General features: G+C 39.9%; 11 protein-coding genes across 43 annotated transcripts in view; 5 read left to right on the forward strand and 6 right to left on the reverse strand.

Annotated features, from left to right (window-relative positions):
• Window positions 1–1358: 1358 nt before the first annotated feature.
• Window positions 1359–4626, forward strand: LOC116058572 (transcription factor Spi-B). Its single transcript, XM_031311461.2, has 6 exons — window positions 1359–2021; window positions 2200–2234; window positions 2909–3122; window positions 3274–3392; window positions 3562–3715; window positions 3913–4626. The coding sequence occupies exons 2-6, from the start codon at window positions 2214–2216 to the stop codon at window positions 4218–4220; spliced, it is 816 nt and encodes a 271-aa protein (XP_031167321.1). The 5' UTR covers window positions 1359–2021; window positions 2200–2213; the 3' UTR covers window positions 4221–4626.
• Window positions 4627–6562: 1936 nt separating this feature from the next.
• Window positions 6563–8309, forward strand: LOC116058552 (adenosine receptor A1-like). The gene is made up of 3 exons (XM_031311419.2): window positions 6563–7070; window positions 7181–7647; window positions 7822–8309. Exons 1-3 carry the CDS (start codon window positions 6733–6735, stop codon window positions 8070–8072), a joined length of 1056 nt encoding a protein of 351 aa, XP_031167279.1. The 5' UTR covers window positions 6563–6732; the 3' UTR covers window positions 8073–8309.
• A 13374-nt stretch (window positions 8310–21683) lies between these two features.
• tead3a (TEA domain family member 3 a) lies at window positions 21684–38330 on the forward strand. 4 transcript variants are annotated; one of them, XM_031311398.2, is made up of 13 exons: window positions 21684–21942; window positions 26417–26659; window positions 31536–31600; window positions 31825–31887; window positions 33214–33225; window positions 33632–33742; window positions 33842–33885; window positions 33998–34059; window positions 34149–34282; window positions 34377–34547; window positions 36061–36201; window positions 36316–36468; window positions 36695–38330. In XM_031311398.2, the coding sequence occupies exons 2-13, from the start codon at window positions 26653–26655 to the stop codon at window positions 36806–36808; spliced, it is 1077 nt and encodes a 358-aa protein (XP_031167258.1). In that variant the 5' UTR covers window positions 21684–21942; window positions 26417–26652; the 3' UTR covers window positions 36809–38330. The 4 variants fall into 4 exon arrangements, with proteins under 4 accessions (XP_031167258.1, XP_031167259.1, XP_031167260.1 ...); XM_031311399.2 differs by lacking the exon at window positions 31825–31887 and adding an exon at window positions 32000–32062; XM_031311397.2 differs by lacking the exon at window positions 21684–21942 and adding an exon at window positions 21993–22558.
• A 7714-nt stretch (window positions 38331–46044) lies between these two features.
• Window positions 46045–63814, forward strand: LOC116058539 (plakophilin-1). 2 transcript variants are annotated; one of them, XM_036008049.1, is made up of 15 exons: window positions 46045–46426; window positions 49199–49317; window positions 52582–52755; window positions 53354–53547; window positions 53965–54097; window positions 54360–54567; window positions 55604–55772; window positions 56458–56575; window positions 59194–59361; window positions 59458–59634; window positions 60001–60154; window positions 60269–60455; window positions 60962–61046; window positions 61671–61785; window positions 61933–63814. In XM_036008049.1, the coding sequence occupies exons 1-14, from the start codon at window positions 46243–46245 to the stop codon at window positions 61743–61745; spliced, it is 2145 nt and encodes a 714-aa protein (XP_035863942.1). In that variant the 5' UTR covers window positions 46045–46242; the 3' UTR covers window positions 61746–61785; window positions 61933–63814. The 2 variants fall into 2 exon arrangements, with proteins under 2 accessions (XP_035863942.1, XP_031167238.1); XM_031311378.2 differs by having other exon boundaries at window positions 46046–46426; window positions 53956–54097.
• A 1387-nt stretch (window positions 63815–65201) lies between these two features.
• tnnt2a (troponin T type 2a (cardiac)) lies at window positions 65202–80312 on the reverse strand. 16 transcript variants are annotated; one of them, XM_031311385.1, is made up of 16 exons: window positions 80152–80312; window positions 79964–80033; window positions 79713–79723; window positions 79132–79146; window positions 78090–78155; window positions 76281–76328; window positions 74588–74611; window positions 74270–74294; window positions 69510–69573; window positions 69276–69392; window positions 69097–69174; window positions 68877–68987; window positions 68673–68782; window positions 68442–68532; window positions 68311–68351; window positions 65202–65665 (listed from the first exon to the last, which is right to left on the reverse strand). In XM_031311385.1, exons 2-16 carry the CDS (start codon window positions 79999–80001, stop codon window positions 65632–65634), a joined length of 873 nt encoding a protein of 290 aa, XP_031167245.1. In that variant the 5' UTR covers window positions 80002–80033; window positions 80152–80312; the 3' UTR covers window positions 65202–65631. The 16 variants fall into 16 exon arrangements, with proteins under 16 accessions (XP_031167245.1, XP_031167243.1, XP_031167242.1 ...); XM_031311383.1 differs by having other exon boundaries at window positions 78090–78158; XM_031311382.1 differs by having other exon boundaries at window positions 79132–79149.
• A 315-nt stretch (window positions 80313–80627) lies between these two features.
• Window positions 80628–87903, reverse strand: lad1 (ladinin). Of its 2 annotated transcripts, XM_031311445.2 has the most exons (14): window positions 87715–87902; window positions 86933–87118; window positions 86112–86385; window positions 84764–84837; window positions 84068–84239; window positions 83640–83732; window positions 83208–83251; window positions 83076–83118; window positions 82808–82851; window positions 82617–82683; window positions 82362–82499; window positions 82161–82247; window positions 81270–81395; window positions 80628–81162 (listed from the first exon to the last, which is right to left on the reverse strand). In XM_031311445.2, exons 1-13 carry the CDS (start codon window positions 87750–87752, stop codon window positions 81297–81299), a joined length of 1359 nt encoding a protein of 452 aa, XP_031167305.1. In that variant the 5' UTR covers window positions 87753–87902; the 3' UTR covers window positions 80628–81162; window positions 81270–81296. The 2 variants fall into 2 exon arrangements, with proteins under 2 accessions (XP_031167305.1, XP_031167306.1); XM_031311446.2 differs by lacking the exon at window positions 83640–83732 and having other exon boundaries at window positions 87715–87903.
• A 1815-nt stretch (window positions 87904–89718) lies between these two features.
• On the reverse strand, window positions 89719–94728 carry tnni1a (troponin I type 1a (skeletal, slow)). 2 transcript variants are annotated; one of them, XM_031311448.2, is made up of 8 exons: window positions 94558–94728; window positions 92684–92715; window positions 92530–92536; window positions 92348–92389; window positions 91967–92098; window positions 91497–91586; window positions 91160–91336; window positions 89719–90461 (listed from the first exon to the last, which is right to left on the reverse strand). In XM_031311448.2, exons 2-8 carry the CDS (start codon window positions 92695–92697, stop codon window positions 90357–90359), a joined length of 567 nt encoding a protein of 188 aa, XP_031167308.1. In that variant the 5' UTR covers window positions 92698–92715; window positions 94558–94728; the 3' UTR covers window positions 89719–90356. The 2 variants fall into 2 exon arrangements, with proteins under 2 accessions (XP_031167308.1, XP_031167307.1); XM_031311447.2 differs by having other exon boundaries at window positions 92684–92716; window positions 94562–94647.
• A 3127-nt stretch (window positions 94729–97855) lies between these two features.
• Window positions 97856–100081, reverse strand: phlda3 (pleckstrin homology-like domain, family A, member 3). Its single transcript, XM_031311459.1, has 2 exons — window positions 99335–100081; window positions 97856–98464 (listed from the first exon to the last, which is right to left on the reverse strand). Exon 1 carries the CDS (start codon window positions 99738–99740, stop codon window positions 99345–99347), a length of 396 nt encoding a protein of 131 aa, XP_031167319.1. The 5' UTR covers window positions 99741–100081; the 3' UTR covers window positions 97856–98464; window positions 99335–99344.
• A 941-nt stretch (window positions 100082–101022) lies between these two features.
• Window positions 101023–107845, reverse strand: csrp1a (cysteine and glycine-rich protein 1a). Its single transcript, XM_031311420.2, has 6 exons — window positions 107517–107845; window positions 104623–104732; window positions 103613–103781; window positions 103404–103533; window positions 103225–103321; window positions 101023–101538 (listed from the first exon to the last, which is right to left on the reverse strand). Exons 2-6 carry the CDS (start codon window positions 104729–104731, stop codon window positions 101462–101464), a joined length of 582 nt encoding a protein of 193 aa, XP_031167280.1. The 5' UTR covers window position 104732; window positions 107517–107845; the 3' UTR covers window positions 101023–101461.
• Window positions 107846–120888: 13043 nt separating this feature from the next.
• LOC116058544 lies at window positions 120889–125286 on the reverse strand. Its single transcript, XM_031311405.1, has 9 exons — window positions 125261–125286; window positions 124278–124361; window positions 123971–124168; window positions 123807–123893; window positions 122926–123179; window positions 122614–122736; window positions 121642–121782; window positions 121292–121427; window positions 120889–121188 (listed from the first exon to the last, which is right to left on the reverse strand). Exons 2-9 carry the CDS (start codon window positions 124336–124338, stop codon window positions 120971–120973), a joined length of 1218 nt encoding a protein of 405 aa, XP_031167265.1. The 5' UTR covers window positions 124339–124361; window positions 125261–125286; the 3' UTR covers window positions 120889–120970.
• Window positions 125287–127514: 2228 nt separating this feature from the next.
• LOC116058557 (neuron navigator 1-like) overlaps window positions 127515–141873 on the forward strand; it is a 90128-nt gene continuing 75769 nt past the window's right edge. For 7 of the 12 annotated variants that reach the window (XM_031311428.2, XM_036008308.1, XM_031311431.2 and 4 more), the window contains exons 1-4: window positions 127515–127628; window positions 130503–130687; window positions 134316–135217; window positions 136054–136145. In XM_031311428.2, the coding sequence (XP_031167288.1) occupies window positions 134322–135217; window positions 136054–136145 (988 nt within the window). In that variant the 5' untranslated portion in view covers window positions 127515–127628; window positions 130503–130687; window positions 134316–134321. Of the gene's footprint in view, window positions 127629–129271; window positions 129367–130502; window positions 130688–133738; window positions 133758–134315; window positions 135218–136053; window positions 136146–141873 lie in introns of those variants that run through there. The other 5 variants (XM_036008309.1, XM_036008311.1, XM_036008303.1 and 2 more) reach the window with 5 other exon arrangements.

A 141873-nucleotide genomic window follows, 5' to 3' on the forward strand; every position in this document is an offset into this window, starting at 1 on the left:
ACTGAACAATTAGAGTGTGCAGTTGACCTGATTTGATGTCTTTGGACTGTTTGAGGAAACTCACATGAACACAGGTTAATATGCATTATAATCTGGAGAGATAGGAGCGGCAGTTGAATGGAAAGTACATTCTGCCACTGACAAAGCTTCACCTCCAGGCTTTGATTCCAATTCAGTTGTCTCATTTATTTCCAGACCATAAGCCAAATACATATGTTGGGCTGTTATACATGATATACATGTTTGTACAGCAAGCTATTTAGGTTTATCAGGTGGACAAGTTTGTTCTGTTACAGTCAGTGTGTGTCTAAGACTTAGAAAGGTTTGGGGAAATCCCTCAGCTGCACACACCCTGGGAGAAAAATATGCATGTTTCATTGCCAGTACTGGAATCTTTGCTGAAATATTTATACACGTAACAACAACAAAAAGGAACATGCTCACTTGTAGCATATATCAAAAGTGAACAATGAATTAGATCATGTGTTCCTAACGTGGGTGTGATGCAATACCTGTGGCTGTTTGCTTCCCCACAGTGGTTCATGAAGAGCAAGGAAGCTAATTAAAAAAAATACTCCATCAGAGTTACAATGATGTTCACAGATTTAAGTGACCGTATTCGACTTATACTTATTAATTATTATTAAATAGTCAGGTAGTTAAACAATTCTCAAAAGCAATATTCTAGAAATATTGTTTGGAGAATGGTTTAGATTTATTTATGAGTCAGATGTATATGTCCATGATGTGCTGAGCGTAGTTGATGATGAATAAGCATGCGATAATAGCCAGAAAATAAAAAATAAAAATATTACCACTTACTGACGCAGGAGGCTTAAGGGTTACACTTTATTTTAACCCTCCTATTTAGCAGTTAAAAGGAGCATTAAGTGTTTCATAAATGGATTACAACCCACGATAATGTAGCTGTAGAAGATATCAGGTCTTTTTAAGGGTTTAAGTGATAACAATGTAGTTGTCAACAGCTTCACCGCCTTCTGTGAGGCGTCCATAACTGGAAGCTGTTATATAAAATATAGAATTAATGACCATTTAAATGTCCTTATAGCTGTGTATTGTAATGTGATATAAACAATTGATTATATGTTTATATTGTGCTTATTTACTCCGCAGCGCTGTGGGGATAGGTCTGGCAAAGCGAGACTAAGTGCTTATAGATGATAAATAAAGGGGGTTAAAGTAAATTGTTACTGCCTGAAAGCCAAAGGTCACAAACATTGTCCTATTTGGGTCTTGTGGACATTTCCTTATTGAATAGTGTTCAGCCAACATAAACACATTTCTCACTGAGTCATTTTTTGCAGGTGTTACAAAAACATTTCCCAAGTGTGGAGAAAGGTTTGTGAACTGCACCACATTTAATGAGCACCAAAACAAAAAGTGTATGCATGGGTAAATAAGTACATGACATACTGTACATTACAATGGATTGTGATGCAAATATGTGAGCATAGAGTGGTGTGTGTAGAGTGTGTGGAGTTTTTCAATATACATTCCAGATGATACATCCATCGTTTAAAACATATAGGTAGCAATACACATTTATCTCATAATCCTATTACCTTCTGTCTATGCTCTATCTTCCCCACTCCCTATATTCCATTATCATGCCAAAAATATAAAGCCACATCATTATCTTCCATGGTACCTCTGCTGTGAATAAAATGATTTAAAAAAAACACAGCTATTAACCGACAGTTTGATTCCATGAAATAAAGCTTCACAAGCTAAAAACACTCCCTGAATCTCTAGCTGTTATATGAAATAGACAAACAATCTTCATTAAAAAAATTTAAAAAAAACTTGTGTTGTAAACCACTCCCACTCTAGCACACTCTTGGAGGCTTGGCCAAAAGCGTGCAAAGACTATAAGAGAGGTAACGTCCAGGTGGAGCATGACACAGGTGAGGCATTCAGATTTTCATGTCTCCACCCGCTACTACCTGAGGATACTACTTTGCTGTACCAGACACAGGAGCATACACCTCTGACTTCACAAAGTAATCCTCGTTGTTGTTGCTCATTTATTCAGGTTCTGAGATGGTCTATTTGTCTTTTGCTGTCATATGACTGTCTATCAGATAAGTTAGAGAAGTATGTGTGACAGCTTCTTTCACTTCTCTGTTCATTTTGTGAATTTTGATTCTGGTGTCTCACAAGTGTGTTTTCTCTTTCCAGAATATCCTTTAAGTATGCTGGCAGAAATGGAGACGGTGAGTCTGATATTATTTTATTTTACTTAGTGTGAATGTTTTTTTTAATTTTTAGTTAGCCCATTTATGACAAATGTTCATACAACTAGATGTTTCAGTAACAGTGTGCTCTATAGGGTAAAAGGTTATAGCCACACGTCACTGTTACCTGTGCTGGTAAAAGCACAAACACTTGCATAAATTTGCCAGTCAAACTAAAATACACAGTCACAGTGTTGTTACCTGGCTCATTTTCAAGACAACAAACACATCGACACACAGCTCAGATCAGGTCAGATATAGTTCACTGCTGCATGTGGATGTAATTAGCATGTGTCATTTTTCTATGCTAGATGGAAAAATGTTCATATTACAACACTGATCACTGCTGTTTATTATTATGTAGAAAAAGGATGATTCATAGTCACAGCTCATTTAAAATTGATGAATGAGTGCATCCCTTATCTTCAGATCTCAGAACACTGTATGATCCACCACAGCACAAAAAGTGCACCACAACAAAATAACAATGGGTTTTCATGAGAAAAAAAATAGTTATAATATAACACCTCTGGCTGTGACACGAGATAAATGCCCCACTTCATCCAAAGTGTTTTCTCTCTGTCAGCATCACACAACAGACAACAAAGTGTGTATGATTTCTGAACGCTTCTGTCCTGCTCTTTGTCTGTCAGATGGCTTATGTGACTGAGATCAGGCTGAGTGGAGGTCGGGGGGCCTGGAGCGGAGTGGCTCCCTCCTCCTGCCCTGAGGTGGATCTGGAGGTCATCGAGGAGTACCTGCAGGAGCACTCACTGGAGGTCCAGCCTGCACACACACCGTCATCACCTCCGACCACCATGGGGCAACAAACTCACACACACTCCCACCAAGGCACCAGGATCATAGGTTAGTGTTGGTGGGTCAGTGATGAAGATGAGAATGGGATGATGATGATGATGATGATGATGATGATAATGATAATGATGATAATGATGATGTTGGTGCTTGCATATTTCTACATCTTTTATCTGATTATCTTTTGCCTGTTTGTCGGTAGAGAACAGCTGGTCAGGCCAGCATCCGTATGAGTGGCACTGTGGCTCTCACACTCCTAACGAGGAATATGAAGAGCAAGCCCTGCCTTCAGCCTGGCCTAGTCCCCATGACAACCAATGGGTGAGTTCAAGGACCTCAGTCTCTTAGTAAATTAAACCTCTTACATAGCTAATTCTGACAACACATCCCTGTGTGACACATGACACTTTTTGATTGACTCTATTCAATCATTTATGAGAATGGTTACATTTGTGAATTATTAATATGTTTTTATACATGTTTGCTTCAGAACCGCATTGCGTATTACGAGGCACCTGCATACATTGACTCAGACTCGCTGTCCAGTAGCTCCCAGTACCAGGAATACCAAGATTCCCCATCACCGTCATCTGACAGGGGATGCAGGAAGGACAGAGACTCCCTGCCTCTTGTCCCACTTTCAGGTATGCGCACACACACACACACACACATTTCCACAGATGCACCTGAGCACCAAAACTCTCAACAATACAACACTTTAACATATCAACACACCTAACAGTGTTAAGCCCTCTGTTAGATTGTTTTTTCACACATACACACACATGTATGAGTCACAGTCACCTCCTATTTGTATTTACAACCGGTTCCTTCATGGCAGGAAAGAGGAAGGAGCGGTTGTTCCAGTTCCTGTTCGAGATGCTCCAGACTCCATCGATGCGGAGCTGCATCTGGTGGGTCCAATCCTCCTCTGGCACGTTCCAGTTCTCCTCCCAAAACAAGGAGCGCCTGGCGCAGCTGTGGGGCCGGCGAAAAGGTAATCGCAAGACCATGACCTACCAGAAGATGGCACGGGCGCTGAGGAACTATAACCGCAGCGGCGAGATTCAGAAGGTGAAGCGGAAGCTCACCTACCGGTTCGATGAGAAGACGCTGAGAGGCTTACAAGGAGACTCTAATACAGTGTAGAAAGCATGATGAAGAGTGTACATCAGCAAAGAAACAGACTAAGCACAATGGATATTTAGATGTTTTTCCCATTAATGTGCTATCTGTTGATTCTAATACCATGGCATGTAGAAAACAAATGAATACTGAGTATTTGAAAAGCCAGAAGATAAAAACACTGTAGGTCAGACTGGCATTCAAAATTATGTAAATCTAAAAGGTTATCACATAATATCTACTTTATAAGTAGAATCTATATTGTTCTTAAAATAACAGGTGTGGTTTTCTTTTTTTGTGATTCTGTATTGCAGATATGAAGCAGATACAAGACCATTTTAAAGACTTAATTAGGTTGTGTGAACAAGCTCTGTTTGTGTAAAAATATCTTTTTTTAAGATGAAATTAAAAATATATATATTTTCGGAATACCTGATATTTTTGTCTATCTATATATCTATTATCTATCTATCTATGAGAACAAAGATGTATTGTGTCGTGCATATCAGCCAAGCAAACACAGATGTGCTTATATACTTAAGCAAACACACACACACAAATACACCCATAGCCAAAATTCTAGCCAAAAACAAAACAGAACTGTTAATCAGTAACATCTACAAAGTCCCCTGACACACAGAGTAGCAGGATACACACACACACACACACACACACACACACACACTGAACACAGTTACTTTCTTTGAAGTTGAAAAAGTAATTGTACCTTTGACTTCACTACTTTAACAGTATTTGACAGTCTTGGTTACTAATCATTTTGCAGATTTAGATTTAACACATAAAACATATGATCAACTTATAAAACGTGATACCGTATGATCGATCAAACTACCCAACACCATATAGAGTTCAGTCAGACAACTCACGTTTGAAATGTTTATTATAACAGCAGAACATACAATACATTGACATCTGCCTAATGTTTAAAATCCTGAATGGCAAAGCTCCTCCACCGCTCAATAATTTTATAAAACAAAAAAATTCTAACAATAGAACTACTCGGTCTGTTCTGAGAGGGGACTGTGTAACCCCTTACAGGTCCAGCTCCTTCAGTCAATCGTGTTTTTCTGTTAGAGCCTCTAATAGATGGAACACTTTACCAAATGAAATAAGAAACTGCACCACCTACCATAATTTTACACAAAGTCTCAAGGCCTGGCTCTTGCGTAGTCAGAGTTGTGAACATTTTTAAACCAGTATCTTTTATATTATTGTTGTTATTACTGATAAACTGCTGCTAACATGTTTGATGTGTTGATATCATGCCTGGTATCAAGTTTAACTCGCCCTGTATTTTAGATGTGTAGCTGTGCTGGGGTTTTTGATGCTTCCTGTGGCTCTGCATGGCAAGCTGAGAAAGCTTTTCTGTTGTTTTAGCTGTCTGTATGGTGTATGGTTGACTCTTGCTTGTGTAGTTTAATCTGTACTAATGTCTCGTTGATTTTCTGTCTGTGTAGTTTAACCTGCACTAAAATCTTGCTGCTTCTTGCTGCTCTGGTCTAAAATCATCTGGCCGAAGGACTATAGTTGAAAATTAGCCGGCTGGCTAACACTGGCACATTTACAGAAATGTTGATTAATGTGTGTTGTCCTTTATAAATAAATAAATACAAAAAATACAAAAAACATTGTGTTTGGCGGCCAGACTCCGACCTCATCACTCCCAGCAGTATGGGTTTACATGAGATATTGGAGTGATGATAAAGTAGCTTCCCCCTGGCCGGAGCCTGCAGGTGGATGCTGGGGTGGTGGTGGGGCTGTGATACAGGTGCAGGGCAGCAGCAGAATTGACAAGACAGATATGGGGAAATTGTGGAGTTTAAATAGACCAAATTGAGGGTGTGTGTTTGGTAAATGTTACAGGGAGTGAGGCATGTCACGTGTGTACGCAGTGCAGCTCGAGATGGCTGCCTGAACTAGCTCGCAGGCGTCGCATTAGTTCAAATTAGTTCAAAAAGTTACATAATTAAACTGCTGCTTAGAAATAATAAAATGTGTATCAAAATATGACACTCTAAAAGAGGACATTTTGATATTTAAAGTACATTTTGCTTTAGTTGTAATTCAGTATTTCTACATTATAATAATACTACTTTTACATTGTAAAATATCAAACTGGCAATATCAAACACATCTGTTGTGTGAAAAATGTGACAGCTCATTCAGAAGTCCTCTCCTCTCAGGCTACTGAGACACATTTATCAGAGTGAGAAAGAATTTTCACTCACTGATGAAATACAGATGGCGTCTCAATGGAGTGCATGCCTGTTGTTGTTGTGTGTGCACACAGAAGCGCATGCATGTTTGCATATAAAAAGCATCTGTTCAATGCAATTCTGGTCATTTGAAACCAAGAGCTGAGCCAGAAAGGGATACACTATCTGAACACCAACCACAGGAATATGTTTGACTTAACTTCCCTGTGGAATTCATCCCACCTGCCCACAGCCTTCAAGAAAATCTGCTCAATCAAACTTCACAGGTTCTCTGTTTTCCCTGGTTTCCATCTTCAGTGATGGCTGAATGGAGTTGGGTGGCCTACACAGTACTAGAAGTGTTTATTGCTGTGGCCTGTTGCCTTGGCAATTTGTTGGTGGTGTGTGCGGTGTGTATTGGTATCCGGGATTCCCTCCGGGAGCCCACCTTCTGCTTCCTCGTTTCCCTGGCAGTGGCTGACTTCCTAGTTGGTGTGGCGGCTGTGCCCCTGGCTGTACTGTTGGATGGCTGGGTGAGTGTGACCCCTGATCTGTGCCTACTCCTCAGCTGTGTCGTGCTCGTGCTGACTCAGGCCTCTGTGCTGTCACTGCTTGCTATCGCCGTGGACCGTTACCTCCGGTTACATACACCGCTTAGGTGAGGAACACACTCTGACACACTGGTTTACAAGTAGAAAACCTATATGGATATATGGATATAATCCTCTCTCTTTTATTCATTCTTTCCGTTTCATCCCTCATCCTCAGATACAAAGCCCTGGCCACACAGAGGCGTACATGGATGGCCTTGTCTGCGTGCTGGACACTTTCCTGTCTACTCGGGTTCACCCCTCTATTTGGCTGGCACAACTACTCCTCTCTTGCATCTGATTCCACCAATACATCCTCCTCCTCTTCTGTCATATCTCCACCCTGCACCTTCCTCTCAGTTATCTCCCTCCCCTTCATGGTTTACTTCAACTTTTTGGGATGTGTCATGGCGCCCCTGCTGGTCATGACCCTCCTCTACACTCGAATCTTCTGGAGCCTGCAGGGCCGTCTAAAAGAGAGCTGTCCCCAAGCCCAGGCTTCTCTGCTCAGGGAAAAGAGGCTGGCCTGCTCCCTGGCTCTGGTTCTCATTTTGTTTGCCGGCTGCTGGATTCCTCTGCACCTGATGAACTGTCTGCTGCTGTTTCAGGGTCCTCAAGCTGTCACACGGGGGACACTCTATACAGGCAGGTAACTTTTCTAGTGATTACACAGTCTGAAGTTGGTCATTCCTTTATTTTTATGTCGAGAGATTTGTTCGAAAAGTTCCCCCAGAGGCTTTAAATATCACGTATTTACAGATAAGACTACTTACCAGCAGTTACAGTGAAGTCTGACAGTAACAAATGCATTTTTTTCAGGTATTCTCCTGTCTCATGCCAACTCAGCAGTCAATCCTGTGGTCTACGCTTGTCGCATCCCAAAGATCCAACAGGCCTACAGCCAAATATGGAGGCGCTTCATTGTGAGGCTGAACTGTTGCCATGGGGACAAGCAAGTTTGCCGATCAACAACAGGCAGCCGAGCCAATCACACAGAGATGTGTGGATCAGGAGGGAAGACCCTAACAAAGGACCACAGTCATTTTAGGTCCAGTATGTTTGAGGTTTGAGTTCATGGGACTTTGTCAGGAGGTTTTAACCCACACAAGAACATCTGACAATCACTGCATCCAACAATCATTTAAGGCTTTATTATACATAACCAACTGAGGAAATATAGGCAGCCAGGAAGTGTTTTAATTTGTGTGTAGGATTTGGTTTGAATGAAACCCTGCATTTGGTCGCCTACCCCTCGTCCGCAAACTTTAAGTCAAAGCTATCTCCTGAGTTTCCATTAGAGGGTGCTGTAGACTAACAAACTCACTAGCTGATGTTGTACACAAACCATGAAACCATCAGAGTTGCAGTAGTTGACAAATAAACAATACCAAGATCTCATTCACTGATTTTAGGACAACTGATTTGAGGCAAGTATGACTTTATTGAGATGTACATATTTTTGTAATTTGACAGCTTCAATTAATTTATCACTAACCTTTTGCTGCACATATCTACTTGCTCTTTTCTAAATAATCTATGAATAAATGTGATACTATTACGAGTGTGTTGAGCATTCATGAGTGTTCAGTGAGCTCCTCAGGGAAGGCAATAGACTGTATAGTTATCACCTGAGCAGGGTGCAATCCCACCCACCAAACTATACAACCTACTACCTCACCCTGACAGAGCTCAAATCAAACACACCACACGTTCATGTCCTGTTAGGGAAGATTAAACCTAATTTACCTGCTCTAGCTAAACAACGGTTGACACGGTGCATTATGTTGATTGTTGCAAGCGGACATTTTTATTGGACGACATGATTTTCCATCTGGAAATGACAGTCGGCGAGTGGCTGACTCAGCTGTCTCCTTGGGAAAGACAGTAGATTGTATAGTTATCTCAAAAAGAGGTTACATAACCCCACAACTATTCAATCTACTACCTCAGCCCCAAGGACAGCATCCACGTTGGTTCTGCTTCAAAGATCCACAAAGGTAACTGTCCTGCAATGGTACAAAGAAAAAGAGACAGAGAGGGTTATCTTAATTAACTATTGTTTCCGTAAAGTACATGCAAGATAAAACCGCATTTTTGAAGTGTATATGCGCGTTACATTTTCGACTGATGTGTTCAAATTCAGTCCCAGCACAAAGGAGTGTAATCGTATCTTTAGATTTATCTCTGTGTCTGAATCTTTGTTTTTGTTACTAGAATTGATTCAAAAATCATGACTTATGGCTAAAATCTGCTTCATGAGAAACGTCTATCACTTCTTAAAAAAAGAAAAATTTACATATTGGCACATCCTCACCGATCAACCCAGCTTCTTTTTCTTTTTCTTTTTTTGATGCGGAGCCAAATGTCTTTAGGAAATCCGTTACATTAAAATGAATCAAGGACAAATAATTTAATGGTAAGCAGACATCGGAAAGTGAGAGCACTAATGTGTGAAAGCCTAACAAACAACTCACTGGCTTCCTGAGACTCTGGCATGTGATCGACAAGAGAAAAAGAAAAAAAAGAGCTGCTCGACTCTGTGCCAGGAATTCGTTTCCGTTTTTGCCAAAAACTGAGCTCATTCCAGTGGGCTATCCCTGTGTAGGCTGGCTGCTGCTTCTCAGATGGAGGTACACACACAGATGCCTGCAAATATGGCTTCCACCAGCTGCCTCTGATTGAATACAAGGCTGGGATTCTGCCCCCCAAAACACAACAAGGAAACACAAAATGGCGTCGTGCACATCGGCCATTTTAGGTCTGCTTAAAAACACTATAAGCTCTACCTTTTGAGGGGTTTTCGAGCTGTGCTGATGAAGAAAGAGCGGCTGTTCTATCGACGGTGATAGAGAATGAATCTTGTGCCAAGCACTGAGACGAAGTTAACAACCGATGACATATTTACAGTCACAATTACAAAGTAAGATTGCAACTCAAACAACACTTATCAGACAGCCGGAAAGTTCACAGAGAAAAGGCATCAGATACGGAATGTTACTGGTACCATTAACAGTTAAGCTTCGGTTCGATCAAAAATTAGGCCCTGAATAAGCAGATTGTATTTTTGAATTCCTAAACTTATATTAATCTCACTAAGAAAGACTTGGCTCATCCTCAGGCAGCTGACTGCTAAACTCTTCAGGGATTAAGGTAGGGATGGGCCAGCAGGTTAACATGGCAGCGACTGAAGGGTTAATGAGTGCCAGACTAAATGCCAGAACTGGGCCTCAGATAGACAGAGAAGGGGTTAGGAGGTGCACTGCTTGCATAAATTAGCATACAGCCACAACCCCTGAGACTTGGTCCAGACCAGCCAATAGTTAGCATGCAGTAGACCCTGCTAGTCTGATTACAGAACACCAGACAGACAGAAGGGGGTGGGGGTGTGTTGGCATGATGCCCAACTCTGCCACCGTGCCAGTGACAGATCTACGAGCTCTGTTTGGTCGCCAAGAAACGTCCCCTGACTGGAGTTGTATTTGGAAGACAGACTATTAGTGTTATGACACAATGTACTGGGGGGAAATGGGTCTTATGAATGAAGTTTAACAGTAGAGTAAAGAGATGTTAACATTAAGTGCTCATGGGGAATTCTGTTCTTCTGGGTTTATTGCGAAAATTGGCGTCCCATTCCCTGCACAACTCCCGACTGTTTTGGAAGCACTGAGGCCCAACTCAGTCAGTCATGTGAGCTCTGTCGGGCGCTGTTGTCTGTGATCGTGGACTTTGTCAATGGCACATAAAAGGGACACACATGGCTCAGCTGGGGCAAATCATTTTCTCTGTCAACAGCTCCAAAATAAATGAGCCTCCAGCCAGTGGGACATCTGAGAGGATTTTGAAAGAAAGATGAGGAAAGGAAGAAATGTGGCCTATTGAGTTAATCTCATCCGCCTATCAGACAGTCTGTCTGTGCATCTGTCTCAGCAGAATTATGGCTAAATGATAGTACATTTATATTAGCAGTATTCTGTGTAAGCCAAGAAACACTGAGCTTGTTCTCTCTTTCCCTCTGACAACGCTGCTCTGCTGTGACCAACCAGGATATGTTTTTCTGGAGACAATTTCCTGCTAAGTATGTTAATCTTTCTTTGGGTGACAGTTACACATGTTTCTTTTGGGTTTTCCAAAAAACCCATGTCAGTTGTAGCACAGGGAGTTTCTTTTTTAATGACAGACAGATGTACAGAGACAGTATGTATTAAGCCAATACCTGATTCTGTTTCAGACATGCAACATCTAATATTTGTTTTAAATACATTAATTTTTATGATACCACCACAACTATGAAATAGGTGGGCCTATTAAAAGAACAAAATCAGAATTGCTGCTAAACTGTATTACCAGTGTTTATTTACAGCTTTCACAAACTTCTAACATCAACCTGCTGTGCTATTAAAGCACACAGAAGACCACCACTACTGCACTATCTTTAACAAATCCAAACCCATGCGAAAATTAAGATGAAAATTATCATGGAAACAATAGGCAGTTTCGTCAGATTCATTCCTCACCCAGTACAAACGACGTAAACACACAAATGAATCAGCGAATCCCCAAACACACGCAGCATACTCAGTTGCCAACAAAACTCCTCCGAATTGGAGCAGATTTTCGCAGGAAGCAGAGGCAGGGAAATACCTATTGGTTTGCCTGGTCCCTTGGTCCGCAAGATGGGATGAATGCTTGGCAGACACAACGGAGGGGGCACCACACGATTGGTACAGGTTCTTGTGTGTTTCTCTCTCTCTGAGCTTTGTGCCAAGAATGGGCAGTGTCTGTGCGCCAGGCAGAATTTCAATGAGGGAGGAAGGAGGTGGTGATGGTGGGCAAAGAGAAGGAGGAGCGGTGCGGAAGCTGGAGTTGACACAGAAAGTATGCCATACAATAAATGGCAGGTCGAAGAATTTCCATAGTTAAAAAGATGCGAACGGATGTCTTGTCTTACCTGTGTCCAGTCTTACTCTAGAGAAAAATTGTGTCCAGGCATCTGGCAGATATAAGTGGGCTGATCCTCAACAGAGCGCTATGGTGATTTTATCATACCTGCTTTTTCACCTTCCCCACTCCCTAAGGAATGCCTGATTCCTACATTAAATGAACGAAGGACGAGAGCACTAAGCCTCTTCCGTGCCCACTTGGCATTGTGCCCGCACTGATGTTCTGTATACCCTCATTAGCCAAGCGCATACACACAAGGCTCATGCTCACGAGTATTCATGTATACAGAAATACGCTGCCATATACGTACATATATATGTACTCACACAACCACACACTGGTAAACACAGCACAGTTGCTTGACCTGTGCACATGAAAGAAGGTCATCCTATCTGATCCTGATTTTACGAAATGTTAATGAAATGAAAATGCTTCTAGTCCTTTGCCAGCAACTTCTCTGTTTTGCAAGATGGAGGGCTACACACACAAATGTCAGGCTTACAGGCATAAGAGCTAGGTAAACAGGCAATGTGTTTGATGAAAAGATAGCATGACCCAGATAAGGCAGGAGTATAAGGGGGCCATTGTGTTGACTATCACAGTGTCCAACAATCATTTTAACCAGATACACACACAGAAGTGAAGCCAAGTTGAATAATGATGTGATATAATAAGGTGAATAAAAAGGTGGCAGGGCATACACACACATTACACTTTTGTAAATCTCCACTTTTAAGAGCTATACTTCTCAGGTTAGTTTGTCACAACAGTAGAAAACAACAGAATGAGTCAGTTTCTTCAAGAGAATGAGAGTTATTAGCTGATAAACAAAAAATAGGACAATTTCTGAGTTACTGGTGTATTAGCTAAAGTATACCCTGCAATTACCCAGATGACCAGATGTGTTTCTAAAACCTCTGAATGAAGAAAATGCAGATCCAATGTTTCTTTCCTCCCCTTCATTTTCTCTCTCTATCCCCTCTGCTCTTTTCCACTTGTCTATGCTTTTGCTAATATGCTGATAAGATGTGTGGTTACCATGGTTTCAAATGTTTCTGATGGCTCAGATGCATGGCCTGGCTGGCATGTTGCTACACGCCCACGTTAGAGCATTCACTAATGCCACACAGAGCAGGCCATACACACACACACGCATGCATACATATGTGCAGGGTGTGCTAGAATATTTGTGTGCATGTATATAAAGAGTATGCGTGCAAGAGTGCAAAGTGGTATATGTCAGGACGAAAACAGCTGCAGCTTCCTGCATGAGAAGAGAAACTTCCTGTTGCCTCGCTGCAAACTGCGACTGGTCAGCCAAGATATCAACCAATCAGCTATGTTGAGGCTGAATGCAGGAAGTTAGCCTGACTGCCTCTAGGAGAAAAACTCAGAATCACTATGAGGCAACACGATAAGTTCATCTGAGGATAAGAGAGGGGCGGGGAAAGAGCTCTCCCACTCCTACCTCTCTTTCTGTCTCTGTAACCCTTGTTCGCTCTCTTTTTCTACAGCTTATTTCTTAACATTTTCCTCTCGTCACTGTCACACGTCGAAGACTTGTAGACAGGTTCTTTTGGTTATTTTTTATGAATTTAATTTGCTGCTGAATGCAAAAGCTGATTGACTTTAAATGACAGAGGCTGATGTAGGGGAATTAGGAGTAGTATATCAACAACAAATTGTGAGGGGCATGTTGAAAGGGTCTGCCCATATTCTCTGTTTCATAAACACGTGGCACTAAGGCGCCATCTTAACACCAACACGTATTTAGATCAAGATACGGTACTAACAATAAGCAGTCCAGTTACAGTCCTAATTGTACATACAATATGCAGATATTTTAGTTCAATCTGTATTAAATTTCCTGTCTAGAAGTAGGTTAAAAGATCAAATCGTTTGTTGATTAATTTACATATACTGTATTATCTAATTCAGAGAGTGCAACATTGATATTATGCGTTTGTTTCATGGCATTCTGGCCTCTGACATGAGACTGTAATCAAAATATGCAGTGTAATATGAATAATGTGCTGAGTAAGATACATATTAATCAGACAAATGCTACTATTTAAGTTTTCTGTTTTTTCAACAGGCAGGTTACACTGGCGAAATTAAATTAACAGCCTTACTGACAATGAGAAAGAACTAACATTAAACATTTCTTTACAGCGTCGTCTGTTTGTTTGACCTAACTCAGTTTCATTTCTGCCTCAGTTTCGTCTGAAGTGCAAAGTATCATAAACAGTAGTCTATGAGGCAGTATGTCAAGGGAAACATTACAGATGCCACCTTTTAACAAACTGTCACAACTCTAGATCAAAGAAAGATAATCCTACGCACAAACAGGCATGTTCCTGTGAAGCAACTGCCACATATCTGAGTTTTAACAGTGGCAGAAAGTGCAAACAGTGTGTGTATGGGAAACAAAGTCAATATTGTCCTCATATTAGCTGTCATAATGGCTCTGGATGATAAGAGACCTGCCAAGTGTCTCACTTGGCCTGTGGGACAAGCTACATTGACCTGAACACAACAACAGCTTGGTCGACCCTCTGAGGTCAAAAAGTAACCAAGAAGACCTGTCCTTACTCCTGCTAGTCCACAAAGAGACACCTGTTCAGTATGGAAAGCCACAGAAAGACTGTTTACCACCCTGTCAGAGCCTGCTGTCCTAGAGCAGAGGGGAGAGGAAGTGGGGGACAAGGACAGAGATAAAAGAGATAATGGAAGCAGGAGAAAGAAGATGGTCAGCAGGGAGTCAAGAAGTCCCTCTGAGCTCTAGAAAAGTTTCTCCTGTTATGTCCATTGAGTGAAAATGGCGGCCAGCGGAGTGCAGCGTGGCAACTGACGACGATAAGACATCTACAGGAAAAATATCATGATGAAGGACAGAGAAAAGGGCGAGAGGAACTGGAGGAGAAAGATTATAGGGCTGTGAAAAAGATGGGAAGAGGTGTCGCAGGATAAAAAAGAAAAATACCTGGAGCCTGTACGTGAGCGGCGGGCTGGGCCGGAGGACTGGAGGAGAAGAGGGCCGTGATGGCGGGAAGAAGGGAAAAGAGAGGAGTAGAGCACACCCTCTGAGAGCTACACCCCCTTCCCACAATCCCCTCCTACTGGCGTGAGTGCGTCTGTCCGTACACTGGGTGACAGAGGGACGTCTGCTCTCACACAGCCCTATAACACATACACAGAAAATGCACACAAGCCACAGTATCAAACGCACTGAACACAACACAAAAAGACTCACAATAGACTCACGTTACTTGCAGTTGTGTATGACCAAAACGGTGACAAACACAGACGGAGGACACTTCAAAACACAGACATAACACATAATCAATTCGCCAGCCTTTGGTTCGCCCTCTGCTCTGCCCTGTGCTGTGTTTGCCTCAGTCCGCCTGCCCACTTTGGCATTGCTGCCAAGAGCGAAGGGGAGAAAAGGGAGGGCAGGAGGGTGGGTGTAGAGACAGAAAGAGGAAGGGAGGGACATGCTGTAGTCAGAGAGAGAGAGAGAGAGAGAGAGAGAGAGAGAGAGAGAAGGAACAGAAAGAGGAGGAGTCAGAGAAAAAGAGTTAAGAAAGAGAGTAAGACAGACAATAAAAAAGAAAGAGAAGAAACTGTCGTGAGCAGACGAGGTGACACAAAACAGCGGGACAGCAGCTGGAGCATTCTGAGAATTTGTACGTTAATCATCTAACATCCAAATCACACCTCTCACCTTGTGCTGTACTTATTCTATCCTGCAGCAACAGACAGATGGCGAGCGAGCAGGCACTTCTACCATATTGTTCCATATCACCATATTTTACAATCAATTGATCAAAAAGTTCTCTTGCCTCAAAGAGGAGTCTCTTTTTTCGACATCTTTATTCTGTCGGCTTTTCTCCGTGCTTCCCTCCATCCTTCTGCAAATTTGTCCTCTCCCTCCATCTGGGATAATATCTGCCCTCCTCGGTGGGAGGGGTTTGAGGGAGTTTAGCTAAATGAATCAATGAGCGAGGAGGGTGGATATTTCAGAGAATGTCACTTTTTTTCTCTCGCTAGCCGTTGGCATCTTTCCCAGGTCTCCCTTTGCTTTCTCACACCAGCAAGAGAGTTGAACACCAATGCAGATCTTGGATCAGCAAGCTGTCGCCTCTAGATGACCCCAATCATTAGGAGAGAAAACATAAATCCATCTGTTCATAAATGGCCGACCTTCTCTATAACCTGCTTGCGAACCAATCACTAACGTTTGAGTGGGTATCCCAAGCCGAGCCAACCAATCAGAGCTCACTTCAGAGCTGATGTCATTTTCAAAATGCAGACTGTACTTCTAAAAAAAAAAAAAACAGGAATACTTTTTAAATTGGAAATGTTCTCTTCTTTTAAAACTTAAATCAACCACTTGAAGACAAAAAGCAAGCTTTTTTGTCTTTGGTATTTTAAATAGTTAATTCCTTGTTGCAGCTGCTGTAATACCTGAGTTATTGAGTCCTCAAACTGACCAAACACACACACACACACACACACACACACACACACACACACACACACACACACACACACATTATTGGAGGGTTCTCCCAGTCCTTAAACACTCACCGCGGAGACAAAACAGACCACAATAGTCCAGCTTCTCTGCTTAAACTCCACATGAGTCTCTTCTCGAAGATAGGACAATGGACACACACATCCACACACACACACATTCATACTGTACACAGGCGCGCACACGCACACACATGTGGTGCGAACAATCCGGTTCTTCCATGGAGGCTCAGATTCAGCCAGCAGGTTGGACAGCCCCTCAACCTGACGTCACGTCTCCTTTGTTGTTTATGCATTTATTTCTCTCCTCAGCTGAACTCTCTGAACCCATGTCCCCCCCCCTCATGTCCTCCAGCCCTACACTTACACCCTGCCAATTAAGGCGGGCAAATACAGTATGGCTTTAACAAGGAATGAGAAGAAAACAGAGAGACAGACAGACAGACAGACACAGAGAGGAGAGAGACAGGGAGGAAAGAAAGGAGCTCAGATGTCTCTCTTACATTTTCTTTTCCTCCTTTTCTTCTTCGATCACTCCCTGTGTCTCTCTTCCTGCTTGGCTTGTAAAAGTTTCAGCTGCATGGCAGGCCGGCCTCTTTTGGCAACCGTCCAACTCTTGACTCTCCTGTCCCCTTGCAAGAGAGAGAAGGCAGGGAGGACAAATATAGTCACAGCTAGACTGTAGGCCTACTGTACAGTTGCAAATGAAGAATGCAAAGCGACCATTTTTATTTCATACAGGAAGAGAGAGGTTTGTGACATTCCTTCAGCATTTATAATCAGCAACAGTGACACCGTAGAGCTCATGTAAAATACAAGCTAACCATGGCTCGAGACATCAAGCAGAGTTTCAAACGGCTGTGCCACAGTTTTGATGTTAGTCTGCCTTTAACTGAGTTTGACAGCTGAGTCTGATAACAGTGTGTTTTGGTGCTCACACCCAGTTCACACAGGGACACTTTGTTATCTCTCCTGGTATCAATAACATGAGCAGCTCAGTTTCTTGTGTATAGACAGATTTGCACATGCACACGAGAACGTTAGAAACGCCAAATATTTACATTACTTTAAAAGATAAAGCTAAGTGGGCCCTCTGTTGCATTGCATAAGTACAGGCAGGCACACACACATGAACATAGTTACTGATTTACTCCCCTTAACTTGGTGCACAGGGGTTTAGATACTGTAATATTGAGGTAGTTTATCAGTAAAAGTGGCCTAATCATTTAATAATTATTTTCTCTAAGCTTGAATTTACTTATAATGCTCTCTTAATTTGCCTAAACAGAGGACTAATTAAGCCATTCATTTTTTGATAAATCAATAATGAAATAGGTTTTAATAAACGGTTTCTAACTCTTCCATGAAATACCCTTAAAATAATGGCCATCCTGTTTCCACAGCTCTTCCAAACCTTTCCAAACGATATTCTGCCATAATTGTTACAGGCAATCAGCTAATATGCCCAGATGTTATCCTATTAGCTAATACTACAGTATAAAATACTGTAAATGTATGGATATTTATAATATCCAATAATTAAAATACAGCCATATAAGTACATATACATTAAGTTATTGATTAACTGAATAAAAAAGAACAACAATTTTCTGAAGTAATTATTTCTGGGGGAAATAAAGACAAGGGCAGCACAAATGCTGTTGTCTTGCCTGCAATGACGGTTTGTTTAGGTACAGTATGTGTGAAGCATTTAACAAAGACGAAATAAGAAGATATTTTAATTAAAAATGTGCTCTTTTTCCGTTATTACAGTATATCATAAAATGTGAAGTCACCATGTGAGAGGCAAGAATATCCTCCTGATCATTTTTGCTAAAAATGCTCAAATTACCCAAAGGCTGGCGAATGAAATGCCCCTTGAGGAAAATTTGTGATTATAAATGAAATTTGACTTGATGTAATGAAAGGGATATGGCTTGTTCATTGAATGATTTTATAGTCCTGATTATAGACTGTATAAAACAGGTCCTGACACACATATCTTCTCTAAATGATGTGGACACATTCTCTTAGTAGCTACTAGCTAAAAGCTTCAAGCTGTTTGCTAAAAGCTACTAGCTTGCACGTTTTGAAGAATTTAACCAGATGTTTACCATATTTGGGTAAAAAGTCTGGACTTTTGATCATGCAAAATTGACAATTCCTACATTAGAGCTAAACTGCTGCTCACCTGGCTGAGACGCTTTGCTAGCTGCTGGAGGGACAAAACAAGGCTCTATATACTAACTGTGGGGTAATATCTACGTGCGTAATATATAGCGTAAGTGTACACTGTAGCTGTTCAAAAGGTGGATTTATGCCGTTTTTCCTTTGCTCTGATTGGCTCATGAATAAAAAACAGTAGTCAATGGTAATTAGGTGTGAGACCAAACGTGGCACTTGAGTGGCTGGGCCTCCCTGAAAATGTTGTTTATTGTCGCATTTAAAGGCTTGGCATATATTAACTGAGCAAAATACATTTATCTGCTGTGATACGTGCTATGAATTTGTTTTGTTTTTTTGGCTTGGTACAAATGCTACACCTTGCTGACTAACAGGTCAGTAATAATCAGATTAAAGGCTTAAAGTAAACACTTTAACAATGTAACAGAACATCTGCTCATGAAAAAAAAATCCATTCTAGATTATTCCACTGTGGTTCCACTGGTTAAACTATATTGAGCAGATTTCACTCTAAAAAGATGAGGCGCCCCATCTAGTGGCAAAACTGTAACAATGCATGTATAGCAGTATTTGCCATTCTCTCAACATAAATAAGAGAGAAAAAAAGAAAACCGGTAGACTGCAGATAGACTGTATGGTAGTTCCATTGTATTTGATTTATTGTATTTTAAAGCAACACTAGGTAACTTTTCCCGCTACTATCTGGCAAACTTGCATATGTAATGTAATGGACAATTCAGCTTCCAACCTGTAGCAAAGCGGGAAAAGTTACCTAGTGTTGCTTTAAACATGATCAATTAAGTAGAGAAGATAAAAGAAGATTAGGTGGAAAAGTAAAAGAAAACGAAAAAAATACATCTTAGTAAGTTATCAGGAAGTACTACTACATAGTTAGATTTTCTCCTGCCCCATAAACGACGAGCAGTGTGTGTGTGTGTGTGTGTGTGTGTGTGTGTGTGTGTGTGTGTGTGTGTGTGTGTGTGTGTGCGTGTGTGCGTGCGTGCGTGCATGTAGTGTTTTGGACAATCATGATTCAATTGCATTAGATCAATGTTATCAAAGTGTCAAATATCAATATAAAGTCAGGCAAAGGTGATGACAACAACACAGAAGTGAAGTGGGAAAGAAAAAGAATGAAGAATGGTGGGAGAACTGGAATAACCATTACATTTCTTGTTCTTACTTTCCAGTATAAAGAGAAGAGTAACCACTCTAGAGACTGAAAGTAATAATCTTAAAGGAGTTTGCCCTGCAGCCGGCTCCTGAGTGAGACAGAGGTGGAAAGTATTGAAGGTGGATAAGGTAGATAGATTGAGGCTTACTTTCCATGTACTTTCTAAATTTCAACAGCACAATAATAAAAAAGAGGGAGTTGACCTCTGACAGGTTTTGAATTTCAAAATTCTTTTTTTTCTCACTCCTTTACACTTTTTAGAAGCCTGGAGAGAAAACGAGCTACCTCTAAATACCTGATCTCCACTAATGCTGAAGACCTCACGGGAGAAAACTGTGTAGGCAGGTTTAGATATAGACATGTATGCACATGTCAAAAGGAAATCAGGGAAATCCAACTGATGTTAGGCAATCTGTCATCTACTGTATATTTCACTCTGAGGCACTCTATCCATCATCACCAGTCCATACTTATGAGTAAGTCAGAGTCAACATTATCAGTGTAATTATCTTGATCTGTTTTGTTTGTTCCAATATATGTATAGTTTTTTATATTAAAGTTTTGGCTAGGTTTCATCTCAGTCCAACTAAAAGATAAAATGGCCCTTTGTGCTGAGCATCTTTCATAAACTCAAAGGAACAGTAAAATCAAAACACCTAGGCCTACAAAAGAGCTTACTTAATGGCTGTAAATGTCATACACTTTTTTATCAATCAGTACCATGTCAACTATGGCCTATGAATTAGCCATGAATATGGCAATACTGCCCCCCAGTGGCATTATAGGAACAACATCAGTCCAATAGGATGTCAAATCGATGACAAGGGCATTTTAGGTAGGTGCAGATTGGGCAAACAAGCCTTAAAATGTTGGGGTGATAATGTTGAGAGTTCTGCATCGAAGCATCCTGACCAGTACTGATGTGACTCCAACTGTTGAAAATAGGTGTAACTCCTGCAGGATTCCTGCTCAGATGTCAGCCTTTAATCTGTAAACGGGAGCTTATTGTCAGCAGTTGAGGGGGCATGTTGAGAACAAGAGGGTTTAAGTCTCTTTGTCAGTCTCGTGACATTTCGCTCAGAGGCCATTGCATCTCCTTTTACAATAGAATCACTGTTGCGTGTAAGCTGCATAAGCAGGGATTTTTCCTCTAATTACCCTCACCTTGTCAGTATCGGAGAGTAATACTGTAGGTGATGCAAATTATTAACCAGGGCTGACCCCAGCCTATTTGAGCCTATTATTTCCTATATTTTTAAGTTAACAGCACAGAGTAGTTGACACAGTGTAAGACTGGAGCTCTCGGGCACAATTGGTTAAGCAGCTGGTTTCCGCAACATTTTATTTTATTATTTGATTGTAGGGGTTCAAATGGTTCTTAACCTTTTTGTCTTATGACCCCTTAAAACAAAGCATACCCTACATAAAATTGGCTACATATCACAACATTAAGTAGCCTAATAATAACATCCAATATCATTAATTAACACTCTGAAAGGAGCGTTTCTGCATAATCTACTTGATAGCCTACCTTAGGTGCATTTTCTGAATAGGCTACTTCTGTAGGCCTACTATTACCTAGGCTAAGTAACATTTTCAATGCATAAGTTTAACTTCTAATAAAGTATTTTTAGAGTAGCCTAAAGGATCTGAATAGCCTACTTTTTCCTCCACTTAATTTCTGAGAGACTATCAGCGCAGGGTAGGCCTATACAGTAAAAGCTGGATATCATGGCATGTTCCAGGAGCAGAACTCACCATAAAGACACATCTAGCCTATATATATAAAGAACAAAGAATAAAGAACAATAAAATCAACACTACCACCATCGCCCTTTCTCTAGCTAGTCCACTCTGGTGTTATGGGAGGAGTCTGCGTTGGGACCCACAAAACTTTTGCGTGTGCGCGTGTTTCGACGCCACGCCTCTGTGCGTTTTTCTCCGATTTTATTTCAAACTCATACTTGGCATTCCGCCTTTTTCTGTCAAACACGATTGTTTTTACCGAGGATATACTTGCGATACATAAAGAAAAGTGCTTAGAAACAAAAGTATACGGGGAGGAGTGTGTGCCTGTAACAGCAGGGCAGGGAAGCCATTGTAAGGTGAGTGCGCTCTCAGATAGTTCTTTGTTGTGTGCTGCAACTTTCATGCTGCGGCAGCTGCTCTGCTTCGTGTGTGCTTGAAGTTTTGGGATATTTGACATATTTCGCATTTCCCGCTGCCGCGTTGCTGAATCAGAGCCTCTTGTGTTTAAAAAGGAGTTCCTCTTTTATTTTCCCAGCCTCCCGTTGCTATAATTGCAGTGACTTTGTAGTCGTCTCTCGGACTTACTTTGGAGTTTGTTTAGGTATTATTAGCCCGCAAGCTAACAAACTAGCATGCCCGCTCGAGTGTGTCATCAGTGGATTGTGTGTGAAATATCCACCGAAATGTAGAAAATAACACTTCCTCTTACACGTTAAAGTGTTTGCACGGTGTTTAAACAACTGCCAGGCCCAGTTAAATGTACGTTTTTTCACACTTTGGATCAAAGGCAGATTTTGCCAACTCACAGTTGGCTAAACGGCTTCCAACCGTTGAGTGTGATTTCGTTTTTTCCCTAACGCTACATGCTAACGTTAGCTGATTGGATTCATTTCTTGCTATTGTGAAAGTGTCACCAACATGTGAGACTGGTCTTACAGGTTCAACAGTAGTCAGAGGAGGAAAACCACCTTTGTAAGTCTCCAGCAGAACTATCCTGACTGAATTGAGCTCCATAAGTGATTATAGTCTAATAGAGTTGCTGTCTAAAACCTAAAGCACTGTTGTAGCTAGTAACGTTAGGTAGCTAAGTAGTAGTAGTCAGCTGAGGTGGCCATGTAAATCTGAAAGTACTGTGATGAGAGATCTAGCCTGGTGAATCAGAATCTGCTTTAATGGCTAGCTAAGTAAGTGTGAACACATACAGGGAATTTGACTAAAGCTTTTTGTTGCTCTCAAAGTAACGTTACTCAAACGTTACACAGAAATAGACATACGGGTAAAAACAAGGACAACCAAGCTGAACAAGGTAAACTTAAACATTTGACTACAATGAGCAGATATAAATTCAGCAAAAAGGTGTATACACATACATCCATACACATAAGTACATACACACATGTAAACAAACAGCTCTATGAGTATATGAGGACATCATAATGTCACTGTTCCAATTGGAGCAGAAGGCAGCCCATAATGTTCATGTGTTTTGTCGGTGTTTGCTGAGCTCATAGCTGTATTTAGCTCAATGGTCTACTGGATCCCCACTGCACTAAACATCTGACCTTTTTGGACACTGGGAGCTATATTGAAACTGGCAGGGCCGCATATGCATTCAGTGTATGTCCTAACTTTGCATCACCACTACTCTGGTAAATGACAAGCTCTGGCTGTGATGCTTCAGTTGTATGATTTCCCAAATCTTAGCAAAGTCTTGATATATAAACACACACACTTTAATAGGTACTCCTAAAATCAATACAATAAATATGCCACACATTCTACATTTATGAATATGATAATGTTCAGCATTGTTTTTACCACAATTAAGGTTGTATCTATTGTTGCACTAACACATTTATATTCAATTCTTTTTATTTTATTCCTATATAGCAGCGGTTCCCAAAGTTTTTAGCTTGTGATCCCCTGGAATTGAACTGTTGTAATGTAGGCCTATTCCTCAGCACAGGTCTTTAGTGTGGACACTTTGAGTAGTTAAGTGGGATGTTTCCATCTCATTGTTTCATTTGAAGGCATTTATAGGCTTGAATATGTGAAAGTATACCAGGATTTCACAAGAAAAAAGAGCAAAGATTTAACAAAAGTCAGAAAAGCATAATTTAATCATCTTGTGACCCCTCAGATTTACCCCCAGGTTGGGAACCTCTGTTGATGTTACTTATGTATAGGGTCAGTTATACCCCTGAAAGGTCTAACTCAAACTTTTATAATACCCCTTATAAGCAATTGTAATATAATTCAGAAAAGTAATGAAGTGTCCAGTTGGTAATACAATAATTAGTATGCTTTTTGAGCTGTTAAAAAGGCTCCAGCACCTCAAACAGAAAAAATAAGGTTTAATCAGATCTGACTTCTCACACAGGAAAACTTTCAGGCTCTTTCTTAACCATCTCACCAGGGCCTGTCTGATCGTTACGGCTACAGCACAGTCCCGTCAGCAGTGATTGAAACTGGGAAGGCCCTGGCAGTGCAGAGTGTGTCCAATAAGCCCACCACAGCAGGGGAAGCTCTTGCTACCACACTGATCCTCTGTGGTTATCCGTGGCAGGGACCATGTTAGCCGCACTCTGGAAAACATTACACACCAGGCAGCATTCATGTTGCATATGTGTGCCTGTGTTTGGAGCATCCTCAACAATACCAAAAGAATGTGTAATTTCCTCATGTGGCCTAAAGTTGCAGGCTTCAGGGAAGTTTATATGGCTCAAGTGCTGCCTTTAAACCTACATTGTGTAATTTTTTTGAGTTGATTCTTAGCAAAAAAAAAAACCTTTGTTCTTTCACAAATATGTACTCATTCATGTGTAATTACTTCCACCAACTAATCAAAGTATTCTCATAAGCGTAGAATCATTCAGAATACATACGAGCGACTCGCTCGAATGACGGCAGCCATGTAGCGCCTCCATCTTTAAAATACATTAGCCAAAGAGGGACATACCTCAGTATTTCGCCCTCTTACACCTATTGACGCCGTGACGAATGCAAGGGGGGGATTACTCGCCAGGGAAGCGAAAAAGAGAATTAAAATGACAACGCGACAGGCAAAGCAACAAGACCAAAGTTAATATTGGAGTGGCTAGAACAGCTGCGTGTAAACGATGGAGAGAGCTAATTTCGGGTTCGGCCACCGTAGGAGGAAGGGCTAGAAAGTAATATTCAGTTGGTTGTTATATACAATTTCACCATTAGATGGGAGAAATTCTTACACAATGTAGCTTTAAAGTAGTTTCTCCATGGCGGTTAGATAAAGGAAAATTACTATCGGGTCTTGCCATCACTAACTGGTGTAACCATAATAGCTCGACCAACTGGTAGTGTCTTCATTGATCTTGGCCACTGTCTTTTGTAAATGATTAATGTTTAGCCATTTTACTTGTTGGGTCTTTAACCCTGAATGCCAGAGCTATTAATACACCCTGTGCCAATGGAGGCTGTAAACAACTTCAGATGAATCTGATCTCGCTCCTGGTGAAGTGTGGAGACATTTGAAGTCCAAGAAATCTGTCCGCCAGTTAATCCTGGTCCTGTCCAGCCATCACAATGTGTTTGATGTAAATTAGCAAAACAAAGTGTGGGACCACACTTTTGTTTTCCTTCACCTGCCTGTCAATGGGCCCCATTCATAAAACTCACAGGTTTGATTTAGATTTTTGTGAGCATGTACAAATTAAGAACTTCAGTGGGATTCAATTATTCTCTTGTTCATGAATAATTTGGTCAGCCCCACTAAAAGTGATAATAGTCCCTCTTCAACATAATGTCCATGAAATGAAAAAAAGAAAAGTTAAATTTGTTTAATTGTATTTAATTTTCATTATCCAATTAATCTGTTATTTTCTCAATTCATTGTTTGATCCATAAAACAAAACCAAAACAACATGTGAGAAGAGACTTATGACGTATGCTACTTATAAAATGCTTGAAACTGCCATTTAATTTAAGATCAAGGTATTTTCATGTGGATAACAAAAACTTTTTTTAAGAAACAAAATAGATATTCAGCCTACTATTGTTTGGGCTGCAGTATATGCTAATGAGTTATTCCAGCTCTTTGGTGGGCTAAAGATACAGAAAATTAAATTTTTGTAACCACAAAAATGCATTTGGTTTATTATTACTTGTACACAGACTATACACTTTAGGGATTGTATATAATAGATGATTTAAAGCTGCACTGTGTTTTCAAAACATCCAGGAGACAGCTGCATTGATTTCTTTAAACCTTGCTGATTGCGATGCCTTTTTGTCTAAATTCATCAGCTATCAAAACAAATACTGCTCTCACATTGAGCAAGATATTTTGGTCTAATGCTTTTTTAATGTGGAAAAAACCCATCTTGAAACCTGGATTCAGGGCAAGCACAGAAATAGTTATCCTACTAAAGATAGTGTTACATTTAACAAACTAAGCAGCCAGTCAGGGTTGTATTAGAACGAAATAACAGTCTGACTCTATAGTTCTAGGACTCGGCTTTTTGTCATACGTCATGGATGTAGCCGTCACGTGCACATATAAGACCCTTTTTACAGGGTTCTTGTTTCAAAAAGAGTCAACTGGAAACAATAAAACGTCAGTTTTAGTCAAATTAATACGTTTTTAACTTATTCATAGAGCTAAAGCTTAATTAGGCAAACTACATCTAAAATCTGCCAGCTAGGCCACGTTGTCATTTCAGCTGTCAAAATCCAACGGTCACAGGCTAAATGAGAAGGCTGCTTTTGTCTAGAAGAACCGAAAGTTTGACAGGCGTAGCAACAGTCTCTGAGAGGATGTGAAATCATCGAAATGCCTTGTCCTGTGTGTTCTAGGTGTGTTGTGGCCAGGAGCCGTCATCATTGCTTCGGAGTGGAGTTGCCGTAGCAGCCCTGACGGGGCGCAGGAGGAGGGTGGCGATGGGGAAGGAGCGGGAGACGGGCCTGACCGTGGATTGGACGGCGACCCTGAGGGAGTGTGGAGTCCAGACATTGAGCAGAGCTTTCATGAAGCTCTGGCCATCTACCCTCCCTGCGGCAGGAGGAAGATCATACTTTCAGACGAGGGGAAGATGTATGGTAAGGACCAGGAAATTTCTGTCCTAATTGCCATCTGATCCACCTTTTGTTTATAGTGATGTCTGGCTGACTTTTAAATCATTTTTATATATATATATATATATATATATATATATATATATATATATATATATATATATATATATATATATATATATATATATATATATATATATATATATATATATATAATCAGCAGTGTCATTAGGGAATGAGACATGCAATGTTATCTACAGAATGTGAAGCCACTTGTATACAAAACATTGTTTACACGCGAGTACAGCATATTTTAAATTTGGAAGTAGAACTGCCATGTAATGGATGATTGAAATTGAGATTTTTCTTTTAATTCTAAATAATTGATTTGGATAACTATTTTTTACTTGTTTAAACTTTTAGAGTCCCTGTCCAAGCTGTACAGTGACACTGATTAGTAAACATAACCATTAAGTATAATGGCCAAAATTACCCACACACACACCTAATCAGCCTTAACTTTTACAGAATGAAATAAAACTGAAACTTTATTCCTGATATGGTTTGGCTTTCCAAGGAAGCGCTGCAAAGGCCAGTAGTGATCGACTGTGAACGCTTTGGAACCCAGAGGGTTATTGAGCATTCTTGTAAATACCTCTTAAGGCCCTGACACACCAACCCGATTATCGGCCGTCGGACAGTCTGGCGAGGTCGGTGACTCGAGTCTGTTTGGTGTGTCCAATGCCGTTGTCAGTCGGAGGACCCGTCGGCTTTAATTTGGGCCGATTTGACTTGTTGAATCGGCCAGTGGGCAGTCGGATTCAATGACCAATCTGATTGGTCGAGTGCTAGCCCTTCACTAGCGAATCAGTGCACTTATGTTAAAACACTTATCGGAAATGACGAGCAGGATGAGCGTGACGAACGCCTCTCAAAATCTGACGAAAATCTTTTAAACTGACCTTTGTCGATCTGAAATGAAGACAGATTCAGCAACTGCATGGCCTATTTCTCGCTTAAAATGTTTTCAGAAACACGTTTCGGTGAACTATTTTCGTAAAATACGAGATTGTATTCCCAACGAGCCGCCATTATGGTCGGCTTTGAAATTTGGGAGCAGCCAGACCCACGTGACGCGTTCGCCGTTTCCGGTTTTCATTTTTTTTGGCCGACAATACAGGTTAGCACCGCCTGCTGTAATGGAGACGTATTACGTCTTGCGCACGCGCAGAAGGTACGCTAGGGTCGGCGTCGCTTCGGTGTGTTCATGGCCAATTCTGGTTGGTTTAACTGAAAAGTGAACGCCTCGAAACAGCTGAGCAGTTTTAGGAAGAGAGAGAGGTGGATGAAGTTTAGAAGTCTTCCTGAAAGAATTTACGCTGAGCTTCATTAACTTTGAGGTCAAAGGGCATCCAGCACTGACAGGGTCAAAGGTTAGAGCAGGTTGAAATTTCAGGTCAGGTTAGAGTTAACATATGTACAGTAGAAGTTGCTTTAAGACTGTTTGGTATTGGTCTACAGTATGGGTGTTTGTTTTTATTAGTATCTGTTTAGGACGCTGTCTGCGAGTAGAGCTCAGATGTATTTTGACCGTTTCTTCCTTTCCTACCTTATTGAAGGCCTTGGCGAGCACCCAACATTCCTAGCATTTTTGTCTTCTTTTTTTTTTTTTTGGCTGAGGGTTAGCATTCCCGCCTGGAGCAGCCTGTGTCATGCATTTGTGTGAGTGTGTGCTGTGAGGGGAAACAAGATATGTGATACCATGCGACAGAAAGGGTTGTTCCAACGTTGCAGCATTTTGTCCTTTTGTGGAAGTGTGGGCTCGCTGTGTTGACCACCCCCACTTCCTTTTGAATAAACAAGGATAGTCCCACTAGTACACACATTCACACATTGGAAAGCTACACTGACACTGAACATAATCCCCACGCTCACATTACCCCACTTGTCTCTCTCAACTGCCTTTTAATACAATCCTGTGAGAAACTTTGAAAATCCCCTTTTGTTTTAAAATGTTTGCATAATTGGTTGTCATTTGTGAAATTCTATAACTAAATACAAGAAATCTCAGTTTATTTAAAAAATAAATTAAAAAAACAGGATGAAGAAAGGAAACTACTTCACTTCCTTTATGGTTTAATATTTTCTAAGAATTTTAGTCTGCTTCACCACCCATATCATACTCTATGATCCTATTTCCTTCAATTATTCCCATCCTACATCATAAAAGCGGTCAAGGGGGACTCCAAAGCATAGCTATTTTTTAATTACTGCATGCTATAAATGTATTCATTTTGTATGTGTCCACTGGTAGTGTGACTGCTTTTTTGTCATTTTATGTTACTCTGTCCTAAAATGGGCAGATTACCAGTGTGTCTTTTACAGTCAAGTTCTTTTCAAACACAAAGTCAACTGGTAAAGAGTATTTATGAATTACAGTTCATGTCTGAAAGTATCTTAAGTGGATACATATGGATATTACGCTAAAGCAGTCAGAACCATCATTCAAAATATCAGTTTTACCTCAATGCATGCGACTATGTACCTCCTCTGTAACTACCGTGATGTCACCCTGGATTATGGTGTCACGCATGTATTCCCAGGAGACAGATCACTTGCTCTTGCACTCAAAGGCTAATGAGGATATTTAAGTATCATGTTGGTGGTGTTCTTCATGTTGTGTCCACCTTTTTTAAATAGCATAATATGTATTGGAGACTATTTATCAGACTAAGGACTGTTAAGAGAGCCAATTTGGGAGTAAAAAGGTTCTACCCTAAATGTGAAGAATACGACACATTTATCAAGCAATGCACGGCTACTTGCAGCAAAGAGTGATATCTGCCATTGTGTTAATACTTTTATTTTATCCTTTTACCATTTTACTTAGTTAAAAATATTTAAGTGAAATCCTTAATGTCTTCACCAGCAGTCAAAAGAGTGAAATGGACGACAGCCTAATTTATTTTTTTATAATATTTAAATATACAAATGGGGATAATAACTGGACTTTGGTTGTCATTCTGAATTATTCATATGGCTTTAGCTAAAATATTCGATCGATGATAAATAGTTTCTTTTATTTTTAAGTTTGTGAAAGGAGTAAAGATTCACTCAAGTCCAAATTTGACTTCTAGCAGTTTGATAAATACAGGCCCTGGTTAATAAAGCCCAAGGCTTACTAAATCAAATCAGTTTTAAGATGTGGTTGAATTGCTTTGGTGCAGGTGCCCATTAACAGATGGGACTAACTCAAGTCGGGTCAGAGACAGACTCATTCAGATTGACAAATACATATTTGGCAGTGCCTCTTCACATCCTGCTGTGAGAGGGTCATACTACACTGGTCCAAAGTAAAAATGTGCTTGATATTTTCAAGATGCGTTGCAGATTGTGTAATTTTGTAATTCATTTCCTGCTATTTTTAATTGTGTAACCCTATTGAAATAATGACCGAATTAGTTAAATATAAGTTTTTTTTGTTCTGTTTCTCTCTATCTTTCTTTTTTGATTTAAAAAAAAAAAAAAAAAAATTCTTGATTTTATGTGGCAGATGAGGGGAGAAACGGAGAGATACATCTCCATGAAGTTGAATGATTTTGAACAAGCATAGTTACTTGCAAATGAACTTCATCTTGCAATGTATTACCACGTTTCCCAAATGATCTTCCAATGTGCCTTGTGTCAAGGTGTAAATTACACACATTAAAACAAATGGGACATGAGTTGACTTGGCCTTATGGTAGTGGTAGGCTGCAGGAAAGTGCATGTGTCCTGTTTTGGAAATCCGAGCAGGCTGCTGGGTCTGACTCAGACCCATCTGTTGAATTTGGGGAATTCTGTGTTCTGGTAAATCCACAGAGCTGATGTGACTCAGCCTGTTGTGATCTAAGTCCCTACAGCATCGCACCCTTTCCCAGAAAGAAGGGTGGTAATGTTGACGATGTTAGTGTATGTGTGATTAAATGATTAAAGCTCTGGAATCAGTCTGTAAGGCATTATTTGGTCACCTTTATCCTTAGCCTCTCTCTAATTCTGACATCTGCAGCAGGGTGAATAATGCGCACAAGTTAGGATCAGAGGCCAGCAGATCATCAGGTGTGGGTTGGAGCTGGGGGAGGCAGAGAAAGAAAGAGCTGACCATGCAGTCTGTAGTGACCACGTCTGTTAATTACATGATGATCTCTCCTCCCTCCATTCCCACCACTTCCATCTGCTTTGGAGCTCTGCCATTGAGCACGCAGATCTGACTCTAAATTAACACACGCTGTCCTTAATGAGAATATCATACAGCTACAGAAATCCAAAGCTTGACAGACTCACTATCTCACACTGAGTGCAGTCACATTGAACTTTCATATTATGCTGGCTTCTTTTCAAACTGGATGGAAAAAGTGTCCATGTCGGTCTTCATCTTCTTTTGCGTCATACCAAAGATTGAGTTCAGTACAACCTAAACTTACATTTGACCAGTTCAAATCCTTAATGTCACTGTGACCCAGAGACTGAAAAACATGAAGGACTCATGGTCTTACCAGGTGTGTTCAGGTTATACTTAAGAAGATGAATGCCGTCAGATACAAACTCAAACAAAGACTTCATGGTTTATACTGTGTTGCAGTAGACTTGGGATCAAGTGCTGTGTTAGAGCACTCACTCCGGTCATCATTGCCTTGACTTTCTGGTCAAATTTGAGTAGCAGCCATGTTTTTTTCTACGGTGATCTTTAGGAAAACGTTAAACCCCTATCAACTCACCCAAAGTACAGCATATTTTGTATATCAGCAGGCAGAACATGTTTCTGTGTGTATAATAAAAATGTACACTTTATTAATCCCGCAAGGGAAATTACAATTTACATACACCTTTCTGATTTTATCTGTTACTTTCTCAATTTTAGGTCGAAATGAACTGATAGCTCGCTATATCAAGCTACGAACGGGGAAGACGCGCACACGCAAACAGGTATGCACAGATGTTATTGAAGACTACAAAATGTACGTGTTTTATGTAGTATGATTTGCAGCTTACATGTCTCTTTGTGTTTTTTATTTTTATATTGTTGTTATTGACCCATTGACCTTGTAAAATTGATTATTAATGAACCATGGTTATTTAAAACTGCAAATCATCCTGTGAATGTGTGTTTTTTTTTTTTTTTTTTCATGGGGGTAACCCTGGCTTCTTAGGTGTCTAGTCACATTCAGGTTCTGGCACGTAAGAGGGTACGAGAATACCAGACCAGCATCAAGGTGGGTGCCCACTGAATCAACTCTCCCTTCCCTCTGTAGTCACATCCCCTCTTCTTTTCCTTTCCTTTCCTTTTTCCTCCCTTCCTCTGTCCTTCGTCCTGTCTTTCGTCAGGTCTCTAGTCACCTGCAAGTCTTGGCCAAGAGAAAGTCTCGTGAGATTCAGTCTAAGCTCAAGGTACACACACTCACTGACTCTAACATGCTAGCTGCTTCGCTCTGCATGTGGCCCAAATCCAACCTAACATAAAACCACCATAGAGGTCTTTGTCAGAGCTTATGGCAGATTTATGCTTCTCTTACTGTACGTACGAGCGGAGGCAGAATTTAAATGAAAAAGCATGACATATCCATTTAGTGTTGTGGTGATGCCAGGATTCTTACTAAGGCGGGACCACTGGAACACTTTGATGGAGAAGTATAAATACAGTTTACAAATAGTTGCATGATTTGTAATACCATCATTAGGGCACTGAGATAGTGTTAGTTGTTGGCTGTGGGAACGTGGCGTGGCAGGCTCAAGCTTTGAAAATATGAGTTTTGCAAACATTGCTTACTGTCTGCATTTCATGTTGTCTGGTGTTGCTCTGCAAAAGCCAGATTGTTTTTTTTAATGTATCAGTGTATCATAATATGTGGGACAGAGGTTTTTGTGATGCATGGCAGTAATGTTGATCTGTTTATTTAGTTCAAGAGGCTTGTGGCTGTGGACAGATAATTTCATTAGATTCAGTAGCTGGCTCAGTTGACCTAAGCATGTGCATGGCTGTAGTAATGTACATAAATGCTTTCTTGCATACACACAGACATGCAAGAAGTTTTTTTTTAATGTGCCCCTCATCAGTGTGCACATATGACAAATTTCAGTTTTCTCTTTGAAATCATTTCTGATCTCAATATTCTCACTCTAAGGCACTCCCCTCAGTCCTTTTATATCTTTTCTGTTTTCATGTGGTTTTACCATGCACTGTAATAAAGGTTCTTTGTGACATAATTTTGCACCAAAAGCATTCAACTTGCTGCACTCCAATACACATTTGGAGAACTTGATTTCCAGGCCGTTATATTTCTTGGTATAAACGGCAGCACTCGGCTTTAAGATCGCACAGATTAATAGGATGTACTGTAGCTTGTCCTGTCAATGTAAGATAACTTCTTTTGAGCTAAGTGTGAGTGTGTTTGCCAAGGTAGATTATGGGTGTAGTCATTTCAAAGAGTTATATGTACTGAGGAAGGTGTTTTCCCTGTTGTCTTAATAGTGAATCTGTGACCTGCTGTTGTATGTACTGAAGTTAATAATTAATTAATAACGTGTCTTCTTTGCTATAGGCCATGAACTTGGTAAGTTTTGATTATACAACTACAATCTTTTGCTTCAGGCTTTTTGCTTTGTGGTTGGCATCACATAACTGCTAGTCTACAATGCAGTTATATTGCCAGACTCAAAAATCCTGCTCATTACTCTTTGTTTTTAGTGGCTTTAGTTAAATGCTGGTGATAGCTTCAGTCAGCTCTCCTAGCCTGCTAGCTTGGTGCTCCTCCTGCTTTGGCATCCCCCTATGTCTGCTTTGCACTCTGTCCTGTCTTCCCTCATAGTAACTGCATCATGCTGAATTACTGTATAATATGTTGGCTGGCTTGCTGTCTGAACTAGCCTTGAAGGTTGGCTGACTTTGGAACCTACATTTTACTGGATTTTACAAGATGGAGCGTTGTCATTATGTATTACTTTTTCTTTCTCATTCAGGACCAGGTATCCAAAGACAAGGCACTGCAGACAGTAGCCAACCTCTCATCAGCTCAGATTGTGTCTGCTAGTGTAATGAAACCCCAGACTCAGTTCCCTCCACCAGTCAGAGTGAGACACACACACACACACACACACACCTGTTTTTTCCTGCCTTCTGGGTAAAAGTCTGAGTAATACTGTCTGTTTCCCTTCTTTCTCTTTGTTTAGTTTTGGCCCGGTCCTATGCCTGGACAGCCTGGACATTCTCAGGAGTAAGTATCACTGGCAGATTATTTTGTTTTGTTTGTTTAAAATTGGAGAAAGTGTTATGCTTAAGCTGGTACAGTTGCTCAGTTTTAGGTTCCAACTCTTCCTTTTTTGCAGCATCAAGCCCTTTGCACAGCCCCCATACACTACACTACCAGCCCCTGTCCCTGCACCTATCAGTAAGTGGGATCACAAACTCATGGATTAGGGTAATTAGAAATGATTATTGGTATGTTAATTTTGTTTTCCTGGTTTAAATGTTTGACAGGCTACGATCCCCTGCCTCCACCTCGCCCTGCAGCTATAGCAGCTCCTGTATGGCAAGACAGAGCCATTGCTTCAGCAAAACTACGGCTACTGGAGTACTCTGCTTTTATGGAGATCCAAAGGGACAGGGAAACGGTACAGACAATAAGTAATTTATAATATACAATACAATATCATTTTTTGCCAAAACCAAGTCTTTTTCTCATCACCTCTTCTTCATTCCCTACAGTATAAGCATCTTTTCGTACTCATTGGCCCATCAAACCCGGGCTACAATGATCCCGTATTGGAGTCCATAGATGTGAGGCAGATTTACGACAAGTTCTCTGAGAAGAAAGGAGGCCTGAAGGAGCTGTATGAAAAAGGGCCGCACAACGCATTCTTCCTCGTCAAGTTCTGGGTCAGTACTAAAAAACAATGTTTTCTTTGATTTGATTTTTTTTTAATGACTGAGAATTTTGAGAGGCGTGCTGCAAGAAGTAAGTTGGTGAATTTCAGTCATTGCATTAGATACGTAGTTGGTTTAAGTTGGTGCTATACATTTCACAACAGTTTTAAAGCTGAGGTTATAACCGGCTACACCACAAGAGGGAAGCAATGTCAATGTGATGCTGGAGCAGGGTTTTACACAGGAAGTGACTTCTTCATTGGTACTTGCTTTCTTAAACAGTATTTAACTTAAAGGTGCCTTTACATTCAGGCAAAACGAATGTTGAATATTTTTCCCTCCTGACCCAGATACATGCAAGAATACACACATAATGTGGCTGGGTTGGCTCAGTGGGTAGAGCAGGTGCACATATACTTGAGGTTTATGCCTCGACGCAGACGTCCAGGGTGCTGTCCTGTCAAAATAAAGGCGGAAAAGCCCAAAAAAGAATACACGCATACAGAGCTGTATAGTGACGAAGTAGAACTACTTCACTACTGTACTTAAGTACTAAAAAGCTGTATCTGTACTCTACTGCAGTATTATTTTTTCTCCTACTTCCACTTTTACTTGAGTGCATATTTTTGATAAGTTTAATACTTTTACTCCGATACATTTTTTTATGTGCTGCATTGTTTCTTGTTACTGTTGTGAATTCCTCACGCTACGGAGACTCTGTAGGTACAGTGTGTGTAGTTACGGCTACGTTAGCTACGTACGCTAATAACGTAAGTTGTTTCTTTTCATTACGGTTGCCCGTTCAGAAGTCAGAGACGATGTAAGTTTGTACTCTTTCTGTTTAGCTATTGTTGCAGCAGATTAAGCTGTTCCTGAGTTGTTTCAGTCTGCAATGAGTACTGAATGTTTTCACCCTGTGATGTGAAGCTGCTAGTTTATCTGTGTTTTGCTAGCTTGCTAACTTTCCACTACATCACACATTTTATTTCAGTATTTGTTAATAAGTGATTAATAACCCACTGTTGTATCAGATAATAGTAGTTATAACAGCTGTGCCATTAATGTACCTTTATGGGCTTATTTCAGAAACTTCCTTCATATATCCAGCAATGTACAGCTTGTGTCTGCCTGTAATGCACCATCTTACTACCAAGTAAAAGTTGAACTCCAAAAATATGATATTCAAAATTTGAATGCTTTCTTTAATAACTACATAACACAATACTTGTACTTTTACTTTTAGTACTTGAGTAGTAAATTTTTAAAATAAACTACTTGCAATACTTAAGTACAAAAAATGCTGAATACTTTAGTACTTCCACTTAAGTGTGGTGCTTAAAGAGCACTTCAACTTCTACTCAAGTCACTTTTTTGATAGAGCACTTGTACTTTTACTCAAGTATGGGTCTCTAGTACTTTATACACCTCTGCACGCATAAGAGATGGGTGTATCTTGTCTTTGGCTTCCTCTTATTTTCTCTCTTTTGACACTCACGATTAGTCTATCTTTTTGTGCTGGTTTCAGGCGGACCTGAGCAGTGACATTGAGGAGGGCTCTGGTGTGTTCTACGGTGTGAGCAGCCAGTACAGTGGAACAGAAAACATCACAATCAGTGTCTCAACTAAGGTCTGCTCCTTTGGCAAACAGGTGGTTGAGAAGGTTGAGGTGAGAAGATGAATCCCTTCTCTCTTTTTTTGTGTGCGCATAAAGGATTTCATATTACCAACCATATTAAGGTGGTTTAATTGTGATGTGTATGTGCGGATTCCTCCCATTCAGACAGAATATGCACACATGGAAGGGGGAAAGTATGTGTTCCGCATCCATCGTTCGCCCATGTGTGAATATATGATCAACTTCATCCACAAGCTCAAACTCCTGCCAGAGAAATACATGATGAACAGTGTACTGGAGAACTTCACTATCCTACAGGTCTGTGTGTGTGTGTGTGTGTGTGTGTGTGTGTGTGTGTGTGTGTGTGTGTGTGTCTGTGTCTGTGTCTGTGTCTGTGTCTGTGTCTGTGTCTGTGTCTGTGTGTCTGTGTGTCTGTGTCTGTGTCTGTGTCTGTGTCTGTGTCTGTGTCTGTGTGTGTGTGTGTGTGTGTGTGTGTGTGTGTTAAATCCTGACCTCCACAATGTTTTCCTCTTTCTCTTGCTAGGTGGTGTCCAACAGAGAAACCCAGGAGACTCTGCTGTGCATTGCCTTTGTGTTTGAAGTGTCCACTAGTGAACATGGAGCACAGTACCATGTTTATCGACTAGTTAACGACTAGCAGCACGTTGCGTGCATGCAGAGACTCTTCAGACTTTTTGATACATACAGCATAAACACTATTTTCAGCTCCAACACACAGAATCCCCACTTTTCTACTCTAAACACACACTTGTTTTAACAGACAAACAGTCACACTATAGTCACACTTGTTTCTTTTAATGTGTATGCGTTTTCATTGCTGCAAACTATGCCCACATTTCTTGACAACAGCCCATGACTTAAACACTAAAGTAATGTTAATTTTTGTAGATTTCGACCAAAACGTGGCGTAATTATCAGAAAGTGTTGTGATGTTATTATTCAGTCACATAAACGTCAAAATATCACAGTTGACACAATGATGATAACTTCTACAGTTTGTAGTATCTCTGTAAGGTAGGAACTGAATGAGCCTGTAATGGTGTATCCTCTATCACTGCTTAGTGTGGAACCACAATCTCCACGTTTTAATCAAACTTTTTAGGATCATATGACAGGAAGTATGAGCGTGCCTCTTCCCAGAATACAATGCACTACACGTAAAGACGTAAAAGTCGTATTTATATTTTAAACACATTGTCAAAGTGTAAAGAGAGCCATCTTTTTACAGTAGGTGTATTTGCTGTTTGAAGGTTTCCAGTGAAGCAGCGTGTGGAGGGGGAAGATCTTTTGAGCAGATGTCAAGGAGGAAGTTTGGCTCACTTGTCTTTGAAAACATAATAGTTAACAACCCGTTTTAGATTCAGTTTACACTTTGGTGTCAGCAGCATTTTGAATGAAATAATTAATTTTTACTGTTCATTTACACAATACTGTTTTTACTCTGACTGCGTGGGCTCGCTGCAGTATTTCTACCTCCACGTGAGTTGGGAAAAGAATGTTCTTTGGTTCATAAAGCCTTAACCTGAAGAGCACTGATGTATAGGACATGTACACTACATTTGTAATGGTACTGTTTATAAGCCAAAACAAGCTAATAAGTTTTTGTAAAGATGAACTATCTTTTTTTTTTTTGTATTTTACCAGCACAGCTAGAAGTGTTACTCTAAACATCAACAAATGATGGGTGTTTTGGTTGTATCTTTTTTGATGTATGCAAAATGATGTATGGTACAGACCACACTAAGGTCACCTACAGTGCACTGGGTAGATTTGTGTCTGATAACACTAACAAATTATCCAGCGTACACTTGCTTTTATTTCTTATGTTCTATGTAATGTTTTTGGTTTCTGGTACACGTTGCTACCAGCATTTTTTATAGTACATGTTATTTGACTCTATTATGCCCTTTCATGGCAGGATTATCTTTAACCATGTGGAAGGTGACAATGATTTGTCTTGATTGTGAAAGTAAACGCCAACTGGTTCAATTTTAAATAACCATATTCACTGTGTGGTCAGCCACAGTTCTTATTCTTTTATTTTTCCCATCAGTGTCTGGTTGGCTGTGCCTCATCACTCCTTTGGTCAAGTCTGCTCAGTGAATTATATCTGTGCCTTTATGCTGTACCAATAAAATCACATGGTGTTTGCAGAATCATGTAGCTTTTGTAGTCTTCATAGTAACAAATCATCCTTTTATAACATCTAAATATATTTTACATGTTTAATACTGTCAAGTAATAAAAGTTGGCATGGAATGATTGGTAATGTTCTATAATAAGACATGATGTAACTTTTATTTAGGCAAAGCTTTTGTAACCGGTTCAGTGTTAGTACAAGTAATAACACCTGATTCAATTTCTTTATTTGTTAAAGGGATTATGTAGGATTTTCTTCAAAATAAGTTACTGGAAAAAGTGTTTTCCCCTCTATACAGAAACTTGAATATTGTTTAGACACCACTGTCGAACGTTTTCAGCAATATCCAGTCCTAGTCCTGATGGGCCCTTTCCAAAGAAGACATTTTGACATGTCCTAGTAGAAAAAGCGCAGGTGTAAATGAGAAAATGAATGATGACTGGCGTCCATTCAGTTGCTTCAGTTTCCAAGTCCTAACCTGTTATTTTTGTATAATGACTACGACCATAGACTGTATAGCTACTATTGTATATAACTGACTCACTTTCAGTATTAGTAATTGAGACTCCAGCGGTCATATATTCTAATGTTATAGCCATGAGACAGTTTGAATCACTTTTGTCATCTCAGATTATTTACTCTCACTATCGAACACTCAAAAGTTTCACGCCACATAGGTTGCAATTCTCATTGTGCCCACTAGATGGGGATGTCACCCCAATGAGTGTTCAGAGGGTGAAGAGTCTGGAGCAGGCACTGACAAACTGCTCAGCATTTCCACTGATTTTGTCCAGTGGCTCTTATAATACATCTATGGTCTGGAATGATGTATATCTGTAGCACTGTTATGTGGAGGCTTTACCTTCTTCATACATAATCAGTGTGCTTGTTTGTGTGTGTGAGTGACATTGTCTTCCCTTTACAGTTAGATAATCTCATTGGTATTACGTTTAGACAACACCCATGTGTTTGCACAGACCTTGCTGCATTCTCATAAAACCAAACAATGCTATAAATTATAATTATGATTCCTAAATGTTGAAGGAGAAAAAAGTATACAGATTTATATTTTGCTATAAAAATATTCATATTGGCTGCTTGGTGTTTTGCCACTGGAAAAGCTATACTGTATGCTGCAGTAAGGGAAAAGATACTGATATGAAAAATAAAGGAACGTTCAAATGACTGGTATAGGCTTCTCCACTGCTACATACTGCAGGCCTACTATACGCAACACAATACTGCTTCTATAGGGCAAAGATTTATCAACAAAGCTGCCCATCTGGATCAACTATCTCCAGACATCAATGTAATATCCAGTCACATACCTACTTCTTAAGGCTCCACAGAGTACACTGCAGTGTGTGAGTAGCCTTCCAAGGCATACATGCAAGCAATAAGAATACTTTTTTACAGTCTAAATCCAAGCTGTAAAGTGGCAGTTACAATGCTCTCTCTATGTGCTTCGGATTTGAGTATTTCTTTCTTTTTCTTTCTCTAATATAAATGAACAATTGTCCACACCAACTACTCAAGCATATTGGTGTTCACAACTACAACTGCAGGAAGTGTGGCAAAGCTTTAGAGTGACATTTGGCTTTATGTAGATGTCTTGTAACTGTTACCAGGGGCGTAGCACAAAATTCTGGGCCCTGTAGAAAGGCATTTTCTATGGGCCCCTCCCCGCATCCACAGCTATTCATTCTAGCATGTTTTTGGGCCCTCCTCACATGAGAGCCCTGGGTACTCAGTCCTCCCCAGTCTGACGCCCCTGACTGTAACTGTCAAGGTCATGAACAACCTGTACAACTGTTCATTTCCATTATTCCTCACACTCTTGTGGCTCTTCTGTTGGCAGACATTAGTCAATATTATCTGTCTGGGAAGGCTTGATTTACTAATCCCATGCTGTCAAAACTGCAAGTGGTGAAGCAGTCTGGGTGTGTCAACAATGCAACATGGTTCACCGGTTGCTCGTGGCTATACTGCCCTACAAAGCAAAAAGGCAGTAACTACGCAGAGTGCAGAACTGAGAAAAATGACTTTAAAGTTATCCTGTCATCCAGCTAAGTAGTTGTAGGTAGATTATTGGACATGTGGCTGTTTTTGTTACTTTATATTAGCTTATTCTTTGTACATATCAATCCTCATATTTAATTTGATATTTTACCCCTATTTTGCAGTTACTGTATTCTTGCTTTGTATTACTTACCAAAAACGTGGCACCATACCAAGGAAAAAGGCAGTAACTACAGATTCTTCAAAAACTATTTTGCCACAACTTGGGCTCTGGGTGTGTTAGATACACTGTATTTGAAATAATTGGAACCATTTGTTTTCCTGAACATGGATATACCAAAACCAACACTAATTTGACCATTTTAGGTCAATATTTTCCACCCAGAAGCTGTTCTGGTGCTGAAACGGCTGCTTAAAGTCTCACATTGCTAAGCTAGTTATCAAGTTATCCTGTCATCCAGCTAAGTAGTTGTAGGTAGATTATTGGACATGTGGCTGTTTTTGTTACTTTATATTAGCTTATTCTTTGTACATATCAATCCTCATATTTAATTTGATATTTTACCCCTATTTTGCAGTTACTGTATTCTTGCTTTGTTTCACTAGGGCTTTTTGCAGTTACTGTACAAACGACTACCATTTTTCTCCAAAATGACACACATTTGAGATAAGATGTTTTGTCACATAACAAAGGATCCCTTGAATGTCATGAAAATGATAATAACTCATTTTTGACCAAAAATGCAGTTACTGCCTTTTTGTTTTGTAGGGCAGTATATTTCACTTTAAAATAGTAAATGATTGAGCCATGGAGGAGCACTGATAAGAGGTTAAGTTTCATGCGATAGTCACTTTAAAATCTGATCAATCTGGCTTAAAAACTACATGGGATTTGTCTGTTTTTCATTCAAACAATACTGCCTTGTCCTGAGCCTATAATCTCACCTGCTTGGAGGAATTTACATTCCTCATCAAACTCATGTTCCTTCCTCTCAGATAACAACTCTGGTAGGAATATAGAGTTTATATGCGCCCACATTGACTTACATAATATAAACACGCACGCACTTCAACTTCAACTTTATTTGTGTCCCCGAAGGGTGATTAGGGTTACAGCAAGTATAAACATATACAAGACACATAAATACATACAAGTTCTACACACAGTCCAACTGGAACACAACCGTAATAGTACGAGGACAAATAAATACCAGTACAAGGTGCATGGACAGCAGCGTCAAAGTAACCTACGGTACATAGGGTAGGAAAAAGTGCGTATCAGCCTACAAAGTTGACACAATATAATCAACAATGATCATCGTCAACAACATCAGCATCCATTACATTACATCACCAACCCCTTTTATCAACTTTTCTGACATCCTCAACACATAATGAACAGAATAGAATATATAATCAACCAAGGAATAAAGAAAGAAAGAAAAGAAAGAGGATGAAATGAGGTAGCCAAGAGATCAAAGAGCATGCACGCACGCACACACACACACACACACACACACACACACATCACAGATACATTACACACATTACCTTGGCAGTGTTGATGTGAAGGGTGTGGTGGGAAAATGTCACCTGCAGAAACTTAGCCAAAACAACCCAGTTATGCAAAGAGCATGTGCTCTATTACCTCCTTTTTTCCTCTCTCTGTTCTCCCTGGCTTTCCTTCATCCCATCCATCCCTGCCCTCTCTCCGATTCTTCCTTCTCTTCTCAAGCTGAGAGATGCTTGCTCATGCCCTGTGCTGTCTCACCTCTGTCCTCAACAATGTGCCATCAGATAGGGAAAAAATAGCCCACCCTAATCTAGCCCAGAGGCTGTTGGGGAAAAAACAGCAGTGCAACCTGATCAATTTTAGATGCTTTCCATAACTTCTGGTGTGAAGGAATGAAGAGTGATTTGAAGTTAAAATCACGATGTTCTAGTTCAATGCCTTTTCTGTCTTTACATTTGATTGAAACATATTTTGTACACTTGACTATCTTATTTGTAATCAAAGTCTTTTAAAATTGATATAATTAGATTTTTTCCAAAAAGAATCAGAATCAGAAAAGTGTTTATTGCCACAATAAGTTACACTTGTGGAATTTGCCTTGGTGAATGGTGCATACATAAATAAACAAACAAACAAACAAACAAACATATTAATCATTAATGTGAAATAATCAATAAATACAGAAACAAATATATGCATACAATATAACAACAATATGTTGCATAAGAAAAAAAGAGGCTGAATGGGTTGAATGCAGATAATATATAGAGTATGTGCAATGGGCAGATATATAGTCCAGGATGAAGGTTAATGCAAAGTGTAGTGACTAGGGATGAGGGTGGGGGGGTTAAGAGTCAGTGTCAGTGGAGGCCTGGGACCCTGTTGGTGAGACTGACTGCAGAGGGGAAGAAACTGTTTTTATGGCGTGAGGTTTGGGTAAGGGTTCAAACCGTTTGTGTCCAGGTGAGAAAAGAGCCTTATTACAGCTGATTTATAGAGTGAATCTCAACAGACAGAAGGGGGAATCATGGATGGATTCAAAATCACAAAAGATGAGCATATTGGGTGTTTCTAATGGAATCTGAGGTCAGTAATTATAGATTCAAGGAGAGCCATGCCCTGCTTGTAACATATACAACTATAATTATGCCTATTATAGTATCTCAGATTTCACAGTGGAAGTTAGCACAAATATAAGCTGGATAAACCATCATAAAATTAAAAAAAGGTCCCATGAATTCATCATGCCGAATTTAGCCCTGAAACAATGTAGGGTAATATGTGCAATGGTATTACTTAATTTACTGTATCTAAATGTAATAACGTATAGATTTTTAGAATGTGTAGTTTTATTTCAAGGTGAAAACATCATTTTAGTGTGCAGTAAATATGGTTTTAATAGGCAAAAGAAATACTAGGGATAAATACCTTTTGTATATTTGGCAATATGTGGTGTTTCTTGTAATATTACCACAGAACACATTTAGACGTGTCACAGCAGAAAAACCACAAGTATAAATTATCAAATTAATGATGAATGAAATAAATTGGCCTCGGTTTCAGTATCCTGGTATTGTGCATGCCGACTCACTAAACTGTCATGGCTTACAGGGACAACTGAATGGATCGAACAGTCGTATTATTAGTAACACCCGTGCTTGTGACATGTCAAAATGTCTGCTATAAGAGAGCATATCTGATCTGACCAAATGAAATGACTAACTGAATAATGATTATGAAACAAGAGAACCTTATGTATATGTGTTATATTTTACAATATTCTAAGTTTTGTATCTAAAGTATTTATCTGAAGAGTCAGATAAATTTAAAGGAGTAAAGTGTACAATATTTCCCGCTGTAGTGGAGTAAAGGTCCTGAATTAAAAATGCCACTTAAGTAAAAATATCAAGTATTATTAGAAAAAGGTTTTTAAAATATCAAATATAACTAAAAGTACTCATGATGCAGAAAAAATGACCCAGTGAGTATTATATAGGCTATATTGTTACTACTGCTGTATAGGTAACATTTTACTCTTGTACTTGGTGGAGTTGGAGCACTGCATCATTATAGCAATACAATGTAGTACAAGTACCTCAAATTTGTATCCTTTATGAACTTTGAAAATATATTATTTGTTTCAGCTTGTGCTATTTCATTATATTGTACATTGACTATTGTCATATATCTTGTAGCCTATATGTGTAGTCTATAGTGACAGGTAGGGGCACATACACACTATACCACATCAAATGTTCTTAGGGCTGCAGGAAAAGTAGTAGGCTAGCCTACAATTTTTGCTTATATAAATATATTCCCTTCCTTCAAATAAAAAAAGTATATGCTTATCACCCCTCTTGCACACTGGACTGTGACAGTCTATGGTAAGGTGACCAGATTTCTGAGACAAAATCCGGGGACATTTTCAGCTTAGAAGCGTAAATACCTCCAAAATAGGTAATGTTGTTATCTTTGGAAACTTAAAACGGGGACACTGCCCCAGGGACGTCACTAGACCTAGAGCTGCTTGTGCCCCAACAAGCCCCCCGGGGGGTCCATGGGCCTTTAAATGCATCAATCTGGTGCACTTTGAAAAGAAATTCAGAGGTTAGACTTGATTATTCTTATCTATGGATGGAAATATTTGTGCTGTAGCCTGAACTATTTTGCACTTTAGAATTATAACCATCCACACACAGCTGGAATAGTTTTTTCTTCATATTTTTTGCATTAATTTCCCCCATTTCCCCCAACTGGTGCCGTCAGACACCGCCTACCAAGAGTCTGGGTCTGTCCGAGGTTTCTTCCTAACAAAAAAGGGAGTTTTTCCTTGCCACTGTCGCAATAGCTACTGCTAATGCTTGCTCTTGAGGCAACCACTGTAATAGTTGGGGCTTCGTAAACTACAGAGTTTGGTCTAGACCTACTCTGTAATCTGTAAAGTGTCTCGAGATAACTCTTGTTATGATTTGATACTATAAATAAAATTGAATTGAATTGAATTAATGTCACTAGGAAGCATACCAATAGAAATATATATTCATATTTGTAAGTAGGGTATATATAAGTAAGTGGGATTGTCTGGAATCTGGCAATATAATAACCATTATGGTGGGATACACTGGCTAAGCAATTTACAAAAAATATCTGTGCTGACATAAATAGTTTACATGAGATTAAATTATAAAGTTGGAGACCATGTAGAAATTTTGTTGCAATTTCAAAACCGGATTACTCAGGAACCGCTTGTTGTACCGATGCATGTGTTGAGTGAAGAGTTTGTGAGATATTTCACAGAGAGTAATGGGTGTGCAGATATTTGTGCAGAATGCAAATATGATAACATTTCATGTAAGTTCAATGTTAATTTTCTTGCAAACCATTTGTCACAGCAAGGGGGTTAACACTTTTGCATGCGCTATATCCTGCGCTATATTCTCATTAGGGGCTGAGCCCCCCTAAAGGTCTGATCCTAGAATCGCCCCTGCTGTTACTTCATACTTGTACTCCACTACACCTCAGAGGGAAATGTTGTCATGTTTACTGCACTACATTTATCTGACAGCTTTTGCTTTATGTTGCAACAGCTCATTGAGTATCGGATACAATTAAAACTATTGAAAAAATATTTTCCTTTGACATTGGTCCAGTATTAAACGAGATCGCTGCAGTCGGCAACGGTGAAACAAGCTACAATGTAAGTTAATAGGACGTCAATTGTCCAGCTTGTTTTTACGTTCATAAAAGTGCTCGTTTTGCCACTGACAGGCTCAGATTAATATTCTAAGTGTCTGACAACATTATGGAAAGGATTTCTAAGGAGGTCGGCCTTTCTGTTAAAGAGTAAGATCCTTTTTTAAACATAAAATGTCCGCGAAATTGCGTTCGCTACACCCACCAGACTCCATGTAAATAAACAGCAATTTTAGCATCGTAAAATATGGGCATTCTACATCTCTGAGCTCTGAGCAGCGCTTGCTCTGGCTGTCTTGAGCCTGCGTGTGTAGGGCGCACGACAACGTTTGGTCAATGTTTTCTTTCTTTCATTCCAATTTCGGGTCTATCAGTCACAGTGAAAACCGGGGACAGGTCACCGAAACCGGGGACTGGTCTGGTCTCCCTAGTCTATGGTTTTAATGCATAGGCCTACGTGCATGTCTCTGCCCCTCCCTTTACTTTGCACCTGCATGTGAACTCTCTTCGGCCCCACCTCGACGGGGCGCGGTCCCAAGGGTGGAGTTCACCGCCTCTACTCTGGAAACTTTAGCCTACATACTTGGCACTGTCACCACTGCTCTAATCGCGCTAAGTCGAGCCGCACTTCTCCTCCGGGTCTGCACTTTATTTGGAAACTGGTTTTTAACCGAACCGTTCACGGAAAGGGCACCGTGCTGGGAAGATGATGGCTCCGGAGCCGCTGCGTTCAGCAATGACTAGTAAGAGCAGGGAGGACACGTCGCTCGCGTTGCCCTCCGACAACAAGCTGCACTCGGGACAGCAGCGCGTGCTGCATCAAGTGCACACTATCGAGAGGAGCAAGTCCAAACAGGGGAAGAACGGCTTAATATCACCTTCACCAACAAGTAGGTTACAACATCATAATGTTAAGAATAATATCGGCTAACGTGTAATCTCTTTATATGGACAGTAGCTGTCTCAGGCACCCTAATATATTGCTTTTTTAGGTTACATAATAGTATAGTTTTTTTGTGTTTCCTGGGAAATATGCGTCACACAACTTCCCCGAAAGTTGCATCCTCCAAACAGACTGAACGTGCTGCTTTCCTGTGTTGCGTTTTTGGCCAACTACTGTGAGGAGACCGCTCCAATATGATTTGTTTAAATTGCTGTGAGAGAAACACTTGGGCCATAGGCCATACATGAAAAATGTGATCCTTGAACAGAAAAGTGGGTTTTGTTAGTGTGAGCTCTGAGAAACAGTCAGAGACACATCCTACTCCTCCTGAGCGTGCCACAGCAGTTTCTCTCTGTTAGTTAGGAATGCAGCCCAAGGTTTATGCCTTGACGCAGAAGATCGAGGGTTCGAGACCGTCCTGCATGTCTTCCCTCTCTCTCTCTCTCCCCTTTCTCACCTAGCTGTCCTATCGATTAAAGGCGGAAAAGCCCAAAAAATAATCTTAGAAAAAAAAAAAGAATGTAATTCCCATTACAGATAGAAAAATGTAGCCCATATGAGAATCAGAAAGATAAACCAGGTAACATTGATTCCAGAAAACAAACAAAAAAAACTGTAGCCGACTGTAAACTTTAAAGGCTGTGCCTGAAAAATAAATGCTTTATCATCTGTGGTCCAAATAATGAAGAGCTTCAAAATTAACTCTTTATTGTTGTCCCTTTACGTTATGATTTGTCATTCTGTCTTTTGTCCTATAACCTAGTCATTATTTAAGAGAAACTCAGTGGTCTAAAAAGGAAGCTAAGCTAAATGTAAGCTGACAATCTGACAAGGAATACAAATGTCTACAAAATACATACCTGCCTACCAGCAGTCAAAAAGTATTAAGAAAAACAACCAAACGGTAAGTGTTGCACACATGCCTTCCTGATGCTGCTTTTAACTTTAATATCTGGGCCAAAATGTTAATGTATATGTAATAAGTTTAGCAGTGTTCATAAGTCACATACAGTAGTATTACAATATCTGGCTTGTCCAAAAGAGGCCGTTTTACTTTCAGTGTTGGAGCAACAAAGATGATAATGTGTGATATTAGTTGGACCGCCGCCACTGGGGACTTTCCTGTTACCAGCACACACCAATTCTGTTCGGTCTTGTTTAAATGCGCAGCCTGGAAGGTTCAACCAAATTACAAAAAGGCATTTAGTCTCACCTATCCCAAGTGCTATCCAGCCATGCTGCTAGCCTTGGTTTTATGTGCCCTGATATTTCTGCTGTGGCTCCAACGTAATGGAGGTCATTGGATTTTTGTTGCAATACAACTGGAACTGTTTTTCCAGTTGTGGAGTGGCAGCAGAAGTTAGAGGCAGATATCGTGAAACCTCAGCATATACAATTGAAACAGTCAGCTGGGCTAGATAGTACTAGGATAGGCTAAGTGAGAGAATGCTTTTTTTTAACTGCCTTTGGTGCCCTGATCCTTTTAAGGCCTGTTTAGTCAATGAAATGGTGCTTTAGTCACCTTAGGAGAATGTTTCCTCTCCTGCATAAACTTATGATAACGATGATGAGTATGCCATTGTTTTTGACAACCATAATCCTATAATGGTGAAGTCACAGCCTTAGATTTGGCACAATATAATCATCCAACAAGACAGACGTCTGTCTGGCGATGGTGCTAAAACATGTTGGCTATAACCGGATATCCCTGAGACAAAGTGCAATGCAAAGCGTGTGAACTGTGACTTACATTACAGTATGTCATGTCTGACTGTCTAACTAAAGGATTGCCAGTCATGTATACTGATTTTTACACCTGTAATTTGTTTGTGTAAAGGTCTTGTCCGCTATTTTTGATAACACAGTAGTTAAAGAGGAAAATTATTATTTGCCATTCATAACTTGATAATGAACTGAAAAACTAAACAATTGGATTATGTTATTAACAACAAAGCTTACATTATTAGGCTAACCATTACAGCCACTGATATTTAATCAAAGATTATACAGAAAGTAAACAAAATACTTTACAAAATATTAAATCAATCCATCAGTAAATTGATCTAATAAAACTGTGTATTAAATGAAGTAACACTCATACACAATATTAGATTAAGAGCTAACGTTTGGGCAGATTTACAAAAAAATTGCCTAACTAGAAGGGCACCCGGAGAGCACAGACCTCCGTCAAGACCATGCCCTATCTCGCAATGTTAAGTGAAAAATGATTTGTGTATTTACCTCAGTGATTCGGATACGTTCCTAAATGTATTGCGGAACCATAATTGTGAAAACAAAATCACCTCCTCCTTGGTGAAGGTAAATAACAGAGTTGGCAAATGAAAAAAATAGAGAACTAAATCTTTAATCAAATAGTGTAATTGATTTCCAAATCTTTCAATTTCAATATTTGAAATGAGTCTAATATTGCTATCCTTTACAGGTTTGATTTATGTATTTGTGCAATACTTTATTCATTTGTAAGTCTTCAAATCCATTCTTTAATTGTCCCTTTGAATATCAATAAATTGATTGCTTTTATACAGTTGGAAGGCTATCTTTGTCCACCATTAAACCTGTAGACATAATATTTTACATAAATGATGAAACACCACTAATAGTAATGAATAGCAGCAAGTTAAGCACATGCCTATTTTGTATTCTTCTCCTCTGTATGTCCCTGTTCTTTATTTTAGCTCTCAAACTTCTCTTTTAACAGGCCTGTCTCCCAAGACTTTGACAACATATGAGTTTGGAACGTTCAAGTTTTCTCCATCCAAAGCAAATGGCACCTTCAGTCGTACCAACTCCACTCTGTCAACGGGCTACAACAAATCGGTAATTGTTTCTCTCATATAACAGCCCTGTGTTTTGTTATACAGATAGTCAGAGCACAAACCCCTTTCCCTTTCACAGACTCAACATTAAAGGACCAAATCAGTGGTTTTACTATAATCACAAATACTACGGTTACTACTACATTACTGCTGAGCAGTTTTAATGTTTTAGGTTTAGGAATGTTTTCTTCTATTTAGTCATTTGTGTCAAATCATTGTTTTGTATAAAATGAAACATGCTTGCAGTAATCCATCCCAGTGAGTATATCATGATTATGTTATACCTGCATTCACTTTTGTCCATAAAAAAAGGTTACTGCTAATGTGTGGTAATGCAAATTAGGCTTTTTAAATGATACTAAGAACAGCATTACTACTCGAAGATAATATAGCTTTGACAACAATAAAATAATGAATACTATTAATTGCATAGAAGTAAAGAACAATTTAATGGAAGGTTTAGTTGTTGTTAGCTTACAATAAAGACTGGAAATAGGGAAACAGATGGCCTATCTGTGTCCAAATGTAACAATATCTGCTAAAATTTAAAACTCACTAATGAACTTGTTCACCTCGTCTGTTAAATCCATACAAAAGTCGAAGTGAAAAAATGACAAGTTGTGGTTTTAAGGTTTTTTCTTGGCCAGGCGCAGTGCATTCAGGCAAACCATTGGAGACTCTAGGAAGCCAAATAATAGTCTGGCACATAAGCCAGAGGTGCTGGTAGGCAGATTTTTTTAAATTATCGGACAGAGCCAGGTTAGTGGTTTCCCCTATTTCAAGCCTATATTCTAAGCTAACCTAACGTTCTGCTGGCTCCAGAGTCATATTGAATAGACATGAGAGTGGTATCAATATTCTAATCTAACTCTGCAAAAGAAAATATCAAAGTATTCCTTTAAGAAAATACGAAAAACACTGGATCAGGCAGCCAGGGTATGCGTGATTTCCTCATATTGTTTTTGAACGCCATTCTCAATTTCAGTCTTGTCACTCAGAGTCAGGGCGAGTTCAACTCATTTGCAATACTGTGTGTGTGTGTGTGTGTGTGTGTGTGTGTGTGTGTGTGTGTGTGTGTGCGTGCGTGCGTGCGTGTGTTCATTCGCTCTGGGTTGGCCTGTTCTGACGACATTGAGGCATGTCTCAGGAGTGTGGTGATGTGTTGTTGCTGATGAATACTCTCTGCCTGTCATATTGTTGAGTCAACCTCACGTTATGCCAAATGAATACTTAAAGGGACAGTTTGGATTTTTGAAGTGGGGTTGTATGAGATACTTATCCGTAGTCAGTGTTATCTACAGTAGATGGCGGTCGTCACACCCCCAGTTTGAAGAAGCAGGCAGGAGTACCAGCACAGAAGCTCAGCAATGTACTGTTGTGGACGGGGGCAGCAGAAAAACATATTTTAGCCACCTAAAAAAATCAATATCTGTTTAAGTAAACGCTATATTTAGAATATGTTCACCCCTTTACTTTGGCTTTGAAGTGAGCACAGATGGATATATAGGCTTCAGTTCCCCGTCGGAAAGGGCTGTCCGACGGCAAGGTAAAGCTGTGAAAATATTGTAAATATAGCGTACGCGATTTTTAAGGTGGGCCTTTTTTAGGTGGCTAAAATAAGTTTTTTAGCTGCTACAGCAGTACATTGCTTTGCTTCTGTGCCGATACTCCTGCCTGCTTCTCTTGTATATAGCACCTTAAATTACCCCTGTATTAGAAGTGTTAATTATATAAATATTTGTTTTCTAAGTGAAGGAACAACATTTATATACTGTTTACAGTATATATTTTACTGTATCATGGTAAATTTAGTGGAAAGCCAATTGCTCTGGAAATGAGATAAAATGACTAAATGGTAATGTCTGTTAATTAGATACTTAAAAATTAATCTAACTTAATTTGAGCAATATAGGAAACATTTTAAAGGTTGGCAAATTGTTGTCATCTATTGTGGTCATAATGCTGAACTCAATCAGAAACCACTTCATCAAGTAAAAACTGTGAAAGTTTCTTTTTGGAGACTTATTTTTCCACAGGTTTAGTTTTCCAGGCAGAATATGGCTGATAGTTAATCTGACCAATAGGGCAGAGAGCCACACCACTCGAAATATAACAACAGCAATAACAATAAATACAGTAATATTTTGGTATTTCTTATTTAATTTACATTCCCAAATAAAATGGATCCTGCTGTTATTCTGTGCTGCTTCTATTTGGTCTTCTGAATTTGCATCCATCTCTCCTGTCTGGCCTCTGATATAAGGAAGGCTTCGGTGGCTCAGTCAGGCTGTAGCCAAATGAAGACCGTGTGCAGCACAGTCGAGTAAACACGCTGTCAGTTCTTATTAAACGTGTTGTTGACGGATCTCTCCTCCATCATGCTTTTGCTGCTAAGTAACAGGGCTGGCTGGTAACTGAGCAACCAGTCCGATTTGACAATACCCGTTCCAGGAATAATTCCACAAATCAAAACCTCAACATTTCAGCTCCAGTGATTAACTGTGAGAAAATTGTTGTGAGTGCTTCTCTGCCAGATTTAGTTGCGAGAATGACTAATCATTAAAGCATTAGCTCGACATGTTCTGTCATTTTGCTCAGGCTATACCAAGTGTCTATTGTGGTTATTTCATAGTAAAGCTTGAATAGCATGTTTTGTACAAGCACACACAGACAAAGCCTATAAAGCAAAGTCAAAATAAATTGATACATAAACAAGGCGTATTTACATGAGATTAAGGTGTTTAGTGACGTAAGGATTGTGGAGAAAGGTTGTTGTGTCTGACTTGCACACACAAAGATCCTCTGTAAAAAAAACTGCTCAACTGTGCAAGCAGTCTTTCAACACAACTGCTTGGGTTGGTCTCCAATGACAGATATTATGTTACTTTGGTTTGTGTGATCGTTTGGTGCATTCTGTTGCCTTCAGCAGAAACTGAGGAAGAGAAAGGCTATGCGGGCTTTGTGTCAGGTCAAATTCCTCTGTCTGGTTTTAAACTGTTACTCAATATTCTAGTTAAAAGTGGGTTAAAACCTATTTAATTTTGTAACCTGGATTATTACTACAGAAAAACATTAAAGTTTTTTTAGCACATAATGCTATTCCTGTTTGTCACTGCCAGCTAAGCCACACTTAGAGACAAAGATGATCCACGACTGGCTAGTGTGGATTTATTATGATGTGCCATGTGTATTTTTCAATCTTTACTGAATAAAATGCTGTGTAGGCCCGTGATTTTAAGATCAAATGTTTTATCCTTCGTTTTAGGTAAATACTCAGAAGAGTCGTACCCTATCCGCTAAAACCACGAGAGGAAGACAAGTCAGCTCAGGCATATGGGAACAGCAAATCAACACTTCCAGCTGGCCCCAGGGTACCAATGGGCTGAGAGCTGCTCGCAGTGACCCGGCCTTGGCTCATCCATTTTCTGCAACCACTATGGTGATCAATCATTTTTTATGTTAAATTGTAGTTTCACTAAAGTACCCAGACATTTTCATGTTTTTAGGTAACCAATTCTTCAAACACATAACAGGTTAGGGTTAAAAGTAGGGATTGACCGATACTGGTTTTTAAAGGCCAATACCGATAATTAGTAGTTAATGAAACCGATAACTGATATTTGGAACTGATATGCATTTACAGTGAAAATGAAAATCTTTAAGTGAAAATTAAGATTTTGGAATGTTACAAACTCCAACACAAAACGTTGTTTAAATGCTTTAAGCATTTTTTTCATAAATTAGAAACTTTCAACATAATACCCAGTAAAAGTTAGTCAGTTAGTGTTGTGGGCGGGGCATTAAGTCACACACTGTGGTGAGTGAAACCAAAGCAGAGAGACAGACGCAGAGCTGTAGCAGAGCCAAAGTAGCACACTTTTTAATTAATTAACTTTATCAGTTATCAGGCAAGTAAAACACTGATACAGATAATCTGCAAACTGCCAAAAAAACGCCAGATAATCGGTCTATTCTCCTACTCCAAAGGACCATACTTTATAAGCATTGTAAATTACTCTTCTTTTTTTTTTTTGAAGCGAGGCAAAGGGATGTTGGCTCAGGGCCAGCAAAGCCTTCAGAGTCGGATAAATAGAAACAGTACCTATTCTATGACCAACGGCACACAGATGACCAACAGCCAGACACGCATCGTCCGGCCGCCCTCTGCCCAGTATCGCATTGAGGGCAAAATGGGCACCATCAAAACATCCAACATAGAGCAGCAATCAGCGTGAGTTCACCTTGACATCCTCAGGCAATAAGAAGGGGTTGACATGGGCAACATTATACTTATTCAGGATAATGGTCTGTCAATGACACATGTAATTGGTTACATCTCATAGGCACATATATGTAGTCCATTTTCCCCGGTATTCTAAGGTGGAGGTCAATTTCTCCATACAGGTTATTTCATTGATAATTGCAGTCAGTCATCCTTTGTTGGAGGATTTGGCTGCAGCCATTTCTGTCTGATGGCTTTTTTTTTGCTAGCAGTCAAGAGTATTTTAAAGAATTTGGGGATTTTGCCCATGTGTCATGTGACAAAAGAGCAAACAGCTTATTATCTTTAAATGCATCAAACTATTTTCTAGTATCTAATTTCCAACCCGCTCTTCTATTTCTGTGCCTGTTACTGCAGGGTGAACAGTGCAATAAACATGTCAGACATGACCCTAAAGGAGGCCGTAGAGTTCCTGTCTCACCCTGAAGAGAATTACCAGCAGTGTGGAGCCACCTTCATCCACCACACCACCTTCAAAGAGGAGGGCGCCAAACAGGAGGTCCGAGCACTCGGCTACAAATATACCGTACAGACACACCCTCCGAAGATGCACACATAGATGATTTGTGTGAGAGTTGTCTTGTAGTGGTGATACAATTTGTGGCAGCGCTCTGTGAAGACCTTTGTCTAACCTGCCTTGAAGGAAAGGGAGGAGAAGGCATTTATCATCACACATGGCTGCTGGTTCTAACCTACAGTGTTGGCAATCCATTACCATGCCTTTAAGTCTCACATTTGCCCTACACATTTCGGTGTCACAGGTTTTCCAACTAGGAGGTATCCCTGCTCTGGTGACCCTGCTGCGGAGCCCCAATCCTGAGGTGAGCCAGGCTGCTGCTGGGGCTCTGAGGAACCTGGTGTTCAAAGACCAGGACATCAAGCTGGAGGTTCAGCACTGTGGCGGTATAGCCAAGGCCCTGCAGCTACTAAAGGAGACAAATTCTACTGAGACCCAGAAACAAATCACTGGTAAGACATTTTTACTGGGACAAGACCTCATAATATCTGGTAGAAGGGTGGCCTGGTGGGCCTTTACTAAAAAGGCTTATACCTTATACCTAAATATCACAGAATGAGAAAGAGCATGTGCTTTACAACATAATCTCTTCAATCTTCTTTTAAAAACTTTGTATTTTTTTAAGTAGAACATAAAGACAGCAAAATACATAGAATAACATTTACGCAGGATAATTGGTCTAGTAGAAATACTTGACCTGTCAATAAGCATATGGACACGCCTAGTGGCACTACCCAGCTCTATTTATTTATTTTTTGTAAGATTATTTTTTGGGGAATTTTTAGGCCTTTATTTGACAGGACAGCTGAAGACATGAAAGGGGAAAGAGAGGGGGAACGACATGCAGCAAAGGGCCACAGGTTGAAGTCGAACCTGGGCTCGCTGTGTCGAGGAGTAAACCTCTATATATGGGCGCCCGTTCTACCAACTGAGCTATACGGGTGCCCCCCAGCTCTATATTTAATGAACTAAGAATTTCAATATGAAATAGCCATCTAAATAAAGGCTTTTTAACTTATTGAAAGACGAGTGCCTTGGCCCTTTCTTCTTTTTTGATACAATTCTTGCATTTGCACAGTAGACAAGAAGGACATAAATCAAGTAATAATAAAAAATCAAAATGATAATAATACAGGCATAATAAAGATACTGTCACATAAGGCTTGGTAAACCATACATAAAGGCTAGCAAAAAAACAATTGCTATTATTCCTCCTTATTGTACCATATCCATATTCACATGCAATAACCATTTTGTTCAGTGCCACACATTTATATGTCAAGTAAATTTCTCCATATTATGCATTTCTTTTACAATCACTATCCACTCCACTTTACTCTGAGGTTCTTTGACCATCCATTTCTTAGTACAACATTATGTTTTTAAAAACAATCTCAACCTCAAAGGGCAGCAACATAATGCATGGATTAAATACTTTAATACACAGGTAGATGTTTTAATGCTTGTGACTTATATTTCCATATGAAGGCCTTCTATGGAACCTGTCCTCTGCTGATAAGCTGAAGGCAGAACTTATAGCTACAGCGCTGCCTGCCCTGACTGAGAATGTGGTGGTGCCATTCACCTGCTGGTCAGACAACAGCGCTAACAACAACATACACCCTGATGTCTTCAACAGCGCCACAGGGTGCCTGCGGTGAGAACCTTTAATTATTCAGTGCCTCTGATGGTTGATTTGATTTCAGGGCAGATATCAGATAGTTTCCACTAAGTGCTTTTAAATAGAGCAATGTTTTAACGTCACAGACATCTTTGTCAAGGCTTTGTGATGTCCGTGATTAATCGAATAATCAATTAGTCGATAGCCGTAGATTTGTTAAATGATTTAAGTCATTGCCAAACATCTTCAGCTTCCAACTTCTCCAGTGTGAGGATTTTCTGCTTTTCTTTGTTTTATTTCATTGTGAACTGAATATCATTGGGTTTTGGACTGTTGGCAAACAAAACAAGACAGTTCATGGATGAAGCAATTCATTGATTAATCAAAAAATGATTGACAGAATGAATTAACTGCTTTGTCTTACTTCTGCCAGCACCTGTTCATGTTTTTTTTACGTGGTATGCGTGTGATAGCTGTTTTTCTTATTTGGCAATGTAATGTTAATGTGTATGAAACAATAGTTATCATTGTAATACTGGCACTGCTTTGGAAACTTCTGTGCACCTCATGCCTAATCTCCACGATCAAGTTTTCTAACAGTGTGTGATGGTGCAAGTTACACGTTCGGGCACTCACAGTTCTGTGTCTTTTATTTTATTCTACAAAGTAGACATGTAAGTGTTTCCTATTGGATTTAAATGAATGATTGAAATGTGTGTAGGAACCTGAGCTGTGGCCAACAGAAGGAGAGGCAGGCAATGAGAGAGTGCCGTGGCCTCATTGACTCCCTCATGGGTTATGTCCAGTCCTGTGTGGCGGAGGAAAGCCCTGATGACAAGGTACACTTTCTCATCTTGTATCAACAGAACCCTTTTACCATCCACTACTAGTATCTGTAACCACATAACTTAAATTTTAAAGGCTCTGTACGCAGACTGCATCAGTTAGTCAGTAGACTCATTTTTCATTCCGGCAACCATTTTGTCGTCCTCTGATCGGCCCCTGTAGAGAACGTTTAAAGTTAGATGTTTCAGTGTACTGATACAGAAGAAAAGATTTTATGTTCTTGTCTCTATAAACTTCTCCACTCCTCTCTACACCACCGCCATCATCCCTATAAGTAAAATTGATGCTGTCAAGTAGAGCTGAAACAATGAAACGATTAATCGATTAGCTAATCGACAGAAATTGAATCAGCAACTATTTTGATAGTCAATAATTGTTTTTAAGTAATTTTGTTTTTAGCAAAAAACATTTATTGGTTCCACCTTCACAATTGTGAGGATTTACTGATTTTGTCTGTTTAATATATTTGTAAACTGACTATCTTTGGGTTTTGGACTGTTGGTCAGTCAAAACAAGACATTTAAGGACCTCATTTTTGGGCTTAAGGACATTTTGACAGGGATTTTTCACTATTTTTAGATATTTTATAGATGATTTATCAATTACTCAAGGAAATCATTTTTGGTTGTGGCCCTACTGTCAAGGGTTACAGGAGCAATTGACATTAATTAAAGCTATGGTTGACTTCATATCTGGTAACGTATCCTAGTTCACACATAGTTCTTGTAGAACATGCCTCGTGTGTCTCTCACAGTGTGTTCAGACCAGATACTATAAATATGTCCTGTAAGCACAAATACACACAATACAAGTACACATACACACTCACACACACATCCGTAAACACTCACATCAATGAGCAGGTAAATACTGCAGGCGGAGTCAGCATGTGTATATTTAGCGGGTGCTCGTATGTGTACCTGCTCATTTGTGCAAGTTTTGGGTGTGGATGTGTGCTTAATTCTTGTGCTAGTGCTCTCTGTTTACACAGGCTTCTTCTAAGGAAGTAGTGGAGTATGACTGGTGTTGCCTGTGTGAGAGACAGAGGGAGAATATATTTTGTGTCAGCTCAGTCAAGTTATCTTCTAGTAGGACTTGCAACTGTGGCTATAGATAAGTACAGTTGCTGCTCTTTATGCATGTTGATGCTATGATGGTTTTAGTAATGTATAGTATACTGTATATATGTTGCTTCATCTCTATGTTTTCATCATTTCATTGTGTTTCACTGACCTTTTGATTAAGATCATTTAACTGTTAATTAACCCTCTGAGGACAAAAGACGCACCAGCATGACAAAACTCATACTGAAAAAGCAATATTACATAATTTCATTTCAGACATTTATTCACTATTTTAATCATATATAACCTAAAGACTTTGGTAAACTCATTTCAAGCACCGAAACAATTCGTACAACACATCATAAGTTAAGATTTGTTTTCAAGAAGAGATTTGAGGAATTTCAAAAAGCCAACATCAACGTTACAGTTTTAGCACGAAATTATCTCTTCACGGATTGCTCTGGGACAGATTTGGGTGTCACTGTACCGAAAGCTGAGTTTGTTGTGAACGTTTTGATATGAAACACATGGGGATCAGTTATATACAAGTACCCTAAAAAGGTACATTTAAGAAGATATTATTAACTCATTAACTAAACTCATTAACTAAACCCAATTGAATTTACTGAAATTCTATTATTTGGGCAGCATGTTAATGTTTCTGATGCGTTTCAAAATAATTAATCTGTTTCCTGTTAAATGAACATACAAACTGACACTTGCTTAAGACCTTGATGGATGTTTGCTTAATCAATGGGAAATGGGATGCACAAATTGAAAAGAACTATTGAAAATTCAATTCAAAATCGCTAATGGGCATGGCTTATATGTATAGATTCCTCGGGACCCACATGATCCAGGAAAACAAAGCAACAGAATTTTGTTTCTGAAACTTATGGTTTAAAAGTTACAGGCCAAAACGTAAAGTTTGTTGTTATACTGCCACCATCTCACCAAATTGCACCAAATTCAACAATGCATGCCATTGGGTCCCCAGAAATACACCCGCCAAGGCTGAAGTAGATCGGATGAACAATTTGCAAGATAGGCGAAGGACAGACAGACAGAGATTCCTTGCTTTTTAGTGAGTAGACAGTTGAGTGGGTGAATGTGTAACGTTTGAGGGAAATTCCAGTATTTGTCAACGTGGGTGTTAATCTTATATTTTTGTCCATTGGTGATGATAACATTTCACTCACTGCTGTAATTGTAGAGATTTGTAGAGTTCAGATTTTTTTTTTTAATTAAAAAAATAATTTAAAATGCTTGTCTTTGAACGCGACTGAGGGTAAACCCAGAGAGTTGTTAGCTTGAGATCCAGATGTAGAAAAATTGAACAGAAACAAGGGCTTCCTTTATCATATAGTAGCACTGAATGAGAAGTGCATGGTGTGTCGTTTAATTTTTCATATCATATCGTATTTGCTTTAATTTATCTTCAAACACACTGGTAAATGTGAATAGATATGGCAGGTAAGTCAGAAAGTAGAACTGATATGCTATGAAGTGTAATAACAGTGTAGTTTATAACCTCTCCTCTCCTCTAGTCTGTGGAGAACTGTGCATGCATCCTCCATAACTTGACCTACCAACTGGAGGACGAGTCTCCTGAGTGCTTCAGCAGCTTCCAACCTGAGAGAGAAGACCAACATGGGAAAAGGAAAAGCCCCACGATTGGATGCTTCAGCCCAAAGAGCAGCAAGGCTCAAAAGGAGGTGGGCATCAACCACCTCATGTTTGTTGGCTAAATCATGACGGACCCTTTAACCCAAGCCACCTTCATATCTCTTTCTCTCTCCCTTTGTACTCAGTTTTCATTTGACGCGGTGCGGGGAAAGCCAGAGGACAGCAAGCCGTCAGGTGTGAAGTGGTTGTGCCATCCCATAGCCATGCAGACCTACCTGTCTCTGCTGGGCTCGTCCCAGAATGGTGCCACACTGGAAGCCTGCTGTGGTGCCCTGCAGAACCTCACTGCCGGCAAGGGACTGGTGAGTACAAAGAAGATAATTATTAGGCTTACCATTTGTGTATGGTGGTAATGGACACTCTGGATTATCTCAGGTTGACTTAAGAAAGGAGAAAAGCAACAGAGACGGATAGGTGGTGGGAATAATGACACAACAGCACAACTCACAATAGGATCTGACTGGTTTTGTTAGTAAGGGTAGAGTTTTGTCTCCAGAGATCCAGAGGTTATTAGAGCAAAAAAAAGAAGTTGGAACAAGGAAATAGTGAGATGCATGCAAATGTTAAATTAATAAAAAATCACAATGCAAATATAGACTGCTACAGTGAAGTTGAAGATACAGCTAATGTGTTTTCATCCTTCTGTATTGTGTTTGCTCCTCTTACAGGGGTCCAGTGCCATGTGTCAGATTCTGGTTCAAAAGCAGGGGGCTCTGCTGCACATGCCCCATCTTTTAAAGTCTCCTAACCAGAGCCTGCAGAAGACTGCCATATCCCTTCTGGGTAACATGTCTCGGACCAGCAGTTTGCAGACCCCCATGGGTAAGAAAAAGCATGAAATGTTAAGGTATTTCTTTCGCAGGCAGCAGATGCATGAATGTAGAGTTATTCCACATAAACCTAATTTACTGTATGTTCCCTTTGTCTTCTCTGTAGCAAAGCAGATTCTGCCTGAGCTCACCAGCCTCGTCTCCTCTGGCCCCCGAGAGATGGGAAACTCTGACGAAACTATAGCAACAGCATGCAGCACATTGCGGAGTCTGATGTTGGCAGACACTGAGGTCAGCAAGAAGTTCGTCAAAAGTGAACTGGTGTCATCAGTGGCTGACCTCAGCGAGAACAGGTGAGTTTTTATTTATTCATCTCTGTGTGGGAGATTAAGCTTTCATAGCTGTGGAAAACTTAAATTAATTTGTTTTTGGCATTCTTCCTCTTTTACAGGTAGTATACTTTATATCAAGTAGTGTTAATTTCGTCAGACGAGACAAGACTAAATATGTTCGTCAACAACCTTTTTTTCCATGACTAAGACGAGACGATGACGAGACTTTTAGTCGACTAAAACTTGACTAACAAAAAAAGTGTGAATGACTAAATATGACTAAAACTAACAATGACATTTGGCACAAGACTAAGACTAAATGAAAAATAGGTGACAAAATTAACACTAATATCAAGCAACCTTCTAATTTATCACCATACACAAAAACTCCTACTCAGTCAACTTTTGTCTTCTGCTGTCAAAGTACAGACTAACTTACTTATTACAATTCTTGTGTGTGGTTTGTCTTGTTTTTTTTCTACTCTTCCTTAATGACCTCTGCCCCTCTTTCTGCCCTTCTGTCCTAGGTCTTTCCCCAAAGGTAGCAAAGCAGCTTCCTTGCTCCTCTACAGCTTATGGAACGATAAGAATTTGCAAGGCGTAGCGAAAAAGGTAAATCAGAAAGAACTGAAATACTGTGTGACTGACTGTGTGTTAGTTCTCTATCTGTATCTGTGTATCAGGTTAAAGTTTAGCACATGCTCACACTGCAGAGGGATGGCGCACACAATCACTTTCCCTTCCCTCCTGCCACACCCAAAAGTTCTGTGAATACAGAAACAGTTACACTGGAATCCTAGCAGACTGGTTTTTGTTGCCCACTGTCTGTTATGGGAGGAGTAACACATGGACAGAAGGAAGAGAGATGAAGAAGAGATCAAGGCAGTAAGAGTCAGGGGTGGACAGGGTGGAGGATAGACAAAATACATGAAAACTATTTATGAAGTGTGTGTATGAGTATGAGCAAATGTGCTTACATGTATGATATGAACAGTAGCAACACTTATGTATGCATGCCATAAATATAGAAATAAAAGTGACAGCTGGCAAGAGAGGGAAAACACTCCCGTTTTCACACTTCCACGATTCGCCTGTGGCTTCTATAAGTTGCTGAAACAGTATTCGAAATTTCCTCGAAATTAGAGCAAGGGTGTGTTGCATTTTTTTGCTTGTTGTATGTGTGCGATTGCATCTGTGCGACACCCTATACTGATTTTTAAACGTTTTGATCCACAGCTGGGGATGGCCAAATCACTTTTTGTCAATGACAACACCACAGCTATGCACAGGTCGGTGCAAGTTATCGAGTGAGTGTGACGGACGAGTGGAAAGGCACAACAGAGCCTGAGAGGTACGATGTGCTTCTGAATACTTGTATCTGCATATATTCAGATTTAAAGGCTGAGTAGGGCCAACAATGGGCAGAATTTGTGTCATCAGGATTAAACCTTTTTCTCTGTTTCTCTTTTCACGCATGTAATCGTGTGTGTGCTTGCAGATGGGATCCAGCATGTTTAGACACCAATATGACCACACCCTTGCAACGAGGAGAGTAAAATTACATTCTTTACATAATAACAACATATACAACAAATAAGCCTATTAATTAAGAGTCAATTATACATTGTATATACTTTAGTGCAAAGAGAGCTTTTAATTTCATGAGTAATCCTGCAGTGTTTCATATATTTAATTTGAATATGTTTCTGTCTGTGAATAGAAAGTGGTAAAGTATGCATGTGCTGAATCCCAGTTCTTCTGGCCTGACAGCTGCAATACACCAGGCAATCTAATCTGCAGTGAAAGTTACTTAATGCATGCAGTGATTATTTACATTCATGAATGGCATTGTTGTCAGATGTGTCTGCAGTGGCTAAATGAAAAAATATCTTTTGTGGCCTTGAGGATTGAGCAGCCAAAAATTAAAGAAATAAGAAAAATATATGAAAAGCTAAAAAGAAAAAAAAAGACTTTTTTTATTTTATAATACTGCACTACGAGATCAAATGTCATACATCCAGTTGGAATTTTTTTTTTTTCACTTTGCTGTGTTTGCTGTTTCATTCTGTGAGTCAGAATGTTGTATTGCAAAAACATAACATAAACCACTTTCAACATATTTGCCTAAATAGTTCAAGAAATAGTTCCACATTTTGGGAAATACGCTTGTTCGCTTTCCCACCGAGAGTTAATGAGAATATCGATACCACTCTCATGTCTGCACATTGAATATGAAGCTGCAACCAGCAGCTAAGAAACGGCTAGCCTGGCTCTGTCCAAACAAAATCCACGTACCAGCACCTCTAAAGCTCAACAATTAACACTTCATATGTCGTTTGTTTAATCCCTAGTGTTAAAACCACACGTAGTGGTTTTACAGGGTTTTGGGACCAGCAAAACAACAATATATCATTTCTACACTTTGGTTTTTGTGTGGATTATACCAACAAGATATAAAGTGTTAAAGAAGGAGAAATATGTTACCTTTGGACAGAGCCAAACTAGCTGTTTCCAGTCTTTGTGCTAAACTAAGCTGACCAGTTGCTGGCAGTAGCTTCATATTAATCGGACAGAAATGAGAGCGGTATTGATTTGTCACTTACCACTGAGACAACGAGACAAGAAAGTGAATAAGTCAAAATATAGAAGTATAAGTGCAGTACTAAAAGCCTTGTTTTTTCTCTTGCTTTGTCATAAACCTGCTTTTTGAACGTTACAAATTGTATGCTATATATTGTTTTGTTAGTTTGTTGTTAATTATTGTTTGTTTTCTTGCATAAGCTGAAAAATTTGAGACAGAGAAGTATTGGAATATAGTACACAACATGCAAAATCAGCTGTCCCCATTCACGTATTAACAATGTATAGAAAATTGGAGCATTATAAATAGTCAGTGATTCCCCTGGAAACCCTTTTTAGTCTAATTTGAACATTTGTTTAATATTATTAATTATACATGTTTTTATTTTAAATAAATGTGGTTCTTCATCTAAAACCTTTCATAGGTATTTGTATTAAAAGTTGTAAGGGCTTATTAAAGAGTATCTGTTCTCATAATCAAACTACTGAAAACCGGTTAAATCCTCTTCAAATTCCAGTGCTTTTTGAAGACCCAGCATTACAAATCACTGAAGCGAGGAGATGTTTGGAATTTGTGGAGATTCCCCCATGACTGTAACAATACACTGCAGTGGACTGTTTTTCTTTTTTTGTTTACGCTTGAGACATATATTCCTGCTGAGGTTCACTTACCTCCAGGAAGACTAATGTCAGTATTGCTTAAAATGTATTTTTGGAGAAATGTGTGTGTGACATTTTATTAGAAGCTTTTCCTGTCACTCAGTCTGTACATAGAATAAATAACAGATATGACGACAACATTGTAAGTGGTGGTCTTTTATTGAACAACCAACCAACTTTAAAGTAATTGAATGTGCATACTATATATATATATATATATATGAGCCATGTTGGAAGATACTGGATTCCCTGCTCATAATTTCATCATCACCACAAAATAGATTAGAGATATTTATTTCTCTGCAGCAGCTGCAATACCAATTTATTGTAGATCTCTTGAACTAATTAAGCTCCAAGTTTTTTATTCCAGCAGGGTTTTGTGGTGTGTTAGCACGCCAGTCTCTGACTAAGACTATGAAAACAAAATGAGAAGCCTCTTAGCTCCATTTTCTAAACTGGGTGGGGTCTGACTGAAGCAGGTTTGGTGAGAATGTTGAGAATGTGCACATTGCACAGTTTTCACACAAAAAATACATGATTGTTCATTTCTGTTATTCACAATATATTAAAAAACAATTCATGTTCTGCATGATTTAGATTTTCCTATAGCCTTTTTCACTGTTGACTGAAGTAGCAAGTTTGTTCTTCAGCGACAAAATAAATCATAAGGAAGTTTGTTTTTTTTCATAATTTTTATCAAATTACTTAATGAAAAACTGATTAATGGCACTTATTTTCTATTGACCTGTTGATCATTAACTAAACATGAAGAAATTACTGTCAACTCTTATGTCTGTTCTGTTCAACTTTCGCCCGCGGTGCTGTCCTGACGGGTAACACAAAGGAGGGAAAAAAAATCAGCAGATGCTGTTTACTGGCTCATTGGTCACTGTCTCCATGGTCTGCTGCAGAACTATAAACCACATTGCAAGAACAAAGAAATCCTTAGTGCCTCATTTTATTTTTAAGGAGGTAACCAATACTTTTGTATTCTTAGATGCATATATATCAGTTTGAAATATACTGAATGTAATTTGATTTAGATTATATTTAGAATATAGATTTACAACTTTTTCCTCTTCTGAGTGGTGTAGTTCTGGAAAATGTAGAATATCATAAAGACACAGCAACTCCACCCGTGGACCACATCAAGTAGGTTTTTAATTAATTGAGATAAATTTAGTCAAATCTGGCCACAAACTCATAAATCATACTATCCCTAAATGTTACGCTTGTTTCATTACAAGTTGTAACGCTTTCCGCATACTTGGTGTCACATCAGATCCACCTCGGTGAGTTCATTGGTATTTAGTTTTGCAGCTCGGTGTCTAATCATGAACCAAGTATGTTGTCATATAAATTCACCTTTTGATACACTTTGAAGAGAAGTTGGAAAGCAGTTGAAGGAGGAACATCTTTTTTCAAATGAAGGATTTTCCCACCTGGATTACTGTTAAATGAAAATGATTCATTCTCTTCCAGCTTTGTGTGTGTATTTGTGTGAATGTGTGTGTGTGTGTGTGTGTGTGTGTGTGTGTGTGTGTGTGTGTGTGTGTTGGGTGGAAGTCTGGGCGTTAGCCCAAGGAGCTTCATTACAGTCTTAAAGTCATGTCGTAGCCTGTCTCTGAGTCGGAAGAGACTATTTGCTTTAGGCTTTCTGCATTCATGTCTTGAATTTCATTTTACTCTCTGGAGTTTTGGGTGCTGATAAACTCATGCACCCATGCTCAAAAGTCTGAAAGAGCAAGAAGTCATTGATTGAGCTGAGATTGTTTTATTTACACCCTAAACACAGGGGATCTTATTTAAAAGGTGGCTTTAAACCGGATATAATTGGTACTCTAGGTGATGATTACGTGGTGTAACAGGTGTGACTGGGGTGTGGCAGGAAAGCCATGGATTGGTTTGAGGCGGTGGCTTCGGGAAAGGGCTGATAGTTACACTGCTCACTCAGCAATTACTTCCTCAGGCCTCTCTTGGTCCTCTTGGATCTGTTGAAAACAAGGACTAGTCACATGAGGCAAAAGACAACATGTCCACAAAAAGCATTGAGAATGCACATTTAAAGTAGCTAACATTGTGAGGTTGCAGAATTATCTACCATCCATTTTGACAAAATAGCAAGGCAATTAGCACACTTGAGACATACAAGTGCTCTTTCAGTGCATCTGTGACACGTGTGACAGCTGACCTGCCACACCCAGCCACACAGCCAGCTCTCCCAGTTTGAGTGAGTAACAGAGCCTTGAGGGGCTCGTGAGTGGAGGTGAGCAAAATGACAGCTGGGCTGTGGCGGGGTGGGGTGCTATTCTGCCGTCAAAATGCCATTTAGGTTAGTGGTGAGCATTCGAAGGGCCACTACACCTAACAACAAATGAACATGCACTCAAAGTACCTGATGGTCTTCTCTTAACACTACTATTTAAATGAAAACACTGTTGCATGCTATGATCAATGGGTCAAATTATAGCTTAGCACTGATAACATTTTATTGTTTGCATCCTGTGCTTTTCCCTGTTGTATGATGTGCTTTAGCAATACTATGTCTCAATATGGCCATGCTAATATATAATATGTTTATGACGATGCATAATAAAGCCTCTTTGAATTGGATTGAGAGAGAGAGAATGAAGAGAAGGAGCGTGGCACAAAGCAGTGAATCAGTTGAATAAAACAATCTTCTCATTGTCTTGCAGCGATTTTGTCTAAAACACAAATAAACACACACACACCTCCACAGGAATGTGCCACATTGTCGGATTATAAGTGAATGCAGAGCATAACCTCTTTGGCATCATCTTGTCTGTTTCTCTGTGTCCATGTGTCAGTTAGATTTGTGCATTGGTATGAGAAGTGAGGGATAAAGCAGCGGTTGGAAATGATAATGCTGTTAATGGCTGGGGGTTACACACATGTCTTTGTTGACACCCCCAAATATCTCATACTCTCCAGAATGAAAAAGAAAAGAGGAAATACAGGCAGAGGGCAGGGTCTCTGCAGATAGACACCACCACACACTTCTAGTGGGTCATATGTGAAGTGAGGTCTATACATTGTTTTTGAGGAAGGCATTGCATATTATAGGCTACATTTAACTACTTGAATCACTATGGAAATATGAATGTAGTTGTTGTAGTTAAATGCAGTTCACTACTCCCCAGTGGTGGAAGAAGTATTCAGATCCTTTACTTAAGTAAAAGTACTGATACAACACTGTAAAAATACTCTGTTACAAATAAAAGTCCTGCATTGAAAATACTTTACCTCACTTAAGTAAAAGTATGTATCATCAGGAAAATGTACTTAAAGTATTGTGTTTTGTGTACAACAATCTTAATTTGTATAGTAACCAAAGCTGTCAGATTAATGTAGTCGAGTAAAAAGTACAATAATTTTCTCTGAAATGTAGTGAAGTAGAATTAGAAAGTGGCATGAAAAGAAAAGTAACGTTTTACTTAAGTACAGCAGAGTATACAGTACTTAGTTACATTCCACCACTGCTACTCCCCAACACTGATATTTAAACAATATCACATCTCCCCCTTCTCTATGATGGTTGGCTTTTCACGCCGCCATCAAGTGTGATCATACGGAACAACTATAAAAACTTTTGAATTTATTTAGAAGTACAAACCATAAGAAATACTACTATACTCAACCTATGAAAACAGGAGGTTATGCAGATAACCAAAGTTCCCCTGGAGTTCTTTTCTTTGTCTCTGAGGTCCTTTCACCAACAGGTGGAAATAGTTTTGTTAACGAGGCTAAACATATTTGATATTTTGACCATTAAAAGCAGGAAAAGCACAGGTGTAAATAATAACATTAACGACGGCTTTAGGCTTTAAGTGTCCCAGTAAGCAGCATCAGTCATTGAGCATGCACGCTACCAGAGCCCTGGAACTGGCTCACTTAAATGGAATGCAGCCATCATTAATGTTATGAATTCCACCTGTGATATTCCTGCTCTGACGAGGCAAAATGTCTGCTGTGAAAGGGGTCTGTAGACCGAATCACTGCGACACAAAAATCACTCCCAGGTTAACATGGCAGTTGATTTGAATTGTGGAGATATTTGAAATTAGAAAACTGGTTTCTTTCTGTTGTCAATTTCAGCTTTAACTGTAATGTTTAAAGATATATAGTTAAACATGGTGGCATGACCTATTTGACGTTTATGCTGTGCTTATTTTCTGTACTGCGTTGCTTTGCTAGCGTCTTATAGTGTTACGAACAGCAACCGCCAGTCAGACCGCTAGTTTGGGTGATGTCATTTTCTTTAGTCTGTGTGGCCCAACAGGTAAATTAGGTCTCCAATCTAATATTAACAAAAGTGTTGAGATATGAAAGCATCAAACATGCATTTTAAAGGGAAGAGATGAGAGCAGTTGTTCCTCGTCCCTGTTTGATCAGCGCTGTTGAATTGTATGTACGGGACGCAGGGGTTTTCTACCCGGAAGTTATTGTAAACAAACATTGTGTCTACGGGCCTTGACAGGCACTTTGAGAGAGGTTCTTTAGGTTTTGTTCTGGAACATAGTCTGTGAGCAGACGTCCATGAGCGTGGTGCATCTGTGTGAAAAGTGTGTGTGGCATCAGAGAGAGAAAAAAACGAGATTCATGAGTTCATTCTTACATTTTCTGATGGTCGCTGACGCGGTTCCTCAAGACATTAATCTGGAACAAAGAAAACATGCACGTGTTACTCCAATGTAGTCTATTATCCTGTGCCTTACTTCAACAATATATGTGGCGTACTGTACACACTTCATATTTCTGTCTGGTGATCTGGTACTGCAGTTCAAACTTCTCTGCCTCCAGCTCGTGCATCCACTCCCACAGCTCTTGAGCTTTCTCCCTGTGAGACACAGATACAGTAAAATGGGACAGTATAGTTGTTTTATGTTATGTTGAGAGATTATTTTCAATGTCTCGTGTATCAGAAATAATGTCCCTACTTTATCTTGAGGTAAAATGACACAATATGTCTCCACCTACTTGATTCTGTCCTGGCTCATGTTCTCGATGTCCAGAGATTTGCGTCTTTCGCTCAGGATCTTCTTCTTCTTCTCTCTCTCAGTCTGCCTCTTACCACTCCGTTTTTCTGTCTGTAAAGTAAAATATGTAAAAATAAAAGCTCTGTTCTACATCCTTCACATTTTAAATACTTTAACCGCCCCCACTATGAACCCTCCTGCTCACCAATTTCTGCATGTAACCTCCAAAGTGGAGGCTAGTGAGGGTTTTCTTCTTCTTAGCTTCATCCTCTGCTCTCCTCTTGGCCTCCTCGTCCTCCTTACGAGCTCTCTCGTCCTGAAGAAACATGGATCCAAAGAGGAGTGATATGTTAGGAGGTGGTTCATTCAATACAGCAGATGCAGGAAGTATACATTACATTACAGCAGCATGAACATGACTATACCTCAAGGCGCTTCTGTCGCTCTTTCTCTCTCTCACTGCAGATTCTGTGCTGCTCTGCTCGCTCAGAACGCCGCTTCTCCTGCACAACAGATCATCATCTTAACAGATTTGAAAGCAGATCTTTAACTTTGAGTTCGTGAATATGTTTATCTTTAATTGGTTTTAGTGTAAAGCTCTCACAATCCTCTCCGTGAGATTAATGAGCTCTTCTTCTTCCTTCTTTCTGCTCTCAAAGTGAACCTCGATCAAAGTCTGAAGCTCCATCAGGTCCTTCTCCATCCTTTTACGATGTATATCCTACAGAAACAGGGGTTCAGTGCTTCTTATACTTTCTGGCATTGGTCTATGTTCCATAGGTTTTACACCATTAGGCAGAAACATATGCACTGTATGTACTGTAAGTCTGTCACTCACATCAAAATCCACCTTCTCTCCATCTGGGATCTTAGGAGGGATGAGGTTGGGCATGATAAATGGCCTGGAGATTTGGAGAGAAAAAAAACACAGGACAGTGAGTGAACAACACAGAGAGTTATAGGATAAAGTAAGAAAGAAATGTAAAGAACATTTTTAAAAAAATCATTAATCCCTCTCACTGGGGATGTCAAATGAGGAAAAATGTATTCAGCAGGTTCAATATGTCAAACAAATGATTCTGCATGTCACAAATGTCAATATTTTATTGTATTCTTTGGTTTGGAATAGTTTTTTATTTATTTATTTTTTTTACTTTTTTTAGTGTTGCATAATGAACTTCAACTAACCATTATAATGTAGACAGAGACATTTGCTAATCAAAAGTCTTACATTTTATATTTCAAGTCTATACTCTGACTATAGTCTATACTACTGATGACCAATATTTTGATCATAACATGTAGAGTAAGTCTTTGTGCTGGGGTTTAAAGCAAGGGGGAGGTTAAACTGATTAAAAACAGGTTAAACAGATATATTCCAACAATTTTTATTTTATATTCAAATGTTTTAACTTGCAGTACATATTTTGATTTTCTCTTTCTATGTTTAATATTATTATTATTATAATTTATATTCATTCTCTACGTTTTGGCAAAAGTTCTTTGGTTTTGAAGGTCTATAATGCTTCCCATAATGCTTTGGGGGATGTAAACAGGAAGAATACTATGGATTCGATGTGTTGTATCAAAGATCCTCTATACTAAACTATACTGTTCTATTTCGTATAGGCTTCAGTCACCGGCTGTCCCTCCTCCCCCCTAGGAGAAGTGGACCTCGAAACGGGGATCGATGCCCTCCCATTGCGGCTCTCCCCATCTCCGCAATGGCCAAGGGCACTGCTCCGGCGGTCTTCCCCTCTGCCTCAAGCGTGTTTTACAGTAGCCGCAGCCCGCATGGCGCATCCAAATGTAACGTCATGAGATCGCCGTGACTATTTATACTCGCGCTGGTGCTCGCGACACTAGTTGCAGTCTTCTCCTGAACAGCGGTGGCGCTAATGAGCAAATGCTACCGACGTTGCTCTTTCTACGGACTAGAAGAAGAAGAAAAAAGTAAACAACGGCAGAACTGGCTGCAGCATTGCCGTCAATGCTTCGATTTGATTCGATGATCTACTTCGTTGGATCAAGCCTTTCATTCGCCATAAAAAAAAACTCATCTTAACCCAGTAATTTTACAAGAGAGACTTGCAGTCACTGTGAGAGTCCTGGCATCCGGTTTGCTGCGAACCCGTTCGGCCTCCCGTTTCCGCTTTGTCGCGCACCGCTGAAAAAAAAAGAGCCGTGCGCGACAGCTGGGCGCGCGCTATAAATCGGACGCACCGGCAGGATATGACATCACTTTGACGTCACGATGGCGCGCGCCACCTTGGATGCGTCCAGTATAATTCACCTATCAGGCAGCTCCACCCTCACGGGCTCCACTCTGGCCGTGCTTCACGGAGCTTCGGCCGTTTGTGGAGGAGGCGCTCTCCCAGCCCGGGAAACTGAAGGCTCCCGTCTGTCGCTATGCCCCGTTCACTCGGGTTCAAGGCGACACAGAAGCGGGCTTCCCTTCGGTTCCCCCCCCCCCCCGGAGCAGAGCCTGGCGTCCATCCTGCTTCCACTTTTTTCGGCCACCGGAAGCCTACGCCTCTTTCGCCCCAGGATCAGGTATGTGCTCAGGTCACTGACCGGTCACACCAGTGTGCGGCCCAGGGTCTCGCGGCACAGAACAATATAGCTTTGCTAGCCTCCACAGTCTCCGTCATGGCCATTACTCCGGGAGCTCTTCCTCCGGAGCTAGCCACGCAGATTGGCAAAGCTATGACCGCGATCCTCACCCTGACCACGGCGTCCACGGTGGCGTTGTCCGGAGTCATGGCGTGTCAGACTGTGGCCCAGCGAAACATCTGGCTCCACATAAGCTACCCACTGACTGTGTTTTTCCTTGAGCACACGGGACAATCCACCCCTCGGCATGGACAATCTGTCGGTCATCTTGGTGGCACCGGAGCGCACGAGCGCATCTTGGTTCCCGACGCTGGTTCAGCTGCTGGCGGGTCCCCCCTGGCAATTGCCGTGGCGCAAGGACGCCCTGTCACAGCTGGACGGCGCGATATCTCATCCCCCAGTGATAACCCAGCGACTGTGGGTTACACCTGCAGAGGTTAGGCTTGCCTCCTGCCGTGGTGCGCACTATTCAGAGCGCGAGAGCCCCCTCCACAACAGCGTGTTACGTGGCGCGTTGGTCCGCTTTCCAGCGCTGGTGCACGGAGAGGGAAACAGACCCCATATCGTGTCCCCTGCCTCTCGTGTTGACTTATCTCCAAACATTGGTGGATAACGACTTTGCTCCGTCCACAGTCAAAGCCTACGCAGCAGCCATTTCATCCTGCCATGAAGGCTATGGAGAGAGGACGGCTTTTGCGCACCCCCTAGTAAAGCGTTTTTTGAAAAGGGTCCCGCCGTGCGCTCTCTCACTCCCCAATGGGATCTGGCCCTGGTGCTTCGAGCTCTGGGGAAGCCTCCTTTCGAGCCCTTGGCACAAGCCCCTCTCAGTTTGCTGTCTCTAAAAACGGCACTTCTCCTTGCCCTGACGTCAGCCAGGAGGGTGAGCGACTTATGTGCGCTGTCAGTTTCACCGTCCTGTTTCTCCATTAGAGGGGACAGGAGCGCAGCCACCCTACAGCCTAACCCCTCTTTCACACCAAAAATTTTAACAAATTCCTTTCGGTCGAGGGTTTTTTCCCTCCAGGGTTTTCCCCCCCCCCCCCCGCCTCATAACAACGACGCGGAGGAGGTTTTCCACCAATTGGACGGCGGACATAAGGCGGACACAGCAGCTGTTTGTACGCTACAGGGAACACTCCCAAGGAGCGGCCCTGTTAAAACAGCGTCTGTCTCACCTGCTGTGCGAGGCTATCACCCAGACCCATAACACACTCGGTTCTATCCTCTCTCAATGACGAATGATGCCCCGTCGTATGTTTTCTGTCTGCTGCTGGGTGCCTGGAGGAGAGCGGTGTCCCACATATATGTTTATGTATATGTATATGTATATATATATATATATCATGCATGCCTACAATCATGGATTATGCGCCCTGCATGTGTGTTTTCCAGCTTCCTCAACCCGCCTGCATTGAGTGCTGGGTGTAACACGGTGTCCTCGTTATTACCGATCCTGATACATCCTCTCTCACTACCATGCACGCCTACAATCATATGTGCCGCTGCATGTGTACTGCCTGGCCGGCTGGGAGGAACACGGGCGTCCCGTAATTATCAATCATGTACTACCCTCATCAATCATGCACGCCTGCACTCATGGCTTGGGCTTACAGCCAGCAAGGCCGAGTCATTACCATGGCAGGCTCTGTTATCAAGATAACAGCTTATCTGATACAGTCTCCTGTCAGTGCATGAGAGAGAGAGAGACAGAGAAGGGAAAAAGTTTAGTCTATGTTCCACTTGTGGGCTCTGGTCCACAGGTGGCATTGACTACATCAGCTTCGCCCTAACCCAATAGCGTGGCTTAGAGGGCGAAGCCTATATGAAATAGAACGATAGTTACGTTATTGTAACTCCAGATTCTATGAGTATAGGCTAGCCCTCTAAGATTCGGGCCACCTGCTCCGGTTACATTAGCTGAAGAAAAAAGCTTATGTTGGGAGCAGAGCAACGGGTCCGCTCTGTTTATATACAGTATTTGCGGACGTAGTTGAAGCCCGAGCGGCACGCTAGGGCGGGAAAGAAAATCTTCACGACTGCGCATGCGCGAAGGGATAAACCCAATAGCGTGGCTTAGAGGGCTACGCCTATACTCATAGAATCTGGAGTTACAATAACGTAACTATCGTCTATGATACTAAACCGTCTCTGGTTGTATCCCCGCTTCTTTTTTTTTTTTTTTTTTTTTTAGCATTTTAGCAAATTGGCGGCATTAAAAGTGTGCCGAATTATCTATTAGCAGTTCCTGTTTACGATGTACAGACAACTATCACTGGATTACGTTGATGCTGAAGAAACTTAATGTTAACTTGAAGAAAACCGTGATGATTGTCAAAGACATTGGAGTCTTTTTTCTATGATTTAAAGCAGATTAATGGATGGATGGATGGACATTGGACATAATGTTACTGATATCCCCATGACAGGTAAGCCACACTGAATCTAAAAATATGATTGATTTTTGGCACAAATTGCGTCAATCAAACGGGTTTTCCCAAAAAGCCATAAGTTGTGGTTGTGAGACATAGCTAGCTACATTAAACAACAATTTACGATCCAGATTATTTCTTGTACAGAGGCAGTATCTTTGTACGGATTAAACAAACAAGATATAAAGTGTTGAATAGTGAGCTTTAGCTAGGTGTGCTTGTAGAATGATTTTGTTACGTTTACACCATTCTCCTGCCGTGGTCTGGTAATGACTACCTTCACACAGAACCAGTCTAGCTGTTTCCCCCTGCTTCCAGTCTTTGTGCTAAGCTAAGCTAACCTACTGCTGGCAGTACATGAGAGTGGTATTGATCTTCTCATCTAACTCTCTGGCTCTGCAAGAAAGCAAATAAGGGTATTTCCCAAAATGTCAAAGTATTATTTTTAATTCGAAGGCTTTGCGTATAGGAGGTAGAATTAGCCCAACAAGAAGTATTTAGTTTCCATAGCAAAACAGTGTGCTTGTGTACATCAGGGAGTGTTAACGTTACTCACTTGAATTTCGGTTTGGCCTCCTCCTCTGTTTAGAAAAAAGAAAAAAAAATTGAAAGAGACACCAATGAGCTAGTCCAGACCACACACACTCTCACCAAGAGCACACCAAAACATTTCGTAATCCTACCAGGAAACGCCATCAAATTATGACAATGGAGCCTGTGTATGTGCTTGTAACAACAGGGAACTTTAGTTTGGCTGAGTTCATCAAAATCTAACTCAGGGTTAATGTTGTACTTCCAAGAAAAGCAAAACAGATTCACAGTGAGTAAGACGTGTCAACATTCATATTGATGCAATTTAGATAAACAGTGTTACCTTCTCCCTCCTCCTCTTCTCCATCTGAAACCAAAATAAGATTCTTGAGAGGCTTGTGTGAGTTTGTGAGTGTGTTAAATGAGTGTGTATGTACATTAGAGGACAGTAAATAGTTGTGTTTTATGAGTGTTGACAGACACAATGTCAAAATACATGAAAAGATAAGAAAGACCGAAATAGAGCACTGAGAAAGCCAAGTACCGAGCACTGAGAAAGCCAAGTACCGTGTGTGTGTGTGTGTGTGTGTGTGTGTGTGGAAAGTGTTGCATGTGTTACATATCATGAATAGCCTTCGGTCAGAGAGGTTGTCTTGATAATAAGCACTTACTCACCAAAGAAGGTATGGCATCTATGACCTGGCTGAATAACACATAAGGCCATACAAGTAGGAGGCTGAAAGGATAGTTTTGCAGGTATTTTTTCATAAATCAAAGTATCGGACAAATGGAAATTTAGTGGTGCTAAATAAAAGGTCAGAGGATCACTAGAAATGTCGTGGAACCATAAATCTCTGATCAAAAATGTTGTGCCCTGCTAGTTGACATTGAGATATTTCACTGGATGAGTAAAAATGTTGACCTACTGGTAGCGCTAGAGGAAAAGTCAAGGAATCACCAAAGTCAGTAGGATTCATTCTCTGTGCACTGTGAATGTCTGCACAGAATTGTGTGGCATCCATCTGATACTTGTTTATATACTTGATATTTCAGCCTGGACTACTGTGGTAGACTAACAGTGCCATCCCTAGCATGGCTAATAAAAACTACTCTTCTGATGATAAACTGAACTTGCAGGTGAAATAGGGCCAGGCAATAATTCAATATGATAATGTATTGTCTTTTAATGGAATCTATATTGTGAAAAAATCAAATTGAATTTTTGTGATGCCTAATTACGTTGTTTAAATTTGTTTTTAATAACAAGCACATTTACTCAAACTTCTCAGAAAAAGTTATTCATAAAATGAATAATATACTTTATATTCGTCAATTATTTAATTCACACAGGAGTATACAAAATTAGGCTTTACCATATGGTTATTTATATTTATTGAATTGCCAGAATGGTAATTCAAATTTGTGATTTATATCGTTATTGAGATTTGAATAGAAGATTTTGGCCAAACCACCCAGCCCTAAGGTGTAATGCTGCATTCACAAACCAGTCGAAATATCCCTTTCTCCTGCCCAGTTTGCGACACATCAGGTGACGGCTTACAGGCGCCTCACAGGGCGTTTGCTGATTTGGAAGCATAGATGATAGGGAAAGATGACTTTGAACATCTCTCACATCATATGATTGGCAGTAACAGGGAGACACACCTAAACAATTGCTGATTAAGATAATATCTAATTCTGACTAATAAAAGAGCCTTAGGGATGGGAGGGATGGGAGGCCTGGGGATTACTTTCACCCGGTGGTTATCTGTGGTGACTAAGAAAGAGACAGGAGAGACCTCATTGAGTCGCTGCAGACTGTCACATACCAAAGTAATGTGTGACTGATAGTAGATAATTATCCTGTCTGTCTCTGACTGATGCTTATAGACAGAATAAATTAATCCCCGTTGCTCCGCTGTCAACATATACCCAACACGTCACTTAGACGTTGTCTTGCTGGGAAACCACGGACACCACACTGACAACATGTCTGCATTCAAAAAGAACAATGTTTACCCCTCTGAAACCCTCACCTATTTCCTCCTTCTCTGCAGCAGGTTCGTCCTCTTCCTGTACGGCCTCTGGCAGAGAAGAAAGTTGTACATCCATTAGTGACATATCAGTTAGAAATCTCGACACTCCCAGGGTGTGATATATTAACTCATTGTCTTATTGTATCGCTCTCACTTGTTGATTTCATAAGTTCAATAATGAGAGAACAGCTGCTAGATCTATAATTAAATGCAGAGTGAGTGTGTGTGTGTGTGTGTGTGTGTGTGTGTGTGTGTGTGTGTGTCTGTGTGTGTCTGCAAGATCATGAGCAGTGGATTGAGTGAGTCAATCCCAAATATATAATTTTAGCAGGGACATTTGCAGAAATACCTCCAATACTGACAGCAACAAGAGACTGACTTTGTGGACTTAGATAATGTTTGTTTGGGCTTTTGATATCTTACAATGCTAATCCAGAAATGTCCAGTGGTGTAGTACGCAGGTATACACAGTATACCCACTAAGAAAGCTCCAGGATTTCCATATACTCACTTAAAAATGCCCAATGACACGCAGCAACATACTTGAATTGTCATCTGTGTTTTTCTTCTTCACATATGCTAAATAAAGGTATTTCCACCGTAAATTGGTGCATAAAAGTGTATCCGAATACAGGAAATGAAGTAGTTGATGCTCAAAACCTCCCTGGGGAGGACACCCAGACCCCCCACTATGATATGATTTGCCTTGTACTGTAGTATCTATTTTTGCTTCTGTTGTTTTTTAGTTTTAGACACCTCTTTCATTCATTTTTACTTTTACTTTATACTGTATTTATTTACGTCCTTGTACTGTTGCACAATTTCCCCTCTTTGGATAAATGTTCCAAAGAGGTGAATGTAATGTAAATGTAGGTAAATATTCATTTTATCTTATAAATGAATACACAGATATGAAACAAATAAATAATAAGAATAAGTACATAAAGAAATGATGAAATAAATACAAAAATACAATTACAAAAAAAACAAAATTAAATAGATCAATTAAATAATTAATGTCTGTAATAATTGTGACTCAAATAAGCATTATTACAGACATTAATTAATTATTTAATTTATCTATTTAATTATGTATTAAATATTACATAATTAAAAAGATTATGTTAAATAAACATAAATATTATGTTAAAATAAATACATGTAAATATAGAGAAATTAAGAAATGTCTTTATTTCTCTATATTTACATGTATTTCTTTTTTGTATTTCTACATCAGTCTGTCTTTCTGTGTCTGTGTATGTTATTGAGGTAGTTGTTGCTAACCTCATTCCAAAACAGGATAGGTCAAAGGAGTGTGATTGTTTGCCTGTCTGACCAATCCTGCTTCAGAATGAATTTAGTACCGTCTACCTCATTTAAATACAGACACAGAAAAAATAGTTATATGAATACATGTATTTATTGAAATAAGTTAAGAAATGTAAAAATATAAAAAGAAGTAAAAATATAGAAATACATTTCTGTATTTATTTATCATTTATTTAGTTTCAGGATTTATTTAGTTATTTTTCATCCTTTATGCACCCATCTGTTTGGCTGTTTGCCAAATGTTAAATGGATATTTTCAGTAAGTATTATTATTTCTCTGTAGAACCCAAAAATACTTGTCTATAGAACATTTTATTTAATTCTTAAAATCCAATTTTGTATCCTAATGTTTATGCCCAGATACGGTGCATGTGCATAGTGAGCTCCATCATAGTACATGTAGTATGTTTCTGATTAAGAAGTCATGCACTATGGAGTATCTCAAAAAAAGATGCTTTCAGCTCAAAGCATACGCAGTACCTTCCTCTGCCTCCTCCTGCTCCTCCACCTGCTCCTGCTCCTCCTCCTCCTCTACCCCCTGCTCCCCTGCTGAGCAAAAGCACAGAGCTGTTTAGAGCCAGTCAGCCAGCCAAGCAGCCAGCAACATTCAAACAGAGAGAAAGAAAGAAAGTCTTTCAAAGCATGATCAAATCAAGCATGAATGATTCTGATGTAATCATTCATGAATGTCAGTCACAGCCGATGGTGGAAAGTGCATTCACTCAAGTAGGGTAGTTTAACTAAAAATAACAAATAATTGTAGTGGAGTAAATTGTTATTTTTACTTTACAAATTACATTTCTGCATAACAAACATTTGATTATAAAATATGATGTTTTGTTATAAGTTAAACTACCCAACAGTACAAGTAGAGCTCATTATTCGATTAAACGATAAGTTGATTGTCTTTTTTTTTTAATCAACAATTCCAACTCCACAAATGTGTGGATTCTCATCTTATTTTTCCTTATTTTAATTATTAACACATTTTTAATAATTTTGACTATTGGTTGCGCAAAACAAGCATTGTGAAGGTGTCACTTTGGGTAATTGTGATGACATTTCTCACTATTTTCAGATTTTCTTTACAAACCAAAGAATCAATCAAGACCACAAACAGCAAATAATCCATAATGTAAATAATCTATGGATGTAGTCCGAGTAATAATAATTTAATGATCTAAATATTGCAATAATATAACGGTCACAGCTGCAGTACTTTTAACACTACTAAGTAAATTTTTCTGATTATACTTGCATATTTTTTACTGCATATTTTAAATGCAGGACTTTTAATTGTAATGGAGTTTTTTTTGTTTTTTTTGCAGTGTGGTGTTAGTACTTTTACTTAAGTAAAGGATCTGAATACTTCCGCCACTGGTCACAGCTATGTTATTTTAACCACAGGCACCCTGACTATCAACATCCAACAGTCCACCTGTTGCTCTGGTTAGTCATGACCACAAGTTATTCATCAATGACCCAGAGCTTAATTTATAACTGTTCACACAACGTCCCATACCTTCAGCAGCCTCCTCTTCTGAATCACGCAGCCAGGAAAATACACAAGAGAGGAGATGTACAAATGTAACCACACAATGATAAAGTACTGCATCTTATATACACACACCTACTTTTGCTTTCATGCATCAACTAATTACAAGCAAAATTAGAAACAGGAAATCATTATCAAAACCCTGAAGAAATAACTTTTACATCCTGTGGATTTTCCAAAAAATCGACCTACTGGTACAACAAGGACGTCTTTTGGTACAAACACACTTTGTGCTGCATTACAATAAGCCTCAAACATTAGGAAAAAAGCCTGTTGATTTTATAGCACTGTACATTGCTTATTTGTATATACAACAAGAGCTACAGTTATGGAAGCTGTGTGCTGAACAGACAGGCTCAACATTTACATTTGATTCATAAGTCAATTTGACATTTTCATTCACAGGAGACATCTATAAGAACATCTTTACATTCATTTTTAAATCCATGTAATACTGTATGTAGAAAACGTGTCAAACCTACATGGCTTTAGTTTTAACAGTAGTTCACACTGTGCAGTATGTGTTGAGTCATAATGGGAGTTCTTACCTTCCACCTCCCTGTGAAAATCAAAACACGTTCATACATTATTATTCTGATAGAAAAAAACGTGAATATGCAGCAATGTGTCATTGATATTACAGCAACATAAAGCTGTCATTACAATAGATGTAGTAAAGGAACTACAATGTATAGTTGTGTAACTGGGTGTATTTCTACAGTTACACAAGTATGTTATAATCAAGCAGAAATGTGTATAAGCTTTGATACGTAAAAATGAAAAACAAGCTTCAACCTACTCCTCATATTCCTCCACCACTTCCTCGTTGTCAGACATGACAGGGAGCGTTCAGGTGTACAGCAGTGAATCTAAACGTTAACCAGAATCTGTAAATTCACCTAGAAATAATATTCCCCTTCACTTTTATTACATCTTCATAACAACATTGTATAGCATAAATACTGGGTTATAATCAGTGAAACTTACCTGAATAAGAGTGATGAAGAAAGACAGCTGATGGAGAGACTCAATGGGCAGCAGAGGAGCGGTCGCTGCTTTCACTAATAGGAACGTGAGGTGGGTCTCAGAGGGTAAAGGGACAGACTGTGTATGGGGGAGAGAGGCTTCAGGACCCCTTGTTGTTTTATTAATAACTTTTTAGATAGCATGTAACCTCCATTATCACCAATCCCAAAAAAGGCCGCAGTGTCCACAAGTCTGGTTTGCAGTGCCAAAAAGATCAAGATAAAGCACACAGTTGCTCACAGACAATGACTCACACATCACATACACATTTTCTCACCCTTGTATGGCAACCTGCCACTGACAGAACACAGGCATCCAGCTCTTATCTACCCCCTCCCCCCCTCCCTCTGCTGAGATAAGTGATGTTACAGAGTATGTATACAACATATATTTCCATGTTGTGTAAGCAAGCAATTAGAAGAAATTTATGACAGACGTGTGGTAATAAAACATTTTATTCCTTAGACAGGCAGCATCTTGCCCACAATGACACAGAACAAAAGGTATATTTTAGCTGATTAGACAAAAAAACATACAATTACAACTCCCACCGCTGCAATTCTATAAAAATAGACGTTATTAGCCTTAAAACCTACACCTGTTTAAAGTGCTTGAAAAATTACACAAAGTTAAGGCAAATGGCTGAAGAGCTTTAAAACAAATGTATCACTTTCCTCCCTGTTTTTCTATCACTGTTCTTCTCCTCTCATGTCAACTTTGCTTTTTACCCTTCCTCACACATTAATGTTCATGTAATGTCAATGTTTAAATAAGACTTTTATTCTACTTGAAGCAATGCATTAGTGTATGATTAAAGCCTCCTTACTTTAAAAGCAGTATCCTCAACTCACTTTTTTCTCTATTTGGCATATCTATTCCTCCTGTGTGCTTTGGCAGGGTAGTCAAAAAAACATAAAAAGCTTGAAGAAAGAATCAGTCAGTCATGGCATCCTCGTCACCGTCTACTAAATCCTACAAATAAGGGCACAGAAAGGCAAGAAATTATTGCTGAAGAAACACATTTTTATTTCCTACTCAAATTAAAGTCATGTTAAAGTCGTGTGGGACAGTAATCTTACTTGTTGGCCATTATAAATAGACATCCTTCACTTGCAGATTTTTCCAGGGCTGGGTTTTGGGACACTGTTCTCCTCTCTGGTCTCAAACAGGCTCCTCTTACCAATGATGTCCACATGTCTCAAGTCCTGCAAATAGAAAATTGAAAAATGATCACACTTATTTTTACAAGACAATCAACCCTCAATACAACACACAAAAGAAGAGAAAGATATATTCTCTCTCTCTCTCTCTCTCTCTCTCTCTCTCTCTCTCTCTCTCTCTCTCTCTCTCTCTCTCTCTCTCTCTCTCTCTCTCTCTATCTATCTCTACATATATGCTTTCTATGAATACTGATACGTGTCAGATACATTTCTCTATATGATAACCAAAAATATCTTTATTTGCTCCTATATAACGAAAATGGCAGTGTCCCCGTAGCCATGGATACCTTGCTGTTAAAACTAACAGCAACCCAGGTATGTCATAGAAACGGTTTTGAACTTGGACTAAACTTCTGAAGTTAAGTCAATCAGTTGTCAGGTTGAACTCTGAACTAAAGTCTCTAATCACCACAAGTTAAACATCCCCCACTATAGGAGAACAGAATGAATGTTGCTTTCAGAATAAAAATACTGATATTTCCTATTAATTTAAATCATAAATAATCATAGTTGCCAGAACTAGAGGAGAAAACCTATTTTCAAAAACAACAAGGAACATAATGTGAATTGGTTTGGTAAGGGCATCCTAATCAAAGGTAAGCAGCAGGAAGAATACAAATATATCCTGCTCTTGAGGCACATGCAGTAGATTAAAGAGTACTACTGCCCTCTAGCTGCCAGATGCTACATGTGTTGAACTTCTTACATGATGCAGTTTTAGCAGACATGTAACAATGCAAATAGCCTCACAGTAGGAAGTGAAGACCCAGTATCGTTGGTCTTGTTGACCCAGCGGTTGATCCGGTCTGACATTCCTGATGTGAAGCTCCTAAATTCCTGTGAATTTCCGACAGAGATGTGAAATAATCAGAGCCCATACATGCTAATAATATCAATCCATGCACTGATGCCCATGCAGATCTGATAGGTGATTGTGAGTAATGAATGTACCTGTCTAGAAACTCCCGGGCTGGTGGGGCTCGCCCCCTGCTTCTCCTTCTCAAAGAGGCCTCTCTTCCTGGACACCTCGTCCAGCAGAAACAGGGTCCTCTGGGTTACGTCTGGAGATCTGGAGATTATTTCGGACTTCTACGCACATATAGGAAGCAGAGTTGAGAAAAAAACATCAGCGAGATGTAAAAAAATATATTTTTTTACTTGTACGGTGATTAAGTTGAGTTATTCTGTTTTATTGCAGAGTCTGACCTGTGCAGCCTGAGCCAGTCTCTCCATCTTCTCCTGGATGGACCTGGATGAAATCCTCTGCCTGGAGCTGAACAAAACAGAATGCACATATGCAAGGGCTTTGTACACTTGCCTGACTTACCTGACTAAAATAACTATAATTCAAACTTTTAGAAAAGGTAAAAGAAAATCATTTGGCTGTACAAACTCACTTTCTCTGGAGGGGTGATGCTTTGTCTTCATCTTCATTTTGGTTCTGGATCATTAACATTACACACACTCATTATACACACTGTACATCATCTATGTACAACTCTAACACAAATAACATACATTTTATTATGTTTTGATGCACAATGATCCATGATCCAAGTCAACATTGCTAATCTTTTTACTCAGCCAATATTGAAAGAATACCTTTCTGTCTGTGATGACTGTAAATCTTACTAAGAAATTGGATAAGATAGCTAAGAATCTTACTGTGTTGGATTCAAACTTCTTGGAGGCCAACCTCACACTCGCACTACAACAGAATACAGCAGTCAGCAACCAAACTGAGGTAGACAGATACAAAGACATGAACTTAAAATAAAGACAAGGATGTTGCCTTACCTCCTCTGCAGCGGCGCACTCTCCTCTTCTTTCTTCCTCATCATCTGTGGAAAACCAAGCATATGTGAATGCGCGTTAGCAGACCTTACAGTCGTCCAAATATCAGCAACTAATGACCAGCACAAATATCCCGTCTCTTGTGATGAGTTAGGGTGTTAACAAAGCAACCAGTCAGCAGTAAAAGCTGGTAAATATTGCTTCAGCTATTAGCATAAGCCCGAAGCCTGAGTGGCACAACCAAATTACCCTGAACTGATAGTCTAACAGCTGATGCGAGATTAAACCTTGTATTACAGTCAAATAGGCAAAGATTAATGTTGGCATTTAGCAGGGTGTGTGTGTGTGTGTGTGTGTGTGTGTGTGTGTGTGTGTGTGTGTGTGTGTGTGTGTGTGTGTGTGTGTGTGTGTGTGTGTGTGTGTGTGTGGTTTTACCCTGAAAGATATAGTCCTGGAGCTCTGTCTGACGAACGCTGGTTTGGCCGTCTGTTCAAAGTTGTCGTTGGAGGAAGAGCCATTCACGCTGGTCTAAAGGTAAAGCAATATAACATTTACAGCTACATAGGATCAGAATGAACTATTCCCATTCAGATGAAGACGAGCTCCAGTGAGCATCTCTTGTATTCTTCAACACTGTTTACTTAACTAAGGCGCCAATGATAGTTTGGTTGTATTGGCACAAAGACTGTAACTTTTACTCTTTAAACACTAGAGGATGCTGCTGCTGCTTTATTGGATTGATGAGCAGCGGCATCAGAACTTTGCAGCCAAACTCCTTGAGACAATCAAAACATGAAGCATAGATAGTTATGTTGTAAATGATATCTGACTGTGTGTGTGTGTGTGTGTGTGTGTTAAAATACCTCCTGTGTGTGTCCATTCTGAGCAGGGCTTTGAGCTCCCCTAGGAGAGGGGCTCTGGCAAGGCGATGGCCAGTGTTCTCGAGGTGAGTAGGGGGCCGTCGGAGAGTGAGGGCTCATGGGACTTGTGCACCCGCTGGCGGAGGGGCTTTTGTCGAGTGAGATGGAGACGGAACTGCAACACCAGAAACACGAGTGAACTGAAAGGTCAGTTGAAGATGTGCATGAGAAAGCAACCAGTTCTCCAACTCACAGTAAAGCTGCAGAGTATTATGTCTTTACCGCACCCTATTCAAGTCTCCTTTTGAAATTTTTGCTGTCTACGATCTTCTAAAACAATATTCTTGCTTAGCTATCTTGCCAGCTGATCTTGATTAGACAGAAGTCCATCTATGTGAGTTTCCATCTGGTTATATTTACTGAATATCTAAATAAATGTGTCTCTTGAAGACTTTGGTCAGTAAGCACATATGGCTGTCTTCATATGGTTTAATACTTTTATCAGATTACTTGCTTTTGGTTGCGATTTCACTGCTCAACTACACTGTAGCACTCCTCTGCTGCACTTTCATTTCCCTGTGTGGAATCGATATCCTTAATCTTATCTTAAAGAAATGTTCTGTAAAAATCTGTATTTGATCTTTCCCGATGACTCATATGAAAAGAGCAACAGACATGCAGTATATTGTGATCATTAACCTGACAAACTTGCGAGGCGGGTTGGACGATGGCTTGGGATCGCGGTCATTGCTCGACGACTGTCCATTTTCATGCTAACAAAGAAACAAACAGGAGAGACAATCAACATGAGCGCACAACATAGAAGCTTTTGAACAGAACCACCGGAGACACGCCTCACATTACATAACACGTGCAGTTATAGCCTAATTTGCAGAAACACTGAATTAGAGCTGCCTGCCAGTGTAATGGAAGATAAAGTTAAAGTTATGACCTTAAGCAAGCCTTATCAAAGTTTTATAGATGATTTGCATGGTCATTCGATTCACGCGAAGAGTGCAGTAAGTCCAGTAATAAGACAGGACTCAAATTCTATCAATCATTTATATATTCTGATGTTTGTGTACTCAAAGAAAATATACAATGTGTCTCCATCTTTACAGAACACATAACATTAATATCTTCACCTGAGGAGAAAAAAAGTTGTTTTTGTAGAATATAGAAAATGATTAACATGACTCTGCCTCTGTGTGGGGTAACAGTTAACTGTGATTAACCACACTGCAGGGTGGCCCTATTGGTAGCACTGTTATGACTAAGTGAAGCATTAATAGTTTGTATGTGAGTGCTTGTCTACCTGTCTTGTCAAAGGATTTGTCTGTCTGTGATACTACATACTTTGTCATTTTTAGCCAAGCTAACAGAATGACTCCAGGAATGGCAGTGGTGGTCGGTCAGTCCACCACTTTGGTGCAGACTGAATTTTCTCGACAACTAGTGTGTTGGATGGATTGCCATGGCATTTTGTACAGACATTCATGTTCCCCAGAGGTTAAATCCTACTGACTTTGTTGCTTCCCTAACTTCTCCTTTAGCATCAACAGTACGTCAAAGTGTTCACTTTCCCCCTGAAATATCTAAACATCTACTGCATAGATTAACACAAAATTTGGTTCAGACATTCATGGTTCCGAGATAATGTATCCTTACCACTTTGGGGATCCAGTGACTTTTCATCTAGCACTATCATCAGGTCAAAATCTCAGTTGCAAAACTGATGACACTCCCATCAGCCTCAGCTGTACTTAATGTTTTGTAATAATTAGAAAATGTAAGCATGCTAAAATGCTAAACTAAGGGGGTGAATATGGAAAACATTACACCTGCTGAACATACATTAGCATATTAGCATAGCATTGTACATACATTAGCATATTAGCATAGCATTGTAATTGTGAGAATGCCTAAGTGAGCCTCACAGAGCTGCTTTAGACTCTGAGTTATGTTGTCATTTAATAACTATGATAACAAAATATTCAACTTCAACAACAACAACAACAACACCACCACCACATAATTTCAGTCTTACTTGTCTGTTTGTGATGTTAGTGCTGCTAGTGGGGCTGTAAGAGGCTGTTTTTGGAGGTGGTTGTGGTTTGGATGTGGCTTTCACAGAGGGCAACACACTACCCTGCTCCTCATCCATGTCCCCCAGTAGCTCCACCCTACCTCCTCCACTGCAGGCCTCCGCTTCATCCTCCCCTACCTCCTTCTGTTGTCTCAGCATTTCCACATGCCTCATCCTCCGCTTTTCATCACGGACTCGCAGCATCTCCACGAAGTCCAGCTGAATCTGCTCCACACTGAAAAGAACCAGTTTATGCACGCACGTGAATGACAGATATATGATGGATTGTCTCTAGTGAGGGAAAGGACCTGTCAGTCCTGTGTCTGATTGTGTTTCTCTAATTTCTCTACAGTTCCTTTCTCTCTTTGAAGACTGCTTCTGCTTCAGGAACTCAGCTGGTGGTGTTTTTGATAGCTTTTCATGCTTTCCACGCTTGGTACAGTACAAGGTTTCTTCATGTGTTTGAAAACTACATATGACACACTCCCATTGGCAGAAAAGTGTAATAATCCTCTCTCTCCGCCTCTAAAATCCATCCACTAAAACCATTAAAAGCAGATGGATTCTCACATACTAGCATGCCTATGGCCCTCTAACATACAGCAAAGATGGAGAGAATGAAAGACAGAAGAAAGAGAGAGATAGTAGCAGTGCATAAACCATGCATAGAGAAGAAGAGCAGAGCACACACCTACAGCAACAGAATCATGTTCAGACAGTCTATAGATCACGCTTTGACAAGTACAAATAAATGAAGTGCTTTACTAAATTGTGAAAATAACCTGCTAAGGCCCTGGGACATCTCACTTGTGGAGTCTGTCCCTAAGGCGCTGTCACTGGTGGGCATGCCTCCGGTTGTTTGGCTGAAGTTGTCATCGGGGTCGGCGATGCTGCTTGAGCTCTTCACCCTCCTCCTCCTCTCCCTTTCCACTTCCTCTTCGTCCTCCATTGTCCACTGGCGTGCCAGGCTGAGCACAGAATCATAATGCACACAGGACACGCACATAACAATCAGAGAATGTGGAGGTAAAACAGAAAATAAAACCGAGGCAGAGACAAAAATGAAGATCCAAAACTCAACATGAAATCTACAGGAATTGATCCAATGAGCTGCTTGTTTTGGTTGCTGGAAAGGAGAGATTGCAGTTATAACGGTTTCACAGAACCTGCTATACTTGTTCATCAACTGTTTATGAGGAGAGTTGCAGTTGGTTGCTTGTCTGAACAACTTTAAATAACAATCAGTCTAGTATCGTGCAAGATGTGTGTAGAAAATACAGCATTTATTAGTCTATTATCTATTATTTAATAATAATGACACAAAAGGAAACAGAAAGTAGCTGTTTCATAAAGCTAGTGTGGGCTGCTGACTACAGATATTATAATGCCCCTAAATGAATATTATAAACTCATTTTTGTTCTGCTCGACTGCAACAGTAAGCTATGTTTATGCTAGTTCAGTGACTAAAGTTAAATTCCATAACATCTACTGTCAAAAAGCAGCAGCTGCAGATGGTGCTCTCAAACACAGGTGTCATATTCACTTTAAAGAAAAAGTTCCTACCTGGACAGAGCCGACCAGTTCTTCCGACTGATGGACATATTGGACGCAAATATATTAAAGTTTCCAGGTGCACTTCGCTCACAGACAGAAAATAGTCGACTGATTAGCACTCTATGGGCGGCAGTCAAATTACAGACAGAGCGGCACAATGCAGTCCACCTTTACCCCGGTGCAGCTCACTAAGGCATCACATGACCACAAAGGTGAGCTACCCACCTGAGAGAGAGAGAGAGGGAGGGAGAGAGAGGGAGGGAGAGAGAGAGAGGGAGAGAGCTTTTCCTTGTATGGTGGGAATATGGCAGTTATGATAGCTGTGACAAGTCACTTTTCTGTGGGCATTCCACACTGCTGCTATACAATTAAAGCTGCCATTAAAGCAAACACAATACGCAGTAATAAGTGAACAATAATAAAAAATTTAAAAAATCAATCAAAGTTGATAGAAGTTTTGGGAGTGTAAAACAGCAGTTACTCAGCAATTACTAAATATTCACCATTAAGGAGTGATATACTGTAGAAAAGAAAGCAGAAAAAAGGTTCTGCGAATATAGCACTTTAGAAAAAACAGCTGCAAAGCAAATTAACTAGAAAATATCAAACACACAAAACAGAAAGAGAATAAAAATCTACTAAAATAGAAATAAAGATCAATTAAATAGCAAAAAACATCAGTGGAAATAAGTTTTTTTTAAAGAAATGTCAACTGAATTGATGAGTTTAATAGTAAAAGGAAAACTATATGAAACTATATTCTATGTCAAACTGGTTTTGATGCTTTGTTGCAATGGGCAGTGAGTCTCTTTACAGTGTTAGTCAGACTGTTTGCTCTGCTGTGTAAGGCCACACCTGTCCTCTCAGCCCAGTATGTCGGACTCTGACCCAGACTCTGGCTCAGTCCAACACACACACACACACACACACACACACACACACACACACACACACACACACACACACACACACACCCTCCACCTCACCTGGCTTTATTACCAAACCTGTACCTGCTTTATTCTGTGCAGACCATGATGCCACAATAAACAGGATGAGCTACTATCATAATTACAGGTAACGTGTAGCTGTTGATGCTCATCCAGATTCTACCTTTTGTGTGTGGGCATTAAAAGCCAACCTTCTACAAATATGAGTGAAGCTGCTCATATTTTGTGAATTCACTCATATTTGTAGAAGGTTGGCTTTTAGGCAGCTTGTACCATTAAGATGCTATCGAATGGGACTTGTTTGCATGTCACTTCCTGGCCAAAGAGGCAAAGCATGCATCAGTACTGTCATGTGTTTTTGTGTTGCTTTAGTGTTAATATGGAGGGGGAAATCTATTCGGTGACACATGATATACTGCAGGTTCTTTGCATCCACAGGGATAAGGTGATGATTAAAGCATCATTACTGAAGCACTTTTCAGGGTGTGCTTTATGAGCATGCAAAACGGACAGCGCTAAAGCTGTGGACAGGATGATGCCGTGGACAGCTGTCAGGCGCATAAGCATATCAGCAGAAATTTGCTGTCTCGCAGAAGGGCCTCTGTGTCAGAGGTGCATTTCTTCAGTTCCTCAATATTTTCCTTTTACAGTCCTCTAATATAAAACTGTACAGCATTGCTAGCAGCTAGTAGGGCTGTGCTTTGAGCTAAATAATCACGTCAGCATGCTAAAATGCTCACAATGATTGCTATCATGCTGACATTTGGCACTTATAGGGCTTACCATGTTCACCATCTTAGTTTAGCATGTTAGCATGCTAACATGTTTTAAATGAGCACCAAACACAAATTACAGCTGAGGCTGAGGTGGATGACATTAGTTTTGTAGGTATTTGACATTTGGTCAAAAACCATAGTGTTGGACAAATTGAAATGTTGACTTGATAAAGACAGGGGATCACTAAAGTGATTACAATTACTCCTGAGTGGGCTATTGATATCTTTGCTGTATCTTAACATTTGAAGCTTGCAGTACTGCAAAGGAAAGACAGCGATAACAAGATGACTATTATCTTAGAGGGATGAAGATTGCCCCATTTCTTTATTTAAAGAAAGCCATTGTTAATTGAGCACACATTTATACAGAAGAAAGCACAATGAAATGAAGATGCATTTTGTGTGTTTTACAGTATTGATGTTGCTGTTGCTGTTGTTGTTTGTGCATGTATAAATCCAGCTGATGAAGTGCAAATCATTTTCACAGTTCACAAAACCACAGGCCATGCTTTTGGACAGTCTATCACCAAGCAAGAATATCAAAGATGCAGTTTAAGTTGGCCGGGCCATGTTATTATTGGCTATAATATCATTTGGCTTGCTGATTACAATACTATCCACAATTGTCTTCTAGAAACACAAGCTGCCTTTTTTGAATTTGCTTTACAAAGACTAAATCTCTGGGTTTTAGGTGCAATATCAATTATGTGAACAATACAAATAATAGCACCATATCAATGAACAGCAAACCGATCACTTCTTAAGGGAAGTGGAGAAAACCTCAGGAGTGTAGGGACATGGCAGGGGCTTACAGAAGAATGACAGAAATCCAGAACCTGCAATAGACCGTTAGAAAACAAAACTGATTCAGATGCAGGAGGAGTGATGTCGCTCACATGACTCCAGCCCAGCCCATCACCTTCTGGGTTCACTGGGCAGGACCCTTAGCAGCATCAAACATCTTCTTCCTTCCCTCCATCCCTGACATGGCCTCCACATTCTTCCTCCAGTCACTGTCCTCTACAGGCCTCTTCTGCAGACAGATGCAGTAGAGAGTTAAATGGCATAAAAGAATGAGTCTTTTTTTTTTTTTTTAAAGAGACTGTGAAGTAGAGCAGGATCAGAATATCGTATTATCGTCATTGTTGTGCCTAAGCCTTTGAGGCCCATGTTGTCACCTGGGAATCCCCTATGATAATAGTGTATAACTGCTAGTATAACTGGTTTACAGCCCCTAATGCACTCAGAGACAAACACATCCATTCAGGCACACACACACACACACACACACACACACACACAAATACACACCCGCCACGGCTAATCTGCACATGTACGTACACGCACACACACACACACACACACACACACACACACACACACACACACACACACACACACACACCAGCAAACAGAACCGCTCACAAAAGTTACTCTTCTGTGTACAATGGGATCATTGTCTTATGTACCGTACCTCCTCTCACTCACACACACGGTCACCGCCCTGCACTGGCCTACTGCTTGGTATCTCAAACACACCCTTCACACACACATATACACACTTTTCAGGTGTTCCATATGGCACTTTAAGCACTGATGTCATGCATTTGAAAGCTACCTTGCATGCTTGCCCTAAGGAAGGTAGACATCTTGCTTGCACTGGTTTGCTTGTGTTCAGTGTGTGCGTGCATGCATGAGTGTGTTTCGTCTTTTATTCCCGTCTCCACACACCTTCTCAGTATCCTCTTTCTTGACAGACTTCAGGTTGGCCCGGAGGTCCATGGAGACTTTGTGCTTTGAGCCCAGCAGCGAGCGAAGGATGGCATCAGCAGACACACGAACACGACGGAGACTAGGTCTCTTGAATTTCCCCCTGAGGTCCAACACCTTGATGTTAAGGTCTTTAATCTGGACCAGGGGCAGAGAATCAAAAGACAATTGACCATTGGTCATTAATGACCAAGACCATTAGTACTGCAGGATTTTCACATGGTGACAGTTCTGCTCCATCTGCTTATGTGAGTTCAGCCCATAGCACATGGAAATGGGCTGAGGAAGTGATGTATACCTCACGTGTGTTGAGCATGACTTTGGCTTCAATGTCATATCGCTCCTCATCCACCACATCTATCTTGGCATGAAGCTCTCTGCAGAGGTCCTGCACATATACACACACAGCAACCTAAAATCTGTGCATCTGAAAAAGTTGCAGTTGCAGATCATCATCCTTTATATCCTCTATATGACGGAGCTTTAGTGCTCTGACTTCCTTTAATTTAACAGAATTTGCTGAAGTAGAAATCCATTTTTAGAGGGGTATTAGTTTTTAATGAGGAGGCAGAGGAAGCAGCAGTGCAAGACAGTTATCTGCAGAGTTCTTGAAAACATCATTGAAAAAAGGTTGTTTGCATCCTGGATCGACAACAATTGCCTGTAGTAGAATGGGAGCTGCAGCTTTTACAGGTTTTAAATTTTAAATGACCAGCCAGTGGAGGGAGTGAAGAATGAAAAGGACGTGGGAGAATTTGAGTAAGTTACCTGTAGTTGCGCAAGACTCAGGCTGCTGGTGTTTAGAGGAGGAGCTCTCTCTGACAGATAGTTCTGTTTCTCCTCCTCTTTAACCACAACCTCCTGTTCCAATTCCTCCTTGGCCTTTGCCACCATCAGACTCTGCACACATATGAATCGACATATAATACAATGTAATACAGGATGCTTTTACATTGCTCTGGTAAAGCACATCAAGTTTAAAAGTTTTTTTTATAGAAACATTCAGGTCTCACGGTACAGACTGGATGTTCAGATGTATCTGTACTGTATATCAGAGGATACAGTACAGCTACAAAGAACAGGACCTCTGCTGCTCTCCTATGGTCAAACACATGTATTACATCATAGTTTGGTGGAAACATCTCTTGCCTTGAGCATCAGCTTCCTCGAAGCTGAGATCTTTGGCTTCCTCTGGATGGAGAGCATAGTTCAGGACAACACGATTAAAATGTTAGTACTTCACTTGCAGCTTTTAATATCATTATCTGAATTGTTTCGTATTTGTAGCATTCACAAATAATTTAGCAGTCAGGGATAAAAAATGGTCTTACCTCTTGCCTGTAAAAAAAAAAGGACAATATTTAAAGGAAAGGAAAGACAAAGGAATATTCCTAAACAAAGCTCAGAAATATTTGTTTTGTGTTATGTGTGTGTGAATGAATGAGTAAATGGTCTATAATAAGACCACAAAGCCTGATCACTCACACATGCTCAGGCATCCTGCTGATGAGATTTCACTGGAGGAGAGACAGAAGAGATTAGAAACACACACACACACACACACACTCTGAACAGTTGTCAGTGTTTGTTCATCAGCCTTTGGAGGGCCAGATCATCTTTCCACACTTCTCTATGACAATTTTTTCAGAATGTGTCAAGCAGTCAGCCGGCCAATCATACAAAACTTCCTAAGTCTAGTGTTGAGGTTTTGAGATCTCTGCTGCTGATACTTGTATCCACCCCAATACAAGGGAGATGAATGCATGGCATCTTGTTTGTGTGTGTCACAAATGTACATTAGAGAAACTCAACAGGAATCAGGAATCAATGTCCCAGGTTTCCAAATAATTCTCAGACCTCACAGTGGACAGAAATATCATCTACCAAATGTAAGGCGAGACTGTGTTTTTAAAGGTCCCATATTGTAAAAAGTGAGAATTCCATGTTTTTATGTTCTATTTTTTGATAATAAAGCAGGTCTAGGTGCTGTATAAATTATCAAAATGCTAAATCTACAGAGAAATGCCCACAGCACTTATTTTAAAACTGTGCTTTTAAATGACTAGACTTCTGTACGGTTGTGATTAAAAAAAGAAAATGCTGTTACAGTCATTCCCCGGCTGCAGGGATGGTCCAGAGACTCCAAGAGCGCAGATGTGAAAGACCTAGAAAAGCTGACCGGTCAGAGCAGATTGGACTAACTAACTGACTAACTGTCAGAGGGTTAATACAGGTATACTAAGACAAGACAGTATGAGGAAAAATAAAATCTTTTTTGAACAATAAAGCATGTAAACATGTTCCAGTAGAAACCCAAAATAGTAGTATTAAAGTATTAACCTGAAAATGAGCATAACATGGGACCTTTAAGTCATCTTGTCAGCTCATCTCTATAGTGTTGTTTTCACTTTTGTCATCGCATTAGCTTACCCTTTCTCTCCCTCATTCGCATGGCCTTCTGGCCTTTATCTAATCAACAAGTGATTTACAGCCCTCAACCCTTCTCTATCTCACCTCTTCTCACCCTTTCTCTCTCCCATTTTACTTGTTGATTCCAGTTGAAAATGGCTCCTAAGACCTCCTAGCATGATGGGGTTACAAGCTGCTCCAACGGATTAGGAAAATTCCAGACTGATTGCCATCCCTCATCCATCTCTCCCGTCTCTCATCCCCTTCTTTCTCCTCAGGATTATCTCGGGGAGAGGAATTTAGAGTGGCCTGTCTCCCCAAATAGACTGGGGGACATCTGATAGACAGCTGTGGAGGGTGATTGTGCTCTGGGGTGCCCAGCCTGGATCAGGGATTTACCGCCAGTATCTCATGGATGCTTATGAGCCTCTGTGGTACAGCCAATATTGCAATGCAAAAAAAAAAATAAAAGCCCAAGCTGCTTTGAAAAGTTCATGTCAGCTTCAGATTTTAACAGAGTTGCTTTGGCTACATATTTAAACCGACTAGTTTGTATTATTTCAATTGATCATCCTGCAGAGTGTACTGGCTAATTAGCACTATGGTTTAAGTGCATCCACGGCCCTAAGGATGAAACCAGGCTATCAACAAAATGACATCAAAACCCTTGCTCTACATCTCTAAAATCCCTACTTACTGGATTGGCATTATATACTGATCCCCCTGCTAGACTACATTTCCATTGCATAAACCATTAGATTTCAGAGTTGTTTGAAAATGTGGATAAGGTCTACAAATTTTCAACAAATAAATGGTTGTACCAGACAAATTTATATCTGTTCAAACTGCCATCCATTCAGTTTGTGTACCATATATATGCACAGAAGGAAGTAATAGGCCTAACACCACACCTGAAGAGCTTTACAGACCACACCATGAAGGGACCTTACCGGTGTCAGAAGCAGGAAAGAGAGAGATGCGACAACAGCAGAGGCAGGATGGCCAGATCAGAGATGAGGCCAACGATTTGGTGTCCCTCTATTTAACTGCACCCCCCTCCCCATTGTCGTGCTCTCTCTTTCTCTTTTGTTAGTGGAGGCTATAATTAGTCAACCCCATCTCTCTAACTGCCTAGTCTTGCTCTGTCCATTTGTCTCTCATAGATTCATTATAAACCATGGGCCAGAAGTTAGAGCCTGGAGATTTGACCTTTGCACAACACAGTCATGGAATTTTTATACTGGTTACAGATTGTATGGAAAGGGAATTGACACAATATAAACATGGGAGAAGTAGTTGTTAGAACTGCTGGAAGAAAGAGAGCGTGACAACACCTGTGCCGTGTAATGATAGAAGTCATCTGTGTTGTTATACAGTATTTTTAGCCACACTAGCGGCTCAATGGATGGAAACTTCGGTCTATTGTTTCACCACTTTGGTCCAGACTGAAATATCTTAACAGCTATTACATGGAATCCCATGGATTTTTGTACAGACATTCGTGATCCACAGAGGGTGACTCCTAATGTCTTTGATGATCCCATCACTTTTTCCTGTAGCGCTACCATGGGGTGTATATTTTTGTTGTACACGGGTTTTGGAAATGGTATTGAACCATTGAGCTAGTGGCCAAATTACTACGATGCCATTTGTTTGATGTTATCATAGTATGTTTCATTTAATACATGTTGACAAGATACTTTTTTCCTTCTTGTGTTCCCTGAATTCATATTACTTTAACTGGGTTCACTTTCTCAAGATGTCTATTTCTTTTTTACTCTAAAACCTTTAGCCTCTTTTGATCAAAAATTGCAATGCTTTTAAGATGCCAAGGGCATGTTGTGCCAATATTGTACATACAAAATTAAGAGGCTCCCTCACAGATCAGGGTCCAAGAAATTCCAAGAGCATTATAAAAGACAAGGAAAAAAGACAGTACGACGCATTTCACACAGTGATATGGTATGGTCTGGTTCAACGACGCTGGATTGAAGAGAATATAAACCAAAAGTATAATGCACATACAGCCAAAAACTGTAATTTTTTTTTGTAAAACCAAATATTAGATACACAAGACAGATGATATTAATCAAAAAACAAATAGGAGCCTGCACTAAATGAAAACTTGCCAAAAACGTTGATGTGCAAATCACAGACAAGCCTCACAGACACACACTTACACCAAACCAAACAACAGTGAATAGAGAAGTTTTCTTTACTCAACAAGAGAAACAGACCTCTAGTGGTTTAAAACTCACACAACAAACAACAGCTCCATTTGGTAAAGCCTTAGAAGAAGACCTGTAAAACATTTTGAAGAGTCATTTTGAGTCCTTGTCAAAGAAGTATGCACACACATGCTCTTTTTCTTTTTCTACAAGCACTGACACACTAATATTCATTCACCTCTAGATAAGCTCATGTTCTAGGATTTGGTATATGAAATTGCAGGTCACTGTCTATGTCTATTTATCTGCTGAAAGAAAGTGCTGAGAAAATCAGTTGCTATCTGTTTATCTGCTGAGAAAACCAGACACCCTGGACAAAGGTTACGATGTTTAGACACGACATTCCACTGAGTAGTGTGAGCACACACTCTGAAGGACTGGACCTTTAAAGACAGGGTTGGTAATGTTGAAAAGTTAGCAAGATTTGAAAGTAGCATCTCCTCGGGGCTCCGTCTAACCCCTCCCCCTGCTCTCAGGGCTCCGGCCCGCGCACAGACTTGCATGAGTACCGCTGTGTTGCTGCTTCAGAGCAGAGCAGAGAAAGGACTGCAATTTTACTTCATGTCTCATTATCCGGTAGGCAAACACCTAGTATATATCTACGACGTTCCACTTCCAGGATTGTTCAGGTGCCGCCGGAAATTTGGATGTCTTTTATTTCGGCCGGATGTCCGTTACCTTCTGCTTTCTTTGTGTTGGCATTTTAAACTCCGGTGGATTTATGAGTACTATGGTTAACTGCTCCTAAGATCTCTGCAGGGTAAATCCAGACAGCTAGCTAGACTATATGTTGAATCTGAGTTTTCTGTTGCACGACTAAAACAACCTTTGAACGTATACGTTTCACTGAAACAAGTTCCTTCCCGAGGCTATTTTGCAGAGGCGCCGTTGCTCCGTGCGGTGCTTAGCGCCGCCCAAGACAATTGTGATTGGTTTAAAGAAATGGCAATAAACCAAAGCACATTTTTCTCCTATACCGGAATGCTGTGTGGGCTCGCCAGACCCTCGTCCCCAGCGCTGTGGAGGAAGGTCTGGCAATGCGAGACTAGCAAACACCTAATATTATCATACAGAATGTTTAAAACAAACAGGACCACTGTCAGCAATGCGGCGCATTGAGCTCAGGCTCAAAGAGTACACGCAGTGCGACAAGGAGGCATTTCATTGGTTCTTCAAGCGGACCTTGAGGCAGTGATTGGCCGGCATTTTTATAGGATTACAGCAGCGACAGATTACGGATCTTATTTGTTCTTTTCTCAGAGCCTATAAATTATGTATTGCTGTCGGGGTGTAATAGCTACCAACCCTGCCTTTAACAGACTTACTGCACATACCGTTACCACTACTTCGCTCCTCTCCACAGATCTCCTTCACACACACACACACACACACACACACACACACACACACACACACACACACTGTTTTGACCAATGATCCATCACTGGGTGTATCCACTCCTTGCAGTACTCCTGGTTGCTTGCTGACTCATGTGGTGTGGCTAGCTTTGGGGTTTTCCACAGTAATGGGAGAAGTCTCTACACAATCAACCCTTTGTTCTTGTCCTGCTCTGAGCCCCACAGCCAAACACAGCTCACACACTCAGTGCTATATTCTTGACACACAAAGCATCCTTGAATGAACAATATAATGCTAGGCCTCGCTAACGAGAGTCTGCTGATGCGGAGACCTTGCTGAACTTCATGCTGGGTGTGCCCGTAAAGGCTTCTGTAGGTTAGTATATGTGGGAGGATGTTTGTGTGCACATGCCTCAGGCTCACTGTGCTTCTCATTAGTCCTCCACACAACAAAAGGTATCCTGACTTTAGCACATACGTAACAGTGTGTGTGTCTATGTGTCTGGGGATGTGTGTATTTTCTAGAGGATATAACAGCAAGGTTACACCACAACTGGAAACAGATGAGCTTAGTAATAATAGAATTGCAGCTGACTTTATAGCTCTAAGAGACATATGTTCCAGAGAACTACAGCATTGTTCAAAAATAAAAATAAAAACTCTACGATTACAGAGGAAAATGTATTTAATCTTTTTAAAAGTGTAATACTGTACATGGTTTCAGCAAATATATAGAATACAGTGTGCAAAGAATATTAGCAAAATGTTTCTTCTTCATGTTTAACTTTAGAAAAAGCATGCATCTGTTCTGTCCATATAACAAAAGGTTTCAAAGCCAGTCAAACAGCAATGTGTTTTCATCAAAAGCAAGACTGAAGAAATAAAGTGACTCCTGTTTCAGCAACATTAGAAATAGGTAGGAAAAATATGTCCAAAATGGAAGATTTTTTTTAAACATCAAGGCACAAGGGGTAAACAGTGTCCGAGCTTTACAGTTGCTGTCTAAATAACGCCATCTTTTCCTTACGCAGCAGTCTCCACGATAACCTACAGTATATAAGATTCCTAGGCATTGTGTGACAGCGTGAAAAAGCTCATGTAGAAAGACAAGATGAGTGTTTGTGACACTTCTTCTTTCCCCTTCAATCCATTTTTCACTGATGGCTGCTCTGTACATCCCATCATGCTGTGCACCACAGAATCAAGCTGATGGATCTGGTGTCATCTACCCTTCTCCACCCTGATTGGTTCACTCCCAAGAAGTAGAAAGGCTGGAGAAAAAGAGAAAGGCACATTTTTTAAATATCAAATTCTTAATTTATATATTCAACACAGGTGCGGCTGATGATGTTTTTAGTGAGTTATATTACACTGTTACCACGGCTACTGAGTTAATTTGGGCACTTGACTACTGCAGCTCTCTTAAAGAAGCATCGCCATGGATTCCTGGACTGTGAGCTCATAGTTCAAACTTACACACTCAGTTCATGAACATTTGAGACTTCAGTGACTAGTTTCAGTAAATAACACTGTTGTCATGTGATGACACTGATTGTGTCCTAAATGTGGAAAAGCTTAGCTCTGGTCACTCCAAATGTCCAATTTAGTTCAGTTAAATACATAAGAAAAGGCTGTGTGTGTGTGTGTGTGTGTGTGTGTGTGTGTGTGTGTGTGTGTGTGTGTGTGTGTGTGTGCGCGCGCGCGCGTGCGTGCGTGGGTGGTTGTAGTGTAGGTGTGTGTGTGTGTGTGTGTGTGTGTGTGTGTGTGTGTGTGTGTGTGTGTGTGTGTGTGTGTTTAAAAATACTTGGCTGCCTAGTGAGGGAGAGGCAGGCAGATGTTATTTTGGAGGCTCACATTGTATCGTAATTATGTCCTCAAGTGAGAGTGAGTTTATGTCCTAAGACGACTGTGGTGGTGCAGTAAAGGCCGATGACCACAGTAAGGAAAAACTGACAGTGTAAACTGACATCTAAACACTGAAGTGATACTTGTAGCTTGATGCTTAAGTGCTTCTCGGCAATGGGCCATCTCATTTCCCAAAAGTCTGGATGCTTACATTCCATCCAATCACTAAATAGTAAAACCTGCATTTTGATGCCAGCCCTAGTCTAATTCACCTCCACCACCCGAGGAAGGCATACCTTTAACAGGTCAGAGCTCCTCATCCTCCCCAGTGCTGCCCAGGTGTGCTGTGGACAGGTGTCTGTTCCGTCCTGTTTGCACGGCCTGCAGGTTCTTATGGCGCACCAATGACAGAGCAATCTCCGCGTTCCACGCCGTGCCGTCCTGCGGACACCTAAAGTCAATCTCCTTTCCCGTAGCCATGACCACGGTGAAGTACACCAGCCCTCGCTTGTACTCCACACAGTCCACCGTGGCCATGCGCTCAAAGCGGAGCTCCTTTGCTTTGGAGCCGCCGCCTTTGCAGTTGTGCAGGCGCAGCCCTTCCTCTGTGAGAACGCAGCGCTTCTTCTTCCACAGCTGGAGGAGCCCGCTGCTGCGCTTCTCCAGCAGCCCGTCTCTGATCACTTTAGCCGGGAAAGACATGGCCACATTGAGCCGAACTCAGAGCCGAAACTTAGACAGTCATCTTCAGCAGTGATACGCCTCGAAATTAATCCATTAAATACAGATCTCATTTGTTACTGTATCGGAGTCAAGTGCCCCTCAGGAAAACATATCAATTTGAGCTATGGCATTAATAATAGCCAAGACAACACTCTCTAAAGTCTGCGTATAAAGCTAATGCATGCGCAACGACCGTACTCCGTTGAGGTTGGTACAGTAGACTGGTCTCCCTGGATATGTTTGAACATGCCCGGCTTCCCTGTGGACCGTCCCCGCCTCCTGATGACGGCAGGAGGAGATCCGGGCTGTTTATGAAATCCCCGTCTATTTTACAGCACCGTGTACTGTGTGTGTGTGTGTGTGTGTGTGTGTGTGTGTGTGTGTGTGTGTGTGTGTGTGTGTGTGTGTGTGTGTGTGTGTGTGTGTGTGTGTGTGTGTGTGAACAGAAATAGGCTACAGCCCTGAGCCCTCACACTCAGGTCACATTAGGCTATAAAATTAAATTTATTTTGTGGATTAACTAAAATAAATTAGTTAATTCACATTTAGCTGCCCCTCCAAGTTCCAAAAATGATTTATGACAAGCTGCTTCATCTTGTGTCTCTTTGAGCATGCTTTGAGAGCTTAAAAAGGAGGTTCAGGGTGGATAAAGAAGTCAGATGTTGTATGCTAATATGCCAGTGTGAGAGAGAAACGACAACAACAACAACAACAACAAAGTTTTGGAGCAATCCCAGTTTTAATTGTTTTGCATATTTTATAGCTTACACATGTTATAGTAGGCTACTGTTCATATAAAATGTACACATCCTGAAATAATAGTAGGCTAGGCATGTTTGAAACCAATGACAGGCCTGAATGTAATGATTAAAGTTAAACGAAGTGGAGAAACATGTCACAATGTTCTTAACAAACAAGCCTAGCTTATTACTCTGAGGTTTCACTGTACTGTTCTTATTGGAGTGAGCTTAATGGTAGGCTACTTTTAGTCATCCTTCACGTGCATGACAGTAACATGGCTCTAAGGTGACAGATAGCAGGATAGTGCAGCTGTAATTCCCCCAACTTTACAAGACAGGTCCCAGCACTGTGATGTGTCACTGCGATGTTATAAAAGGAATGGATACAATGAACATTGTGACATTTCTTGAAACTTACACACAGAACGTCACCTTTCAATACTTTACTTCACTATTCCCTACAGTTTCACTCACCTGTTCTTATGTAATTTCTGCACCAATTAAGAAAAACTGGCACCAAAATCTTTCAACTTTATTTATTAACATGCTGTTTGGAAAGCATAACATATAAAGAAAGCAGCATTTACTCTGTTACATAGAATACTGTTTAATGATAGCCTAGTGAGATTTCATAAGAGGGACAAATAAAAAAAAACAGTAAGAGCAATGCAATTCATCAATAAAGTGTTAAAAACGTAAATAGGGCCTAATGTTTCACTATTATGTAGGCCTATGGATTAGGCCTATGTATTAAGATTTACTGTAACAGCACTAGTTATGATTTTTGGCCAATATAAGGGAGAAATTGTGTTATATTTCTCACTGTACAATAATATAGTATAATACAGCTTTTTTTATCAAGCATGTGGCTGTCAGGTGCAGACTGCCCTCTGCAGGAAGAAGACAGAAATGCAGCTTTCTGGAAACCTGTCAACAGAGATCTCAGTGGTCTCTACCAAGTTACTTGGTATGCGACAGCGCCCCGGCTCCCAGTCCGTACCCAAATCCCTTGGGACCAAAGTGTTTGCCATAACAGCCTGTTGAAAAGAAAGGTAATGTCAAAAAACACCACACACTATGGTATCAACATCATATTCTTCAGTTAACCCCAGTTGGTGCCTCGCATGCATTCGAGTCAAAGCTAGCTAACCTAGCAACGTCAAAAGCATTAACGTTAGCCCCATTTGGGACATCAGCAGAGGGGAAACGGACTTGGAGATATTGTGTTTGAGCGTTGGTGTAGCCCTTTGCAAACATTTGATCTTTTTAGGTAGACTAGAAAGAAGCTATCTATAGGACCACTAGAAACTTTGAAGACCAACTCGCTGCTGGATGATATGTACAAATAATAATGCTATGTGACCTCAATACAGTTCTGAGGTTAGGTTACGGGCCAACGTTAGCTAAGCATAATCGTTTCCCTTCAAGAGCAACTTGGGAAGCATTATACATATTTGTTAATGTGCAGATGTTCAATATCCACATGGACAGGATAGTCTTTGAGGATTCTTGAAATAGAACTTTTCCACAGCCGACAGTTTTGATTTATCAAAGCAGGAATTGCCTCTCCATCATGCACAATACTAAACCCTGGAACTGGGTGGAGGACAAACCATCATTAATGCTATAATTAATTACACCTGTTCTTTTCCTGCTTACTACTTTTGTTGTTTCCCCTGCTATCTTTTGCTTTGGAAATCAAGGAGTAACCTGTGCCGTGATGACAAATTCAGTATGGGGCTTACTGCCTCTAAAAATAACTTTATTTGTAGGCTATAGCACTTTTCAAAACCAAGTTACAAAGTGCTGGAAATAGACCCTTTTTACAGTAGACTTTTTGACTTGTCAAAGCAGGAAAGTAAAGGTGAAAAGATGGCTCCACGAAGTGTCCCTGTAAGCCCTATCAGTTAGCGAGCATGCGTACAATACCAGAGTCTTGGAATTGGCTCCCCTAAATGGAATGCAGCCATCACTGGATGTTTTGTGAGTTAGAGAAGGGCACATCAATAATGCACTGTAATTATGGTTTGTGGAATGCTGAACCAGTTCTTTCAAATCAGTATAAAAACATGCTCTATTTTTCCTATTCCTGAAAATGTTATTGTTGTGTACTTGAGGATATCTTTAGGTAGGGGGCCATCTGCTGTATTCTTGTGTTTATTACAACTCAGTCACCAACTCACAGGCCACTAATAAAAACATAACAGATAATTTTCTCTTTCTCATTTAAATTTGAGTGTTGCATCCAATCATTTCCCCCCTCCTCTAGTTTAGGATGTGCTATCTTGCGCTTTTAGTAGGACACACTGTGTATGTTGTGTTACAGTATGGTGCATAATATCATAATCTCTGTCAGACAAATGCAGCCTGCATGGATCAACACGGGTCAACCTGCCTGGCTTCACCACTCTGGACCAGCATTGAAAACAGGTCAGACATATTACTATACGATGATATAATACCATTATATATACTTATAATAGATATGTTATTGGCAGTAACGTCTAGCCTCTTGACCATGAACGAAATCTCAGAGTGAACTTGAACACAATTCGATTAGTTCTTAACCTTAACAAGTACTTCTTAAAAGAAGAATTTGTTATTTGTTATTTGTTTGAAGAATGTGTTAAAGAATGCTTGTGCAGTTTCAGATACAGGCTTCCTGTGTAATTGTATAACAATAGGCTATTATTTTGTTTCATTTCATGCATAGGAAGTTTTACCTTTGCAGTAGATTTCTCCATCCTTATCAGCTAGTGTGGTTGACTCAAGGCTCTTCCCACATGTTGCACAGGTGAAACATCCAGTCTTATGCCATGACTGTGAATAAAAAGATCCATTTTTAAAAAGGGGGTATTTTTTGCAAGCATGCACATGTGTGTGCATGTGTGTTTTTCCTTACACTCCCGGCTCCAATCACTTTCTCTGCAGCGTAGACAGACTTCCCACAGCGAGGGCACTTGTCTGACCCTCCAAACTTCTGAGCCAGCTTGGATGGGTTCGGGTTGCTGGTAGGACGATGAGGTGCAGGTCTAATGGAGAGAGAGACAAGATGTAGATAAAGGGCCTAAAAAAGAGATCAAGAAGTGTGTATGTTTGTGTGTTACTCACTCTTCATGTGTAATACCCAAAGACTCTCCCTTGTCCATGCTGAGTGTCCCTGCTCCCTGGCCATAACCGTAGCCTTTTGGCCCATGTTTCTTGCCGTAGCATGCCTTGCAGTAAATTTCATCCATACGAACAGCTACAGTTGTGCTGTCCAAGTTCTTCCCACACACCACTGCAAAACAAAACACACACACATACTGTACATGTATGTTATTGTTTTGAATAGTTGTGCACATGTTTTTGGGCACATTCCTGCAATTAGATAGGCTCCTAACGGTTTCCTTTTATGGAACAGTTCTATTGAAGAAGCATGTTCTTATCTAAATTCCATCACAGGAATGTTTATTTAAAACAGGAACACAAATAACTCCACTTACAACTCCATATTTTTCAAGTTGAGGCAGAAAAAGACGTTTTTATTTCATTACATTTCTTTTAATTGTGTTGTTTTACTGTTGCAATGTTTGTGTTTTTAAGGATATAGAAAAAATATTCCCTTAGCTGTTGTAAGTGGGTAGATTATGTTGTTTTGCTGGTGAACTTTATTTCTATGTGTAATTGCCCAAACATTGAAGCTATGATTTAATATTATATAATCAACTATAAAGGTGCTTTCTAGATTTAAAAAAAGCTATCTCATCAACAGTAAATGTCAAATTTCAGCTTGAGAAACAAAGAGTAAGGTTCTCTTATAAGACTCAATAATTTACACCAATGTTCAAATTTCATACAGGAGGATATCTTTCATATAGGGAAATATACACATTTTCATGCTTATAAGTATTAAAGCAACAACACTATCTTGGATTTTTTTTAAGCGACTATGCATGGTGCCTATTACAGCATTTTTTTATTATGCTGTTCCACCTATGCATGCATATACATTTTTCTTTGAGCGTAGATGAGCAACAGTTCACATTAGGCTAGTATTACTTGTGACTGTAATGACAAGTGTCCGAAATTCAGCAGTTTCCACGTTGACAATGACAGGAAGCAGCAAAGAGTTGACTCACTGCACAGGAAGCAAGACTTGTGGAAGCTCCGCCCATCACAAAGGACCTCTTCTGCAAAGTAAACTGTCTTCTGACAGCGGCCACACTTGTTTCCCCCTCCTAATGGCATCCTTTAGTAATGCATGCAGCATGAACACAGACACACACAAACACACTGTAATAACAGCTTTAAAAAAATGTAAATACAGATGCAGCATCTTCACGAAGAAGAAGAAACCCAGAGAGAGTGATTCTCTACGTTTTAGAGAGAAAAAGCTAACAATTAGATGCTAGAAAAGAGTAAAAATGTGACTGTGGCTAAAATAATGTATAGGTATATTCCTTCAGGGAATACAATTAAAATGTTATTTCTTGACCTGGTTTAAAAGCCTGTAATTTGCATGTGGAACTAGGCCTAACATTTAAAAACAATTGGAAAACTAATTAATTCCTTTACACAACCATCTGTAGTTTCTGTTGTAAGAAACCCATTTTAACATCCAGATTTGGTTGCCTGTAATTTTGGCTTTGTAAAGCCAGGCCCTAAGACTGTAATTTCACTCCTGCCAGTTCTCTGTGGCTTCTTTAATGGACCAGCAAGCTGGCAGTGAAGCAAAAAATACAAGAATAATTCTTTTCTTTTTTTTATGTTAATCGGCTAGAGTTGATAGTTGCTCACAGCCAATGTGGAAGTCATGTGAAAATGTGACTATCAAAGTTGGTGGAATGTGAAAGATCCTGGCATCCTGCCTGTTTCTACCCAGTGTGTTTCCCAGCATGACCCTCCCTCTCCAATCTCGTGTATCCACATCCACATTCCTGACCGTGTAAACCCTCCCACCTCCCTGCCCCTGACTCACACCATCTAATCCCTGCATGTCTGCCTCATTCTTTATCAATTCTGCCGACCTCTTAATGTGAGTTGTAGGTTTGTTCTATTAGGCAAGAATATGTTAAATGAAGAAGCAGCTGCAACTCTACCTGGGTCAGCTCCTTTTTCTATTGGTCAGAGCACAGGATGGAGCTGAGCTTTCCGCAAAGTATGATATGAGGCCATTTCGACACACTTCCTGTGTGTGCCTGGCTGCACCAAATTATCTCTCTCCCTTTCTTTAAAAGTAAATGCAACACCCCAAAATTAAACATACCTTCTTTAATGCTGACACCAGAACTGGTACTTAATGTGAATATGAGCTCATTGTATGATATTAAGAGTGAAGTAATGGGTGGAGCAGTTTGTGTTTGGCCGCTGCTGCTCTGTGACTTTCCATCATTGTAAGCACAGACTGTTTTAGTTTCTGGAGGTTATTCACAGGCCAGACAGTGACATCTTATAAAGCACTGGGAATAAGTGACTGTGAAGAAAACTTTATGCTGGATCATTGGGATCTAGCTTTATTTTTGGATGCTCTAACAGTTGTCAACTGTCTGTCTGATATATACTTTCAGGGTCATAAGTGACACAACCTCAAATTATAACAATGCATTTAAGTCACAAACTGACTAGCACAACCACATGAGCCTGAACTGAGTAAGATTCAGGGAAACAGTGCTGAAGCAGAAGAAGTAAAGCATGTGAAACATAGAGGAAAGTGAAAGACCTTGATTATGAATGTTCTGCTAGTGAGAATTTGTATTAGCAGCCACACTGACACCAACTGGTATTTTCAGAATTATTTTATGCAAAGGTTTGCAGTTTTTTATATTCTACATTCCTGGAAACAAGACAAGAGCTTGCTTTTACTGCCAGTAAAAGCAGAAATGTCAGGAATATTTCTGTACCAGGCATTGGTAGAAAAATAGCCTTTTTAAGAGCTTTCCAGCAGCCAAACTAGGAAAAATATGACTAGAAGTGGTAAATCAGAAGTCTCAAATAACTCTTTTGTGTCATTTTACAGCAATGTTAGAGTGAAAACAATCAGTGAGGAGCAGAAAAGAAGGTAGAGGCTTGGACATGAGAGGAGTGTCATGATGTGAAGATGACGCCAGCTCCAGGAAACAGAAGGTGAGAAAAAACAGGTGATGAATTCAAATAAAGTTAGTCAATATTTATTTAGATTTGTACAGATAAGGGCTGCTCTAGCTTATTATGACAAGTCTATTCACAGGATTGGCAGACAGTGATGGGGCTGAATGGGTTAACAGTTGTCAATCTGACTACAGAGGGGAATGCATAGAGAAGTGAGACAAGGTGAGGAGTAATAAAGAGTATTCTCACTTGACAGGCTAAAAGGTTATTAGAGCCGTCATTATTTCATAAAATTAGGGCAGTGTTTTGAGAAAAACAAGGTTTATGATTGCTGGTCTTTCAGAGTTAAACGTCAAGGCTTCTCCTTTACCAATAATGTGTTAATTTAGTTAGTACATGAATAATCCAGGTCTTGGCTAAATGATTTGTGCAGTATTCTTGAAGATGACTTCTGGCACATGTTGATAATTGTGGCTCTGCAAGTTTAGACATGTGGGGACACTAACTGTTGTACAGGAATGTTCAAATAAAACAGTGAATGAGAAGTAAGAAGTGAAAACAAATCAGGAAGTCAGTTCATGAAGGAAATGCGACAGCATATGACATCTGTATGATTTAGGTGGAGATTGCCTACTCTTCTATATCAACTTCTACACTTTGAACCAAAGAGCATAAATATCTTTGCATACTGTATTGGGTTTTCATTTAAATTAGCGTTACACATTGCATTACTGTTTAATGGCATGTTTTGCAAACTCTAATGCATGCTAGCTGTTGAAACAAAGGAGTCTCCTCTGACCTGACTTGCATGGAAAATACATTAACATTGACATTGTGGTTTCGTATCTTATCATGCATCACCACAAAGAGTAGGAAATTAGATACAGTAAGAGGCAAACAGAAAGCAGGAAGCTTAAGCAGGATGTAGTATATTAACATGACTTACCTGCAGTTAGTAGGTGCTATCAGTCAGTGATGATGTACAGGTTGAAGTTTTACTCCCTGATCGGAGAAATGCACCACTGGGGTGTGTTCAGAAAACCAGCGGCCCAACGTTAGGTGGAGGAGTTGTACTTTTAGCCTGCAGGAGAAAAGTAGCTTCTCTTACTAACCCAAATGTTATGACTTTATCCTAGACTCAGACCACGTTGATGGTATGTGCCTGTTCACCTTTCCACTGTTCCAGATGTGCTCTTATAGGGAGGAGCTTCTGTTGTTGCTGCTTCAGTCCACACACTATGGCGTGTCGAGCAACAGGGGAGTTTCTGACTGACTAGTTGAGCGAAAGAGAGAGAGAGAGAGAGAGAGAGAGAGACAGACAGAGAGACAGAGAGACAGAGAGAGAGAGAGAGAATGGGGAGGGAACTTGGATTGAAAAGCTGTGTATTGCCTTGAAATAGTTACTACCTTAATACCTACTTAAAATTAGAGCCAGAAACACAGTGAATAAAAAAAGTAGTGCAAAGACATAGTTCACTTTATGAGCACAGAAAAATAATAGTAGAATAGTTCAAGCTAGAGTGGTGCAAGAGCATTTACTGTGCATTTTAACTTCTCAAATTTCTTTTTTAAATTTTAAAGGCATTTTCTCCCCTCCCTATCTTTTTGTCTTCAGATTACTGCAGGCTTCATGTAGTAATTTCATTGCTGGTGTCAAATGACAAGATGCTAAAAGTAGGATAATGTATAAAAATGCCAGAGGTATTTTAAACATCTTCATACTTTGGTTTCAGGCTGGGCTTTACATGAAACCATTCAAAAGGCCCACTCCTCAGATTAGAGACATTTTCAGGACAATCAACCACCCGTCAAACCTGCTGAACTGGGTGAACTCCCCATTAATTAAGCTGTTGTGATGTTTAGGTGTTTTGTGTGTTTGTCTTAAAGCAACATGCCAATCCTGAAATTGCCTGGTGAGGGATAACATGCCTGCATTGTGTCATATCCTTTATTCCTTTATTGGATCCCCATTAGCTGCTAACAATGTAGCAGCTACTCTTTCTGGGGTCCACATACAACAATCATAACATATACAAAATAATTCCAAAACATGCACATTTTACATACATTTAAAAAAAACACATATAGTGCACTGTCACTGTATATTTACATATTTCCTAAATTAGTGTCAGGTAAAATAACATCGCAAGCATGTATAGTCCGTCATAGTTATACACTTAGATTAAATAATGTTTAGTTATTGTTGAAGTGTTTTCTAAGTAATTTTTTAAAACCTTACTGGGTGCCTCCACTGTGATAGTTGGCAAGCTATTCCACATTGTGACGGCTCTTAACATTACAGACCTGGATACTGCATCAGTCTGGGGTTTTTGCTTGACTAGATAACCCCTATCTGCCTTCTGTGTACTATAACTGTGTTGGTCTCTCACATAATTTGTCTGTAAGACAAATCGGCTGTTGACTAAAACAGATATTCCTAAAAAAAAAAAATCATAAGGTTGCATGCCAACATTTTATCTACTCTGAGCTGAGAGACTGGCATGCACACTCTGTACTCAGCCTCGCACCTGATGGACAGGCAAGTGCGAGTTTTTCTGCTTTATTTTAAGCTATCCAAACCTGAGAATAGGATTGTTGACAGAAATATATGGAGGATACAAAGATATAACCTTGGTCTCCCCCTAGATTTCTTTAAGCAGCAGTAAGAGTGGGTGAGAGTAAGTGTATACACTAATAACTTCCAGCTGACTGCATCAAGAATGATCTTGAATGACTCATGTTCTTCTTGATGTTTTCAGATTTTGACTGAGTATTGTTTTCTTCTTTTATGTGTTTTATCTTATGACCCAGTAAATTAATCACACTTTATTTTTAAATCTGTCTTGAGGTTAAACTTTGACAGAACTGTTTTCCCTCTTACACAGGAAACAGGATGCCATCTTAAAGTAATTCCAGCCTTTGTCCTTTATCACCACAACATTAAATGAGCTTTAGGGACTAGCTGGTAAAGGTCACTCTGATATGCTCAATGGATGAGAAAGCATTAATAGAAAATGGATTAAGGAGGTGTTTGCCTAATGCCGACAGACAAAGCAGAGTGGATGAAGAGCATTCAGCTCTACAACAATTGACCTCTGCTACCATCATGTGGTCATTGTGGATACTGAACACCAGTACAAAAGTAAGTTGGCCTACAAACAAACAGTGACTCTATACTTGTATGTGCATTTACAGTACCAACACGTCAGTTACTGTTTGTTTGAATGTAGGATTGCAACTAACTAGCTATTGTTTTAATTATCCATTAATATGCAGATCATTTTCTCAAATGATCTTTTAATCTTTTACATGGTTCCCATAGGTCCCTGACATCTGTGAAAGTTTATGAATTTGAGGAGAAAAAGCATGCCCTTGAAAGATTTTTACAAATAGACATAAATAGACATGGGTCATTGAAAGTGCTTGAATTTATATATTTTGTGCAAGAATAAAAAATAGAGTTCTTTTTAAAAAAACATTAGTAAATAGGCTATATATTGCTTTGCTGTGTTAGACGAAGCAGAGACCACATAGTCATTACTGTAACACCGCACAATTGAGAGTTGTTCACACATTTAAGCCTCTCTCTTTTTGATTGTTGTCTGTGAGCTTCTGTAGAGCCTTTCTAGTTCTCATTATAAAAATCCTCAGTAATTACCTAGATCTCGTGTCTCAAACAGACAGACAGCATAGGTGGAGTAAAGCTGTATTTCTCCCAACTTTACATGGTACAGGACTTATTATACCAGCAGCACTGGGATGTGTCACTGCGATGTTATTAGAGAAATGGATACAATGAACATTGTGACATTTCTTGAAACTTAAACACAGAACATCAACCTCCAATACTTCCCTATTCCTTAGTTTCACTCACCTGTTCTTACTGTATATGTAATTTCTGCAGCAATTAAGAAAACCTGGCACTCCAATCTTTCAACTTTATTTATTAACCTGTTGTTTGGAAAGCATAACATATAAAAAAGCAGCACTGACTCGATTACATAGAATGTTATTATGATACTGAGATTTAATTTGCAGATGGAAATACTGTAAGAGCAGATCATCACTGCAGCATTAAACAGAATTATTTTTTTCAGGATTAAGTATGGATTATGTATTAAGATTTACTGTAACAGCACTAGTAATGATCTTTGGCCTATATGAGGCACAAATGGTGTTATATTTCTCACTGTACAATCTTATAATGTGGCTTTTTCATCAAGCATGTGGCTGTCAGGTGCATGTTTACTGGCAGCAGACTGCCCTCTGCAGGAAGAAGACAGTAATGCAGCTTTCTGGAAACCTGTCAACAGAGATCTCAGTGGTCTCTACCAAGTTACTTGGGATGCGTCAGCGCCCCGGCTCCCCCTCCGTACCCAAATCCCTTGGGACCATATTTTCGACAATAACAGCCTGTTGAACAGAAAGGTAATGTCAAAAACCCTCCACGCTATGGTATCAACATCATATCCTTGCAAACATTTTATCATTTTAGGTAGACAGAAGCTATCTGTAGACACCACGAGAAACTTTGAAGATATAACTCACTGCTGGATGATAGGTAAAAAAACAAATAATGCTATGTGACCTTATACAGATCTGAGGTCACAAATAGGACTAACGTTAGATAAGCATCTTCATTTCCCTTAAAGAGCAACTTGGGAAGCAGGTTAAAGTTATTTGTTAATGTGCAGAGAACGGTATATTTCATTATCCACATGGACAGGAGAGTCTTTGAGGATTCTTGAAATAGACCTTTTCCACAGCTTACAGTATCACAGCAGGAAGCCTCTCCAGTGAGCCTCTATGCACAATACTAAACCCTGGAACTGGCTCCCCTAAATGGAATGCAGCCATCATTAATGTCTTCCTGCTTTGATAAGTCAAAATGTCTGCTGTGAAAATGGTTTATTGACCACCCAGTGATGTGTGATATACTTAATCTATGTATAACGGTTAAAATGTCCCAAACTAGGCCTGGCATGGAATCTAAAAAGTAAACCACTTACTTTGAAAAGAAAGTGTGATTAATCTTGGACAACAGCTTTGTATCGTGCCTTCCTTTGATTAATGTACAATCATAGTAATTCAACACGTTGAATATTAGAAATTGAAATGAGCAATCTGCAAAAATGCTAAACATAAAATAAATTGTGTATTCTCACCATGCATGTTTTGTAAGGCAGAGAAGTGCGCTTTAATAATGCAATGTAATTCTGGTTTGTGGAATGCTGAACTAGTTCTCTCAATTCAATATATACAAAAAAGAAAGGAGTTTAATGATTGAAACAAGCTTTTGAGCTTCAGTATATTTCTTATTCAATGTTATTGTTGTGTACTTAAGGATATCTTTATGTAGGGGGCCCTCTGCAGTATTCCTGTGTTTATCACAACTCAGTCACACACTCACAGGCCACAAGCAAAAACATAGCAGATCATTTTCTTTCATTTAAGAAGGAAAATTCCAGTGTTGCATCCAATCATACAACTGTCTGGTATATTTGTATAGTTTAGCAGTTAAGTGCACGGAACTACATTTGCAAACCTAGGTCTTGTGTTAAATGTGACAACCCATGTATAAACAGGTTAAATGAGTGTTGAAAAATGCTTCCAAATACAGGCTTTCTGTGTAAATGTAAAGCAATATGCTATGTTTTAGTTTTATTCTTGCATAGGAAGTGAAGTTTTACTTTTGCAGTAGATCTGTTCTTCGTCCTTCTTCTCAGCTACTGTGTTTGAGTCAAGGCTCTTATTACATGTTGCACAGGTGAAACATCCACGCTTATGCCATGACTGTAAATAAATAGAAAATCCATTTTTAAAAAGGGTTTTAATCTTTGAAAGCAACTTGCATGTGTGTCCATGTGTGAATTTACTTACTTTGCCGGCTGCAATCACCTCCTCATTAGAGTAGACTCCCTTGTTACAGCGAGCGCACTTACTTGGACCTCCAAACCGTGCATCCATGCTGAGTGTTCCTGCTTCCTTGCAAAAATGTTAGCCTTTTGCAGCACTGAGGTGTGTTCAGGAAACCAGTGGTCCAACGTTAGGTGGAGGAGTTGCACTTTTAATCTGTAGGAGAAAAGTAGCATCTGTTACTTACACAAAAGTATGACTTTATCCTAGACTCAGACAGAGTTGATGGTATGTGCCTCTCTTGTGTTGTTGCTGTTTCAGTCCGTGTTGAGCAACAGGCTAGGGGGGTTTCTGACTGACTGGCTGAGAGAGAGCGACACAGAGAGAGAGAGAAAGAGAGAGACTGGGGAGGGGAAATCTGTGTATTGCCTTGCACAGTGAAAATATTTTATACCTACTAACAATTTGGGGTGGGAGTCATCAGAGTCCTCATGATATGTTATTATTATCAAGATACCTTGGTCACAATACGATAATATTGCAGTTTTAAACATATTGCGATATTTTGTGATATATTGTAATTTTATTAAATTTTTTCCAACTTCAAATTATGTCCCCTTAGGACAATTGCTTACAGAAATGAATTTAATAATAAATTAATACGTTGGTGTCCGTGTATTGCCAGTATTGCCACGGAAAATATTGCGATACAAAGCTGTATTGATGTTTTCTCCCACCCCTACTAAGAATTTGAGCCAGAAACATTGACTAAAAAAAGTTAAACTTTATGAGCACAGAAAAAAAATAACGTAAATAGACGGGTCATTGAAAGTGCTTGAATTATATACTTTGTGCAAGAATAGAAATTGAAGTACTTTAGATATTTTCGTTACTTAACATTAGTATATAGGCTATATACTGTATTGTTTTGCTGTGTTAGAGGACGCAGAGACCACATAGTCATCACTGTAACACAGCACAATTGATGTGTTCACACGTTTAAGCTTTGTTCTCTTTCAAATTGTTGTCTGTGAGCTTCTGTAAAGCCTGCTAGTTCTCATGACAATTCTTAGTGGTAACAGTAATTACCCAGATCTTGTCTCTTAAACTATGCCACGTGTAGTGTCCTTGAATTTTAGGTAATCGTGCCTTAAAAGTCGTTAAAAAGTCCTTAAATTTGATGTTTAAGAAGGTGTGGGAACCCTGCTTTTATAATATAAAATATTGGAAATAGGGTGGGTCTCAGTTTCCCAGAGCTCATAGTGACATCTCAAATTGTTTAGCTTTTTCTTAAAGACAGTCCAAAACCTGAATATAATCTATGATGTAAATATAACAACCCTGTGTTTAAAGACACCTTTAAACAGGTCAAATTGCAGGGCTGCTGTTTTAGAGGTAGACGACATAGAAAAAAAGAGTAATGGTAAGAAGTTAGCGGCTGTGCTTACCTGTGAAGCTCTGTGACAGTCTCTCTCTCTCTGTTTTTGGTGTTTACTGCAGTGCTGTCATTGGGTTTGAGTGGAAATTTCCGCTGCCAGTAGTCTACTACTGGTTTACCTTGTTGCACAGGTATTGTAAAGGCAGAAGGAGTCGAGCTTAGCCTAAGGCCAAAAAAAAACCCTGCAACATTTAATAGGTGACAGTCAACAGGTTCTGCTGGCATACTACTGACCGTAACTAACTACTACTAACGTTGTGTAGTGATTTGGCAAGGAACGGCGGCATTATTTACAGTAGGGGAGAGTGGGGTACGATGAGCCAGTTTTTACTTATGTGGATCTCCAGGCAAGGGAAATTGAGACAGAAGTATAATGAATACATCTACTGTTAATTTGGGATGTTGCCTATCAACTGAAAATATAAGAATGCACCTATGACAAAGAGCCTTGGAAATATGACCTCAAAAAAAAAAGTGTTCATGTGACTCAACTTACCCCAGGGTAGGGGTAAGTTGATCCCAGTCAGTGGGTAAATTCAGCCATCTGGGGGTAAATTGACCATCCTATTTTTCACATTTTAATGCAAGCATAATAAAAAAAAAAAACTTGCCTCTTAAAAAAAAAAAGATTTAATAATGCACTTACCTTTCCAAACAATGTTTTTTTTTTTAAAGCTACTTCAAACAACACAAAACAAACCAATTGAAGTTTCATTTTCCCTTTTAATCTTTTATTTTTTGTATTGGTGCTGGCAGTCCTTCACTTAACAGAAATAGTTTTAAACATTTCTGTTAAGTGAAGGACTGCCAGCATAGTTTTCAGGAGCAAGAAATATGGTTATATGCTGTATTTCTTATGCTGTTAATCAAGTCATGTCCACACACACACACACATATATATATATATATATATATATATATATATATATATATATATATATATATATATATATATATAAATAAATAAATAAACGTGTTTGGCAGAAAGAACGTCCCTCCACTGTGTTCAGTTCTTGTTGTTCTTTCAGAACGTCCCTCCACTGTGTTCAGTTCTTGTTGTTCTTTCAAACAACAGTTTGAACTTCCAGACCTCAGCACAATGAAAAAGACTATTGGACATTCCATCCATCAAGATGGCAGGGAAATATGAGTTGTTGCTCCCTCCTTGCAGTTCCTCCAACCTTTTGAGATTTAGGAAGCTTCTTCAGCACATCATTTGGGAATTTAAACCTATAAAACAAAGACAAGAGCCATGATGAAAAAAATCTGAATCGTTAAGCTATGCTAAAATCATACTAAACAGCCCTGAATACATATCCTGGTAACTGTGGCTGATAAGTAAACACATGGCAATTTCTTGTACAGTAAATGTACTTTACTCTTGTATCTTGCTTTAGTTGCCATTAAATTGTATTAATATTATGGAATATATTAATTCTATCACCTGTCCATCACTTTTGGTCAGATTGTCAAAGAACCCCCTGACTTTATGTGTTTCGTTGAAGGCTGTAACTCTGGTTCAATTTACCCCACATCATCTGGCTGACTTTGCCCCACAGTCACCATTTAGGTAAAAACGGCCTAGCTTAGCAATTCAGGCTAACCTTTAGCTTAATGATTCACATGGTTTTATATGTTGACAAATCACCAACATGTACCATACACAACTTTAGACCTAGATAAATTTGCTTTGGCACAACAGCTATTTACGGTGGGCGACAGGGGCAAACGCCCTGCAACTTAAGAAAACACACGCAAATAGACAAAACACAAGCAAATTAAGAAAACAACTTCATTAATTTGACAACACATGTGCAGCATTCAGCAAACGCGCTGCAAATACCACAACACAACCAAATGCATAAACGCACTGCAAATATGAAACGATGCAAAAAGAAAAGCACGCAAACCCCGAAAAAAGAAGCGATGCAAAAAGAAAAACAACTTCATTAATTTGACAACACATGCGCAGCATTCAGCAAACACACTGCAAATACACACAACACAACCAAATACATAAACATATCACAAATATGAAACGATGCAAAAAGAAAAGGACACAAACCCAGAAAACAAATGCAACAAAAAAACGCTGCATCCAGATTACACAACGGAAGTTCTCCAGACCTCTAGAGGGAGCAGCTAAGTGGAACAGCTGGATTTTCGACCTCACAGGGGGAGAGAGAGAGAGAGAGAGAGAGAGAGAGAGAGAGAGAGAGAGAGAGAGAGAGAGAGAGAGAGAGAGAGAGAGAGAGAGAGAGAGAGCGAGAGCGAGCGAGCGAAACTGCATAGACTGTAAATATTAAGTCTATGTTTGAGATATGTTTTCTCTCGTTTGGTGGGTGTGTCTCGGCTCAGGTCCCAGCTGATACTCAATCAGCAGAGACGTCTGTAAACTCGTGGTGATAAAATATTTAAAACTGCATCAGCGTTTAACGTTGACGTTTGTTTAAGCCACATGAAAGGGTTTAATTTCGAGGTCCGAAATTACTGAAGTGTAGGCCTCCTCAAGTGTAAAATTGTGATTATATAACAACGGTTACCAACAAAATAGGTGATCAATCAAAAAGTGATCAATCTGTATTCATATTGTGGAGCAATTCGCTCTTGAAATACAAAAAACAGACAGGATTTCTAGTCCCTCCCTGTCTAGTAAACCAGCCAATTTACCGTGGGATTTATCAAACTGAATAAATCCCGCCCGCACATATAAACACAAAACTGCTTTGCTAACTCCAACGTGTTGTAAGTAAGACATCTGCTGGAAAAGTTATTGTATTCATTAGCATGATTGCCGTACTGTTTAGTTCACAAACATCCAATACACCAAAGTACAAACACATAGCGGACCAGATGCAAGCTTTTATTTTGAAAAGCCGAAGCTCGGGGACAGCACCAGCCGGGAGGGCATGAGACGGGAGCATAGACTGTATATTATTAATATATTATGTTATTAATAATAATAATAATAATAATAATAATAATAATAATATGAATTTAATAATGGTCGAAAATCCAGCTGTTCCACTAGCTGCTCCCTCTTCTAGAGGCCTGGAGAACTTCCGTTGTGTAATCTGGATGCAGCGTTTTTTTGTTGCATTTGTTTTCTGGGTTTGTGTGCTTTTCTTTTTGCATCGTTTCATATTTGCAGCGCGTTTATCTGTTTGGTTGTGTTGTGTGTATTTGCAGCGCGTTTATGTAGTTGGTTGTGTTGTGATATTTGCAGCGCGTTTGCTGAATGCTGCGCATGTGTTGTCAAATTAATGAAGTTGTTTTCTTAATTTGCTTGTGTTTTGTCTATTTGCCTGTGTTTTCTTAAGTTGCAGGGCGTCCGCCCCTGTCGGCCACCGTAGCTATTATACCTGCAATGCAGAACATTTACTTTAACAAGCAAAAAAGTGTTTGTGAAAAACAACAACTTACCTCTTGTCCCATGTGCTTCTCCTCTTCACAGCAAAATAGAAATTATGGTCCTTCAGAATGTATGGTCACATGATGCCAAATGTGCATAGTTGTCTAGAAACGGGGGGGGGGGGGTCAACTGACCCACTGACTCATCTTACCCCACTCTCCCCTATATAGCACATATTATGAACACAGAGGCAACTCAAAGTGCTTTTCATACTGTAGGCAAAGAAACGCATTAGAATGACATTTAAAAACAATAAGCAATAAAAACCAGATATAAATCAATCAAGGTAGAATTTAAAATTAAATAAAATAAAATCAAATACATAAATGAAATCAAATACAAATGGAATTTACCAGCAATACATTTACAGCACAGTTACAGTGGCGTAATAAGTTATAAGGTGCCCCAAATAAAGAAAAGTGGTAATAGTAATTACCTTGATATTGTGTCTCAAACTGTGCAATGTTGGGTCATTGAATTTTAAGGAATTGGGCATTGGAAGCTTTTGAAAAGTGCTAGAATTTGATGTGAAGAAGGTGTGGGAACCTTGCTTTTAAAATGTTAGACAATAGCAAAAATAGGGTCAGTCACAGTTTCCCAGAGTCCAAAGTGACATCTCCAAATGTTTAGTTTTTTCTAAAAGACAGTCCAAACCCAAATATTATATATGATGTAAATAACAACTCTGTGTTTAAACAAGTCTTTACTAGAAACAGGTCAAATCTCAGTTCTGCTCTTTTAGAGGTATGCAGCTTTTCTTGCGAGTGACCCTCTGACAGGAGCGAAAAGAGAGTCATGTTTACTGCTCCTCAACTTTTAACCTACTATGTACTATGTATTTGGATCTGACCATTAGCTAGCAAACCTGCTTTTCTATCTACAGTATGTTGCTTGTTTCCCTTACAATTCTACTTTCAGAAATAGATTTTTTCAATTTAAGTTTTTCTTAGTAAAATCTATTGTAGTATTAAGTTATGTAATGTATTATCCATTGAGATTAAACTTGCAAGGATTAGGACTACACATAGTATAGTTTTTAGCATGGTTAACTGAATAATAATGTCAAATCGTCACAAAGAAAAATGTGATTCTGATTTCCAGTGTATTATAGGAAAAAGTATACCAACAGGAACAGGTTATTTTTACTGCTAGGCATATTCAGTAACACATAAGAAGCAATGAGCAGGGACTGATTAAAGGGGTGTCGTTCATCTTATAATTTACACTGGGCCAGTAGCTTCACATTTTACTCAGGCAAACAAAGAGAGAAATCAATCAGTAAGACAGATTCATGCAGTTTCTTGTGTTTACTGCAGTGCTGTCATTGGGTCTGGGTGGACATGTAAACTGCCAGTAGCTGGTTTAACTTGTTGTAGCCTACAGGTTTTGTAAATGCAGGAGTCAAGCTTAGCCTAAGGCAGCTACGTTTTTAAAAAGGCAACATTTAAAAAGTGACAGTCAACAGGTTCTGCTGGCATACTGACCCTACCTGCTACTATACTAACTACTAATACTACTAATATTCTGTAGTAATTTGGCAAGGCACTTCAGCTTTATTTATATAGCACATATTTCAAACACAGAGGCAATTAAAAGTGCTTTGTTTACTGTAAAAATCAATTAAGGTAGAATTTAAAATCAAATAAAATACAAATGGAATAGACCAGAAATACATTTACAGCACAGTTACAGTGGAGTAATACGTTTTAGGTTGCCCCAAATGGAGAGAACACCAAATCAATCAAAGGCACAGCAGAAATTTTAATCCAGATTTGAAAGTAGCTTGAGTTGGGGCCCATTTGAGATCGTCAGGAAGTTGGTTCCATCTGTGTGCAGCATCACAGCTAAAATCAGCTTCACCCTGCTTTGTTTTAACTCGAGGTACCACCAGTTAAACCTGCTGGGTTTATATTCTTCAAGGAGATCAGAAATGTATTATGGCTAAATTATTAAGTGATTAATGAGCTAGCAACAACACATTAAACTCTATTACAAAAGTCCCAGGGTCCCAGTGTTAAAGATTTAAGAACAGGACTAATGTGCTCAGTTCATTTGGTTTTCTCAATTGATCTTTTATTTTTGACACAGTTCCCACAGCTCCTTGAAAACTTGTAAAGGTCACTCTGAAATGCTCAATGGATGAGAAAGAATTAATAGAAATGGATAAATGAACTGTTTGTTGGATGAAAAGCATTCAGCTCTGCAATAATTGTCCTCTGCTGCCATCATGTGGTCATTGTGGGCACTGAACACCAGTACAAAGGTCATACAAACAGTGACTCTATATACTGACTTGTATGTGCATTTACAGTCAGGGGCATAGCACAAAATTCTGGGCCCTGTAGAATGGCATTTTCTATGGGCCCCTCCCCGCATCCACAGCATCTTTTTGGGCCCTCTTCACATGAGAGCCCTGGGTACTCAGTCCCCTTTTCCCCCCCAGTCCGACGCCCCTGTTTACAGTACTAACACATCAACATCCGGATTGCAATTAACGATTGTTTTAATTATCCCTTAATATGCAGATCACTTTCTTAATTGATCTTTTAATCTTTTACATGGTTCTCACAGGTCCTTGAAATCTGTGAAAGTTTGTGAATTTGAGGAGAAAAAGCAAGGCCTTGAAAGATTTTACGTGAATAAATAGACATGGGTCATTGAAAGTGCTTGAATTTATATATTTGTGCAAGAATATAAATTAGAGTTCTTTTGATATTTTCTTTAACTAACATTAGTAACATTACTAAATAGGCTATATATTGTTTTGCTGTGTTAGACGAGCCAGATACCATAGTCATCATTGTAACACAGCACAATTGAGAATTGTTATACAAATTTAAGCCTCTCTCTCTTTTTGATTGTTGTATGTGAGCTTCTGTAGAGCCTGCAAGTTCTCATGATCAAAATCCTTAGTGGTAACAGTAATTACCTAGAAAGTCCTTGAATTTGATGTTTAAGAAGGTGTGGGAACTCTGCTTTTAAAATGACCCAAAAAATATTAAACATGGTATATTCACAGTTTCCCAGAGTCCAAAGTGACATCTCAGTATTTGATCTAGATAATCAGCTAATATTTTGGCTCTGCAAAATGGTCCCAGGAAGGAACTTATTTTGGTCAAACATTTGCACGTCGCAAAAGAAACGCCACATACAATATTAAATAAAGTTAACTCTTCACACAATACAGCAGAGGCGTTTTTTTAACTGTCCTGTCCAACGTAATTGACAATGATATAGGAACACAATGCTAAATCAATGGAGTACTCTTTTAAATAAGTGATTGACTATTAAAATGATTGCTAATGAACTTATCATTGAAATACTTATTTCATCTCTATTTGAATTATTCCTGACTAATGTGTTAGGAAGCTCTATATATAAAGTGATATCAATAATATGCAGGATGATGATCACAGCCTGTATGTTTTGTGTTATAGATAAGGGAGTCATTAGTAAAAAGTACAAGAGTAAGGAAAATATATAGTCAGTCTAATCATTGACACCAACAGGAATACCATTGCAAATTCAACAATGATAAATGAAAATCAAGAGTGGCAGTAAGAAATGTAAAACTTTTTTTAGAAACAAATTATTGAGGAAAAGACAGACAAGTAATCAAAGATGGTTTTATTATGATCATTGGCAAGTTCCACACATTCAATCTACATACATTTAAAGTGAACATTATTCCACTTCAGGCACAGCCAAAACCGCTGTAACTGCTAGATATGCATGCACACAAATCCTGATGAAATGTATTGTACGCATTATAATGCCTCGGCAGCCTCAGCTTCTCAAAACACGTTAAAGCTGTCGGAAGTGTGGCCTCAACTATTTCCACCTTCATCTCTGTGACCGGCACCTCCCATCCTATCCAGAACTTTATGAGGCTCTTTAGCTTAGCCTGTGATGCTGTTGTGAATAAGCAGATGATCAGACAACACATAATCTGCTGAAAAGGCTTTATGCTACAGTAGCTCAAAAGATATATCACAGTAACAGTAGTCGTACATACCATTTTCAATAAAGATTTTCAAGTAGCCAGATACTCGACATACATCCATGACATCAGACTCAACATTGTCTTCAATTTTGTAGCTGTCAAAGATGACAGTTATGAACGATGGCCATGTGATGCAATCCAGGATCATCTGAAATCACATGTAACTCAAGCTGTATTCAAAATATACTTAAATCCTCTTAGTATTTGGCATTGATGCAATTTACAGTCCCAATGGAATGAATTCATTTTGTGAGGGAAAAGTAAATGAGAAAAATAATATACTTTAAAGTCCATGAAACCTTGTCTGTATAAAGGCCAGTTGTTTGATCAGACTACTGTTAGATGTGCCTATGCTGCTGTACCTGAGGTGTGACTTCTGCTTCAGATTCCCTGGGAAACAGGATTGGGATTACATCTCTTCTGTGAATGAGAAGGTGCCACAGTCCTGTCTCTTTTAAGCCTTTTTGGAACTGATTGATTTGACGCCTTGTTCGCTCGATAACCTGCAATACATGTCATATTGTACACAAAATCCTTCATCAGTAATCCTCTCTCTGATGCTTTAAAGTGGAAATTCATGTAGTTACAGTTTATTAACATGGACAGATGTCTTGAGTGTATTTTCTGACCTCACCACAATTGTAGATCTTCACAAGCAATTATTAAATGTCTTCATATGTACCTTATTTTACGACGCCAAAAATAGCTCTTAAAAATTTAGAGACATAACCAAGGGATGTCACTTGGATAGTTTAAAAACAAAAAGCCACTCAGGCCTCCAGCTTCAGATAATTAGAAGTTGAATGATTGAAGAATTATTGTTGGATTCTGATGCGGATGCACAGGGACTTCTGATGGTTGTGGCAACAGAGGGCGGAAATTGTCTTGAACGATAAACTGGAAAACAACCAGTTGCCTGTTTTGTTGTAGCTGTTCTGCTTTTCGATCACATTCTCAGATTTTGCTTGAGATGACAAGAAAAAAGATTTTGATTTCTCTTTTTTCTTTTGCTGACAATCAGATGTCAACTCTGTATCTGAGTGAGAAAACAACAGTTGCAATACATTGTTGAAATGGCAGGCAGCAAAAACATATATAACACGATGAAGATGTGGGAATTTGAAATACTCTTCAAGGACATAGTGAAATTATACTCCATCCATCTTCGTCTGCTTATTCGGGGTTGGGTCGCGGGGGCAGCAGCTCCAGCAGGGGACCCCAAATTATACTCCATTTTATCTAATGACGGGATTCAGTGTGTTCAGCACTAGCTTGGTGAAATTACAATGAGTTGAGGAGCTAAAGTAGAATAAATAGAAATACTTTGACATTACAGCATGCAAGAGAAGCTTTTCAGACAGCCATTTCCTGTTGGTGACATTTGGTGCTGGCAGGTCCCACGACAGGCAGAGCTGATGGATGGCGTCTAATTCTTTTAATTCGGCGTCTCCATCAAGCTGGAAAAAAACATAATGAAAAAGATGTTTTACTCAGGCAGCATACATACATTATAATACATGACATTGATTGCAGTTTCATGATGCTGAGTTCAGTGTGTTAAGTGATTAATAGAAAGAGCCCATTAGTAGAACACACAATATATGTTTTTTATGTTTTGTCTTGACCTTAGGTAAGTCAATGCTTACCATGTTCACAGCGTCTCGGATGTCGAGGTCAGGGCAGTCTTGTATTGTCACAGGAGTAGTCTCCAACGGACCCCCAAGGAGAATGTGAATAATAGCTGGGCTAAGTCCTGGGAATCTCGGGCCGTTATGCAGGAAGGAGTGGCCAATCATCCGGCCTGCGACTGTGAACATGTTTTTGTCAAGCAGTTCATCTAAAACTGAAGGGATGAGGTGATCAGGCTCACCTTCGAAGATTTTGGTGACGGCTGCACTTCCTGCAACAGTGACGTATTGAAGGTTAAGAGAATATTTAGAGCACAAGGTTAATGACTAAAAAGAGAATGACCTTTTGAGCAGTGTATAGTCAGTAAGTAAGTGTAGATTTTGACACTAGAACTTTTAGTTTTTTGTTGAATTAGACACATAGCTCACCTTTCATGGTATCTAATAAACTGTGTCTGTGATTGTTGCAGTAATTATTACCATATATTTCACATAAATGGTCTGTCAGTCATCTGTTCTTTCAATTATGAATTAAATCATCAAGATCTAGTTTTTTTCATGTGACAAAAAGAGAAAACAGTTTTCTTGTTTATTAGATTATCCAGATGTTCCAAGTTAAATGAAATAATTGAATGAACAGATGATACTTGGATAATTAACCTTGTTTCTTATGAACATCTTATGCATTTACTGTAGTAATTATTTGGCTTAAATGCAGTTTCACTACTTTTGCATTACGACATAAATGGTAGCAACAGTAGATAGCAGAAATAATCTCTATAATGACAAACGTTTCCATTTGTATTACTTATATTCAGTGGTCTGTAGGCTTGTGACTTCTGAATATAGTCTGAATCAGCATCAGCATTGTTGTGTGCGTGTATGGTGATGGGTCTAACCGAATTTTATATGGAATCCACTCATAAGCTTGAAAATCACTGTTGACATCATGTGACGGTTGACCCCACTTCCTGTTGCAACGTCGCCTATGAAGAAACACAATCTTTAGAGCAATGCTTTTTTTACTAGTTAAATTAGTCCTATTTAATTTACCAGTGACTACCTTGAAGTTTGCATTGAAGTGGCGACGTCCACCGAATGTTGTCTCTCTTGTAGAATGTGACTAAAGTTCGGTCTTGCTCCTCCTTGTCTTGTCTGATGTCCACACTCAGAAACAGGCTTTTTGAATCTCTGTTGCTGTGAAGAAGGTCTTGTGAAAATAGCAAACCAGCTTGTTTTGGGTCTGACACTGTTTTCCATTCTGAGACAACACCAAAAAGAGCAAAACAAGAAAATAAAATATGAACTATTACTTATATAAGGTGTCCACAAATGAACACTAATGATAAGATAAAAGAAACATGTACCATCTGTGGTATTTGTGATCATTTCTTCTTTTTCTTCAATTTCTGTAGGTACTGACCCGATCATAATGGACAGTCCGTTACAACAATCTGAGAGAGAATGATTTGTAGTAAGGTATACAGTATAGGGTGTATGGCAAATGCTGTAAACAGATCCACGTTGCTTCAGGTCAATATCACAGTAGTCTCACATTATTGTACCAGAACTATCTCCACAGCGCTGCATGTCACAGTGAACTCAGTACTAGAGAATGTAAATAACAGCTCTGTTTAAACAAGTCTTTACTAGAAACAGGTCAAATCTCAGTTCTGCTCTTTTAGAGGTATGCAGCGTTTCTTGTGATTGACCCTCTGACAGGAGGGAAAAGAGAGTCATGTTTACTGCTAACTTTTAACCTACATGTATTTGGATCTGACCATTAGCTAGCAAACCTGCTTTTCTATCTACAGTATGTTGCTTTCAACTGTTTTTTTTTTAATGAATTTACAACTAACTAAACCTTGGGTTGATTATTTATATATTCCTTCCAATTCTAAACTTTTAAAAATGTAATCTTTCAATTTAATTTGTTCTCAATAAAATGTAGTGTAATGTAATGTATTATCCATTGAGATAAAAGGATTAGGACCAAGTATAATATAGTTTTTAGCAGGGTAAAAAATGTGATTCTGATTTCCAGTGTATTATAGGAAAAAGTATACCAACAGGAAGAGGTTATTTTAACTGCTAGGCATATTCTGTAACCCATAAGAAGGAATGAGCAGGGACTGATTAAAGGGTTGTCGTTCATCTTATAAAAGAATTTACACTGGGCCAGTAGCTTCACATTTTACTCTTATGTGAGACAAAGAAACTGCATGAATCAGTAAGACAGATTCATGCAGTTTCTTGTGTTTCAAGATCAATCAATTAGATATATGCAGGAACTGGAGAATAACATGGAAAAAAGAACATGTAATGGTCAGAAAAAGGTTGCAGCTGTGCTTACCTGTGAAGATCTGTGACAGTCTCTCTCTCTCTCTCTCTCTCTCTGTTTCTTTTGTTTACTGCAGTGCTGCATTGGGTCTGTGTAGGAACTGCCCGGAGTCTAAGCTGGTTTAACTTGTCCGTACAGGCATTGTAAACGTGTCAAGCTTAGCCTAAGGCAGGTACGTTTTTTAAAGGTCAACATTTTATAGGTGACAGTCAACAGATTCTGCTTTATATAGCATATTTCAAACCCAGGCAAATGAAAGTGCTTTACACACTGTAGGCAAAGAAAATCATTAGAATGTCATTTAAAAACAATAAGCAATAAATAAACAGGCAAACAATAAAATCAATTATTAAATAAAATTTTAAAAATGAGATAAATAATAAAAAAAATAAAATATAAATGGAATTGATCAGAAATACAGTTACATCACATTTACAGTATAGTAATAAGTTGTAAGTTGGCCCAAATGCAAAAAAGGAAATCAATCAATCAAAGGCACAGCAGAGTTTTTAATGAATTAATGAGTTTTTGGCATTAGTAAGTTTCTCTAAATTTTGTCTAGACATGAGACCTCTAATTCTTGCTATTTGTTTGAAATGATAACGTGATTTAGTTATTTCCTTGATGTGGCTGCTGGAGCTCAGATCTGAGTATATTAAACAACAATATTTCTAACTTGGATTTTTGTCTTTATAGCTCTGGAGTTCAAGATGCTTTATGCTTTCTAACTTGTTGCCAAATACAATGGCTTTCACATCAAGGACCCTGGCCCCGATCTGAGTACACTTGACCACAAAGTCCAGTTCGTTTGATCAGTGTAAACACTGTGTACTCTACCAGGGCACGTGTCCACTTGAAAAGATGGTCTCAAGTATGGTTCATGTGTACGGTTCGCATCAGGTGTGAAAACCACCTGTACCAAAACACAAAAGTGGACTGCTATTTAACGCGAGTAGCAGTCGGTGAGTAGAGTTGCAAAGGGAATTCTCAACGCCAACTGTCTCCTCCAAAATCTGAGTATGCGTGCTGCACGCGTCAATCTCATCCTCTGAACTGCACAGCCATGGGTGATAAAGTACTCTAGGAAGGCAGGCGAGATGGTTATTCTTATTGCTAGTAGGAGTTGTAGACGTATCTCTTTTGGCAGCGTCCCTCATGTTCTTCACTTGTGTACTTTTTGCAGTTTTGACCTGTGATCCAGAGACATGCAGGCCAGGTGAACTGGAGACATAAGTATGACTGTGAGTGTCTGTCTATCTGTGTCATTAAGGGTGTCTCTCAACCAATTAAATGTACAGGCTCCAATCTTCTGGTTTGGCTTTGGCTTTGAAAGTTTGGTTGAGTCAAATCAAAGACTAACTTTGTTTTAAGTGCTCTCGGTTTATTTACTTTCACTCCAGCAGGTGCGAGCATCTTGGGTTGTAATCAGTTTACTTAAGTGTTTCAGTCCTTGGTTATTTATATAATCACATGTTCAAATGTAGACTACACACACACACACACACACACACACACACACAACCTATGCTGTATGTATATATTCAGCTCTGTCACTGAACCTTTTCAAAATATGGATACATTAGCAGGGCTAGTTCCTCTCAATACCATTAACACCCTTTCTGGCCTTATGATATGGAACCTTTCTAATGAAAAAATGAAAAATCTGTATAGTCTTACATTTAACTGGCTCATCTCAAACTGGGACACTAGTATATGATGAGGCACTCTGACGCCGTCTAGTGTTCACTGTGCACTCACATGAGGTACAGTCATACAAAGAGACAAAGTCAGGATGTTGGTAAACAGGGTGGTAATAAGATACAAGTTCCACAGGGAACTGGTAACTTCCTCTAAGCTACATTATTCTGTGTATTATGTATGTTTTTTTATGTATGTTCTTCATCAGTACTGCTTTTGTGTGCTTCACTTTATTTGAGGAGGCCCCATGTTCCAGACAGTCAACATGTTAGAGTAGCCCCCCTCCATCTCTCCAGATGCCCCTCGGGGTGACAGTGACACAAGTGTCCCATTGTCACAACAGCGTCTCTCAGGGGGGAGGGCATGCCTTGGGGGACATCAGTAGATTAGCTATGACATTAACCCCCCCGCCCTAACACACACACACACACACACACACACACACACACACACACACACACACACACACACACTCTCCTCACAGACGCTTGCACGCTCCTACCCATAATCCCTCTGTTACAAGTCACTTCCCGTTTCATGAGGCACTGAGACAAAGCAACAGATCATGTGAGTGTGTTTTGTGCTTGTGGTTGACTTTGGAGTAAGTTTTACACTTTTGACTTCCTAGGCGGGAGCTGAAAAATCAGAAGAGCACCCTTGTCATTTATGTGAGTATTTGGAGGTGAGCACTTAAGTGATTGTGGCCTACAGCATGAAGGGCATACTGTACTATGTGTGTGGGGAAAAAGAGGGAGGGGGGAGTCATGTGTACAGTGTGCATGTGTTCTGTATGTGTGGGGGAGGTGCTGTGCTTGTTTGGCTATGCACTGTGTCGTAATATCATTTATACATTTGTCATTGTTGGTTGATCAGTTGATGTATTTTATTTGCATACTGCAGTATAACGGTACACATTTTCCTTTATTTATATATCTCTTCATCCGAGACTTGCAGACCAAGTCAAGTGTTAGCACAGCCGGTCATTGCATGATCAATATATGATCAGCCAGAGAGCTCTCAGGTTGTACTTTACTGCAAGATCAAGACTGTAAAGACTCTTACGGACCGTTTAGTCTCATGATTGATTGAACACACACACACCGTAACAGAAAAACTTGTTCTCAGAAATAACCTTTTAACAATCTTTGTACACTGTGAAAAAAGAAGGGAGAATTAGAGACATATATATGGGTCTGATCCTGTTATGTATCACAATCTTCATTAAATATTCAGCACAGTCCCTTATGTCAGTGTGTCAAACTGTAAGCCAGCACAGCAGAAATATGAGAAGAGAGAAAAGACAGAGAAGTGCAGAGAGAGACTGAGATAGAGAGAAAGTGTCTGGGGAGAGAATAGGAAAAGCAAATAAGAAATCATAAAGTAGGCCGTTTCTTTTCTACTAAACTATAAACAAACACTTTGTGAGTAAACACAGGAACATCTGTTGTCCAATAGTCAAAATAGCAAATAAAAAACATCTTTGAAACTTTTCAATCGGTTACTACTGTATGCAGTTTCACACCTCAATCTCTGACACACCCTAGTCTCGCACACAGCAACATAAAAAGTCCCAGATGTGTGTCTCACTGCTGTTACATTTAAAAAACATTTTCCTCCAGTTTGTAAACTGGATCAGATGTTTTGAGTAGCTACATGTGATGATATTTTATGAGATGTGGTCTTTGAGGATGGATAGACAGACCGGGGAAGCTGAATTCAAGGTCAGATCTGGGATGTATTTCATCACTCTCTATTTGTCAGCTGAGAAAAGATGTCAGTAGATGGTTTACTCTGTACATGTTGATTTCTACATCACTTTGTCCTGTTTCCAGCCTCTCTCCTCTTTTGTATCTTTGTCGTTCTGTCTCTTCCTTCTTTCATTAGAGGTGTGGGACAAATTAGAGGAGTGATGGATGGGCTGCGGCTCTTTCAGGATGCTTGTTCATGCAGTCATGCACACTGAGTACACACACAGATATAGACATCAGATATAAGTGTGTGATTTCACACACACACACACACACACACACACACACACACACACACACAAACACAAACCACACTCATTCAGCTAATGGACCAGCCTGTCTTATATTTCACCTTAGAGAGGGAGGGAGCACAGCCAACAGGTCTATTACTGAGAGAGAGAGGTATAGGGATTGTGATGAGCGGATGAAAAAAGAAAGAGAGGGGCAGGGATACGGCTGCAGGCGTACTGCGGCAGCAGCAGAGCGGCATGACGTGATAGAGGGGTGGAATGACAGACAGAGAGACACACACAAATGCACATGCTCACAGCTCAGAGGCCCACCAGGCAAAAGCAGACAGCAGCAAAGGCAGGGACTGAGCCATACGCACTCAGCAGCATACAGATAGGAGACAAACTCACTTGCTGCTTTCTATCTTGATGCTTGCAAAGGGTGAGTGTAGCCTTGGTTAATGTTATGCATTTGTCAATGTGGCTGACTTTTGTTGTGTACCTCTCCTTGTTTGTTTGTGTGAATCTGTATTCTCTCATTTGTGTAAATGTAACTACTTTCTAACCAGATGAAGACAAATATTTGAAAGGATGACCATGTTGTGTTACCACAGTCAGCAGTGTGACAGAGAGAGGGCTGCAGAGTGAAAGAGAGAGGTTAACAGAAAGAAAGGCAGAGCTTAAGTGGGATGCAAAGAGGGGGAGAGGGGATGATAGAGGAGGGGGTATACCGTAACCAGGGGTGACGTGATGCAATCTGCCTGAGTCAGCGTTATAGACACTGTATGACTCTGTGTGTCCAAGATCAGTCAAGAGTGTTTGATGATGTGAAGAGTTGTAGTAGTGAATCAGAATGGAGGTATGCACATGGTGATGTTTACAGTATGTGGTTAGTAGTCTGTTTAGTTTATGTGGGTGCTTGTGTTTGTCTGTTTATGCTTCTATAATGAGTGCAGCTGGGGTGGATGTGTGTGCTCGACATGCATCATTTTCCCAGGTTGTGAGTGATTCACAATCTCTTTAGAAATCTTTTGAAACTCCTAAACCGATGACTTCTCCATGTGGTTGTACTAAGCTGCCATTGAAAACCTCGTAACACCAGTTTTCCCTTCAGTGAAGTGGTTATCCTCAGTGAATGAAACCCTTGCATACCTCCTTGTATGAAATCAAAGATGCATTGTGATGAAGTTAACACCAAAACAAATTTACTATGTTGCTGGGCAGTTGACAATCTGGAGATACAAGGTGTTTAGACAACTTAGATGCTATATTGTGACATTTCTAAGGATGACAGAATATGTGTCATTGCAGGTCACTGTAGGCCAAGTACATTTCCACATTTAAATTTTGTTACTGACTCATGATAACATGAACAGTGTGTGTGTGTGTGTGTGTGTGTGTGTGTGTGTGTGTGTGTGTGTGTGTGTGTGTGTGTGTGTGTGTGTGTGTGTGTGTGTGAAATGTTTTCCTGCCAAAAGATGAGAACACTGATTCAATCAAAGAAAGTGACTTTGAAAATGAGTCACTTTGGTACGGGGTCCTCTGATTGGCTGACAGTGTTGTTCCTGTTTGTCACAGCTTCCTGTCTCTGTGAATGGTGAGGCACTCTGGACCAATGGGAGGTTCAGTGCTGAGGATGCAACAGTGATCCAGGAAAAAACAGCCCATTGTTCCTGGGATGTCGGAGAAGTGTGACCACCCTCCTGCCGGCTCTGGCTGCTCGTTCTAACGGCACACTGAAGGACCCAGTACCCCACTGAGAGGTAAGACACTCGTGAAGCAGCAGATCTGGCACATGACATTTCATCATAAGCTGTTTAGGAAGTTCAAATGTTATTCTTATTCTGTTGTGATGCTTTTGCACCACTGTTTGTCACTAGCATATTGTAAGATAATTCATGACAGCACATTTTCGCTGTTGTTTTGGTTGTTGTCATTATAGAGGTAATTACATTAATTTATTGTAGACTTTCCAGACTAGGTGACACACACAAACACACAGGCACTGTTAATGTCCTTCAGTTCACAGACAGAGAGGCCTGTGTTACCACCTCATTTATTGATTTTGCGATGAGTCAGAGGGTTTTCATCACAAGGGTGAGGGTGCTTATGTGAGAGAGAGAGAGAGAGAGAGAGAGAGAGAAGGTATGCATGTTTCTTTAAACAGAGGTACAGTAACTCAATTCAGGTTGAGTATGTCATGGGACACAGGAGCTTAAATTGTGTAATATGATTATGAAGTTAGAAGCAAACATTTAACATCCTTTTTTTCTGCTTACAGAAAGTACACACCTGACCTGCTGTGTTTTATGACCCAGGTGAAAAGTGTTTTTACCTCATGTACTGTAGGTTACCTCCTGACAATGTGGAGATAGATAGGAAATCAGACAGAATCGGAGATTAGTGAAGAATAACAGTACCTGCTGCTGCTATTGCACACAATATCCAGCAGATGTCAGTACCATCCTTGCATCCTTGCAGTGTAACTGAGAGAACTAGTCAAATGCTTTATATGAGCATTCCTCCACACATTTGCTCAGCCAATGATAATTACATTCACTTGAGACAAAAATACTGAAATGATCTATATGTTTTCATTGCTATGTTTTTGTCACCATGCAAAATTCATGATGTTCTCCAAAAGTGAACTTCATTTTCAGTTCTTTCTACTTAAATATTAGAAGTACTGTCTGTATCTATGAATGTCCCAGAAACACTAACGCATATTATATGATTAGAGGCTCACCTTTATAGTATTAAGCAAAACTGCAAATTGATTAGTCACTTTATTAACAGACAACAATGTCTATAATTGACTCATTGTTTATCTTTGGTTTCAGCCTCAGTCAAAACCAGCCTAAACCAAACCAAAAGTCTGATTTTTGTTTGTTCTTCCTGTAGATTTTTAGAAAAATGCATTAAACAGGAATTAGTTTACATGCCCTTTCTATACTTAAACTCATTTTGTTTGCCAGAAAAGTCACAATCAGTTTGACCTACAAACCAACAATCTAACTTCAGTGAGGGTATCAAACCTAAACTTGATTCACCAGTTTTTAACCCGCTTACAGCTACTGCTTTCAGTCAGCAGAAATGTCTTATTGTCTCTTTCTGTGGATGTATAAACACAGACAACCCCATCACCAGCTGAGCCTCGGTATGTCCTTACGTGGGCTGCAGTAGTACTGGTATGACCCCGCTGCCTGTATCCCCAGAGAATAGCCAATTTCCATACAGATAGACACAGAGCCAGACCACACCTGTGCTCCTGGAAATCCTAGCAGGAATTGTGAAGAGAAATTAAGGGGATAGAAATTAGCTGAAAGCAGGATGGATGATCACATCTGTCTCTGTTTACCTTCTGCTGCATCACTGCTTCTGTATGCTGCTGTGCAGGTCTTCATTAGCACTAAGTCAACTATGATAGAGCACAAGTCCTTGATAAAATACCCACATTCTCTATTTTCTGTATCAGTATGTCTGATATTATAAATAGATGAAAGGAAAGTGTCCTAAAGATAAGCTAACATTTCCTTTATTAGAAAGTGAAATGTTATTTTGGGGTATGTTTTGAGTTTTTAAGCTGAAGCAGTCTATCTCTTTTTGCTGCAGGGATTCTTAAAATGACAGAGCTTTTGCTCAGACTGCTGGGAAAATGTGTGTGTGAGTGTGTGTGTGTGTGTGTGTGTGTCAGCCGCAATACACTATGAGCAATACTATGATTAGATGCACTGTCAAATAATCCAATATTTTATCCTTGTGACTTTGACGGCTTAATTTGACACATCTTTGATTTACTAAAGACAGCGTCCCAAGAAGTCTTCTGGCAACACAATTTCTGCTATTTAAGAAAGGGCAACTAGGGTTAAGCGCTAAATCTGTGTACTTGTGAGCGTTTGTATAATTATAAAAATAAAATGTACTTACACTGTTCCAAAGCAAACATGCTATACAGGAAGTAAAAAATAACATACATGTGTATATGTGTCTGTATACAGTATATGTTTGTATCTGTGTTGAATGTGAGAGCAGCTTGACCTGCTGCTGCACATCTGGACAGCAACAGCAACATGATTTGTTTACTATATTAGTGAGACAGTCATAAAAGTCCAGTTATAAGTTATAATGTCAGGCCGTTATGATGAGCAAATGTTTAAAAAAAAAAAAAATAGATATATATTCAGGCATTTTCACAGGCTGGGCAATAATTCAATATTGTCATTACATATACATACAATTTAATTTTTACACTTATTTATGTCTTATTGAGTTGAAAATCTACACTTAATAATACACTTAGTAACAACTAATTTTCTAAAATTCTTAAGAGGAAAAGTAAAGTAAATAAAGTAAAAATAATAGGTGGAAAACAAACATTTTTATACCCAAGTGAATCTACTTGGCCTCACTCCTCCCATTGTCATAATTTGAACTCAAAATGCAAGAAGTTATGTTATGTTGAGATATTGTTTACATGTTGAAATGACTAAATTAGATTTTTATCAAAAACTGACATGTCAAATCTGTTTCTCTCAGATGCTATGCTATGCTATGATCCTTCCCGTTCTACACGTGCTGTTTCCTCCCTTTTCCCTCCCTGCCTTTCTTCCTACCTCACAGCCTCCCGTCCTCTTTTCCATCCTGCAGAGCAGCACAAGGTAGTTAGAGTATACAACATTACATGAGATGTTTCACTTGACCAACATTCACTGTGGTTTGCGTAGAACAAAAGGGCACAAAGAATATCAAGCTGACTTTCAGAGTTCTTGGGAGGGCTATGTGTTTCTGAAAGGGTAACAGAAACAGTGAATATCTGGAATCAAAGCAAATCAGGTGAGAACGATCTCATACCTCCTCTGAAGCTGTAATTTGTGTGAGAGCAGTGTGTTTGGGCAATGGTATATGTCTGTGGGAGTCTTTGCAAGTGTGTATTTGAATTCATTATGTGGAGAAAATCAGTTATTTGAGAACATAACGCTCTAAAAGCAGCTAGACATTGCTGTGAGCATGTGACTGTGTGTGAATCTGTTTTTGTTTTTTGAACTCCCAGCAGGCAAGTTTGATTGCGCAGACGCTCCATGCCTTGCCGAAAATAAGCTGAACTCGTGGTTTACCATGACTCAGTTTGTCATATGTGCTTGATTCACATGCCCACATACCATGGATGATTACCTGTCTCTGTTTACCTGATTGGATTAAACTTTAGATTCGATTTAGATTAGATTTTAACACAGTTTAAGTAACTACTGGATAAAACTAACTTTTTTGGGTGGGCTTTTGTGGCTGACATCTCCTGTTGCTGTGGATTTAGTTTAAAAGTAGAGCACTAACATCAGAGTTCAATGCTTTGACTCATTATAGGTGTCTCTGTTCCTGTGTGTCTCCATTTAGGTCAGCATGAGTGGGGGAGTCAATGTTAAGTCGCCCCCCCGGGCTCCTCCATCATCCGGAATTCCCCTCCAACACAGCCTGTTGCCCTCCTCCCCCAAAGCAGACACCCGCCACCGGGCTAGTGATCTACCCAAGCCCTCAATACAGACACCTAAACACACACCCACACACACTCCCACACACACACCCAGGCACTCTCCTTTACTTTGCCCACGGACTTCCGGCATCCCTGGGCCATCCTCCAGGGACCCTAAGAGAGACACCAGCCTGAAGAGTCAGCTCTTCCAGCGGATGGGAGCTCTACCTGCTCCCCAGGTGTCACGCTCCGCCTACAGCAGCCCAATAACCCAGCGCAGGGTACCAACGCCACACTCCAAAGACACACTGGATCTGGGAAAACCTGCACCGCCTCACATCCGCTCACAGTTTCCACATGATGGCAATCGCAACAGAAACCCCCTCACCAATAAAAACCAAACATGGGGAACCAGCAACCTGCGTCCACCACTCCAGTTCACAAAAGGAGACAACTCCAACACTGTATCCCAGGCAACGAGTGAGGTCATGCCACAACAAGAGGAGGAGCCTCCAGAAAACCGCCCAGCCCAGTCCACCATGTCGAACAACGTCAACCTCCGCCCCTCTTTTGCTCAAACGAGCTACGAACACGCCATCAGAGGCCGCGGTGACTCCACCAGCCAATCAGACGAGGAGATGGGTACTCCTGAGGACAGCAGTCCGGCCTGCTCTCCTTGTCCCCTGCCGCTGCCACCGATCACATTCTCCATGCCAGTTATGTCCAAGGTGGCTGTCAATATGCTGGATCAAAGCCTAGATAAGGAATCCACAGAGAGACACACACCTAGAGTCAACATGGCTACTGTGGCTCCCTTCAGCTACAGGTAAGTGGTGCACACTCACACACAAACATAACTGATACAACAATTTATGAAGACTTCCATTACGAGCCCCCAATTACTGAAACCCATTGTAAAACCATTCTCTTGTCATTATCATATGATTACTGTCTCTCATAGCAATTTATGATCCCTCTCTACTGATATACACACTTTGCCTCCCACTCTGGATACTAAAGACCAGCCCTAGAGCACTGTTGTGGCCATTTTAGTCTAATTTCTCTGTATCCTTTCCAGCAATACTGTACATGTATGTGCAAGGATACACACACTCTTGGTGTTTTCTGGAGCAGAGCTGATTGTTAAAGTGTCCTCTTGATAGCCTCTGGCCTGACACAATTTATTGTTCTCTCTTACTCACACACACACATAGTCTCTCATGATGTGGAATGAAAACAAGAAAAGAGTGAATCTAAGTTGGTTGGTAAAAAAATGTAACGTTACTGTGTCTGATGTGTGTTGTTGAGGGGTGTGTGGGGTTTTAGTTAAATGAATACATCCACGAAGAATGAATCAGTCAAAGCAGAAAAGTATATTCATTGAATGTACAATACTTCATAAGCTGAAGAACTAGAAAAATTCTTGAGCTTTTTTCTTACTTTTAAAAGGATGAATTAATCACAGTGCTTTGTGAATATCTGAGCTTTTCTGTTTCTATGATTTGCATTTAAGCAAATCAATGTGACACACTGGGGGAAGGTCATCAATGTTCTTCTGCTGTCATACACAGGAGCTTGTGTGTTTGATTGTAATGAGCGTTATTCACATAAGTGATTTACGTACAGTAACGTGTGACGGTTGTGTAAATTATGTGTTTACAGGCTGCATGTGCAGGAGAGCGATTTTTCAGTGGACGAACTGAGTGACTGCTCTTCTGGATCCATAGAAGTCTGCTGTGATGACCTAACACTAGGTTCGACACACACACACACACACACACACACACACACACACACACACACACACACACACACACATCAAATGCAATCAAACATTGATTATATTCACACATTCTTTTCAGAAGATACACACATCACTTTTCCTTTCTCTCTGTCTCCTTTGCTGAACAAAACTTGCAGTCTAGTTCTGTCTGCCCAGTAAGCATCAGGGCACTGAGGGCCCTTTTTGGCAGGTATGGATGCCTACTTTCTGGCAGCCAGACGCATTTACTGCAACAGTCATAAATGGCGTCAGTCAGGACAAGCCAGCGGCCGACCTTTGGGTCTCATTGTGGAATCTGAAAAGACTTAGTGAAGACTAAGGGACAACCATTCTCTGTCTAAATCTATGTCTGTCAGGCTCCTACTCTTCAGGCCTCAGGAACCATGTCTGAAGAGAGGTGGTGTAATTTTATGCGTCTCAACCTGGGGCTCTGCTGACGACAGTGGTTCCTAGAGAAGGAGATGGAAAAGAAAGATGGGCTCAGGATGTTAGGATGAAGGAAGATGACAGGGGTGATGTGGGTCAGTAATGACATGAAATGGGGCACTTCTCAGCTCGCTGCCAGGGAGTATTGTTAAATGCACATTCATTTAAGCTACATCCAAGATCTGACGAGGAGTTTGAAACCCTTCCTCCCATTACACTTGCTCTCTTTCCCTCTCTGATGCCGTTCCTCCTTTCCAGTTTCATTGACCTAAAAATCCACAGTCCCAGCATGACCCCCCTCCCCGTCCTAAAGGTTTTCTCTGCACCCACAGCCATAGTCATGCTTGGTCATGGTCAGTGTGAGTCGAGGGATGTGGATGTGCTTCAGAGATATGACTTCATCAGTGGCTCAGTGAATCATTCTTTTTAATGTGGTGTCAGTTGGATGGGAGGGGATCAACTGCCTGGCTTTGAAATGTGCAGTCCAGAGTGTGTATTAAACCTAAATGGCCCAAATCTTGAGTTCATACATCTAACAGAATATGTACAGTGTAGTCAGAAAGTATCAGAATGTTATTTTTATTGTCAGCAATGGAATTTAAAATAAAACAATGACAATGGGTTAACAGTGGTGATTTCCAGTTTTCCAGGATACTCCCATCCATACTGTGTGAACACTGTAGGAATCATAACTCTTTTTATACATGGTCCCCAATTTTATAAAGAAAGAAAACAGAGAATCAGAATGATAAAATGTGTATTTAGGAAAAGATGGAATCTACTGCTTTGAAATGGAGAACATTGTGACACTTTCTCTCCACAACCTCCATGGCTGGTAGTGGACCTCGGGTATCAAATTTGCCCTGGCTACTACCCTGGCCAGTACAATGAAAATGTGTCCCTCTTCTTAAACTTCACAACTTTACTGCAAATACAAACAGACATCATATTATATTACCTCACAAACCATTTTAAACCTTACCTTTTAAGTTCTCTATTCCTTTGATCATGCCTGTCTGTAAGTGTAGCCCCCAGAATAGAGCTGTTTGCAAATAAAAACATGGTGGACCAGCCCCTGTCTTTAAAGGCCCCCGGCTGTCTTGGGACTATGGTTGTGGCCGTGTAATTGGTCCCTAGAAGGCGTTAGAAACAGAACTAAAATTGTCTTAGACCCTAATCCCCAACAGACTCCTCTGAAGCTGCATTTACATGGAGGGTGGGCTGACACCGTAATGACAGTCATTTAGGGAGCAGAGGAAAAGGCAGGAACAGGGAGGAAGGAAAAGATTGGAGGCAAGGAAAAGAGAAAGAGTGAAAGGGGTGAGAGATAAAAAGAGGAGACCTGATAAGGTCAGTGGCTTGATGGATTTCCTTTTGTGTAAGAAGGAAAGAGTACAAACAGCAAATGTGTGCACACAAAAGGATATATTGATTGATGGTTGAATATCTGAAAGCTGAGGGCTCTGAGAACACACAACACAAGGCCACACAATGGCGTGATTTGGTTATGGTTGTCTTTACTACAGTAGAAGAGTAGTTTTCCACAAATTGAGTGTGTTTTTTATATGCTAACTTTCACTTAGATTGAATCAGATGTTTGTAACATAATCAGCTCTTACATCTTCCATTTGAGACCCTAATGAAGACCTGCACATTTAATGTGACTGAAGCACCATGTGGTCTTTCAATTAGACCCCAGACCTCCTGACCTTGTGGCTCTCTGGAGAGGTGTATTTAAGCATGCGTTCATGTCTGCAGCATGTGTGTGTATGTGTGCTCATGTGACAGTACACAGATGGTGTTTGAAAAATAAATGTGATGTGGACTAGGTATCATTTTTCATCTCCCAGTGAGGGTATGGCCTGAATCCCTACGGACGCTCTCAGAGTACATCAGCTGTGTCCCTCTCTGTTTCTCTCTCTCTCCCTCTCTCTCACACACACACACACACACACACACACACACACACACACACACACACACACAAACATACTTACTGTACAGACACCTACAAACATAGAGGAGGTCATGGGTACATTCTTGATATCAATGTGAAACACTGCACAGCATCCCACACGCACTCTTCATCTGACATTGACATTTACGGGTAGAAAACAATAAGAATTGTACTTTCCAGGTGTGGCATTGACACATTATTCTTGGAATGAAAATGAAAATGGGCATGTGCTCCTTTGAAACAGTCACACAATCTGAAACAGAGATTTAATGATGTGTTTCTCAAGGCGAGCCAAAAATTACATTCAGTGGCCATGAGCCAACTTGCACTGTTATCTTGAAATGGATATGGCCCCCTTATATAATATACACTTGCCAGTTTATTAGGTACACTTGGCAAAAACTGGACTGCAGTAGCTCCTTTTTTCATGAAGGTTATAATGTTCAGTTTCTGTTGAAACTGTTTAAGACAGGTGTTGATTCAACTTTATGGTCATTTTCGAGGCTGCAGTGGTGCTGTTGAATTGCATGTAAGTTTATCGTAATGCATTTGATTTGTAGTTTTGATTGTAAGACTTTCAATGATAAGCACGAGTCAAAGTGGCACACATGACGAATTTGACACTCTTTATTAGGGATTGACGATTCAGCATTTTTATGGTTATCGGAATCGTTTTTGAAAAATTGGAATTGGAATAGACTTAAAAGATGAGTCTACAGCTTATACAGTGTACAATAGCACAAGTAGAGGTAAAATAGCACAAGTAGAGATGCAGTATATGTTCATCTTGCACGCCAACGCTGTCATGCAGACCCCACTTTGCAGAGCCCTCACGTGGAGAAGTACATTTGGAAAACCGCTTGTGCCATTTACTTTCAGAATAGTAGAAGTCAGAAAATCTTTAGTAATGAAGGCCTGAAATCAGCTTAAAGTTTATAAATTGCCTTTAATGCCCCTGGACAGTGTAGTGGATAGCATTTTGATAACCCCGGCTGCATCTACTCTTAGACAGAGCGTAATCCTCTTTGGCCAATCTAATCAGAGAGACATATGCCAAGTTGGTGTTGGACAGTGATGAGTGGTTTAGTAGCTTTGGGAAGATGATCAGACATAAGTGTGGACTGGATTATGCCGTCGCTCATCACCAGGAGTGAGGCAGTAATCACTATTTAGGGTTTAATATCATGCTTTACTCTATATTTGACCCTAACTATGAACCATCAGGAGTTCTGTAGTCCAGTGTGGGAACAGCTGAAGTGATGGCCCAGTGTTTTCAATGTTTGGGTTAGGTGGTGAGTTTGATGGGGAAGACATCTCGAGTGTGGGAAAGTGAGTACGTGTATATGTATATATGTGTACATGTGCATGAATGCATATAAATCCATACGTGAGCAGAAATGCACTCATGGATATACATGTGTGAAGAAATGTGACTAAAACTTCACACAGTTCACACATAGAAGCTCCTCATTCTCCCATTTGTCTCACACACCGAGCCATCCACCCATTGTGTGGCAATGCACTAAGACAGAGAGCGGCCACCTCCTACTCCTCCTCCTTCTCTCTCCCCCCAGGGACATTTCCTTCCTTCCTATGTCTGCATTAGATAGAGTGAGAGATGAAGGAGGAAAGAAAGGAGGGAGAAGGGTGAATTGAGAAATGGGTGAATGAGTGCACACACTCAAGATCCTTTTTGACCTCTGTGGTGACTCCTATCCCAGGGAGTCGAGTTATGGAGTCAGTCATGTGTGTAACCTCTCTGTGGGACCACACACACACACACACACACACACACACACACACACACACCTATCTGTCAAATTAATAACCCATGGAGAATAAAGCACACACTCAAATTTGAGCACACACTTCTTCTAGGCTCAACATTCCTGATTCCTAATTGAATCATTCACTCATGTTTTCCTCATAACATATTCTAAGTTTTTATTCACATACTACTGTACTGTATATCCGACTTTAGCAACAGCAGTTTTCTTCTGCCGACCGAAGCACAATTACACAAGTGAACAACACGCTCACACAAGCTGATGATATCCATGGCTACTGTATGCACACCACGCTGTAACTAGGCAACCGGCCTCTACAGCAGAGCATTGTGGGATACCCCTGGGAAGTGTACTGAGAATGTCAACATTGAGGGAGCGTCTACAATAGAACGATACCTTTTAAAACACACAAATTCATTCTTCTTCTTCTCTAGCATTCCCCGGATGGCAGTGGATGTTTTTCAGCTCTCAGCTGTGTGTGCTTCATGAGGAGTGTGTGTTCTTCTGTGGGAGAATGGTGTTTTTGTTGGATTAAGATGTGTGCCGCTGAAATCAGGAGATGGTATGAGTGATACAATCACTCTATTTCCATTGATAGCATTTAAGTGGCTGAATTGTCCAAATGCCTAAGCCAGTGACTCATGCTGTGCATCATCAGCACTGAGTAAGACCACCAAAGAGGTGTCATTGTGGAATAACTCCCTCTCTCATTCATACTTACATTTTTGACTCAGACTAGGAAGCCACACATTGTTTGTATCAGATTGTCGGTCAGTATTTTGGGTGTAAACAGGACATTCAAAGCCATGGTATTGTGTTGGTGCAGCACCAGAGTGAGTGTCACTGTGAGCCTTTCCCCTGTGTGTCATGGTCTGGTATTCATCTGTGTGTCCTGTGGACCCTATGCGTTAGCATGTTAGCGGACATAAGCAAACGTAGCAGGAGTGGCGAGGCGGTGAGGCAGGATATCCCCTCTCTGTCTTACAGACTTCCTCTGCTCCTCTGGCACACATACAGAGATCCTTCCTCACCCCGTCCTCTTTCTCCTCCTCCTCTCACTTTCCTCATTGCTTTGTTTTTTTGCATTATAATTTCACATTCTTACATTTTTTCTCCTTTTCCTCACAATTAGCATCCAGTAGGCTCATGGTGTCTGCTCTATCCTGTTCTGACGCACTCCCCTTCTATTCTCAGTCACACTCACTCTTGTTCTTCTTCTCACTTCTTGGCCCGTTCACGCTTGTCTCATCTTTAGAACAACTTTTTTTCCCTTGTACTTGGGCACAAAAAGGCAAAACAAGACAAACTGAGAGGGAGTGGGTGAAAACAGGGAGTGGGTGAAAGTGAAAATGCATGCCATCTGCTTAGTCAAATGGGAATCATTCCTCCTCAAGTTTTGCTCTGGTACAATTAGTTACATCCAAAGCACCAGTGCTTTCCTCTTCTCTCGCAGTACTTTTCCTTTCAAAGCTGGAGACCTTCTGTAACTTTGTAAACATGCATATAATGCGCCACACAGTGTCTGTGTT

Source organism: Sander lucioperca, chromosome 12 (assembly GCF_008315115.2).
Source record: "Sander lucioperca isolate FBNREF2018 chromosome 12, SLUC_FBN_1.2, whole genome shotgun sequence".
Taxonomy (NCBI): Eukaryota; Metazoa; Chordata; class Actinopteri; order Perciformes; family Percidae; genus Sander; species Sander lucioperca.

What these genes read in the sequence shown, in the direction of transcription:
- LOC116058572 (XM_031311461.2), top strand. Translation starts at nt 2,214, where the DNA reads ATGCTGGCAGAAATGGAGACG. An exon ending in TGCTGGCAGAAATGGAGACG is followed by an intron (nt 2,235 to 2,908) that starts GTGAGTCTGATA and finishes TTTGTCTGTCAG; the next exon opens with ATGGCTTATGTGACTGAGAT. An exon ending in CCAAGGCACCAGGATCATAG is followed by an intron (nt 3,123 to 3,273) that starts GTTAGTGTTGGT and finishes GTTTGTCGGTAG; the next exon opens with AGAACAGCTGGTCAGGCCAG.
- LOC116058552 (XM_031311419.2), top strand. Translation starts at nt 6,733, where the DNA reads ATGGCTGAATGGAGTTGGGTGGCCTACACAGTACTAGAAGTGTTTATT. An exon ending in CGGTTACATACACCGCTTAG is followed by an intron (nt 7,071 to 7,180) that starts GTGAGGAACACA and finishes CCTCATCCTCAG; the next exon opens with ATACAAAGCCCTGGCCACAC. An exon ending in ACGGGGGACACTCTATACAG is followed by an intron (nt 7,648 to 7,821) that starts GCAGGTAACTTT and finishes CATTTTTTTCAG; the next exon opens with GTATTCTCCTGTCTCATGCC.
- tead3a (XM_031311398.2), top strand. An exon ending in AGACGCGCACACGCAAACAG is followed by an intron (nt 31,601 to 31,824) that starts GTATGCACAGAT and finishes CTGGCTTCTTAG; the next exon opens with GTGTCTAGTCACATTCAGGT. An exon ending in TCTTCCTCGTCAAGTTCTGG is followed by an intron (nt 34,548 to 36,060) that starts GTCAGTACTAAA and finishes TGCTGGTTTCAG; the next exon opens with GCGGACCTGAGCAGTGACAT.
- LOC116058539 (XM_031311378.2), top strand. Translation starts at nt 46,243, where the DNA reads ATGATGGCTCCGGAGCCGCTGCGTTCAGCAATGACTAGTAAGAGCAGG. An exon ending in CAGTTTGCAGACCCCCATGG is followed by an intron (nt 60,155 to 60,268) that starts GTAAGAAAAAGC and finishes TCTTCTCTGTAG; the next exon opens with CAAAGCAGATTCTGCCTGAG. An exon ending in GCTGACCTCAGCGAGAACAG is followed by an intron (nt 60,456 to 60,961) that starts GTGAGTTTTTAT and finishes CTTCTGTCCTAG; the next exon opens with GTCTTTCCCCAAAGGTAGCA.
- tnnt2a (XM_031311380.1), bottom strand. Translation starts at nt 80,001, where the DNA reads ATGTCTGACAACGAGGAAGTGGTGGAGGAATATGAGGA. An exon ending in AGAAGAGGAGGAGGGAGAAG is followed by an intron (nt 74,295 to 74,587) that starts GTAACACTGTTT and finishes TTTTCTAAACAG; the next exon opens with AGGAGGAGGCCAAACCGAAA. An exon ending in ATGAGCCAGGACAGAATCAA is followed by an intron (nt 68,533 to 68,672) that starts GTAGGTGGAGAC and finishes TGTGTCTCACAG; the next exon opens with GGAGAAAGCTCAAGAGCTGT.
- lad1 (XM_031311445.2), bottom strand. Translation starts at nt 87,752, where the DNA reads ATGTCCATCAGTCGGAAGAACTGGTCGGCTCTGTCCAG. An exon ending in CTAACATCACAAACAGACAA is followed by an intron (nt 84,838 to 86,111) that starts GTAAGACTGAAA and finishes TTTCTTTGTTAG; the next exon opens with CATGAAAATGGACAGTCGTC. An exon ending in AGAAGTTTGAATCCAACACA is followed by an intron (nt 82,852 to 83,075) that starts GTAAGATTCTTA and finishes TTAATGATCCAG; the next exon opens with AACCAAAATGAAGATGAAGA.
- tnni1a (XM_031311448.2), bottom strand. An exon ending in CGAGGAAGCTGATGCTCAAG is followed by an intron (nt 92,099 to 92,347) that starts GCAAGAGATGTT and finishes ATATGTGTGCAG; the next exon opens with AGTCTGATGGTGGCAAAGGC. An exon ending in TGAGTCTTGCGCAACTACAG is followed by an intron (nt 91,587 to 91,966) that starts GTAACTTACTCA and finishes GTATATGTGCAG; the next exon opens with GACCTCTGCAGAGAGCTTCA.
- phlda3 (XM_031311459.1), bottom strand. Translation starts at nt 99,740, where the DNA reads ATGTCTTTCCCGGCTAAAGTGATCAGAGACGGGCTGCTGGAGAAGCGC.
- csrp1a (XM_031311420.2), bottom strand. Translation starts at nt 104,731, where the DNA reads ATGCCATTAGGAGGGGGAAACAAGTGTGGCCGCTGTCAGAAGACAGTT. An exon ending in CAAGTCTTGCTTCCTGTGCA is followed by an intron (nt 103,782 to 104,622) that starts GTGAGTCAACTC and finishes TTTGTTTTGCAG; the next exon opens with TGGTGTGTGGGAAGAACTTG. An exon ending in AAGTGATTGGAGCCGGGAGT is followed by an intron (nt 103,322 to 103,403) that starts GTAAGGAAAAAC and finishes TTTTATTCACAG; the next exon opens with TCATGGCATAAGACTGGATG.
- LOC116058544 (XM_031311405.1), bottom strand. Translation starts at nt 124,338, where the DNA reads ATGATCGGGTCAGTACCTACAGAAATTGAAGAAAAAGAAGAAATGATC. An exon ending in TGGATTCCATATAAAATTCG is followed by an intron (nt 123,180 to 123,806) that starts GTTAGACCCATC and finishes TCACTGTTGCAG; the next exon opens with GAAGTGCAGCCGTCACCAAA. An exon ending in GAAAATCTTTATTGAAAATG is followed by an intron (nt 121,189 to 121,291) that starts GTATGTACGACT and finishes TATTCACAACAG; the next exon opens with CATCACAGGCTAAGCTAAAG.